This window comes from Chroicocephalus ridibundus, chromosome 24 (assembly GCF_963924245.1).
Source record: "Chroicocephalus ridibundus chromosome 24, bChrRid1.1, whole genome shotgun sequence".
Lineage (NCBI taxonomy): Eukaryota > Metazoa > Chordata > Aves > Charadriiformes > Laridae > Chroicocephalus > Chroicocephalus ridibundus.
Window position 1 is genome coordinate 598,317 of NC_086307.1, and position 130,408 is coordinate 728,724.

General features: G+C 63.1%; 4 protein-coding genes across 9 annotated transcripts; 3 read left to right on the plus strand and 1 right to left on the minus strand.

Annotated features, from left to right (window-relative positions):
* The first annotated feature begins 1,348 nt into the window (after nt 1–1,348).
* LRP1 (LDL receptor related protein 1) lies at nt 1,349–88,507 on the plus strand. 6 transcript variants are annotated; one of them, XM_063359312.1, is made up of 89 exons: nt 1,349–1,566; nt 18,599–18,721; nt 25,031–25,168; nt 27,113–27,232; nt 28,139–28,267; nt 28,536–28,799; nt 42,235–42,397; nt 43,954–44,176; nt 44,500–44,689; nt 46,094–46,237; nt 46,613–46,849; nt 47,385–47,565; nt 47,999–48,221; nt 48,476–48,665; nt 49,094–49,219; nt 49,868–50,008; nt 50,330–50,455; nt 50,718–50,834; nt 50,949–51,029; nt 53,173–53,340; nt 53,689–53,871; nt 54,068–54,268; nt 54,356–54,601; nt 54,935–55,132; nt 55,604–55,808; nt 55,981–56,145; nt 56,543–56,787; nt 57,095–57,226; nt 57,338–57,565; nt 57,732–57,906; nt 58,434–58,528; nt 58,756–58,905; nt 59,149–59,289; nt 59,580–59,708; nt 61,311–61,442; nt 61,689–61,823; nt 61,910–62,039; nt 62,591–62,717; nt 62,980–63,131; nt 63,297–63,421; nt 63,705–64,076; nt 65,292–65,481; nt 65,897–66,101; nt 66,326–66,518; nt 66,927–67,052; nt 67,153–67,281; nt 67,767–67,886; nt 68,587–68,700; nt 69,155–69,304; nt 69,601–69,738; nt 70,278–70,394; nt 70,616–70,744; nt 71,141–71,263; nt 71,672–71,812; nt 71,897–72,084; nt 72,335–72,518; nt 72,742–72,827; nt 73,147–73,266; nt 73,628–73,815; nt 73,976–74,181; nt 74,419–74,607; nt 74,839–74,987; nt 75,420–75,513; nt 75,968–76,084; nt 76,193–76,312; nt 76,845–76,967; nt 77,332–77,457; nt 77,722–77,838; nt 79,716–79,822; nt 80,021–80,153; nt 80,417–80,536; nt 81,104–81,226; nt 81,495–81,638; nt 81,723–81,857; nt 82,094–82,213; nt 82,485–82,756; nt 82,848–83,026; nt 83,311–83,417; nt 83,616–83,732; nt 84,090–84,266; nt 84,659–84,799; nt 84,889–85,062; nt 85,152–85,313; nt 85,562–85,736; nt 86,077–86,181; nt 86,371–86,435; nt 86,701–86,788; nt 86,967–87,111; nt 87,444–88,507. In XM_063359312.1, exons 1-89 carry the CDS (start codon nt 1,494–1,496, stop codon nt 87,582–87,584), a joined length of 13,635 nt encoding a protein of 4,544 aa, XP_063215382.1. In that variant the 5' UTR covers nt 1,349–1,493; the 3' UTR covers nt 87,585–88,507. The 6 variants fall into 6 exon arrangements, 5 of the variants coding, with proteins under 5 accessions (XP_063215382.1, XP_063215384.1, XP_063215383.1 ...); XM_063359314.1 differs by having other exon boundaries at nt 69,601–69,726; XM_063359313.1 differs by having other exon boundaries at nt 69,604–69,738.
* Nucleotides 88,508–91,514: 3,007 nt separating this feature from the next.
* NXPH4 (neurexophilin 4) lies at nt 91,515–105,403 on the plus strand. The gene is made up of 2 exons (XM_063359090.1): nt 91,515–91,624; nt 103,965–105,403. Exons 1-2 carry the CDS (start codon nt 91,577–91,579, stop codon nt 104,730–104,732), a joined length of 816 nt encoding a protein of 271 aa, XP_063215160.1. The 5' UTR covers nt 91,515–91,576; the 3' UTR covers nt 104,733–105,403.
* Nucleotides 105,404–105,813: 410 nt separating this feature from the next.
* SHMT2 (serine hydroxymethyltransferase 2) lies at nt 105,814–110,512 on the plus strand. Its single transcript, XM_063359286.1, has 12 exons — nt 105,814–105,940; nt 107,011–107,208; nt 107,319–107,398; nt 107,626–107,826; nt 107,910–107,991; nt 108,206–108,328; nt 108,452–108,591; nt 108,790–108,955; nt 109,031–109,130; nt 109,404–109,559; nt 109,823–109,930; nt 110,074–110,512. Exons 1-12 carry the CDS (start codon nt 105,917–105,919, stop codon nt 110,199–110,201), a joined length of 1,506 nt encoding a protein of 501 aa, XP_063215356.1. The 5' UTR covers nt 105,814–105,916; the 3' UTR covers nt 110,202–110,512.
* Nucleotides 110,513–111,367: 855 nt separating this feature from the next.
* NDUFA4L2 (NDUFA4 mitochondrial complex associated like 2) lies at nt 111,368–118,958 on the minus strand. The gene is made up of 5 exons (XM_063359118.1): nt 118,943–118,958; nt 117,741–117,957; nt 113,833–113,921; nt 111,893–111,953; nt 111,368–111,650 (listed from the first exon to the last, which is right to left on the minus strand). The coding sequence occupies exons 2-5, from the start codon at nt 117,795–117,797 to the stop codon at nt 111,594–111,596; spliced, it is 264 nt and encodes an 87-aa protein (XP_063215188.1). The 5' UTR covers nt 117,798–117,957; nt 118,943–118,958; the 3' UTR covers nt 111,368–111,593.
* Between the last annotated feature and the right edge of the window lie 11,450 nt (nt 118,959–130,408).

A 130,408-nucleotide genomic window follows, 5' to 3' on the forward strand; every position in this document is an offset into this window, starting at 1 on the left:
AGGGTCCCGCTGCCCTGGGATGCTGCTGGGCCCCCTGCTCTGCAGAGGAACCCCATGGCGCTGCCCAGGCGTTTGCCCCCGGGGTCGGTCCCGCTCCTCACTGGGTCTCTGGGACTCGCGGGGTGAACGGGGCTGATGGCTTGTGCCCGGCCCTGCCACCCGCCGGTCCCCTGGCTCTCCCATCCCACTCCTGATCCCCAGCGGCGTCTCCAGCCTGGCCGACGGGAGCGTGGCCACTGCCGGCCGGGACGGGCAGGGGCACAGCCAGGGTCCAAGCACCGTGGAGCCACAGGATGTGACCCCGGCACCACGCGTGGGCACGGGCCTTGCGGTGCCGGAGGCCAGGCCTGCCATGGCCGCCCTGGGCCTGCCCCTGCCCATACCATACCTATGCCATAACCCTGCCCATACCTATACCATACTGTGCCCCTGCCCTACCATACCTATACCATACCCCTGTCCCTGCCCTACCATACCTATACCATACCCCTGCCTACACTATGCCATACCTATACCATACTGTACCTCTGCCCATACCATACCTAGACCATACCATGCCCCTGCCCCGGCCATACCTGGATCATACCCCTGCCTATGCCATACCCCACCTATACCATACCCCTGCCCATACCATACCCCTGCCTATACTATGCTATACCTATATCATGCCATACCCCTGCCCATACCATAACTGTACCATTCCCATACCTCTACCATACCATACCCTTGCCTATACCATACCTATACCATACCAAACCCCCCCATATGATACCCTTGCCCATACCTCACCTATACCAAACCATGCCCCTGCCCGTATCATACCCATAGCACACCTATACCATTCCCCTGCCCATACCATACCATACCATGCCCATGCCCCTGCCATACCTATACCCCACACCATGCCATGCCGTAGCTATACCATACCATACCCCTACCCCTGCCCATGCCATACCTATACCATACCTATACCCCACACCATGCCATGCCGTAGCTATACCATACCATACCCCTACCCCTGCCCATGCCATACCTATACCATACCTATACCCCACACCGTGCCATGCCCTTGCCCATACCCGGCCGGTGGGGGCAGCCCCCACACCCCACGCGCATGCGCGGCTGCGCTGCCGCCGCGTAGGACCCCCCCCCTCCGTCCTCCGCGCTGGCGCCCCCCCCCCCCCAAGTCCGCGCGCGCGGCGGCGGTGGCTCGAGCCCGGTGACGTCAGGCGAGCGGCGGCGCGCGCTCCCTCCCTTCATCCCTCCGCCGCGGCGGCGGCGCGCGCAGCCCCCCCGCCCCCACCCCGCCGCCCCCGGCGCCGCCGCCGCCGCCGCCCAGCCCGGAGGGTCCGCCCGGCTCCGCCCGCCCCGGCCCGGCCCGCCCCCGCCCGCGCCCCCTCCCGCCCTCCGCGGATGTCGGTGCGCGGGCCCGGGACGCGCCGCCCCGCGGGCAGCACGGCGTGAGGAGCCGCCGCCGCCGCCGAGCCGCCGGCATGGGGCCGCTGCTGCCCCTCGCCGGGTGCCTGCTGGCCCTGCTGGCCGCGCCCGCCGTCCGCGCCCTCGAAGGTGAGTCCGGGGGCGGCGGCGCCGGTCCCCCCGCGGGGCGCGGTGCGGTGCGGGGCGGGCGGCGGGGGCAGGGGGCAGAGCCGCAGCTGCGCGGCCCCGTGGCCGCTGTCGGGGGCGCGGAGCCGGGAGCGGCCGGGCTCCGGCGGGGCTGCAGCGCTCGGCCGGGCCGGGGAGGGGGCGGGGGGCGCCGCCGTGACAAAGCAGAGTGGGCGCAGCCCGGCCCCGCCGGGGCGGGGGGCAACGGGAGCGGGCGGCGCGTCCTTCCCCGCGCTCGCCGCCGCCGCAATGGCAGGATTTGTGTGTGTCTCCCCCCCCCCGCCGCAGCCGCGGGTGGCCGCTCGCTCCCTCTCCCCGTTTTCTCTCTCTCTGCCAGTTTCTGGTGACTTTCAGCACCCCCACCCCCCTCCCCACCATCCCATTTTCCCCTGGAATCCAAAGTTGTCCCCGCAGCCAGGCAGGAAAGTTGGAGCTTAGCGCCGCTGCGGGAGCCGGGGGTTCCGGGGCCCGGGGTTCCCTGGGGGTCGGGGGTCCCGGGGGCCGGGGTCCCCCAACCCCCCGGGGCCGTCCGTGACAGCCCGGCCTGGCCCCGCGCCCCTGCTCTTGCACAATCGGGGCTGCTTCTCCCGGGGCCGCGGCAGCCCCGCTGCGGAGTTTGGCCGTGGCCTGTCTGGTGGCACTGGGAAAATGTTTACCCAGTGATGGGGCTGTCTGTCCGTCTGTCTGTTCAGCCTCCCCTGCCAGCCGCTTTTTTCCAAGCTGCGCACGTCTCGTTCCCTGCTATTATTGATCTATTCAGTAAATACTTTAGCGAGCTCGTCAGCTCAATGGCCGGGTTTTTGAATGTACAAGGGGCTGCTCTTGGCAGCCGGAGAGCGTTTGGGACCTGGCAGACGAACGAGCCGGGAACCGGCGGCGGCGAAGTTCCTTGCAACGCCTGAATGCGTGGGTCAGGAGGCTGTTTTTCCCTTTAAAAGCAGGGAGATGGGGGTTCTGAGTTGGCTTTCTCTGCTTTCCTCTTATGGGTTTCCTCTGTCCAGATGGGAACGGCCTGGCGAAGGCGGGAGACTGGAGCAATTGGTGGGTTTTTTGGGAAGGTTTTTCCATCCCCTCTTCTCCCACCATGGAGTGAACTGGGCGAAGCCACTGGCATTTGGTGTCGTGGCAGTGCCCAGCCCATCACCAGATCGCAGGGATGGAGGAGGAGGAGGTTGGGGCAAACGTCAGATCCCTGCCCCAGATCAGTGTCTGGGGCTGCAGGAGGCTGGAGCCTGCGGTTTCCATCCCTCTAGCCCCTCCTTGTCCCGCTGGAGCTCTGGGCGCTTAATTAGGGTCCCTTGAAGGGAGGTGGCAGGAACAGAGAAGCTCTTAGCACCCCGCAGCTGCCCCTGGTCAGCTGACACCTGCGTGGTCATTAGCGCAGGGCTGATTGACCTGCTGGCACCACTGGTGGTGCAGGTGATGGTGAACGGCTGAGCCCGACGGGGTCACCGGCCCCCACCCTGCTCCCAGGGACCCCAGGTCTCGGAGGCGTCATCCCCCTCGGTGGTGGCTGGGAGCAGCCGGTGGATCCAGAAGTTGGTGGGGGTGGGAGGGACAGGCATCACTCATTGCATAAGCTGCGTTGCCTTTGGAAACAGGGCTGCAGAAGGATGATGTGCTGGAGGGAAGTTCGTTCATCCTCTTCTCCGCCCCGGCCGCCAGAGTGGGGCAAAAGCCAGCACAGAGACACCCCCTCCTTACAGCGGCACCATCCCCTCCCGAGGGGCTCACTGGGGGTGGTGCTGGGGGTGAGGTGCTGTGCCAGCCCTCGGGAGCCTTGGGCAGCCCAGCAGGGCGAGGGGTCCTCCCGAGAGCTGGGGAAGGAGCTGTGCAAGTCTGTGGGCGGGGGGATGCAGAGGGGGCTCGCAAAGCCCCCCCGCCCTGGCAGGGCTGGCTGGGAAGCAGAAGGTGACACCTCGGTGGCACCTGAGCTGGTTCCCTGGTCCCAGCAGTCCTGGCTGGGCTCCGGTGTTCCTGGCTGCTGGTGACCACTGCGGGCAGGGGGAGCTCGGTGTGGTGGGGCTCTGGGGGAGCTGTGGGGTGCAGGGTCCCCAAGTGCGGTGCAGAGACCAAACTCCCCCACACCCACTGCCTCGGTTTGCACCCCCAAACTGCTGCCTTGGTTTGCAGCCCTGGAAGCTGTTCATTTATTCCTGGCTTTGGGGGCAGGGGAAGGGGGAGGCAAAGTCCGGCTGGTGGGACAGCGGGATGGGGGGAAGCTCTTCCCGGGGGACAAAGGGCGCTGACACATGCTCCCATCTGCCGGGTGGCAGGGAGCTTCCTCGGGTCCCGCTGCCTCGGCGGGCAGAGCTGGGCAGCCGTCGGGAGAGGGGCGAGGGCAGGCAGGAGTCGCCCCACTTCTGCTTTGGAAATAGCTGTGGTTAAGGGTGGCTGCGGTGTTTTGGTGCAGCGCTTCCCTCTCACTGCCTTGGTGGTCCCGTGTGTCCCGTGTGCGTGAGGGGAGTGCATGTGCCCGTGCCGCTTCCCTGGGCGTGCGTGGACATGCCCGGAGCCAGGCTGGGTTCAGCAGAGGTGAAGAGAGGGGTGTTTGGGGGGGAGATGGCGGTCAGGGACTGCTGCAGGGACTGGGACTGCCTGCGGGGACTGGCGAGCAGCTCCTCCGTGCAGTGGTGGGGATGGGAGGGTGCCCAGCATCCCCGGCAGAACTTGGGGTTCCCGGGAGTCCCATGGGGCTCTGCCCCTGTGCGGGAGCTGCTGCGCTGTGGGATGGCAGTGTGCCCTGGTGCTGCTGCAGTGTCTGGGGGAGAGGACTGGGCTCTGGACCCTGTCCCACACGGTCCCGGTCCGGTGACGTGCATTGACGTTGAGAGGATGGGGCAGCAGTGGAGCATCCCTGGCAAAGCCTGGCAGCGCCGCCCGTTTTGGGGTGAAACCGAGGCGTTGCCTTCTCGGTGCTTCCAAAGCTGTTCTGAGGTGCTGTGGGTGGTGCGGAGGTGGCAGCAGCTGCGATGTCCCCTCGTCTTTGGTGTCTCAGCCCCACCACTCGCCCCTCATCTTCTCTCCGTGCCATTTCTATGTGCTCGGCAGCAGCCCATGAGCCAGGAAGGAGTGGGGGCTGCTCGCACCCTCCAGCTGCCGATGCTTTTCCCTGGTGTCAAGCACCAGTTGGGCTGATGGGGAGCAAAACTGCCCCAGTTGCCCCTGTTCCTCAGCCTTGGTGTTTGTTGGTTCCTCTTGGCCATCAGCCCGTCCCGGGTCCACGGCTGGCTCCCGGCGGGGCAGGGCTTGTTGCCTGCCTGGTACGCTGGCCAGCGTGGGCTCCACTCTGCTGCACGTGGCGTCCCCATCTCCTTGCAGAAACAGCAGGATCAGAGCAGAAAAGCAGAGGCAAGTTAAGGGAAAAGCTGCGAAACCAGCTGCTACGTGGGGTCCTCGAGTACGCCCCAGGGGGGACATAAGCAGCTTGGAGGCGTGAGGGTTGGCCCCCAAAACTGTCCTCCTGCTCACTGGGATGAGGATGTTTGGGAAAAGAGCACGGGCAGGGTGATCTCAGCCCCTCTCCTTCCCCCTCCGGGAGGGCGTGGGGGGACCCATCTGCCGCTCAAGGGCTGTGGTCACGTCCCGGTTATCTCCCGGTGTTTGCTGCGTTGTGGGCTGAGACTGGGGGGCTGTGATTGAGGATGGGGCAGGGCGAGGAGCCCTTCGGGCACAAACCGGGAGCATCATTACTGTTCATAGAGGTGACCGTGGTGGCCAGGTAGGGATGTTGGGCACGTGGGGGTCTGTGGCACCGTGCTGACGTGCACTGTGGGCCAGCGGGTTGTTGCATGGCTTGTTCCTGTGCAGCGGCGGCACGAGCAGCCGGCGATGGAGGGGAGGGATCTGCTCTCGCCGTGAGGTGGATCCTGCCGGCGAGGCCTCGCCAGCATCTTGTGAGTGCTGGGGAAGCTCTGCGGGGAGCCACTGCTCCACACACCTTCCCTGGGGCAGGTGCCTGCAGCTGGGGGTTTTGCTGCCTTCGATGCCCCGGGAGGCAGGAGGAGGTGAGCTCACCTCTGCGACCACGCACAGCGCTCTGGGATTCTGGGGTGACCTCCTGAGCCCACGCTCCCCATGGATCAGGATCTCATCAGGGGCTGTGCCTACGTCGCGCCCCGAGGAGCGGCTCCGAAGCAGCAAGGGGGGCAGTGCCCCTGTGAGTGCCCTTTGCCCTGGGGAGGGGGTGCATGGGGGGGGCTTCCCGAAACCATGGGACAGCCCGGGGTGCTGCGGTCAGGGCTGGGTCCTTGGGAGCCATCGAGAGCCCGGGGGGGACACGACAGGCTGTGCTGTGGTCCTGCTGAGTCGGCACGATTAGCACGGTGGTAACCGGCAGGCGAGACGGCGGCTTCGTCATGGGGCGGGAGGTTCCTCTTCCAGGCGTTGAAATGACTTTGGCTTCCAGACCCGTGTCAAGCACCTTCTTTGTGCCAACCCCGCAAATAAAATCCTTGCCCTGTGCCTCTGAGACCCCCTGGCCGACCCACAGCCCTGCTTGGGGGCTGCGCCTCCCTGAAAGCCACCCGCTGCTCGTGGTGCCTCAGCTGAGAGCAAAGTCATCCGGCTCCCAGCTCATCCCGAAATGCCCAGGATGAATCCAGTAGTCCCAGGAGTGTGAAATGGACTCCTTAGAGATGGTGCCGGTTCCTGGTTGCGGCGGCGCGGGGCTGACTCATACGGTGAGCGATGGATGCGTCTGCCCATTTCCTTCCTGTGGTCCCTGCTTTGCCCAGCAGACAAGACTCTCCTTGTGCTTGGGCTGAATTTTATCTCTGTCACCTCCTGGAGAGCCCCTTTGGCCGCGTTCCCATGGACGTCCTTCTCTGCGCGGGGACGCTTGGATCCTCAACCATCACCCGCGGGATGGGGTCCCTCCAGCAGCCTGTCCCCGCTCTGCCGCTGCCGTGGGTCCGCTGCTGCCTGGACCCCGCCGGCTCCTCTGGGTGCAGCTGCCAGGGGGATGCGTTTCTGTGCCCCGTCAGCGTTGTGGCCGTGCAGAGGGAGCTGCCGAGGCCACTGAGCCCTGTTTTGTGCAGGAGGGGCACGTGGTGGTGCTGGTGCTGGGCCGAGTGCTGTGTGCGGGGGGTGGCCCCGTCTTGGGGAGTGTGGAGGGTGTCTGTGCCCCGCGGGCAGATTGGTGACCCAGCGGGATGCGGCGTGTGCCGGGGCCTCACTGAGCGCCTGGGGAGGTTTTGGGTCCGGTGCTGGCTCTCCCGACTGGAGTGTCGGCTCCATTCACGCTGTAGCAGGCTGCCGAGGGGATGCGTTCTCCTCTCCAGGTTTTGCAAGCCAGTGCAAGACCGGCTCGAGCTATTTACAGGCCGGGTTTTGCTGTTGACTTAACTTTTCAGTCACTTCCATTTAATGTACCTTGGCAGGCTGACCTGCCAGGGGCAAGCAGCAGCAAATATTTTCAGTGTTTTCTAATTCGTCTCAAACTTCTTGTTTTCTTCACTCTGCCTCTTATTTTAAGAAGGAAAAGTACTGGGTGGGCCGTGAGGACAGTTTTGCTGGATGTTACTCTGTTGTGCGAGGTCGCTTTCCCCAACGCAGTCCAGCCATTTCTAGAGCTAAATATAAACTCCCCATGTCCTTTCTTAGCCAGGGGAGCGGAGCAGACAAGAGCTGCAATCATGCAGATGCTTTGCAGGATCAGAGACGGTCCCAGCATGGCTTGAAGCGAAGGGTTTGGGGGGTTGGCAACTGAAGTGTTGGATAATGACCTTGCTGGCAGCTCGGAGTCTCCAGAGGGACCGTGTCAAGGTGCCACTGAGGGGAGGGTCAGGAACAGCAGCCCCAGCTCCGGGGAGCGTCAGCCTGCAGCGAAGTCACGAGTGGGTCTGTAACGTCCAAAACGTGTGGACTGAGGCATCAGTGGGAATTGCGGGTGGCTGGGAGGGAGTCTAATTGGGTTGGAAGTCGCATCTTTAATTGAGTGGACTAATTAGCCTCTCGCAAGGTACCGTTTCTCCAAATGAGACCGCGGTGAGGATGGACAGGTGTTGGCAGTCGCATCCTGGTGTGGGAGCCGGGGACGGGCAGGTGACGGGCAAGGAAACCACGAGTGTGCAGTGGTTCATGTGGTCAGGAACGGGGGCTGCTGGTGTGGGCCGAGGGCAGGAATCGCTGCTTTTGAACTTGCTGCTGGACTCAGGCCTCCGGTGTGTGTCCCTTGGCCACCAAACTGAGGAGGAGGATTTCAGCTGAGAGGGGACGAAGGCCCTCCAGGCCATCCTGCTGCTGCTCCTCTGCCCCAGCCTTGCTGGGGGCGGCTGGGTTTTGTTTGCCGTGGGCTGCCAGGCAAATTGTTATTTTAATCTGCTGAGAGCTTTGAAACGCATCAGTCTCCTCCATTTACTTAATAAGGTGCAGCTCTTTGTTCGCAGGCGCCGCTGCAGCCGCCCGAGCACGGGGACCGCGCAGTCACAGGGTCCCGGGTTCGCACGGCAGTGCCTTGAGCTGACGAACGGTCGTGTGTCTCTGCCGCCGGTGGGGTGGGCTGCACCGCGGTGCCCGCACCTCGTGCCGCTGCATCAGGCTCTTCGAGGCCAAGTCCCTCCTGGTGTCAGCTTTGCCGCACCCCAGGGCAGGGGGCAGAGCCCCTCGATGTCGCGGCGGCACATGCCGGCACCCCACAGATGTGCCTGGTGATTTTTCTCTCCGTGCTGTGCTCAGAATATGAACACCGTGGCCTAAAGGATTGCACGTGGACGCAAACACTCGTGCGGCGAGTGTGACGCTGTGGCACCAGGGAGCAGCAGTGCAGGAGTACTGCCCGCCCTGCGCCTCCCTGCTCTGCGGGCCCCAGACTGATGCTGGGGCTGCTGCTAGTGCCCACCCGCTTCCGTGTGCCGCTGCAGCCGCTCAGAGCACCCTTGTCTGGGGACAAGCACGTCGCCCATCCCCAGCTGCCGCCAGTGCCCCATAGCCATGCCCGGCTGGGTTTGGCGCCGGGAGAGCGGCTCCAGCTGGTGCATGACACTCGAGGGCGGCTCTGACCTGGGGCCAGCGGCACCCCGAGCACGTGGCGCTTGTGGCTTCCCTGTCCTCCCTCGGACACGTGTCCCGGCTCGGTGCTGGACCCCATCCCTCCGGGCAGCCGGTGTGGGGAGGGGAGCCAGGAGAAGGCTGTGAAGGGTTTCCTCCCTGCGCTTGGCGCCGCGGGTGTCGTGGAGCCTTTTTATTGTTTGGAAAAGGAAGCACTTGGGTTTAATACTTCCCGCGGCGGCCGCCTTCCCAGCGGTCTGGGCGGATGCTGTGGGGCACCGGGGGCAAATGCCGTGCCGAGGGTTGGGCTGTGCCTGTGCCTCCACCCTGGGGCCGGCCACCGCCTTTGCCCCTGAGTGGGGACCCGCGATTCGCTGGTCATTTACAAGGAGGGAAATTTTCTGCCCGGTCCTGAAAACATCAGCTGAAATGTCCATGGGCTGCTGGCCTCGTCTGCACCGTAGGACACATCCCCTGTCACTCCCAGGGGCTGCTCCTGGCAAGGCCGGTGTCCCCAGGCCGGCTCAGCATCCCTGGGTTGGTGCCTGCCCCGCTGCCCTGGTTCCCTCCGCAGCCCCCGGCCGCCGGCAGCCCTGCCAGATGGGTTTGCTCAGCGTCTGCTCTCGCGGCCCAGAACGTGTTTTCCCTGCGGAAGAGCAGATTTGGAGCCCAGCGCTTATTCACCAGCTTGGTCTTCTCCTCCGCAGCTGCTCCGATGCCATCGTCCCTCAAAACCTGCTCAGCCCCATGGCCTTTCGGCTGCATAAAATCTTAAAGCTTCTTTTTCCGCAACTTACGGAAGGTAAAACCAGGATCCCTGAGCTGCAGGAACTGCCTTGGAGCATCCGAACGAACCAGGCGAGTGGTTCATTGCTGGCGTAGCTGAGCTGCGCTGGTGGCAATGCCAGGGGGCAGGGTAGTGCCTGGGACGCAGCATCAGAGCAGGCATAACCATACCGGATTCCTCTTTAATCATTTTTACCAGTTATAAACAGATGGGATATTCCATCATGCCAAGGATTTATTTTTTTTCCCTTTACCTCTTAAAACACAGCTGAGCGGGGGGTCTGGGAGCAGTGCAATGCTGAGCAAACCTGCCCCGGTCCCTTCATCGCACGGGGATGTGGCGGGGTCCTTCTGCCTCTACGTGGCTGATCCGAACAGTGACAAACGCGGGCACCGTGCGGTGGCCCCGTGGGTGGCTTTAGGGTTCGCTCTGGTGTTGTTGGGTTCCACCCTGCTTGGATTGGGAGCTCGCTGTCGGGTGGTGGCTGCAGGTCCTGGGCACTGCTGGGCTCTGCAGAGCTCGGGGCACTGTGCGCTGGGTGGATTGGCTTTCGGGGACTGGGGACAGGAGCAGGTGATGGCCCAAAGCCCTGTGCTGGCAGGGAGCGAGCAGGAGCGGGCGAGGCCAATTTTCTTGGGGAAACGGGTGCTACCGTGGGTTGTTTTCTCTTGGGGAGACCTTGAAATAGCAGGAGATGGTGTTGCGTGGTGGGTGGCGCAGTGGCTCCGTGACCTTGTCCTGCCCAGAGCTGGGAGATGCTCCCCCACAGCACACGCAGGTCCCGAGGGGACCTGGCGGCTGGAGATGGGTCTGGGGCTCCAGGTCCTCGTCCCCCTCGTGCTGCTCTCTGGCCTCCTGGAGCCCCTGCGTCCCCTGGGGCAGGACGGGGGACCGAGGGGGACACTTCTCCCTGCCTCGCTGCGGTGGGACGTGCAGCCTGGCTGGGGCCCACAGGGGTGGCCACCCCAAGGTGGCCAGAGAGTCCCCAGGAACCGGGTCATCCCTGGCGCAAGGGCCATGTTCACACGGGCAGGTGGACCAGGATCCAGAGCAGCTCCCCACGTGGACGCGCTGCTCGGGAATAAAAGTCCCTTTATGCGGGAATAATTAGTGTACTCAGAGCACGCTAATTATTCTGGGATAAAAGTGACTTTTATTCCGGCAGAGTGTCCTCTCAAAGGGCCCTTTCTGCCGGCTCCTGGGGCACAATAGCTGCTCTGCTCCGTTTCCCCATCTCAGACAAAGTCCTTATTTGCGAAGCCAGCGAAATTGAGTTGACTAATGAATTAAGGCCAATGGTTTTGGCCTGGCTCCAGCCCTTTGAAAGCCTTGGCGAGCTGATGCCCATCCCGGGCGGGAGGAAGCGCGGCACCCTCCTGCCCCAGCCGAGCCCCCGCCGGCTGGGCTGCCGTCGGCCCTGGGCTCTCCGCGGAGCTCTGGCAGTGTCCTGCCCCTGATTCCGCTGTCCAGATGAAATGCCTATTAATATATAACGTGCAATTGCTTTATTGCACAATGCAGGCAGGTCTCTGGAGGAAGCGTTATCAGCTTTAGCCACAAGCCATAAATAACTGCCTCCAGTGCAGAGCGCTACATTCTGTTTGGGTTCCCAACTGCCAAGGGTATAAACATCCCACTTCTTATTGCTAGAATAAATAAAGGGAATAAAACCTTCTGAGCAGGTAGAGGTGGCTGGGGGGGGGGGCTCCGCACCAGCCCCCCAGCTGGGGGGGGGGGTCTCCTGCCCGCTGCCCCCTCCCCATCCCTTGCCTGGGGCAGGGGAAGGGCCAGCCCTGGCGAGGGGCAGCGGGGGGAGCGGGGCATCCCCCCCGGCAGGGATGGCCGCTGGCCAGGGACGGCTGCAGCCCATCCAACTGCACAGGGAGGACTTAAGCCCCTTTCTCTTGGCTGCAAATGCTTTTTTTTCCCTTTTTTTTCTTCCTTTTTTTTTTTTTTTTTTCATTTAAATTGCAGATAAGCTGCAAAAAGAGAAAGAAATCAAAAAAGCATGATTCTTCCTTGAAACACCCTCCACTGCGTGGCTGGAGCCTGCCCCTTCTGCCCCTCCCCACCACGTTTTGTATGATCGAGCTCTTTTTTTCTCCCCCCCGCCCCCCCCCCTCCCCCCAGTTCTGAAAATGCTCTGGATTTGTTTCATCTGGTTCCATCTCCTGCCATTTTTCAGTTCATTCTTCTGTGTACCTCTCCGTGGGGCTGGAGGCAGGAGGGGGACGAGGGCGATCACACCCCAGTGCGGATCCCCCAGCTTCTGAATTTGGTTTAAAATGCAAATCTCCCCTCTCCCTTTTTTTTTTTTTTTTTTTTTTTTTTTAAGTGCATTTGATGTGAAGGCGGCGGAGCTGCCGGGGAGTGGGAAGGGAAGGGGCTGGGCGGGGGGAGTGCATTCCTCCCAGCGCGTCCAGATTTCCTGATGCATGTTCGCATTTAAATCGTCTCCCCCCCCCCCCCCGGCATCTGTTTGAAGTCAGGTGATGGCGGTGCTGCCGCTGCAAGCCGCCCTTGGGAGCCACGATGGGATTTTACTCCCCTTCCCCCTTTCCGCTGGAGACGGATGCTCTCGGGCAGCCTCCATCTTCCCACGTCCTCGCCCCCCGCCATCCGTCGTCCCTCTCCTCCTTTGTCCGGGCTGGAGGCAGCGATGTGGGTCCTGCAGCCCCGTCTCGGGGTGTGCGGTGTCGGGGGGCTGCAATGGGGACAGACCCTGGTGTGTCACAGGCTCTGCCGGGGCTTCTCCCTCCTCCCTGGCTTGTGTTGCTGCTCGCTGCCCCGGGCATGGGGACTCCGCTGGGATTGTCCCTGGAGGGGGTCGTGGGGGTCCTGGCACACCCTGAGGTACCCGCTGCAGGAACCCGGTTGCTCCCAGTCTTCGCCTTGGGGGGGACAGGTGTCCCTTGCTGTGGGGAGTGCCCAGGCGGGCAATAGGAGGGTGCACAGAGCATGTCCTGCTCTGGGCGCGTTGGCCTCTGGGGACAGCAGGGTCAGTGGCCGGGCTGTCCCTGGGGGGTGATGGGCTCCTCGAGGGGGGCTGCCTGCCTGGCTGGCAGCTCCAGGGCACAGATCAAACCCATCCCGCACATCCCCCCCATCCCGGCAGCGGGGTCTGACACAGGGGGCGACAGCCCTGGGCTGGGGCTGGGGGCATTAGGAGCTTCCATCTGGGTCTGGAGAGTGTCACCCCCATCGCCAGAGGGCCAGAGGTGGGGACAGTAGGGACCAGGGGAGGCCCCGACACGCTGCAGGACGCACCAGGTCAGCGCCAAAAGCGGTGATGCTGGCTGCCAGCATTTCGCTTCAGTGGGATATTGGTGGTTGTTTCCAGCTGCCCCCTTTGGCGTCTCTAAAATCCGGGCGAGTCGCAGCGAACCTGCTTCGGACCCTCTGACTGCCCTCATCCGCGGCCGCGCCGTGGTTTTCCAGCTGGAGCCTTTCCTGAGAATGGCGTTTTCCTGCTGTTCCAACATCTCTGGCAAAGCGGAGGTGGGCTTTTCTTCACAAAATCGTCTCTTTTTTTTTTTTTTAACAGGTTAATGCCATGTGATTCAGATGCAATAGTCAGACTTAAAAGGAAGGGGGGGGGAATAAAAATGTATTTTAAAGTCAATATTTACTTAGCAATTGGATGGTCCCCTCCCCCCGGCCGCATACCTGCGGCTTCTCCGTCGGGAATGGCCGGCAGCGCACAGCGACGTCATTCATGGGATGGAGCGTGGATCTGGTTTGAATCTTCCCCTTGGAGGGGGCCGGGTGGAAGAATTGCAAAAATGCATTTGAGCTGTTTAGAGATCTTGTATTTGAACGCAAAACAAACAAATAAGCCTTCCTTTCCCCTTCCCCTTGAAAAAAAAGTGACTACAAACTTTAGGTTTTGTTATTTTAAATGTCTCTATCCCCCCGTCTCGCTTTTTGGAGCCTAAGGACCCAGCAAATTTACATTAGTCGCCAGTTTGCAAATTCTGCACAAGCTTCTGTGCTGCTGGACGCTGTGCCTCTGCGGGGTTTTGGGGCTTCGCCATCAGCCCGGTGGCTTCTGTCCCCCCTGGGGGAGCAGGGAAGGGCCGAGGGCATGTGTGCCTCCAAGCCTCATCCGTTCCTGGCGTCTGTGCCCTGACTGTGGAGAAACCCTGTGAATGGAAGAGTCCTGAAAGCACCAAAGAGGAAAAAAAAAATCACATTTTTTTCTGAAATTTGAGGACAAAGGATGGGCGATACTGGGGAGAAAAATGGAAGTATAAGGTGGCTCTGATTTTTGTGTTTGCTTAATTGGGCAACGAGGACGATCTTCCAGCTCGGTGCTGGGGGACTGCAAGCCAGCGCTTCGGGGTGGGGGGGGGTCCCGCAGGGGACACGGGCTCGGCTGTGACTGTGGCAAGTGGCCTCAGAGCTGTGGCGTGCTCCGGCCGAGCCATGTCCTGAGCTGAGTCGACAGGGAGGGACGGTGAAACAAGATGGCTGATGGAACGGGCTCTCCCCCGAGAAAGGCAATTGGGCAAAATCAGCCAAAACAGTAACTGGGAGCAGAGCAGATCATAGCAGCGGCGTCCCCGGCACTTTGGACTGTGTAACACCTTCTTGGTGCGCGCTGCCGCACTCGGGGTGGCGCTGAGCTCGCCCGGGATTGTTGGGGCGGCAGCTCGGCGGATGCCACCTTTGCTTGGCAGGGCCTTGCTGTCCCCCGCTGGCTTCCCATCCGGCTTTTGCCCTCCGGCACAGCCAGGCAGGTTTCTGTTTTGCTGGGGGTGTCCGGCCAGGGCTCCATGGACCCTTGGACCCCCCTGACTGCTGCCGTGGCCGAGCCCACGTGCCGGGCAGGTTTGCGGAGTCAGTGCCGGGCTGTGTTTGCGCCACGCCGGGATGGGGAGAGGGGAGCGAGGAGCTGGGGACGGAGACCTGGGAGGAATGTGGAGTGGATTTATTTTTCTCCCTCTCGAGTTTTCTTCCTCTCCCCCCCCAGCCCCGAACATCTGTTTTGCAAATCACACTCATTCCAGTCCGTATTTATGGCCAGCGCCGTTTCCTTTTCAATGCAGCGGCCGCGGCGGGGAGGAGGAAAGTTTGGTTTGCTCAGGGAAGGGGATGGTGAATATTTCTGTGGTTTCCTCCCAGTCGATCTGGGTTTTTGTGCCACACTCATCTGTGCACTGAAGGCAGTTTGGCTTCTGTTCAAGGTGAAGACCTCCTGCTCCCCAGCCTCCCAAAAGAGTCCATTTAAATGGAAGTGTTGATTTCTTGCTTCAGGCAAAAAATGAGATGTGTTTTGTTGTGTTTCTGTATCAGCCTGTTCCCCACCAGGGCCAGGAGGCGCAGCCAGGCTGTCGGTCCCATCCCCACTGGGATGACCAGGGCTTTGCTCCCCCACAACGGAGAAGAAGGATCCCCTTTCCTGCGCCCAAACAGCCATTTTTTTGCCTTTTTTTTAGAACCGTTTCCCCCCCGGCTCTGTTCCCTTTGAATTACTTTAAAGCAGGGATCTCTCCTCCGACTGCCAAGGAGGGGAGGTGTTTGGGGGGGCCAGCTCCCGCAGCTGTCCCGGCCCTGCTTTGAGCCGGCCATTGTGCGCTCCATGAAGGCGCCTTTATCCTCGGTCCCAGGGCCGGAGCTCCGCTCGCCGTTGACGCGGTGGCTGCTGCGGCTGCCCAGCTTTCGGAAAGAAATTTGGCTCCGGGTGAAGGATGCATTAACAGACACCTTCTCTAATTGTCCACCTGGCACTGAGGCATCCCGACGCTTACTCCGGGGCCGTTTCACTCGCTGGGAACACGCTGTGCAGAAGCAGGGGGCGCGTGGGGTTGCCGAGGGGCTGGGAGAGCTGGCTGCCGGGAGGGGGAGCAACCCCCTTCCCTCCCCTTGTGGGGGCGGTGTGTGGGAGCCGCTCCGGCAACAGCGAGGCCTCGTAATGCCGAAGCTCCACGTGTCTGGGCATGGTGGAGGGGGGACGGCCGGCGGCCTGAGCCGGCTTCAAACCAATTCGGAGCTAGTATTATCAGAGAAATCATAGACTCATAGAATGGTTTGGGTGGGAAGGGACCTTAAAGATCACGCAGTCCCACCCCCTGCCCTGGGCAGGGACACCTCCCACCAGCCCAGGCTGCTCCAAGCCCCGTCCAACCTGGCCTTGAGCCCCTCCAGGGATGGGGCAGCCACAGCTTCTCTGGGCAACCTGGGCCAGGGGCTCACCCCCCTCACAGCAAACAATTTCTCATATCTCAGATTTCATCTAAATCTCCCTCTTTCAGTGTAAAACCCTTCCCCCTCATCCCATGGCTCCCCTCCCTGCTCCAGAGTCCCTCCCCAGCTTTCCTGGAGCCGCTTGAGGGACTGGAAGGGGCTGGAAGGTCTCCCCGGAGCCTTCTCTTCTCCAGGCTGAACCCCCCCAGCTCTCTCAGCCTGTCCCCACAGCAGAGGGGCTCCAGCCCTCTGGTCATCTCTGTGGCCTCCGCTGGATCTATTCGAACAGGTCCATGTCCTTCTTACGTTGGGGACTCCAGAGCTGGACGCAGTACTCCAGGTGGGGTGTCACCAGAGGAGAGCAGAGGGGCAGAATCCCCTCCCTCGCCCTGCTGGCCACGCTTCTTGTGATGCAGCCCAGGATGGGGGTGGTCTCTGGGCTGCCAGCGCACATCGCTGGCTCCTGTTGAGCTTCTCACCCACCAGCACCCCCAGGTCCTTCTCCTCAGGGCTGCTCTCCAGCCATTCTCCACCCAGACTGTGTTTGTGCCCGGGATTGCCATGACCCAGGTGCAGTACCTTGCTGAACTTCATGAGGTTCGCATGGGCCCACCTCTCAAGCCTGTCCAGGTCCCTCTGGATGGCATCCCTTCCCTCCAGCGTGGCTGGCAAGCATCTGTGCTCCAGGGCCGGTGTCTTCAGTGCAAAACACGATCCTGTCCTGGCTCTGGTTTCTCCTCCCATGTAGATGCAGCCCCGCAGGGCTGTGAGCGGCTGGGAAACGCTTGCCAGGAGTTTGCCCCCATCCTGTAGGTCTCCCCGCTTCCCTCGGGGGGGCCAGGAGGCAGGTCAGAGGCTGAGCCTGACCCAGGGGAGACGGTGGCTGCTGCTGGCCCGGTGGGTGCTAGGCACTGGCTGTGGTCGGCTGGGCGGTTGTGGCCGCCGTAGGTCACTTTGTGGCTGCCGGAGACCTGGGAGGATGAGGGAGAGCAGGAAATCCAAGGGAGTGTCGGTTCTTTGCTGTGGTTTTCTTAATGAATCTTGCATTTGGTAAGCTTGTGGCGGGGAGATGGAGGCAGAAGATGAGCTCCTGCGGGAAGAGGGGGCGGCAGAGCCAGCTTCGGAGGAGAGCACCGATCCCCGAGCCCTACATCCTGTGGGAGGAAGGGGACAGGCTGGGTCTCCAAGTCATCCCTTGCCTAAAGAAGGGGGTGGGGGTGGGGGTGGTGGAGGGGGAGGCATCTGCTCATAATTGGGGATGTTTCATCCATTTTGATACGTCCATTCTCCATCTTGATGGCACTGAGCTCCCTGTCGTGGTGTCGAGCCTTTCCCTTTAAGCAACCACTCCAGTGCTGCCGGTGCTGATGCTTTAAAGAGAGAAGGGAAGGGAGGTTTGTAGGAGGTGATACTCCTAAGTCAAACCAAATGATATCAAACAAAGCCCTTTTGCAGGCCCAAGGAATAATTAGTGTCGTTACATGGTGGGGAGAGTTCCCTCCCACCCTTTAGGAACCAGGATTTGGACTGGGGACCGGACCTTCCCCGTCCCTCGCAGCATCCCCGCTGCAGACGGGGCAGAGGCTGTGGTGTTTTCTTCCTGTGGCAGGAGCTGGGGGGAAGCGACAGCACCATCTCTGCCTGCTGGGAGCCTGAGGGCGAGTGGGGTCCCAAGAGGCGTGAAACAAGCGGCAGCGCCGGCAGCGGCTCCGTCCCGTTGTGCTGCTCAGTGCGGCGGTGAGGACGCAGAGACTCTCCTTTCGTGGGCTGAGCACAAAGTTAAGCAGATGCTTGGAGCAGGGAATTTATCAGAAGAGTAGGGATGACACAAGATAAACGTTAAGGGAATCAAGTGTGTTTGACTGCCTTTGCTTTTAACAAACATTCACGATTGCGTTTCGTTGGGTTTTCAAGATTTCCTGCCTTCCCAAGGGCTCTGGCTCGCTGCACAGCAAGAGCTGCCGTCGGTGTGGAAGTGTTCGCTGCAGAGCGCTGAGTCTCCAGGAAGACGGTGAAACGCTGAAAGCCTGGCACAAAGATGGCCCAAGCCGGGGGTCTGCGGGTACCGGGGCGATGGCCCCCTGCCTGGCAGCCCCCGGTGCAGGCGGTTGGGTTTGAAGCCGGCAACGGCTTCGCTGTTCCCCGCCTTCCCGAGCGCAGCTCTCACCAGAACTCCTGTGGCCGGCCCCGCTGTGGTGCAGTGACCCCCCCCATTGCAGCCTGTGCTTGGGTGGTGCAGTGACCCCCCCATCACAGCCTGTGCTGGGGGCTGCAGTGACCCCCCCATCACAGCCTGTGCTCGGGGGGGGAGCAGTGACCCCCCATTGCAACCTCTGCTCCCGGGGGGTGCAGCGACCCCCCACCACAGCCAGCCTCCTTGAGGTGCCCGTTTCAGTGGGGGCAGAGCACCCCCCGTCCGCAGCCCCCCGGGGAGGCCATGGGGCTCTTCCCAGTCCTGCTGGCATGGCGGGGGTCAGACTGGTCCTGCGCTCTGTGCTGTGGGTTTTCCTGCTGGTTTCTGTTAGGACTTTGCTTTGTTTCTGCGTGTCCTGGGGTCGCCATCCCGACTGTGCACGTGTGTGTTTCCTGGGTGCAGGATGGATGGAAAACCCATCCTGCTGCTGCTGCTGCTGTCTTTGTGATTTAAAAATGTTACTTTTTAATTTGTTCTCATTTGGGTTTTCTTATTTTTTTTCCCTGTCTTTTTTTACTGTCTAGCATAGAAAATAAACTGCCTTTGGCTCCCAGGAGCTAATTCATCCAAGTTAAATGATCTTTAAAATCTGTTAGCGCATCATGGATCTCAGTTCCTGTTTTCTCGCAGTGTAATTAATGCTTCAGTTTAAATTTTCTCCTTTCCTTAGGGGCAAGGTTGATGGATCTGATGCCACACTAAAACTTTTGCTGAGCCATTAGAAAGAAATCAAACTAAAAGCAATCTAGTCCTTAATTTAAATTTTATTTTTTTTTAAATAACTTGTCTTTGGGAAGAAACTGATCTTGTTTATTATCATTATTTCTTTTCTCATCCAGCACCGAAGACATGTAGCCCTAAACAGTTTGCATGCAAAGATCAGATTACATGCATATCTAAGGGCTGGCGCTGTGACGGGGAAAAGGATTGTCCGGATGGCTCGGATGAATCACCCGATATATGTATGTATGCCTTTCCTTCCTAATAATGTTCTTTGCTTTTGTTCCATCCGTTCTCTCATTGCATGGTCGTTCCAGGGTCCCAAACAGGTGGCATCGCACAAATGCTCTACCTCAACTCCGGTTTCTCCTGCGGTACCAGGAGCCCGCAGCACCTCGGGGGGGTGGGTACCACTCGTGGCAGGGTCCAAGCCGTCCATCTCTCCATCCGCCCTTTATCTCCCCAGGCGCTGCTCCTGGGGCCTCTGGCTCTGGGGCCATGATCCATCATCATGGAACAGCCTCCTGGGAACGGTATCGCTGATTTATTTTTTGTTTCCATCAAAATTGGTTTACACGAGGAAAGCAGAGCCCTGGAGGCGAGGACGTGGTGAGCTGGGCAGGGGTGTGGGGTCAGCTCTGCCGCAGCAGCATCCCCTCCTTGGGCGGTCGTGCCTCCGGTGCCTGGCACCTAACGGGTGCTTGGGGCCAGGGCTGGGCTGAAGGGAGGAAGGAGAGCTCTGGGAGCCCTAGGGGACAGCTGTGAAAGCCACACAGCTTCCCCCAGATGTGTCTGGGTTAGGATGCTGTGTTGGTTTGACTGGTTTTGTCCCAGCGCTGGGGATGCTCCTGGGTCTGATGGGGCAGGGTCTCTCCAGAAGCAAATGGGGAACGGGGCTGGGTTAGGTGGGGTGGGGGGTTGGGGATGGGGCATATGTGTCTGTAGAGCCAGAGCCGTGCTGGCAGTGGGGCTCGGCAGGGACGGCAGCTCTGCTGGTCCCCCTGCACCACGCTGTGCCGGGGGCTCTGCTCCGGATGGGCTGGAGCAAGGAACGAGCTTCCCCACGTCCCGGTTTCTCTCTCTGTCTGATGAGGGAGGCCGTGCTGCCCTCGCTGCCTCGCAGCAGCTGCCTCGTTAGGTTGTTTTACGGTGCCAGGGACCAGGGACCTTGAGATGCCGGGCTGGCAGGAGAGGCACAGCCGGGTTCATCCCTGCTGCTGCTCACCAGTGACCAGCAAAATCCTCTTGTCCTCTGCCCCGGAGATCCTTCCCAGACTCCTGCTTCCTGCTGCACTTGGCATAAACGTCTCCTCCAAAGCAGTTTCTGGTTTGGCACTGGGGTTATTTATTTCTTAAAGCAAAATGATGCAACCGTCCCCTCCATGGGAGGGATGAGGGGGCTGGGATGGGCTGTCTGGCTCCAGTCAGTCAGCGGCCCTGGAAAATTACTGTGGGAGGACTCAGAGGCCTGTCCCCAGCTGGAAGAAATCCGTCCTGATGGATGTATTCTGCTTGCTGCATATGCCTGTGCCCGCTTCACTGCCCGACCGTCCGTACAGACAGGTGAACCCAAAACAGACCCCTCGATGCTTTTCCCCCATCATCATCTTCCTCTTGTTTCGCGGCGAAGGCGCGGCTGGTGGGGACTGGCAGAGTTCTCCCTGGACAGGGAAGGCAGAGCCACATCTGCCTGCTCTGGCTGCTGCCGCCCCGGTGGGAACGGCAAAGCATCGGTGTCCCCACAGTGGGGCTGCGAGCGTCCGCCACTGCTGCCCGCCCAGTCCCCGCGCCTGCAGCCCGCAGATGCACCTCATGTCCACCTGCGTGGCCACAGGTGGTGAGGTAGGAAGATGCTCTCAGGTTTGCTTAGAGCCCTGAGGGCTCCAGCTCCCGCTGGAGGAGGGAGACTCATTCCTGGGGGGCGCGGGACCCCTGGTAGCCATGTGCCCCTTGGTACGTGCTCGGTGCTTCCAGAACAAGCGGGTGGGAGCCTCTTGCAAGGCATGGATCAAAGCCCATCGTTGCCCCTCTCCTTGCTGTGCCACCGCCTGTGGGACAGAGTCCATGAGTTCCCATCACCGCCACAGACCCTAAACGTTGGAAATGCTCTTTTCCAGGGGAGCGGTTCCTTCCCCAGATGAGATTTGGAGACCTGGAGGGGCTTGACCTTTCTGAGGGACTCTGCTCACCTTCCCCAAGTTCCCACTTTAAGCCCCAGGACAGCATTAGGCTGGGGAGAGCCAGGAGGGAGTCAGAAGGACGCTGAGCCCTCCAGGATGTGGTGTTGGGGTCAGCGGCCATCGCTGCTGGCTCCTGCGCCCGCCTGTGCCTTTCCCATGGGCAGGGGCTGTGGATGGAAGTTGCTGCCTGCTCCTGCCCGCTCCTGCCCAGGCTCGCACAAGTGGAATCCGACCTGTCGGCACACTCAGGGTGTGCAGCCCAGTATCTCTGGGATTGCCAGGCAAGCTTTTCTCACGCCACTTCGGCACCGGGGCTTCCAGCAGGCTCTCATCCTCCTTATCTTTTTGGCAGGGAGAGAATGACTTTTATTACTATTATTTAATCTCTTTTTTAAGCCCAGGCTGCAAATGTGGCTCTTGCACGCTGCTTGGTGCACCCTTTCACACCCTGGCAGCTCGGCAGGTTATTTACATTGAGCTAATGTACTCATGACAGAGTCTCTTGAAATGCCGTCTATTATGTGCGAGGTTTTCCTCCCTGGGGAATCCTTTTAAGTATTTGCTGGCTCTGCTTATATGTTAGCTGAACATGGGAAGAGTTCCCTTTCTGAGCCTGGTGTTGTGCTTGTGTCTTGCGTGAGCGGCTCGTACCCGGTTCTTGCCCAGTCAGTTGGTTTTTTCACTCCATGGAGCTTTCCTGGGGCAAAAAAAAACTTGGACAAGAGCCTCCATCCTGTTGAAAATCAAAGCAGATGAGGGGCTCTGAGAAATGAATTTGCTGTGGTTGAGCTACGGCCGTCATCTGGCCGCTGCGTCCCGGCTGGCCTCGTGCCCGGAGCTCCCCTGGCTCCACTGGGTGCCCCGGCTCTGCCCGCAAGCAGGACAGCCGAGCTGGTGGCGGTGGCACCCTTTGCTTCACTGCAGATGAATTGGCGGATCCACAGCCTTCGGTCGCCTGGGTGTTTGCAAGGGTTCCACGTCAAACAGTTCATCGGTCTGAGCGCTGGATGTGTCGATGGCGTGGTCCTGCTCGGCTTCGGGGCATCTCGAGCGAGCCCCTTGTCAGCACAGCCTTTGCTCTCCCCTTCCTGTGGCGCTGGCAGCGGGCGCAGCTGGGAGGCACCGGCGGGAGCTTCCCTGCCCCAACTCCGCCGGTGCTGGGCTGCGGGCGCTGCCGTCCCTCCCGGCACGGCAGCAGGACCATCCTGCTCCCAGCCTCTCCTGCCCCTTCCCTTGTCCCATTCCCCCACGACTGTGTCTCTTTGGGCTGTTGCCAGATCAACTACAGGCTGCGTTTACAGGAGGAAGAATTGCTGTTCTTCTTTCCTTCTGTTTTTTTTTTTTTTCCAAGTGGTTTTTAGAGGTTAAAAATTCCTGTCTAATTCAGCTCCTTGGGGTGTACCACAAGCTTGTCACATGTAATAAATTGGCTCATTTATTAGTACAGCAACACAGTCAAAAGCAAACAAAGTGGCTTGTAGATTAATCCTGCCCTGTTCATGATAAGTAGTTTGATCCAGGCTCTTTGCAGGGGAATAATGGACACGGCAGGTCAGTTTTGACTGATGAACTGTGCACTTTATTTCAGTGCATTCATTCTTTCGGCCTGTATATTGATACTACTTAATTAACCCTTAATTTGCAATTACTCGGTGCCTAGATAGTGCTGTTCAGCCCTTTGTGGAGAACAAAATCTGTAAAGCGGCATCTGGTGAGAAATTCTCCCAGGAATCGTCTGCTGGGTGTGCTGGATTGGGGCTGGGAAAGGAGAAATCCCCGATGGCTGCGATGGAGCACGGGAGCCCTGATCTCCGTGTCCCACGTCCTGCAGGAGCCCATGGAAACATACTGGAGCGTGTTTGACAGGCAGCCCGTGTGCAGGGGAGTGATCTGGCATCTGGAGCCTGTTAGATTTTCGTTCTTTGGGCACCTCTTGTGCAAGAAGGGATGTGTGTGTGTCAGCAGTCACTTCGCACAGAACGGACAAACGAAAGGGGGTGAAGTTTCCACCACAGCGGGTTGGAGGGGGTCCTTTCTGGCAGGCACGGTGGTTTTGTGGTCGTAGCTGGGGCTTTCATGGGCTGCCCCTGCCGTGGGAACCCCCTGCCCATCTCTGGAGGAGCCGCAGCATGCCGGGCTGCAGGGCGGCTCCTTGAAGATTTCCTGTTGGAGTTTAGATCTGAAAAGGCTTTGGTGGGTTTGGGAAGGGCAGAGGAGAAACCCAGCCTGCCCCATCTGCTCCTGGAGTAGCAGTTTGCCATCTCATAGTCCAGAGGATGCAGGGATGGGTGCGCGTCGTGCTACACGGTCTTGTGCAGGGCCAGGAGGGCCAGGGGGTCAGAGCCAGCAGGTCGCGTCCATCCCTCGTCTGAGGTTAAAAGAGCACATCCCGTGCAGCTCGGCCACGGCAGCTCGCGAGGGTGAACCCGAGCCCTCGCTGGCCAGGAGCGCGTTGCCGCAGCAGGAACGGTGCCAGATGGGAATGTGCCGGCACACGGAGCACCAGGCTGGACCCTGCAAGCTGCGCACGGTGTACTGCTCCTCTCCAAGGCGAGTTTAAGCTTATTTAGGACAAACTCTACCAGTGGAGTCTTAGATGAAGGTGACTGCTAGTCTCAATAGCTGTCTAAAACGGGACTCAGTCTGGACAAAGCACTTGGTGTGTGATGTGCTGCAGGTGCCCTTCTCGGTGCTCACCTGGCGCTTCGCCTGCTGTGGAGGATGGGGTGGTCTGCGGGGAGCTCGGCGAGCTATTTCTGCCACCGTCCCTGCTGCCAGCGAGGCCGATGTGCTGCCCACCCTGCTGATGTGAGGGCAGGGCACGAACAGCCACCGTCTCCCCGTGAAATGGGATTTTAGCGTTTTGCTTGTGTGCTGCCGTTGACTCAGCAGAGGCGTGTTGGTGGCTCCAACGAGAGCTGGTGAAAGGCGGCGTGTTCAGCCCTAAAGCCCAACTTGGATTTGGGGCCAGGGAGGAGAGGAGGGGAGAGGAGAGGAGGAGAGGAGAGAGAGCCTGCGGAGGGGAGTCGGGCCTTGCAGAGCCCCGTGGTCTGCATGCCATGCCGGTGGGCTGCTGATGCCGAGCTGGTGTGGTGCCTGCGCTGTGCCAGGGCTCGCCATCAGCGTGTCACCCCCTCACCCCCAGGGCAGCTGCCTTCCAGCCTGAGGCGAAGCAGTGTTGGAGCCAGGACCTTGGTGGAGCTTTTTAATGGGGTTTCAGGATGTTAATTGATTTATGGTGTATTTTGTTGTTTGTCTCAATGCCATGCTTCTTTTCAGAGAAGCTTAAATATAAAGCCTTGCTCCCTTTGTAATTTTTCTAGTTAATAATAGAGATTAAGTCTCCTTGTGTCACGTAGCCCTGCTTCTTAACGGCCCCCCGCAAGCCTGCCTGCACAGCGGCCTCTTAACAAAGAGCGTGTTGGCACCTGAGGGACTGCTTGGGGTGGCGGGGGGCCGGGGAGGCCGTGCTCGGGGTGCTCGGCACTGCCCAACCCTGCGTGCCCCCAGCCCTCCCAGCAGTGAGGGGTGCCCGGAGCCGACGTGACCTGTGGGAGCTTGAAACAGGGAGTCTGGGGTTGATGAGGTCCGGGGTCACCTCCCTCCCGGGACCCCAGCCCGTCAACCCAGCTTGTGCCCAAGAGTGGGCACTTGTCCTCCTTCGATGGTGGTCTCTGGGGCTGGGGAGAGGGTCCCCCTCTGCCCTGGCTGCTTCGGATCTCCTTACTTTTCATGCAGTGGAAAAGGGAAAGTTCACTCCAGATGGGTCGCACTTTTCCTCCCCAGAGAGCAGCGCCAGCAGCGGTCCCGCCTGCTTTGAAAGGGAAATCCAGTGTCTGTTAATGAGATTCCTCCAGTGAGAGTTAGGGATGCTGGAGGGGGCAGAGCCTGGTTTGAGCCTTTTCTGGGGGCCTTTTCTGGCCTCAAGCTGCCATGGGAGCCAAGAGGATTTGGGACTGGCCTTGCTGGGTGGGTGCTGCTTTTGCTCTGGGGCATGTGGCGGGCAGGGGAATCCAAACCGAGGAGGATTTAACATACGTCTGGGCAGAGGGAATCAAAACACGTTCACATGCTCACTGCCGGCACAGTGCTCGCCTGCTGTCGGCTACTGCAGAAATGTTCCCATGAACGTCTTGGGGAGCACAATGTTCCCTGAACCCCTGCATCTGCATGAAGAGCTTTTACCCAAAATCTCGCTGTGCGAGGCCACGTCCAGCAGGTGACGGTCGCTGCTGGAGAGACACAGCCATGGCAGAGCAATGTGGGGGCTGAGGGTTCCCTTGAGGTTTTGGGTGTTTCTTCTGGGCAATGGGATTGCAGAGCCGTTGTGCTCTCCCTTCGGTGACACTTCTGCCTTGTGCTGTCTTGCAGGTCCTCAGAGCAAGGTGTCTCGATGCCAGCCCAACGAGTACAACTGCCTGGGCACGGAGCTGTGCATTCATATGAGCAAACTGTGCAACGGGCTCCACGACTGCTTTGATGGCTCCGATGAGGGGCCGCACTGTCGGGGTAGGTGTCTGAGGGGGATGGCGGTCAAAGAGGGGCTGCTGTTGCTGGTAGGAGACACGAGGTCACTGTTTGTCCCCAGTTCCTGGCTGTACAGCGTGAGCCCCACGATGGTTTAGTTTCACAGCTTCGTGCCGGTGCCACTGTGCTCCGTGTCCTGTCTCCCGGCCGAGCGCGGGGCAGCTCAGCGCCCGGCTGGCGGGTAGCAGATCCAGAGATTAGCCAGAGCCGCTTGCAAGTGAAATGCCCGTCATTCCTGAGCCTGCAGGCCATTAAATAGCTGCATTGTCTCCTGGGTTTAAAAGCTTGCAGGGCTGGGGTTCTGGTTCAGATAAGAGATACCGGTATGTTTTTTTCCTAATTTCCAGGAGCTTTGTGTCCCCCCTCACCAGCCTCCAGGCCTGTCCCCCATTGCTAATCCTGCTGGAAAACTCTCCCTAAATCAGCGTGGGCCGGCTCGCTGGTGCGCAGATTAGTCGCTCAGAAACGCCTGTCCTGGGCTGACCCTGGCACTGGGGCTCCGCAGGCTCCGGCGAGCAGCTCCTCTCCCTGCCTGTCCTGCGCCCGGAGCGGGGGCTCCTGCTCTCCACAGCCCATCTGGGTGTGGGACACCCTGCCCCGAGGCTCCCCCGGCTCCGCTCCGCTGCCTGGCTCCCACAGGAGGAGCAGGGTGGCTTCCACAGCTGTGCCCAAGCTGACAATTAATATTTGGCTAATAGTTCTTAATGGGATCTGATTTTTCACAGCTGGGCAGCAAGTCATGAGGGCTGGGTGCAGGCAAGCCCCACGTCAGAACAGGTGCTGCTGGCAGGTTTGGGCACGCTGGGGACGGAAGCCCTCGCTAGTGCTTGTGTGGGGTGCCGAGGTCCCCCCTGCCCGCCGGCCAGCGCGGGCAGAGATGGCGGTGCCGCCCTGGGGAGGCATTTCCTCCTAGCTGGTCAGAGCGCCAGCCCCATCCCGCCTCCGCCCCGGGCTGGGGAGAGGAGCTGCCGCCCCAGTTCGTGCTCCGGCTGTTCCGGTCCCGTTCCTCTCACCGGCCTGGGAGCCCAGACCCTGCCTGTGCTTGGGCCCTCTGCCTGTGCAGGAGGTTGGTCCCAAAGGTGCCCTCAGGGATGCGGGGAGACACCGGGAGCCTCCGTCGCCCTTGTGGATGTCCACAGGGGTGGAAACGCCATCGGAGCCTCCCTGCTGAAACTCCTCCCATCGTCCCCCTCCTGCAGACCCAGCACTCTTGAGGGTTTTTCTTTTTTTTTGGATGTATGCGGTGCTTTATCTGAGAGATACGAATCTGAAATGAATAGCTGGGCCTGCCAAAGCTGATAAACCTCGTAAACAACTTGGCCGGGCCCTGCCCAGCTTATTAAACAGTTCCACATGCGAGGGGCAGGATTTTTGCTGCTCCCTGTCTATCCCTGGCAGTGAAGGGGGACGTGGGAAGGGCCGGGTGGTTTTGGTCTGGGGAGGCTCGTGGCTGGGTGGCTGCCGTTTCCCCTCCACCGGTGGATTTGCCGGGACCCAGTTCAACGCCCTCCGAGCACCCAAGTGACCAGGTCAGGCAGGGCGAGGAGAGGAGAGAACAAAATGAAACCCAACATAAACCAGCCCCGCCAAAGGGCTGACAGCGCGCCCCTCGCAGCGGGCCAAGGAGGCCTGTTGCGAAATGACCTTGATGGAGTTGGAGGCTGCTGCTGTTCATGGCGGAGTGAGGCGGGCAGCCCTGGCCTCCCCCTGCCCGGGGGCAGCGCTGGGGAGCTGGGGGCTTTAATGGTGTTTATTGTGAGTGCTAATGGAAATGAAGCTGCGGGAGGTGGTGGGCCCAGCAGCCACATCTCTGATCCCAGCACCGCCCCGGGGCCGCCCGACCCTGGCGCTGGGGCGTCCGTCCTGTCCCTCGCCCGAGCATCCCTGGGTGACATCCTCTCTCCTCTGCCGTTCCTTTCTCCTCAGAACAATTAGCGAACTGCACGGCCCTGGCCTGCCAGCACCACTGCGTGCCAACACTGAGCGGACCCGCCTGCTACTGCAACAACTCCTTCCAGCTGGCCGAGGACAGGAGGAGCTGCAAAGGTGGGTTCGGGGTGGGCAGCGCCATTGCCCCCGGCACGGTGCCAGTGTCTCCTCTGGGCTGCGGCTGATGCCGCCGACTGCGGGGCTTGGCCGTGCGATGGAAGGGGCTTGGGGCTCAGCAGACCCTGACCTTCAGAGGGGAACACGGGGCTGACGGGACGTGACTCTGCCTCCCTGGGGCCATTACGTGGATGTAGCTCCTGAAAGGCCGAGTGAGGAATGGAATATTGGGAGGGAGTGAGGAAAAGGCTTTGCCTTTGTGTACGGAGTCAGGGGCCATCACTGGGCTTGTATGTGCTCCTGGTGTCCGTGCCGCAGAGGATGCTGGAAAGCAGGAGAGGGTCAGCAAGGAGTGATCAGATCAATGTGATGCCTGGAAACAAGTCTGGAAGTGAGAGATTGCAGCGGCTCCGTCTCTTTCATTTAGCTGAGCAGAGGTGAAAGGGGCCTTTATCAGCTCCTGCGCACACCTCTGGGGGCAAGAGCTCTCCCGTGGAGACGGCTCTTTCATCTAGCAGAAGAAAGAGCAGCGTGTGAGCCAGGGGTTTGGAAGCTGAAGATTAGAGAAATTCAGGCTGGAAATTGAGGTGCAGATTTTGCAGAGTTGGGGGGAGGGGCAGTGGATAATTAGGCCTTGAAAAGGCTCAGCCGTGAGACAGGGATTGTCCTTTTGCTGCCCTGCTGTGGATGCTGGAGCAGAAAGCGGGGGGCTGCCCACAGGTGTGATGGGGTGATGTTGGCCACGTCCTCCTCTGGAGGCCATTGTGACCATCCCTTCGGCTTGGGGATCATATCCTCCCCTGCAGCTCTGCCTTGGAGAAGAGGGGGAGCCTTTGTTCCCCCTTCAGGCAGTTAAGGAAAGACATTTGCTAGTCTAAACCTTGGGGCTTTTGCCTTCTTTTCCAGACTTTGATGAATGCACCGTCTACGGGACCTGCAGCCAGACATGCACCAACACGGAGGGCTCCTACACGTGCAGCTGTGTTGAAGGGTACCTCTTGCAGCCTGATAACAGATCCTGCAAAGCCAAGAATGGTGAGATCCTCAACAGGAGAACTGTGCTACTTCTGGGCAGCTCTGCAAACTATGGCCTTCTGCCATGTGTGTACCCCTGCTATCGGTTCTTCACTTTAGGGTGCTCTTCCCTGAGGACTGTCCTGTGCTACCACCTTCTTGCACACGTTGGGCTGCGTGTCACGGTCTTGTTTTCACTGGAGTGGAAGGGCCAGGCTGATACGGTGTTGTGGCCGTGAGCTTTGGGTGCTCTGCCATGACCACCCTTCTCCCCTCCTTTCCCTGCCAGAGCCCGTGGACCGTCCTCCCGTGCTGCTCATCGCCAACTCCCAGAACATCTTGGCCACCTACCTGAGTGGAGCCCCGGTGCCCAACATCACCCCCACCAGCGCCAAGCAGACCACGGCCATGGACTTCAACTACATTGAAGACACGGTGTGCTGGGTTCACGTGGGCGACAGTGCCTCCCAGACCATCCTCAAGTGTGCCAAGATCCCCAACCTGAAGGGCTTCGTGGAAGAGCGCTCCATCAACATCTCCCTCAGCCTACACCGTGAGTGTCTGCTCCCCTTTGGGCCTTGGTCCCAGTGCTTGCTCCCCCAGTCTCCATCTCCTTCCCACAGCCCGAGTGTCCCCAGCCAGCGGTGGGTGAAGCAGGGGCGGATTTTGGTAGGAGACAGCTTTCCACGGGGCCAGGCACCGAGGCTTCGGCTTGTTTTTGGCTTTCCTTTTACTTCCCTCTTATTATTTCTAGCAAGTTTTGTGGTTTCTTTGTGTGAGGATATGAGGAAAAATGATACAGCGAGGAGCGGAGATGGCACCTGCGTAGCAGGTTCGGGATTGGCAGTTCTCGTGGCTTCCTCTTTTGGTTTTTGCCCCATGTTCCCCTGGCCAAACTAGGTGTTGGTCCCCACGCCAAGTAGTGACTGAGAACAAAATCTCCACTAAGAAGTGCCGCGTGAGTCACCGGTGTGAGTGGCAGATGGTGGTTTCATTCCGCTTGTGTCTACCCGGCTGTAATGAGTGTGGCTACAGCTCCGTCTCCCGCTTGGGCTTGCTGATCCCAGTTCAGCAGCCAGGACGGGAAGGAGAGTCACTTGCTGGGATTTTGGTGCTCTTTGACTCAGGCCCGTGACATGCCTGTGCCTGCTCTCCCGAGAGCCTTTGCCCAGTGAGGGGTCCCAGCAGAAGCCGTGAGCTTTGAGGAGCCTTTCACAGGTGCTGTGGCATGTGCAGTGGGGTTGGTGGGGTCCCCCCAGAGGGGAGGTGGGTGGGTGCCGTAGCCGTACAGCCGGGATGTGGGAAACTGCTCTTGGTGGTGTTCTGTCACTGATTTTATCCTGTGAAACCACAGACCGAGTCAGTCAGGGTGGGATTGGAGGGGTCTGGGGTGTGCAGTATCACCATCAGGTTTTGCAGCCCTCAGCTTCCCTGGTGTTAGCCTCCCGCTGTCTTCTGCCTCCTGAATTTGGGGTGCTTCCAGGGAGAGACTGTGCAGGGCCTGATGCAAGAGGGATCCCCTTCTTCTGCGGAGACATGTGTGGTGTTATGTGGTGAGTGTTAGCTAACCTAGCAAATTAGATGAGCGTGTATGAACTGATCTTTGCAAGTGAGTAAAGGTCTAGGGTGGATCTCGGAGCTGAGGGCGTTTCTCTGCCGAGGGCAGTGTCACAGTGCGGATGAAGCAGCTGAAGCCCTGGCTGACACAAAGGGCATGATCTGGGGACCTGCCGCCCGCCGGGCTGTGCAGGGGCTGGGGCTCGGCAGGCTCCGGCCGCTGCGCCCTCCCAGGGGCGTGTGCAGCACGGTTAATTTGAGCTTGCACTGTGTATTTTTAGGGCAGTGTGTATTTTTAGGGAGAGGCCTCACCCTTTGCTCTTCCAGGCAATAGCCTGAAATTAGGCAGGACAGGGCTCAGCTCTGCTCTCTGCTCCCCCCACAATGGTTTAAGGAGGTCTGCATTTGCCTGCTCCTCCTGCCTCCTCTCGTAAGGCTTCCTCAGACTGGGCTTGGTCTCCCTGTAGTTTGCCGGAGGGGCAGAGAGCAGCATTGTGTGAAGTTCGGGCTCCACACTTCTTCCCATCAGGCTCGGTTTTAACACTGCGATTTCCTGTGGCTGGGAGTTGCAGCGGCGGCCGTGGCTCGTGGATGGCACATGAGCCCTGAGCTGTGGGTTGGCCCAGGGGATGAGCAGCCGCTGGGGGTCGGGCAGGAGGTTTTGGGGTGTTCCTGAAGTCCGCCCAGGTGCCTTTCCACAGCTGGGTCCCCGCACTGGGAGGGTCCTGAGGGTTCTGAGGTGCCTCTACCTGGCTGTGGACGGCGCGAGGCTGAGGGCGCAGCAGCCCCAGGGATGGTGACCCGGCTCAAGAATCGAGGTGGCTGCAGGAGGAGCATCCACCCTGACCACAAGTAGGTGGTGGAGAGGTGTCAGTGCAGGATCAGGACCAGCAGCACCGACCACAGCCCCTCCGCCAGACCCAGATGAAGCTGTCGGCCTGGCAGTCTTTTGGGGTAGTTGTTTGGGCTGCTCCAGCTCCAGGAAGTTAATCTGAGACAGGACCTTTTAGTTACGGTCAGGAGGGGAAGGGAGCTCTTAATAAGAGCATGTTCAAGTCCAAACAAGAAAAGGTGCCTTGCTTTGCTTGGCCTCCTGATCGGTTGCGATAGCTCCGGGTGGGGAGAGGGGAATTCAGCTGACCGGGATGGGAAAGCACCTGCCCTTGCCCCAGGAGGAAGGGAGTTTCCCATCCATGGGGAAGGGGCTACTGGCGGCTCCGGCACCTGGTCCCTGCTGCTGTTGGGTGGAGGCTGCTCCCGGTGGAGCTGCAGAGGGGCCCCTTCTCAGTGTGAGGTGTGAAACAGCCTTGAATGTGGGCTGTTGGAGCACAACCGCACACTTAGACACTGATTTCCAGCCTCGAGGTGTGGGCTCGTGATGTGGTCGTGCCCTTAGCCTCCTTGCCTGCAGACTGCGCTCTGGTGGGTCTGCGCTGGCTGGACAGATGCGTGCCATCCAGCCACACTGCGTTAGCAATAACAACCCAACGTCCCGCGGAAGGAGCGAGGGCGCAAGTCCTGTGTGTTTCCTGGCAGATCATCCTCCTGCCGGGGACGATGGCGCAAAGGGCCTCCATTCAGCCCCTCCATTAACCGGCTCAGAGTTGCTGCCTCTACCCTCCCTTGGGGACGGTGACAGAGACCTGCGGAAGGGACATGTCTTGGTGGGTGCTGCAGGCGCCATTAGTGGCAGGTTGGGGCACAAAGCGGATGGGAGCGGGGCTGCCCTGAGCTGCTCCTTGGCTACATGGCTCTGGTTGCTCTTTATTCCTAGCTCCCAAGGGAATGGTCCTTACACAGTTTTGCCATGTGCTTCTGGCAGGCGGTGCGGCTCTGCTGTATTCAGCAGGTGGCTGCCGGTGCGGGGCCGTGTTTGTGCCCGTGTGGTGTCACCATGGGTTGGAGACGTGCAAGGAAACATCCTCGTGGGGCAGGGTTTGTTCATGAACACAAACAAGTTGGAGAAATGATTTTCCCCCAGCTCTGAATCTGATGCTGGGGGTTGTGATGAGGAGATAATGTCAGTCCCCTGCTCCTCTCTGTCAGGACACTGCAGAGACCTGTGAATCCAATTAGTGGTTTCCCTCTTTATTTGCTTCTTTATGGCATTATCTGCTAACAGTAGGAGTCGGGCTTCCCTGGTGCCTGCTGCTAATGGGGCTTGAGCTGGCATTTGATGGGGGAAGACTGATGCTGAAGGGCTGGAAATTAGCAGCCCCCAGCTGTCACGGGTAGGTCTGGGCTGGTGAGATGTCACAGCCCAGCTCTGATAGCAGCCCCGCTTCCCTGCCTCTGTCCCCACTCCCTTCCTGCGGAGAGATTAGTGTCACTTGTGTTGTGGGAGAAGTGTTAAATGGATGCTATTAACAGGGCTTGGCAAGACCCACTGTACTCTGAAGCTTTGCTTTTCCCCTGGTCCTTGCACTGCTAAACCCTTTTTTCTATCCGCAGTCTTGAGTACCGATGCACTTTTTCATGGTGACTGTCCCTTAGTTCCCAAATATGCGCTGCCCATGGACATTTTTCACAGGCAGTCATTTTTCTCAGTTGATCTGAGCTGTCCGGCTCCTTACCCCCAGGTCTTTTTCCAGGGACACACTAAAAATCAGAGGCTGGTGAAGTCTTCCATGTATTTCTCTTACAAAAAAAACCCAAAAAACAAACCACTTAATGTTAGAATTGAATTATTTCTCTCTGCCGTCAGTTGGAGCCGACTGCGGTGACTGGGAAGCCCTGGGCACCTCTTGGTGCTTGGAGGTGACAGGGAGGGCGCGTGGGGCTCGGTGGCAGCAGTGTGTGGCCAAGGCAGCCCCTGGCTGGCGCTGCCAAGTGGCCAAACCCGCTGCAGGCGGGTGCGGGGACGTGGCCCCTCACCGGGCAGGGGTCCAGCCTGTCCCCATCCCCGTGGGGGACTCGGAGGTGGCACCTTCCTGCCCAGCCCCTGGAGCCCGGCTCCCTTTGGGGCTGCACCTGGCTGTTGGGTGGCCGCCAGCGCATCCTCCACAGGGAGAACGGGGCACGAGCAGGGATGTGGTGGTGCGGGAGCGGAGCAGGGGAGGGCTTGTCCTTCTGCCAGAGCTGAACTGCAACAAGGGGAACTTGTCTCCTACTTCCTCCCTTTCTGCTCTCCCTTTCTCTCCTTCTCCTCTGCTCTGTGTGAAAATCCAGCGCCATTTCTGACCGGGGAGGATCCTGGCAGGCATCACACGTGTGCTGGCGCTCAAGGACAGAAAGGCACATGCCTGCACAGGGGATGAGCCTCTCTCCAGAGCGCGCGGAGGTTTTCCTCCACCAGCTCCCGGTGTCTGCTCAGGCCAGTCGAGCATCTGTCGCACACCACCACAGCGTCGCCGCTGTGATGTGAGGTTCCCCGTGAACCCCCCGCAGCCCCCATCAGCCCGGACCCCTCCAGACCCAGCCTTGCCGCCCGCGTGGGACTGGGGACGGCTGGGGCCGGGGCAGGTTTTGCTCTGAAGTGACAGTGCTTGCATGCAGGGGCTGCTGGCGGTCCCCGCGGACCCACCTTGCTCAGCAGCTAATCCCTGACCTCCAGGGACTTTCTGATCCCGTGGGTTTTCTTAACAAGATTCCAGCCTCCACGTGTTTCCCGGGACAATGTCCTTGTTTGTTTGGAGTTGGGCTTCCAAAGAATTTCGAAGCAAAACAACACACCATGGAAAAAAAAAAAAAAAATCTGGTTCCAGGCCCTTCTGCTGCTCAGCCCTCCCGTCTGGGACGGTGCTGCCTTCCCCGGCGGGTTCTGCCCGGTGCTGGGATGGGCCCGGTGGCTCCTGCCCGGGTGCCGGCCAGTCCATGGCCCCGCTCTGTGCTGGGGAAGCAGCAGGTCCTGGCTGGAGCAGCAGCGATTGCCTTGATTATAACTCTCCTGCCGCCATTTCTACGGAGATGAATGTGTGCAGAAACCTTGCTGCGTCCCGTGGCCTCGTCAGAGACATCCACTCCCCCAGCTCTCCTTGATGCCCAGCTCGACCCCCTGCCCATGTCCCCCTCATCCTGGGGATGGGGCTGGCTGTGGGGAGAACTTGCCATGGCTGCAACTTCTGCACGGGGTTTTGAGGAACCAGATCTAGTGGGAGGTGTCCCTGCCCCTCGCAGGGGCATCAGAACTGGATGATCTTTAAGGTCCCTTCCAACCCGAACCATTCTGTGATTCTGTGATTCTTGGGTGATTCTCCAAGCTCTGCCAGAGACCCCGGGGCTGGGACAGAGAGGGGCGAGGAAAGCAGCACTGCGGCCAAGTTTGTGTGACCTTAAATCGGATTTGTGCCCCTGTTCCCCACAGGTGGCACAAGAAGGTGGTGACACCTCCCCGGAGCGGGCTCTGGGGACGAGAGTGGGTCGGGTGCCCAGCCCTGCCAGGAGCCCTCCTTAAGAGGACACTGTTAATTGACCTCACGCTGCCTCGTCGACATTTGTGTGAGCTGAGATGGCAGTTAAAGCCTCGGCTCCAGCGTGGTGTGATTGAGTGATACTGAGCTTTCAGGAAAAGGCAGTTCTTTGCTTTTACTGTGGAAAAATACTAGAGAACATGTGTCAGGAGGCTGAAACCTGGGTTTCTCAGTGGTTGTCCCAGCGGCTCCCCTTCCCCTGCTCTTTCTCTTTCTTTTTCCCCTTTCTCGGCCGACTCGTGACTTTTTGCACGGTCAGAACTGGCAGCTCTGCAGTGCCAGGGTTTGTTTTGCTGAATGCATTTATTGTGCTGGAAGGTTGCTGGTGCCAGTACGGCTAATTCACAGCCCCAGGTGCCCGGAGCTTTGGTGCTCTCCCAGTGCAGGGCAATGGCTGCGGCTTTGCCGAGTCCTGGGGGACTGGAGCTGGGGCCATGCTGGCCTTGCCCGGGGGCTGCCAGCACAGGGACCGCAGCCGGCTCCCCAGCGGAGCGGGCAGGAATGTCGGCCGCTCAGCAGGACATGGCCAGGCCTGCTGGGAAAGGGCTGTGGAGGTTCCTTGATTTATTATTTCTTGTTTTAAGGTTTGTTGTTTTCTTTTTCTTTTATAAAACAAGCCCCCAGGAAGGGGTTTGAAATATCAGGACATTTGATCCCGAGTGCATTATAAACCCTAAACGATAGCAATCTGGCCATTATTAAAATACCTTCCTGGGCAGCATCTATCTAAACAAGCACGTCTAGGAGGTTGTTTTCATTGACTCCATTTCAGCCCTGTTACTCGTAATGACCTGTCCTGTTGCCAATAAGCAGAAGAGCTCTAGGGTTTGGGACAAATTGATTTCAGGGAGATGTTGCTCTGTAGAGGAATCCAAGTACATTTCTTTCCCCACTTTGCATGGAAAGCTATTTTTCTTCCTTGCTGCCTCATCCTAGCCAAGAAAGAGGCTCCAATGTGAACTTACTTGGCAAGAAAGCAGGATGATTGGTAATTTCATCATGCCGATTCCTTTTTTTTTTTTTTTTTTTAACTGTTTATGACTGTTCTCTTAGCAGCGACGCGTGAGAGCAAGGATGGCTGCAGTGTCTGGGGCCAGAGCGCTCACATCAGTGCATCAGCTCTTTGTACTGGTGGGGACGACAGCTGCGGTGATTTTAATCGGTTTGTTAACTAAGTGCCTGCTGGGCTCTGTTCAGCCTGGAGGCAGATCTGCTGTGGAGACACTGGGGACTGTTCTGCAGCTCTGCCTGGCACCTCTGGCTTTAATTACCCCTCGGTGTGGAATGGGGATAAAGTCCCTGATGGGACTGAGCTCCCCGAGCAGGGTGAGCTGGGCTGGGGTGATGTCTGTTCCTCTCCCAGGTTTCCTGAGCAGTCCGAGGGCGGCAGCATCCCTGTGCTGGGAGGGGATGGATGTGCTGCCTGAGCTTCCATCTTCCTTCCTCACGGCCACCCTGATCCCCCCGGCTGTGGTGGCAGAGTGGGGTAGGGTCTTCTCTGCCTCCACCTTCCTGGGATGGAGGAACCCCGTGCAGTTCCCCGCCGCCGCACTGCTCCCCTCCGTCTCCCTCCAGCCATCCCTGAGGCATTGAGTGAAGCTGCGTTCCCACGTTGCTGGAGACAAAAGGGTGAAATTAATGTCCCGAGTAATTGGGATCCTCTTGTGCACAGAGATGGGTTTGATTTCAAATGGACAGGAGCATGTTTATCCCTACACACATCTGTCCATCTGTCCTGCACCGCTGCCTGCTGTGCTTGTGCCGGGCTCCCTGTGCTGCAGCCAAGCCCTGCCAGGATTGTCCTTGCCCAGACTGGCCCCATTTTCACCTTTGTGTCCCCCCACCCCCCAAAATCATCCCGATGGCAGTTCCCCGGGTTCTTGTCAAGCCTGTGTCTCTCTCTTCTCACCCAGAAGAAAGCCAAGCGCCCTGTCCCTCCATCGGCCTCTGCGGAATATTTTTGCCTGTGGAATGGCCTCATTAAGGCAGAGTAATTAGCGGTCCCTTGGCTGCCCTCCACGCAGCTGAGATGGAGCAAGCTCCATCTCTGTTCCTGCTCTTCCCACCTCCGGTGCTGTAGCCGGGCTCCACAGGGACGCTGCGGGGCTGAGCCCGGCCATGGGGAGGGGACAGGTTTGGGACTGGGGAGGATGCGTGACCTGTCTGGCAGGAGGGTGACAAAATGCTGCCTGGGATGTCCCCAGGCCGGGATGCTGGAGGCTGCATCACCCTAGGTCTGAGCCCGCTGCTGGAGAGGTACTTGTGGCCTCTGAGCCCCCCTGGGCCATGGCTGCGATGCTGCACCGGCTGCGGCGGGGGTCCAGGCATGGAGACGGAGTGAGCTGGGGATCTGGGCAGCCCTGGGCTCCCTGGGCAGTGGCAATGCTCTGGCACCTTCGTTAACTGACGGTCACTCTGCCTGTCCCCGGGGATGGCTGGGCTGGGATTCTCCTCCCACAGCGCCCGGGGGGCTGCGCAGTCCCAGGGGGGACGATTTCACCCCCCGGGGAGCATTTGGCTTGTGCATGCGTGGGCGTGCATGTGCGCAGGGGCCGCAAGGATCCTTCCGAGTGCCGAGTCAGACGTCCTGGACGTGCGCCACCGGCTTCCACCCAGCGGTTCCTCCTCTGAGCTAAACAGCTTAACAGAAAGGGTTTTAAATTTATTTATTTTTTAGCCTGGTTTTCTGAGGAAACAAGGCTGACGTGATGGCGGTGGCTCTGCCTGCCGGTGTCTGTCCCATCCGCGGTCCCCTCCTCCCCACCTTGGGGCTGGCAGTGGGGCTCGAGGTGGCGGCTCCTCATACAAGGAGGTGTCTGTTGCCGGGAGCCGGGGCAGGGGGAGGCTGTGCCAGACCCCCGAGGGGTGCAGGGTGTCCCTCTGTCCTGCGGCCGGTTCCTTTTGGGGCTGGAGTTTGTCTTCATGCCTGTCCTGTTAACATACTTCTAATTAAGGAAAATTGTCCCCAGGAGCAGTGTTTATCCATGGAGTATGTTGCCGTTACAGAGACGGTCTTGTTCTCCGGGGGAGAGGATGTCTGTGGAGGGAAGAGACAGAAATTCCTCCAGATTATGGTATTATGTAAATGTATCAAATGGATCATTCCCTATAAAAAGGAAAGTAGGAAACCAATGTATTTGAGAACCCCTGGGGACTGCATTCCTGACGAGCCTCCATTCCTCTTCTGGAGGCGTTTTTGAACTGAAACATTCGGCAACTTTTCCAAGCTTTTTTTCTGCGGGAGCTGCGTGTCGTTGGCTCTCCCGGTGCCCTGGGGCACGCAGTGTGGCCGCCCTCCCGGGCTTCTCACTGGGTGGCAAGTTGGGCATGGCCCCCCTGGGAGCAGGAGGAGGCAGCGCCGATGGCTTCCGGCAGTTTTGGTGCGTTTTCTGCTTGGGCCACGGGCTGCACTGTTATTTATCCGTGTGCGTTTCTCTGCGGCCAGTCACTGCAGCCCAAATGCCTCAGGCCCTTCTTTACTGCTGGGGCTTGTGTTCGGTTTGATCCACCGGAGCTGAAGCAAAAAATGTGGGCTGTTCTCAGAGATGCACTTGGACATAAATATTTCTTATTTAAAAACAACACGCAAATGTCAGCAGCAGAGCTCAGTCCAGCTCTGTTATCCACCCCACGTGCTGGGGCAAGGGTGAAAATGCACCTCAGCAGAACTGGGGGCAAGGACCTTTGGTGATGGACCTCTGTACCTGGCGTTGGAAGTGATGATGTTTTCAGTTGCTTCTAAGGGGAGTCTCGTAAGGAGGGTTCCTGGCAGAGCTGTGACCTCTCCTGACCAGTGTCCCTGTCCTGCCCTGCTCCAGACGCCCCATGGGGTGGGATTTAATCCAGACTGCTGCAGTGCAGAGCACTTAGTTCCAAGCTCTTTGCACCTTCCTCGCTATAGGTGGTTTCTGTTCTTCCATGCTTAACTGGGCAAGAGTCAGGGTGAGCTGCTGAGTTGCACACGTCTTAATTGCAGCTGTTTCAGAACTGTGTCGAAATCCATGTTTTAGTCTGAGAGAAGATTGCGCGTTTCCTTCCTCCTTGTGTCAGGCCACAATTGATGTATTTGCAGACTGCACAACAACTGATTCATGCAGAGGAAAGTTATGTGCTGGGTCAGCAAAACTCGTTCCCCAAAAAACCCACAGCCTTGCGGTGTTTGACTGGTTGTGGGGTAAATCAGATGCTCTGTGGCTTGGGTTAAGGGAGGGAGAACCTCTGGCAGGAGCTCCTGTGGACAGCCATTGAGTCGATGACCCACTTGTGTCAAGGAGCTCTTTGAGTGGGACGAGATGCTCCCAACCCCATCAAGCACAGGAGGAGGTTGGAATTGGGGAGGGGGAAGGTTATTGTTGAGAGCGCCTGGGAACACTTTAAGAGTTGATGGGGCCAAGAACTTCTTGGGTGGAGGCTAGACGCTTCTGCTGCCTCTTGGGGCAGTTGCTGTCCCCGAGCGTTCCCTGGTAGTGCTGCGACAGGTCTCAGCTTGGTGTTGGAGGAGTTTGGTCTGGAAGGGACACGTGGGAGCCTTCTCCTCCAGCCAGCTGGCCCCAGTGGTGGCTCCTGGCCTGTTGGCCCCAGAGGCTGCTTCAGCTTCTTCCACTGGTGGCCATGGCAAGGAAAGGGGAAAATCCAAGCACATAGATTATTTTGTGGCAAGGCCTTCAGCAAAAGCTTGGTCAGGATCGCTGGGTTCGTGTTGAGCGTGAAACCAGGAAACATCTGTGCAGGGTGGGTTTTGGAGTTTGCTGAAGTTGCCAGCCCGCCCTTGTTGAGCAACGTGCCACTTGGGCGCCGATGAACTTCTTGGTGCTCCCTCTCCCCCCTCCCCACAAGGGAGGCAACGGTCACAGCCCCCTTCAACCAGCGGGGTTCCTGGCCAGCGCCTCTGAGCGTGGCCGGCTGGCGTGGACTATGGCTCTCTGGTCTGACGAGGCTGGTTAGCTTCTTCCAGGAAGAGCCTTTAGAGTTGACATTCCTTGTTCTCTGCCCCCACAAGCTCGTTTTCAAACACGAGCAAATAAATAAATCTTGGGAAATTAGTTTTGCATGTTGCAATTGCTTGCAACGCCCAGCCGTGGTTGAGCAAGGAGGAAGACTTGACTCTGGGATGGGAATTGGTGAGGGGGATGGACTCACCAGCCAGCCCCCTCTGCTGCCAGAGCTGCGGGCGGGAGGAGGGGGGTGGTCGCTGCCCCTCGGCTTCTTCCTTCCATGGATGTTGTTCACAGCAGGGACGGGCTGGTCCCTGCTGGTGCCCCCAAGCCAGGTCCTTGCCCGCGTCTTGCCGGTCATGGGTGGCCATGGCGCACCTTCCCAGGCACCCGCTGTCCTGCTGGGAGGGTGCGTGATACCCGTGGGAGGGGAGAGGCCATGTCCCTCACTCCTCCCCACTCCCAAAGCCAAGTGGCGAGCGGGGGGAGAGCTCTCTGCAGGCTAACGCGAGGGGTTAAAAATAGACATTTGCTAAATTAGCTTCCACTGAAAGTTCAAGAGGAAATCCAGGTTTAGCTGCGCCTAAAAGAAAGAGCTGAAAATAATAATAATAATAATAAAAACTGATTCCTGCGAAGGAGGGGGGAGGATGGCGAGCAGGGAGAGAAGGAGCAAGCTGAAAAACAAAAGCCTTTGAGGAGGGTAATGCTTTCCAGCTGCAAAAATACAGCCTGGGAGAAGAGCAAGTGCTTGCATCACCCCCAGCTCCCCAGCCCAGCGCTGCCCCGCTTGGAGCTGGGGCCCGGGTGGGAGACCCCCGTCAGACCCCCGAGAGCGCCAGGACCCTTGGCTCTGACGGGGAGAGACGACCGTTGCAGAAACGGCGTGAGGGAGGCTGCAGGCCCCAGGAAGCGAGCAGCTGGAAACCTATAGCTTGTTTTGGCCATTTTCCCTTCTGATTCCTGTTTAGCCTTTGAGTGCCATTTTGGTGAACTTCCTCCGGCACCAGCTCAGCAGGACGTAGCCGGTGAGGTGTCAGTGGCCTGGTGATGCCGGGGGCTTTGGGGCGAGCGACGGGAGAGGAGGACCAAGGTGAGGGCAAGCGCTGGTGACAGGGTGGCGATGGCCAGGCCCCCCCTGGGAGGAAGGCAGTGAGGAAAAGCCAAAGCCTGTGGCCAGGGGGTCCGCACTGTGGGGGGGGCTCGGGCCTCCGTGCCGTCCCGCCTTGCGCTCCCCATCCGCCCCTGCTTGGATCGTTCCCCCGGTCCTGTGACTCTGACTCAGCCATGCAGGCACCAGCCAAGACCTGCTTTTTTGGGGAATTCTTGCACATCCCTTCGCTGAGGCGTTTCTCGCCCAGGCAGGGCTGCGCCGCCTGCGTGGCTCGGCCGCCCCCTCCCCTTGTCAGAGGGGTGAATCAGGGCTGGGGGCGCAGGGGGACGGCGGGCGGGCGCCCGGCCAGGCAGCGTGACTCAGGTGGCCCCATCTCAGAGGCAGAGTGGGGCCCTCGCCTGCCCCCTCCACCCTCGTGCACTTTTCTAGGTGGTGTTCGCTCATCAGGAAAACTTATTGCCAGCGAGCACCCAGGAGCCGGGTCATCGGGTTGTGGGGGTCCTGGCTGGACGAGGACCCCTGACTTTGCCCCGTCCCCGCTGCCAGCTCTGGCACGTCAGGCAGCATGGCAGGAGCCCTGCACGGCCTTCGGTTCAGCTGGTTTGATGCTAATTCCTTGGCTCTGGCCATTTCCACTTGTTTTTATGAGACGCATCATCACGCTGGGTGGTGGCTGCAGGCGCCGCAGCTTCGCCCTTCCGGAGGGGAGGGCGGTTGGTCACCGTCTGGCCATCACCGCTGGCAGGACGTCTCCATCCCTGGGGCCACGGCCTTGACGCGAAATGCTCAGTGGCGGCGTACAAGAGAGCTGGTCTGGGTAACTCAGGCACCTGGGTCTTGAGTTTGTGCTCGGACAGGGCATCCTCAAGCCCCGGAGTTCTCATCAGTTGGTTCTCACCAAAATCCAGACAGAGCTTTGTGGTGCTACAGCGGGGAAGGGCTTGATACCATCAGGCCGAATCCTGCGAGCAGGGGGAGTGCGGGGCATTGCAAAACGTCCTGGCTTGATTCATGTTTTCCCTCCCTCTGTGCTCCCGAGCTTCTGCGCTGGTTAATAATTCAGCGGTGTCTGGCCGGGCTCCTCCGGGGCTGTCTGGGTCCCGATGTCCTCGGGGTGGTCGGGGCGGCTGCTGCTCCGGTCCCTGCTCGGCTGTGCCTGCGGTGGTGCAAGCCCTGCGGTGCTGCTGTGTCGGCCTGGGGGGTCCTGGGGTACGTTAAATGAAAGAATGGGTCTCCAAAGCACTTGGCGTCTCCCAGAGTCACCGGGGGCTGGCAGGCGGTGGGGGACGTGGAACAGCACCGAGCACTGACCTGGTTGCAAGGAAGGAATTCAGGTGCATTTAGTTTATCCGATTTAACAGGCTTTCACTAGTTTAATTAAATACTTAAACACTGCGTGCCAGATGCTGTCTCTCACCTGCTTCAGGGCTCGGGGTGTCCTTGCGGCTCTGGAGCAGCTCGTCCCCATGGGGCTCTTCCTGCAGTCCCTCCCAATGCTGGCCTGAGTGAGGGCTCGGCAGGTGTTTGCCGTCCCAATGCTGCGCTTGGAGCCTCTTCTCCCTCTCTGCGACTCCAGGAGCTGACTTTGCCTTCTCCAGTGCCCACCTCGGAGACCTTCCCCCTGCTCGGGCCGCTGTTCCTGCAGGATGCTCTCCTGGCTGCGTGCGATGTCTCCAAAAGTGCTGCCGCTCGCAGCTGGGCTGCCCGGGGGGTGGCAGGTCCCATCTCTCCCAGGAGGAGAGGATGGGTGGCTGTGTTGATCCACACAGGGTGACCAGGGCCAGGTCCTTGGTGCAGTGCAGGTCACAGCTCCTCAGTGGCTCACACAGCCTTATTCCTCAGCTCTGTTTGTGCTTGAAATGCCTGGGGGGCTGGCTGGGAAGTGGTCAGAGACCCCCTGCACCTGCACATGAGGGGCTCCTGGCTCCCTCCCTCCCTGCCTAACCTCTCCTCGTCCCCTCTCCCATGGCTTAGATGTCGAGCAGATGGCTATTGACTGGCTCACGGGCAACTTCTACTTCGTGGATGACATTGATGACAGGATCTTTGTCTGCAACAAGAACGGAGTCACCTGTGTCACGCTGCTGGACCTGGAGCTGTACAACCCCAAGGGGATAGCGCTGGACCCAGCAATGGGGTAAGAGTGCTGCTTGGAGGTGGGGGGGCTCAGCATTGCTGCCTGGACCTGCACCACAGATGTGGGGAGGTGGAACAAACCAGGAGGGTCCAGCTGCTGCAGGAAGCGGGGTGGCAGCGATGCTGCTGGAAAAGTGACTCTCCCGCAAGCAAGGGCCCCTCTGGGCTTTAGCACTGAGTGAATCGCAGCGTCTTCTCTCCCTCAGCTAAGATCGGAGCCGCGTGCTGTAGGGTAGTTGTGTCAGCAGCATTTTGAGCAGCCTGCTGGTAGCAGTCAGTTTTGGAGGAGATGAAGGAGATGTACCTGCATGCCTGTGTCCAGGAGCCCCTCTCCGCAGGGTCGCTTCCCGCTCTGCCTGCCCTGAGCAGCGGCTTTGACGGTGCTCCGTCCTGCAGGATGGACCTGGCCAGGCTCAGGACAAGCTGCTGCTTCCAGGTTGTGGCTGTGTAGTTACAGCTTTGCACTGGCTTTTGGGAACCGAAACAGTCAGCTACTCGCATGGATTGAGCAGCTCTGCTTGTGCCTATTTATATGGGGTGCTGCGGTCGGATGGCGACACCCAGGCAGCTGCCTTTTGCAAAATCCTGAGCATGGGGAAGCTGGGATGCTGAATCATCGGAGCAGCTCAGGGCGTGCAGGGCAGCCGCAGGGCCGTGGGAGCAGGTGCCTGCTGTGGCTGAGGACGCGGTGGGCAGAGCAGAGCTGTGTGAGATCCCACTGGGCGCTTTCCGTGAGCGTTGTCCGGCTGCAGGGTATGTATGTGGGGGAAGTCCCGCTGCCCGACAGGGACATCTGTCAGTGTGCGAGCACAAACTGCCTCACCCAACAGCGCACTCCATCTGAGGACGCTCACCTGGGTGTGCTGCAGGGTCCCAGTAAAGAGGACATCTCCCCCCTCTCCTGCTGCTTTCCAGATGGGTGCTTTTATCCTTGCCTGAATGAAGAGAGCTGATGTTACTGAGCAGAAAAGCTAAAAAGTTTTTTAAAATAAATAAATACTGCATGGCGTCCTGGAGAGAGACTCTGGCCTAGAACAGGGAGGGTGCAGACAAGCCCCACAGGTGACTGAGTGGAGGTCCCTTGGACTCTGCAGCAGAGATGTGGCATGGCCCGGGTGCTGAGGGTGGTGGTGCCGAGCCCCAGCTCTGGGCTGTGCTGGGAGCTGCAGCTCTTGGGCGCACAGCACCCGGGCAGATGTGTCAGGTCGTGTTTTAACATGTCGGCTCGTGGAGGGCCCTGAGCCTCTCCCTGGTGACACCAGCTGATCTCAGTTTGGGCTTTTGTCTGCCGTCTCTGCCCGGGACGCTGCGGTGCCTCTGAAGTGCCGGCAGGTGCTGCCAGCTGTGGCACAGCTGGGCCACGCAGGCAGCAAAGAGCAACCCTGGGCTGGCCCCGGCTGGGAGCTGCTGGGGTGGACTCCAGTCACCCCCGTGCCCACGGGACAAGCCCACGTCTGCAGGCGTGAGCAGGCACTGTCTACGTCTGCATCCTCCCTCTCTTCGGGTTGAAACCTGACATCCAGGCTCTGAGCTCCTGCCTTTGCCCCTCTCATGCAGCAAAGTGTTCTTCACCGACTATGGGCAGATCCCTAAGGTGGAGCGCTGCGACATGGACGGGCAGAACCGCACCAAGCTGGTGGACAGCAAGATAGTCTTCCCCCATGGCATCACCTTGGACTTGGTGAACCGGCTGGTGTACTGGGCTGACGCCTACCTGGACTATATTGAGGTGGTAGACTACGAAGGCAAGAACAGACATACCATCATCCAGGGCATCCTGGTGAGTGGGGCCAGAGGGAGGTGGGGGTTGGGGAGGGCCTTATGGCAGAGTGTGCTAGAGGCAGGTCTGAGCTTGGTCTGCTGGGGGTCACTGGTCCACAGGCTTGCCTTTGCTGGTCCAGCAAAGAAAAGGTGTGAGCTGCTGAACACCAACCAGTCCTGCAGCACCCGCCTGCCAAGCCCAATCTCGTGGCCTGAATGAGGTGGGGGCATAAGCCGTAGGGCAGGAGCAGGAGCCGGGGTCAGGGGCTTTGCATGCCTCGGAGCCAGGATTCTAATGCCTCCTGCTAAATTCCTCATGGACACCTGTGTGGTGCCTTCCAGATTGAACACCTCTATGGGCTAACTGTCTTCGAGAACTACCTCTACGCCACCAACTCTGACAATGCCAACGCCCAGCAGAAAACCAGCGTCATCCGGGTCAACCGCTTCAACAGCACCGAGTACCAGGTGGTGACGCGGGTGGACAAGGGAGGAGCGCTGCACATCTACCACCAGCGGCGCCAGCCCACAGGTGGGACCCCAGCCTGGGAAAAGCAGCTTCTTGGACCCCAGAGGCTGGGTGGGGATGGGGACGGGCTGCACCTTCTGAAATTCCCTCTCCAAGTGGGGCCAGACACCCAGGATGGGTTCACTTGCCCATGAGCCTCCATTGGCAGTACCCTGTGGCCCCAAGGAGCCGTGCTGAGCCGGATCCTGGCTGTGCCCAGTAGCCCCCAGCTCCCCCGTCCCCGCCAGCTCCTGGGCAGGCAGCCGGCAGCGGGAGCTCACTTTGGGGGGACACTGTCAGAGCCTGCCTGGGGGTGCTGAGTTCCGGGCAGGCCAAAAAGCGCCGGCCCAGGGACAGGGACGGAGGAGCCAGCTGCCCGGCTGTGGTCCCCAGAGACTCCTGGAGCTGCCATCCTGCTGCCAGCACTCCTCAGCCAGGGGCTGGTGTGGGATTCCTGCGCCCCAGGCAGCCACACGCCGGCCTCTCACGGGGCTGCTGCACACCCTGGGGTGCCCCTGGCCCTCGCTATTGCTCCATCTCCTCCTGGGAGACGTGGCAGCCGTCCCCATGGGCTGGGCAGCTGCGCCGTGTGGTTGATCGATCATGTCTCGCTGGAGAGCACAGGGACATTGGAGCAGATGTGGTATCTTGAAATATTAATGGCTGTCTTTTGCCGTGCCCACATGCTCTTGGTCCCTATTGCTGGTGTGTTTGCCCTTCGACCAGGGCCACGTGCTCCTGGACACTGAGGGATTTCAAGGGAGTTGGAAGGTTTTGGAGCTGCAGGCGCCGTCCCCACCCCGCATCCGTCCCTGTCTGCCTGCTCCCAGCACCTTCCTGCAGTTAATCAATTTACTCATTTAAAATCCTCTTAGCGTCTGCAGCCTGCTTGGCATTTTCTAGAATATAAAACTAATCAGGAGATTTCCGAGCAGTGAAGGAGCGTGATTAAGGGGGCTCTCTGGGCTGGCGCTGGCTGTTCCCGTGCCGGGGCTCATCCTGCCATCGCTGTCTGCGGAGCAGCTGGGCAGCCCCACTCTCCCCATGGCCCGTGAGGGATGGGCTGGCAGGATGGAGGCAGCGTGGCCCAGTGGCCGTGGCCATGTGAGGGGACATGCCATGCTGGTTTCTGCTCCGCAGGGATCCTGCATCTTGGGCAGGTCCCTGCCTCGTCTGTCCTGCACATGTCCTGTCCCGTCTCTGCCTTGTCTGTCCTGCGCAATGCTCAGCCCCTGGCTGACCGGTGGGGAGCTCCAGCAGGAAGGGTCCCCCTAAAGCGCCCATGAGACTGTCTCTGCATCCCCATGGTTGTGGACTAATGTCCCCTGCTTGCCTGTCCCCTCGCTGGCGGGGACCTGCAGCTGGGCAGGCCACCTCTGGGCTGCTCTGGTTGTCCCCGGCTGCTGGAGCCCGCCCTCTCTGTTGCAGTGAGGAGCCATGCCTGTGAGCCAGACCAGTTCGGCAAGCCGGGAGGCTGCTCGGATATCTGTCTCCTTGGGAACAGCCACAAGACCCGAACCTGCCGGTGTCGCTCCGGGTTCAGCCTGGGCAGCGATGGAAAGTCCTGCAAAAGTGAGTCCTGGCCCCCTCAAGAGAGCTGCAGGGGGGACAAGGGGACCCCTCTGTGAGGGACGGGGTGGGCAGAGGCACTTGTGCCAGGTGCCTGGAAGCACACAGGCACAGGACGAGCAGAGCTTTTCAGTTCTCCCCCTCCCGGTTGCAAACACCCCTTTCCTGCCTGGCCTGTGCCTGTGCCAGCCCACAGGGCTGCCCACCGGGCTCTGCGGTCCCTGCAGACCTGCCAGGTGCAGGGGCAGGTTGCCTCCTCCTGGCCTCTGAGTTGTAGCTGCGACCCCACAAAAGCCCCGGTGCCATGTCCATCAAGCTGCCCACCCCCAGCACACCCTGCCCTGGCTGGTGGCAATGGCTCTCCCTGTCTCTCTGCAGAGCCTGAGCACGAGCTGTTCCTGGTGTATGGGAAGGGGCGTCCAGGCATCATCCGCGGGATGGACATGGGGGCCAAGGTGCCGGATGAGCACATGATTCCCATCGAGAACCTCATGAACCCCCGAGCGCTGGACTTCCATGCTGAGACCGGCTTCATCTACTTTGCTGACACCACCAGCTACCTCATTGGGCGCCAGAAGATCGATGGCACGGAGCGAGAGACCATCCTGAAGGACGGTGCGTGGCTGAGGGGCCCAGCCTGGTCCCCCCACAGCGCGTTCAGCTCCCAGGAGCTGGAAGCAATGGCCATCAGTGCATTTCCTCATGTCACGGCAGCGCTTCTGTCCTCTCCCTTGCATCTTTGACCCTTAAAACTAAGGTTTGAAGCTGCTGTTTGGGTTTATCTGTAGACTGCTGTTGGAGACAGGTACAGAGCATGTGCCCCAGCAGAGGCAGGAGAGGGTCCCCTGTCCTGGATGTCCTCTTCCTACCCGAGCCAGCCCACTCCGATCAGTCAGATGGGAGGAGGAGGGAGGGATGCGGGATCCTCAGTCAGGGTCCCTGGGGCTCAGTGTGGTGGCTGAGCCATCCCCACGCTGCCAGTCAAGCACGTTAGTGTTGCCTCAGGGTGAACCAGCCAGGGACGCTCCTCAATTTGGCTTTTTCCAGCCCAGGCTCCCCGTGGCTGTGCCATCTCTGGGGGAGCTGCCTGCACTGGGGCTGGGGGGGGTCCGCCCTGGTGATGAGCGCCTGCTCCTGCTTTTCCCCAAAGGCATCCACAACGTGGAAGGGATCGCTGTGGACTGGATGGGGAATAACCTCTACTGGACGGATGATGGCCCCAAAAAGACCATCAGCGTCGCTCGGCTGGAGAAGGCCGCCCAAACGCGGAAGACACTGATCGAGGGGAAGATGACCCACCCCCGAGCAATCGTGGTGGACCCCCTCAATGGGTGCGGGTGCCTGGGAGGGCAGGGCTGGCTCGCAGGGGGGCACGGCTCCTGCCCACAACAGGGACCATGAGAGCTGGCGGTTGGGTCCCCAGCTCCACACGGCAGTTGCTGCATCTCCGAGCGTTTGTGATGGCTCCCAAGCTGTGGCAGCGGGGCCAGGCAGCAGCTCCGGCCGCGGCGATGGCAGTGCTACCTGGCAGCTTCAGCCTGGGCTCGGTGGCACTGGCGTGGCTGGGAGGGCCGTCGGGTCGTTGCGTTGGGCTGGGGCCTGGCTGTAGGCACAGGGCAGCAGGACCTTCCCACGGGCTTGTGGAGCAGCCGTAGAGTTCACACCTGCTTCAGTGGAGACAGAGCTGGTTGCTCTTCAGATCAGTGGTGGGGTGGGCTCCAAGCCCGACTCGTCTGCCTCTGTAACGCTCAGTGTCTGTGGCAGGTGGATGTACTGGACAGACTGGGAGGAGGATCCCAAGGACAGCAAGAGGGGCAAGATTGAGAGAGCCTGGATGGACGGTTCTAACCGCAACATCTTCATCACCTCCAAGACCGTCCTGTGGCCCAATGGGCTGAGCCTGGACATCCCAGCCAAGATCCTCTACTGGGTGGATGCTTTCTATGACCGCATCGAGATGGTCTATCTCAACGGCACCGAGCGGAAGGCAAGTGGAGGCCCCGTGGGCTCTCGGACACTGGTCACCCCAGAGCTGGAGCCGTGGGCAGCTGAGCCGTTGTCTCAGCTGGCCACATCCGCTGTGGGTCTGTTCGGCGGGTGACTGGCCATGTTCAGCCACGCTCCTCTGCTGCCTGTCCCCTCCTCTGCCCTTCCAATGTCCCGTGCCCTGTCCTGCCATGTGGGATTTGCCCGGACACCCTTCCCAGCTAATGATGAGCCTCTGCCTCCCTGCGTCTGCAGATCGTGTACGAGGGACCTGAGCTGAATCACGCCTTCGGGCTCTGCCACTACAGCAGCTTCCTCTTCTGGACTGAGTACCGCAGTGGCAGCATCTACCGGCTGGACCAGGCCTCCAAGGTGGTGAGCCTGCTCCGGAACGAGCGCCCGCCCATCTTTGAGATCCGGATGTACGACGCACAGCAGCAGCAAGGTGCTGGGGCCACCTCTGCCTGGCACCGCGGGCACCTGCCACACACGAGGGAATGGGGGGACTGGAAGAGGGATGGGACTGGGGACCAGGGGCCGAGGAAGTGCCCTGCCTTCCTCTTGGCCATATCCCTGCCTGTCTCTCCATCCCCATGCACCCTGTCTTTCTGTCAGCCCTGCTATCACTCATCCCCTGCCCTTCCAGCCTGTCGTCTTTCTCCCCTTCCCTCCCTGTCTGACAGGCTTCCTGGCTAGTTCGGCCAGGCGTTACATCCCCTGAGCGCCTGATGAACTGGGGTCTCCAGTGGGCTCCAACTGTGAAGCCTGTTGAGGGAGTCCAGGGGGCCGGGGGCACCCAGCAGCCCCCCGTGGGTCAGCAGAGTTCCCTGACACCAAAGTCCCCTTCTTTTCACCCCTGCCTTGCCTCCACAGTGGGCTCCAACAAATGCCGCGTCAACAACGGCGGCTGCAGCAGCTTGTGCCTGGCCACCCCCCGGGGTCGTCAGTGTGCCTGTGCCGAGGACCAGATCCTGGGACCGGACTCTGTCACCTGCCAGGGTAGGCTGGCCCCCGCTGGGGACCCCCTTTCTTCAAGGGATGGGTTGGGATGTGGGGTCTGCGGCTCCGCTCTGGCCCATCAGCAGTGATGCCTGTTGTGGTGGGAGGCTGGCCCCAGGCTCGGGGAGATGGGTGCTCCCTGCACCCCTGGGACCCTGCAGATGAGTCACATTACTGGGTCTGGTTCCTCCTGTTGCACGATGGCAGCAGGACAGCCGCCTGCCCGGGGAAGCGGGTGGAAGTCCCTGGTGGGGATCGCTGTGATGAAGATGTGCAACGGTGTCCGACGCTGCCCGCATGGCTGGGACGGGTTGACTCTGCTGCCGGTGTCGGGAGAGCCAGGGTCAGGGCGGGGAGCCTGGGTGGTTCTGTGCTTTGCCGGCTTAAATGAGAGGGGTGAAGCTCTGCTGGCCCAGCCCATGGGTGCAGGCTGAGCCAGGGTCTCTCCCCTTGGTCCTGGGCTGCACCATCTCGTTTCGTGCTCAGGAGCTGGTGCACGTGGGCATGAGTGTCGGTGTGCACTCTCAGGGCTGCTGGGCAGTCATGTAGACATCCTGCCGGCCTGGGGACGCGGGACTGTCCTCACTGCTGCCCTGCACCTGGTCACTTGGTTAAAATCATCCCCTCCCTCTGCTTTTCCCTTGCTAGCCAACCCGTCCTACATCCCCCCTCCGCAGTGCCAGCCCGGGGAGTTTGCTTGCAAGAACAACCGCTGCATCCAGGAGCGCTGGAAATGCGACGGGGACAACGACTGCCTGGACAACAGTGACGAAGCCCCTGAGCTCTGCCGTGCGTAGTCGCCTTCTGCGCTGTGGGATAGAGGTTTATGTGCTCCTGGGTTCGCAGGATTCCATCTAAGCTTCCCCAATATGTAGGGCCAGTGGCTGGCATGGGGTCAGGCAGCCAGGACCCCTGCGTCCCCTCCCCAGCTCTAGGAGGGGAGCTGGCTTGAGTGGTTGAGGGTGGGAAATGGCGATTAGGATCCTGGATCCCCAGTTTGTCTGAGGCTCCCTGCCCTTTTTTGTCTTAGTTTTTCTCTCCATCAGCCATGGAGGAGGAAGGAGGGTGGGATGAAGAAGGGCAGGTCCTGAGTGCGTGTCTCCCCTGCAGACCAGCACACCTGCCCTTCAGACCGTTTCAAGTGCAAGAACAACCGCTGCATCCCCAACCGCTGGCTCTGCGATGGGGACAACGACTGTGGGAACAATGAGGATGAGTCCAACTCCACCTGCTCAGGTGAGGAGCCTGCCTCATCCTCGGGGAACAGAGGGAAAGCGCGCACTGCTGTAATGAGTCACAGCCTTCGCTGTTCCCTGCACACTGCAGGGCTGATGCCGATGTCTTGGGGCCGCGTACATCCCTGCTGCCCACCTTGCAACCAGTTTGGCTTCTGTGCCTGTGCCTCGCAGGAGCCCCAGGGGGGTTATTCCCCACCTTTCCCCCAGCAAAGCAAGGCACCACCAGCTACTAAAGCTCTGTCTGTCTCCCCCTGGGCCAGCTCGGACCTGCTCCCCCAACCAGTTCTCCTGTGCCAGTGGGCGCTGCATCCCCATTTCCTGGACGTGTGACCTGGACGATGACTGCGGGGACCGCTCCGACGAGTCTGCCTCATGTGGTGAGCTGGGGTGGGGAGCGCTGCTCCTCACCCTGCCGTGGGGCAGAGGCACCAGTGGGGACTGGGGCACAGGGTGTCTTCCCAAAGCTGATTGTGCCTCTGCCTCCTCCACAGCCTACCCGACCTGCTTCCCCTTGACACAGTTCACCTGCAACAACGGGCGCTGCATCAACATCAACTGGCGCTGTGACAACGGTAAGGACCATGGCCCCGCTGCTGCCAAGGGGTCGCAGCCAGGGACAGCGAGATCAGACGCAGGGGTGCCAGCCTGGCAGGGGGCCCTGTTCCTGCAAGGGCCATTTCTCACCCTTGTGCTAAACAGCAGAGCCCAGGCCCTGAAGGGGAGGAGGCATTAACTGAAGCTGTAAGTGCATCCTGCAACACCGAGACCCATGTTTTCCTTGGCTGCCATTGGGGGAGCATGTGTTGCAGGAACAGCCTGGCAGGGATAGTTTCAGCAGACCTTGGCATTCTTTACAAGGTGACCAAAACTCTGCCCCAGTGCTTGAGACGACTGTGGAGTGGCCTGTGGTGCTGGCGGGGCCAAGCCATGTCCCGTAGCCCCGGGGAAGGCAGGAGCAGTCTCCCAGTGAGCTTGGGTCTGGCCTCAGATCTGTTTCCAGGGCCAGGCCTGGACGAGAGGGTTTACCCCAAGGCTGCTTTTCTTCCCCACAGGTTTGTTTCAGTCTTCCTAGCAGCTCTGCATCGTTAGGTTTGATTAGTGGCTTCAGAGCGGGTGAGGCATGTTCAGAGCTGCAGAGTGCAGGAGGTTAGCGGGGAGCTGCAGATGCAGGTCCCTCCCTGAGGTCTGTCCTGAGCAATGCTATCTTCCTCCTGGGGCAGACCCACCTCTGAGCCGTCCCTGCCAAGGGACCGTCTCTTTTCCTGGGGATCCACCAGCGCTGGCAGCCATGCACTGACAAAAGGAATGGCCTTGGCGTGGAGCCCCTGCATGCAGCCAAGAGCCTCGCCAGGCACCCACAGGGCAGGAGCTGCAGCACCGAGGGGCTCCCAGCCCGGCTGCCCGGGCCCCCCCAGCACCCTCCGCTGCTTCTGGTCTCGCCTCCCGGGCTTGGTGTGCCTGCGCAGCCTCTCTGTGTCCCTCTCCATGTCCGTGTTCGCGTCCCGGCATCAGCGTGTTTTTGTGCCACTCTCTGTGTGTGTGCCATGTTGTGTTGTTTTGTTTGTCATTGTGCCCACTCTCCTGTCTGGTTGGTTCTGTGTTTCAGAAAAAGATTGTGGGGATGGCTCTGACGAAAAGAACTGTCCAAAGCCTACCGGTTAGTGCATAGATCAACATGCACCAGACCCCCAACCTGGCCCCACGCAACCCCCAAACCTGCCCCCTCCAGAGTGCCGCCAGCCCTGTGGGCGGCTCCTCCAGACGCTGGCCATGCCCCCCGCTCTCTGGCCATGCCCCCCGCTCTCTGGCAATGCCCCCCATTCTCTGGCGATGTCCCCCACCCTCCAGCAGCAGGGGGGGAAGTGCCGAGTGCTGGGGAGCGAAGCAGCCGTCCCTCCCAGCTCACCGAGTGGAGTCGCTCGGGAAGCTCCTGTTGTTGGGAGCCTGGAGAGGTCGGGGTCTGCAGCTGCTGGTGAAGCTACACCACAGCCCTCAGTGCCATTGTCCCCGTGCCCATCATGAGCTCTCCCGTGCTGGGGGAGACAGAGGCACGGGGAGGCAAAGGCCCTTTCCCGAGCTCAGGTGGGGCATCCGCAGCAGAGCAGAGCGCTGTGGTGGTTCCAGCAAGCCAGGCCAGCCCCGTGCCCTGTGCCGGCACCAGCAGGGCAGGCGGAGGGGCTGCATTGCCAGTGTCATGGCACCATCAGACTAAAGCTCCCCCTGCCCGTCAGTGGGCGGTGGGGTTTCCTCCAGGCAAGCTGACACCCCCCAATTGGCCACACCAGCCCATCTCCCCGTGGATGCGCCCCATAAAGGAGTGCACCGTCCCCCCCAGCTCCACTCCCCCTGCGGAGCGGAGCGGCCCCCTTGGCGCTGGGCGCCCTCCCAGCCTCCCCAGGTACATGGCTGATCTATGCAGTTTCTGTGTTTCATTTTCTTTGTGCGCTGCTGGTGCTGTGGCCGCGCCTGGAGCGTGTCGGGGGGTGGGAGGGCCGCGGGGGGTCAGGGGCTCTCTCTTCAACCCACGGCCAGCGCTGACAGGCTGCCCCCGTGTCCTGTCTGCTGGCGTGGTCTGTCCGATCCCTGTTGTTCCCCGCTTCCCCCGGCCGTCTCTGGCAGGGGGTCTCTGCCTTTCTGCCTCCTGCTGTGCCTCCACCAGCCCTCCCGGCCGGCTGGGCGCACTCTGAGCCCCTTCCTGCTCCCCTTCCTCACCAGACAACGACTGCGGGGACAACAGCGACGAGGCGGGCTGCAGCCACTCCTGCTCCAGCAACCAGTTCAAGTGCAACAGCGGGCGCTGCATCCCCGTGCACTGGACCTGTGATGGGGACAATGACTGCGGAGACTACAGCGACGAGACTCACGCCAACTGCACCAACCAGGGTGAGTCCCAGGCCACGGCGGGGTCGAGCTGTCCCCGTGCTGCTGCTTGGTGTGTCCCCCCTCGGGTCCTGCCCTGGAAGGGAGCAAGCAAGTGGCAGATGGACCCTCCCGAGCATCAGCTCTGCTGCCATCCTGACTAAAGAGCCAAGATCCCCCCTGGGCAGAGCCCCACCTTCCAGGCAGGAGATCCTGCAGCCTACTCTGCCCGCCCTGGGTGCCCAGATACCCCCTCCTGCACCTCTGGGTGCCCCCAGGCTGAGTGCCGCGTCCCCCTCCTGCCCCCTGGGCTCACCCAGTCCCAGCTCCTGGGGCCAAGGCAGTGAGTGGGTGCCTGTGCCCTCCCACCAGCCACGCGCCCGCCCGGGGGCTGCCACACCGACGAGTTCCAGTGCCGGCTGGACGGGCTCTGCATCCCCATGCGCTGGCGCTGCGATGGCGACACAGACTGCATGGACTCCAGTGACGAGAAGAACTGCGAGGGGGTCACCCATGTCTGCGACCCCAACGTCAAGTTTGGCTGCAAGGACTCAGGTGAGAGCAGGGGAGGGGGGGAACCACTGCCCCTGGCCCCCTCAGACCTGGGGAAGGGTCTGGGACCTGCCTCAGCTCGGTGGGGATGGGGACAGCGGTGGAGGGACACCAGCTCTGGGTCAGCAGGGACCCTGAGTGCCTGAAATAACGTCTCCTCCACGTCTGATCTGCCCCCTCCTTGCTCCCCCATCGACAGCCCGCTGCATCAGCAAGGCCTGGGTCTGTGATGGCGACAGTGACTGCGAGGACAACTCGGACGAGGAGAACTGCGAGTCACTGGTGTGCAAACCTCCCTCCCACACCTGCGCCAACAACACCTCCATCTGCCTCCCACCCGAGAAGCTCTGCGATGGCTCCGACGACTGCGGTGATGGCTCCGACGAGGGCGAGCTCTGCGGTGAGTGTGGAGCTGGGCACAGGGACATAGGGTGTCCCCCAGCTGGGAACAGGACGAGGACCTGACGATCGCATCCTCTCTCCACAGACCAGTGCTCCCTGAACAACGGCGGCTGCAGCCACAACTGCACCGTGGCCCCCGGCGAGGGCATCGTCTGCTCCTGTCCCCTGGGGATGGAGTTGGGCTCAGACAACAAGACCTGCCAGATCCAGAGCTACTGTGCCAAGCACCTCAAGTGCAGCCAGAAGTGCGAGCAGGACAAGTACAATGTCAAGTGCTCCTGCTATGAGGGCTGGATGCTGGAACCCGACGGCGAGAGCTGCCGCAGCCTGGGTGTGTGTGGGTGGGCTGCAGGGGCTGGCAGCATCGCCCCCGCTGCCTGTGGTGGGGGGTGTCCCCCTGCTCTCGGAGGCTGAGTACTGTGCTGATGGGCATGTCCAGATCCTGGGGGGATCTGTCTGCTGATGGTGGACCCCTCAATGTCGACACTGGCACGAGCTGCCCTTTACGGTGCAGGAGTGTGGGTGGTCCCAAAGCTGGGGCTGGGGCCAGGAGCCGGGGACACCTTCCACCCACAGGGGTGGGGACCGTTGGTCCCACGCAGCCCCTGCCAGTCACTCCTGCCTTGTCCGTGTCACCCTTCTGACCCTGCCCTGCTTTCCCCAGACCCCTTCAAGCCGTTCATCATATTCTCCAACCGCCATGAGATCCGCCGCATTGACCTGCACCGGGGTGACTACAGCGTCCTAGTCCCTGGGCTGCGCAACACCATTGCCTTGGACTTCCACCTCAACCAGAGCTCGCTGTACTGGACCGATGTGGTGGAGGACAAAATCTACAGAGGAAAGCTGCTCGAGAATGGGGGTGTGTAGCCCTGGGGGCCTGGAGCAAGCTGGTGGGGGCCAGATAAGTGGGAAATCGGGGATGGGGTTCTGGGATAGGGTGCTGGCAACGATTCCTTGGCACCCCACGCTGGAACCCACAGCCCCTCTAGTGATCCCGTTACGCTCTCCAAAGTTGCTCGTTATGTAGGAGTTAATTAGCATTCCTAGCACTTTCCTAATTGCAGCCCAGCAGCTGGGAGCACAAAGCCGGGCCCCCTCCCCATCAGTGCTGCAGAGCTGTGGGAGGGGGCACCTCCAGCGAGGGCCTGGTGCCGGGCCACGGACGTGGGGCTCAGCCCTTTGGGGTTCAGACCCCGTTTGGGGAAGAAGCTTCCCCGTGCCAGTGAACCCTGTCAGGCCAGGTGGAGATGTTCAGGACTGCAGTGTGATGGCGGCGGGTGGGCCGGGGAGGAAGCAGCAGTCTGAGCCCTCCCGGCGCTGTGCCCCACAGCTCTAACCAGCTTCGAGGTGGTGATACAGTACGGGCTGGCCACCCCCGAGGGGCTGGCCGTGGACTGGATCGCTGGCAACATCTACTGGGTGGAGAGCAACCTGGACCAGATTGAGGTGGCCAAGCTGGACGGCACCATGCGAACCACGTTGCTGGCTGGGGACATCGAGCATCCCCGTGCCATTGCCCTGGACCCCCGCTACGGGTAAGGCAGGAGGGGACATCGGTCACCAGGACGCAGTGGCACCCTTGGGATCTTGCAGGGGAACCAGGCCATGGGCTCCTGTCTGGGCACACGCCCCACTGCCGATTCAGGAGGCAGAGCTTGGTATCCCCGTGTCCCCATGCTGACCGTCCCCGCTCGCTGTCCCTTGCAGGATCCTCTTCTGGACAGACTGGGATGCCAGCCTGCCCCGCATCGAGGCCGCCTCCATGAGCGGCGCAGGCCGGCGCACCATCCACAAGGAGACGGGCTCGGGGGGCTGGCCCAACGGGCTCACTGTCGACTACCTGGAGAAGCGCATCCTCTGGATCGACGCCAGGTAGCATCCGGACACCCATCCGTGCCCCGTGCCTCCCCTTCCCCATCACCTCTGGGCCTCAGCCCCCTCCCCGTCCCTCCCAGCTCTGGCACCTTCGCCCTTCCTTCTGTGTTATTCTGCCATTTGTCTGCTGGGCTGGGAGCGAAAACCTTTGCTCTGTGGGCTCTGTTTGTGTCTGCAACACGTTCCAGCCATTGCTCTGGGTTTTCTCCTCTGCGGGGACTGCGACTGTACATCAGCAGTCGTCCTCCGCAGCAGCAGCATGAAGCAGAGCAGAGGAGGCGGCTGCTTATACCCTGTGGGTTGTTGCTGTTGGGTTCAAGAGGCCTTTGCCTGTGCCCGGTAGCCCTTGCCCAGCCATCTGCCTGCTCTCACTGCTTGTCTCTGCTGGGCACAGGTCAGACGCCATCTACTCGGCCCTATATGATGGGACAGGGCACATTGAGGTGCTGCGGGGACACGAGTACCTGTCACATCCCTTCGCCGTCACCCTGTACGGAGGTGAGGTCTACTGGACCGACTGGCGCACCAACACGCTGGCGAAGGCCAACAAGTGGACAGGGCACAACGTGACAGTGGTGCAGAGGACCAACACGCAGCCTTTTGACCTGCAGGTGTATCACCCCTCCCGGCAGCCCCTGGGTGAGGCCTGGGGAAGCGGCGGCGGAGGGACAGGGCGGGGGGAGTGCGGTGGGGAGGTGTTGCTGGCGCAGAGCATTGCGTGGGAGCTGCTCCCACCCCCGTGGCTGCCCTTTCTCACCCCTGCTGAGCTGGAGGCCTCCACTATGGCCCTGGCCACCCAACACAGAAGTGTCCTGGGGTGATGAGGCTGATGGGTCAGAGCTCCTCGATGGGGCAGGGAGGGTCTGGGAGGTCTGCAGCTCTCTGGGGCTTCTTGGGTTGGTGTCCCCTGGAACAGGGATGTCACTGAGCCTTATGCCCTCTGCAGCTCCTAATCCCTGTGAAGCCAATGGGGGCAAAGGGCCGTGTTCCCACCTCTGCCTCATCAACTACAACCGCACGCTGTCCTGTGCCTGCCCCCACCTCATGAAGCTGGACAAAGACAACACGACCTGCTATGGTAGGGATCTGCCCAGGCCACCCTGGTGGGGGGAGGACAAGTGGGTTCTTCAGTGCCAGCTCTGCGATCAGGCTGAGGTCCCACGACTGCCCCTCTCGTCCTTCTCCCCAGAGTTTAAGAAGTTCCTGCTGTATGCACGGCAGATGGAGATCCGGGGTGTGGATATCGACAACCCCTACTACAACTACATTATCTCCTTTACGGTGCCCGACATTGATAACGTCACGGTGGTGGACTACGACGCCGTGGAGCAGCGCATTTACTGGTCTGATGTCCGCACCCAGACCATCAAGAGAGCTTTCATCAATGGCACCGGCGTGGAGACTGTTGTCTCTGCAGGTGAGTGTGGAGGACCATCGCTCCACACAGCTGCTCCCATCAGGTCCCAGACCCGCCAACCCTCCAGAGGCTTCGGCTTCATGAGATCAGCCCTTCCTCTTCATCTGAACATTGTCCCAGCCCCATTCTCGCCATTAACGACTCTCCCTTCTCTGTTGCCTTCCAGACCTGCCCAACGCTCACGGCCTCTCTGTGGATTGGGTTTCCAGAAACCTCTTCTGGACCAGTTATGACGCCAACAAGAAGCAGATCAACGTCGCTCGGCTGGACGGCTCCTTCAAGAATGCGGTGATCCAGGGGCTGGACAAGCCTCACTGCCTGGTTGTTCACCCCCTCCGGGGGTAAGTCTCTGGTGGGACACGGTGCCAGCACGCGTGGGGTCAGGCCGTGAGCGTCGAAGGAGGAGAAGGTGTACATGCAGGCACATGCGTGTGTGCACGTGACAATGCCTGTGTGTGGTGGGGGAGAGAACAGGTTGCTCTCCCTGTGTGTCAGTGTGTGTAGGAGGTGTGCGAGAGGAGCCGGGGCCACAGCTCGGGAGGTGTGCGCCTGTCGGCGTGCGCGAAGGAGAACAGGCTGCGGATAAGTGTGCATCCACAAGCGTGTGCCAGTCTGGGTGTGCACGGGGCTGGGCTGGGCGAGTGCTCGCAGTCACCAAACCCCCTCCGGGGTCCCGGCACTGGGGGCGAAGAGGCTGTCGGGCTGCCCGGGCTGGGAGAGGGGCCAGCTCAGGGCTGGAGAGGAGCCTAGAGAGCAGGCTGGGTGGCGGGGGCTGGCGGAGCCTGGGTGGGCCGGGAGGGCAGCAGAACTAGGCCATCTCCCTGGGGCTGTTGGAGCCACCGTGCTCAATGTCCCCTCACCGGTGCAGGAAGCTCTACTGGACAGATGGGGACAACATCAGCGTGGCCAACATGGATGGCAGCAACCGCACTCTCCTCTTCACCAACCAGAAAGGGCCTGTTGGTATGGACCCCCCCGTCCCTCCCGGTACCACCCCACCGTGGGATAGCCTTGCTGGCCCTAAAAGCCTGAACCCCGACTCTGGCGGCCCTGGCTGCCCAGGGGGCTGGTGGCTGGTTTGTGCCAGGTCACCCATTCTCTCCATCACCCCATCTGCTCTGCTGGTCCCATCCCACTTGGTGACAGTCACTGCGTGCTGCCCCGACACTGATGGTCCTCTTGCTTTCCAGGCCTGGCCATTGACTACCCAGAGAGCAAGCTGTACTGGATCAGCTCTGGCAATGGCACCATCAACAGGTGCAACCTGGACGGCAGTAACCTTGAGGTGATTGAGTCCATGAAGAGTCAGCTGAGCAAGGCAACTGCCCTGGCCATCATGGGTGAGAGCTGGCAGGGTGGTGGGGGTGGTTTATGAGGCCCTTTCCCTTTCTCCTGCCCTGCCCAAACACAGACTGCTCGTTGTGACCTCTAGCAGCTATGGAGGGGATGCTTCTCCACCAAAGGCTGAGCTCAGACCCCTTTTTCCATGCCATGGCATGTAAATCTGTGTGGAGCCACTGCTCTGCTGCTAGGGCGGGAGGGGATGGGGAAGGCTGCTGCATGTTCCTGCCTTCTCCTTCCAGGCGACAAGCTGTGGTGGGCTGACCAGGCCTCTGAGAGGATGGGCACCTGCAACAAGAAGGATGGGACAGAGGTGACAGTGCTGCGCAACAGCACCACGCTGGTGATGCACATGAAGGTGTACAATGAGAGCATCCAGCAAGGTGAGTGTGTGGTCCCGGGGCAGAGACCCTGCAGGGCCAGACAGCAGCTCGTCCGCTCCACCGGGCTGCCAGCGGGGCCACAGTCTGGCCCACAGTGACTGGGCGGCCGGCTGACCCTGTCCCTTCTTGCTGGCCCAAGCCTGGCCCTTGCCGGCTGGCCCAGAGCACGCACATCCCATGTGTCTGCCCCAAGTGGTGCTGGCCCCGGCTGCCCCAGCCTCTCCCAAGGCGCCCGCAGCCCTGCGGGTGTCCCCCGGCTGCCACTGACCCCCCACTTCTCTCCGCGGCAGCTGGAACCAACCCCTGCAGCTTGAATAACGGTGACTGCTCGCAGCTCTGCCTCCCCACTTCCGAGACCTCCCGGTCCTGCATGTGCACTGCAGGCTACAGCCTGAAGAGCGGGCAGCAGTCCTGTGAAGGTGAGTGTGCCTGTCCCCGTCCCCTCACCCGAACTACCCCCTCGGAGCAGAGAGACCCCACAGCCACCCACGGCCATGTGCTGCAGCTCTGCCTCTGCCACAAGGCCTGTGTGCCAGCGTCATGCATGGGGCGATGCTACCGCTCGCTCCGGTTGTGCGGGCTCCTCCCAACTGCCCCACACCTCCCTGCACCCAGCAGCGCCGCAAAGGGACCCCAGGGGCCAGAGGGACATCAGCGGGGCTCGGGAGGGGCTGTGGACTTGGGCCACAGCGAGACCCTCATGTGAGCTGTCCCTGCGAGGGGCTGGCGGCGATGAGCGTGGGGCACCGGGGGCTCTGGGTTTAGCGGGAGGAGGGGAGCAGGACTGCATGGTGGGAGCCCTCAAAGGAGAGGTGAAGCCCTGGCTGTCAGCAGCAGGTTTGGGTCACTGACTTGCCGCAATCACCGGGAATGGTGCCGGGCAGCCGGCACAGTATTTGCTTTGCAGATCCCCAGTCCCTGCCTGGTTTGACACCATCTCCCCTGGGAGGGAAGAGCCCTCCCCAGCTCCCCGGTCACTGCCAGGGCCTCTCAAAGGCTGTTTGTGTGCAAAATGTTCTTGGTGTTTTTGGAGGGAGCTGGCAGAGCTGCTGCACCATCTGGGTCAGGGCAGGCACTGAATAACAAGCGCTGCCCTGACCCAGATGCAGCACAGAGCCTTTGCCAGCGCTCGGGGGCGGAGGCGACTCTGGAAAGAGACTTTGCTCGTGCCTCCCCTGTGCTCCACTGTAGGTCAGGACCCCATGAACAGGCTGCTCCAAGGCTTGCAACCTGCAGGGAGGTCTGGGCAGGGCCCTCCGGCACGCAGCCCCTTCGCAGAGCTGAGCAGGGAAGGGCTTTGCAGCTGTTCCCGGGTTCCTGCCCCAGCCATCAGGAATCTGGTCCCTGACCATGTCCATGCTCAGTTTAGAGTGGTTTGTTCCCTGACCTCTTTCCACAAGGTTTGTCATTCCTTCTCCTGCCCAGTGTGGCGGTGAAAGCTCTCTCATCTTGTTCACAGAGGAGTTTGCTTCCCCTTGTGTTCATCCTGGTTAGCCCCTCTCATGCAGGGACCCAAGTGAAGGGGGACATCCCTCCCTCCGTGAGAAACCACAGTGCTGCAAACATGTCACCCCCTTGACCCCAGCAGTGTGGGCAGGATCAGGCACTCGGTGTCCGGCAGAACTGCCTCCCCCGTCCCCTGCCCGACTGCCTGCGGAGCTGCGGCTCCCGCTGCCAGCCCACGTCTCGCATGCGTCAGCCTCAGAGTCAGCTGAGTGGTGGGCGTAGGGGCTGCCTGTGCGGGGATGCTTCAGGCAGCCGCAGAGCCTGCCAGCAGGTCCAGCCAGCGCCATTCAGCCCTGCCCTGCCTTGCCTGTCCCTCTGCTGTCCTGGGCTGTCTGCCCAGGCCGGGGACTCGTGGTGCTGCTGTCGTGGCAGGGTCGAGCCCTCCCACCAGCCCTGCCAGGCTAATGCTCCTCCATGGGCTGCTGTCACAGTTTTCCATTAATCATGGCTGTCTGTTGAAGGGACGTCGTGTGGTTTTTGGGATGCATCTGACTGTCCCCGCATCTGTGTTGCAGGTGTTGGCTCCTTCCTCCTGTATTCAGTCCACGAGGGGATCCGCGGCATTCCTCTGGACCCCAACGACAAGTCAGATGCTCTCGTGCCCGTGTCAGGGACCTCCCTGGCCGTAGGCATCGACTTCCACGCAGGTGATGCAGGGGCTGGGAGCGGGACGACAGGGCTGGAGGGGTCAGGGAGGGGGAGTGCAAGGGAGACCGTCACCAGGCCCTCCTTTGGCAATGCTCTGCCGGAGAGCATCTCCCTTTGGCCACTCTGGATGAAGGAGGGTTTCAGGTCTCGATGCCAGGGCTGCAGGCTCAGCCCAGGTCTGTGCCACCCTTGGGGTGACCCAGGGGCAGTCACTGACACCCGCTCTCCTGCCTGTCCCTTCTCAGAGAACGACACCATTTACTGGGTGGACATGGGTCTAAGCACCATCAGCCGGGCCAAGCGGGACCAGACGTGGCGGGAGGACGTGGTGACCAATGGCATTGGCCGCGTGGAGGGCATCGCCGTGGACTGGATCGCTGGTGAGACAGGGCTCCAGCGTAGGGAGGAGCAGAGGGGCAGTCGGGGATTGGGGCTCGAGTGGGTGTTCACTGTCTCCTCTCTGCAGGAAACATCTACTGGACAGACCAGGGTTTTGATGTCATTGAGGTGGCCAGGCTGAACGGGTCCTTCCGCTATGTGGTCATCTCTCAGGGGCTGGACAAGCCACGGGCCATCACAGTCCATCCAGAAAAGGGGTGAGACACTGCACAAGGCCGCCTGGAGAGGGCCATTAGGTGGGGGGTGGGCACGTACTGGAGACCCCCAGCACCCTCCCGGCAGAGCTGTGATGGTTGCATGCAGCGGAGAAGGACCCGCACATCTGCCACACCAAGGGACAGGTCCCCACTGTCCAAACCAGCTGAATTTAATCGCCCTTTTGCTGATGGGCCAAGCTCTCTGAGAGCTCCTCGTGACTTTGTGGGTGCCAGCACCTCAGAAAATCCAAGTGGAGCCTCCCCAGACTGGCTCCAGTCACAGGGAGAGGAGAGTTGTTTGGATACAGGGAAGGATGGAGAACAGCACCTTACGTGACTGGCACGTGGGCTGGTTTCTGGGCTGCATCCAGCTGCAATGCAGCGCTCTGTTCCCCGGCTGCGGCGTGCTCTGCAAGCACGTGGCGGCTGGCAGATCACCAGGGGTAGAGGGATGAGGGGGAGAGGCGTTTGTCCTCTGCTCTGGTGGCCAAAAGGCCCAAGGATGCTGCTTCTGGCCAGCCCCATGGTCACGTCCCTGCTGTCCCCTGCAGGTATCTGTTCTGGACAGAGTGGGGCCAGTACCCCCGCATCGAACGGTCGCGTCTGGATGGGACCGAGCGGATGGTGCTGGTGAACGTCAGCATCAGTTGGCCCAATGGAATATCCGTCGACTATGAGGTACGACCCTGGGGCCTGGTGGGGAGCGTGCCAATGCCAAGGGTCCCTGCAGCTGTGCCCCTGCCGGTGGGGCCTCTGGGGACATGGCTGCCTTCCCCAGGGCCCTGGAGTCTCCTCTCCAGTGCAGGGTGGGGTGTCCAGGGTGATCATCTTCTGAACCCTGGGACCTTCTGCCAGGCGTGGTGGGAGGTGCGGAGGGTGCCTTAGTGCCACCCTGGTGCGCTGCTCCATTGCTGATGGGGATGCTTTCTCATCACCTCAGGATGGGAAGCTTTACTGGTGTGATGCCCGGACAGACAAGATTGAACGAATCGACCTGGAAACGGGTGAAAACCGAGAGGTTGTCCTGTCCAGCAACAACATGGACATGTTCTCAGTGTCGGTGTTCGAGGAGTACATTTACTGGAGCGATAGGTACCGTGCCCGGGGGGTCCGGCAGTGCTGGGGGGGCACCAGCCATGTGGGAGGGTGGGGGGAGCTGGTGGGTGCTATGGCGAAGGTGGTGGAGCTGGGTCCTACCACAGGGTGCTGCTGAGGTGGGCCCCACGTTGGTTGTTCAGTGACTTTGTCCCTTCTTAGGACTCACGCGAATGGCTCCATCAAAAGAGGCAACAAGGACAACGCCACCGAGTCGGTGTCCCTGCGGACAGGGATCGGCGTGCAGCTCAAGGATATCAAAGTCTTCAACCGGGCCAGGCAGAAGGGTGCGTCCAGGAGCGGGTGTCAGCCCCCCGTGCAGCGCTGCTGAGCGCTGGCGGCCGCCCAGGCTGGGCTCCCACGGCCGGCAGATGTGGGGAGGGGGATGGAGAAACAAACGACAAACGGGCCACTGTGTCCTCTTCAAAGAACCGTGTCGTGCTGTGGGCTGAGCCCTTTTCTTCACCCACTTCCTCTGGGAGCGGGGAGCGGTGAAAAGCGGCTGAGCGGGAGCATCCTCCTTCACAGAGCCTGCCCAGTTCCTCAGACAATCCCGTCTTTCCTCCCCAGGCACCAACATCTGTGCCCAGAGCAATGGGGGCTGCCAGCAGCTCTGCCTGTTCCGTGGCAATGGGCAGAGGACATGCGCCTGCGCCCATGGCATGCTCTCCGAGGACGGGGTGAGCTGCCGGGACTACGATGGCTACCTGCTGTATTCGGAGCGCACCATCCTCAAGAGCATCCACCTGTCGGACGAGAACAACCTCAACGCACCCATCAAGCCCTTCGAGGATGCGGAGCACATGAAGAATGTCATTGCCCTGGCCTTCGACTACCGCTACGGCTCCAAGGGCAGCAACCGCATATTCTACAGTGACATCCACTTTGGCAACATCCAGCAGATCAACGATGATGGCACGGGGCGCAAGACCATCGTGGAGAGTGAGTGTCACCGGGCTCCCTCCACGAGCATCTGCCTTCAGACCCCTCTTTCCTGTTCTCCCATGCCACCTCTTCCTGAACTCCCTCCTTGCTCTCCCAAGGGCTTTTTTTCCTTTTCTCTGTTGATGTATTTTGGTGTTTTCAAGAGGTGTTTTGAGTGGCAGCTGTTAAGGGTTCAGCTGTGAGCTTCCTGCCCGAGCCTCTGGACGAGGCAGCAGCCTGTGGTAGAGGATGCAAGTGTCAGGAGCAGTCTGCAGAGCTTGTTCTGGCAAGGAGAGTGTGTCACAAGGCTCAGGCGTGCACGTGGGTACGCATTGCTCTAGAAACAAGGCACTGCAGCAAACTTGGGATCTGCTCTGTGTTTGCATTTGACTTCCAAGACAGACCTGCCGAGCCTGAGCAACGCGTGCCACGTCTGGCCCTCTCTTCACCTCCAGCCCTCCGCTTGTCCTTGGCTGGTTTTATTGGCTCCTACAGCAGTTGAAGAGACCCCGTCTGTCTCTCTGCGTCACTAGGGAGCACCTCCAGCAAGGGTTATAGATGTGCTCGCTAATGAGTGTATTTACATTTGTCACTTGGGATGGCTGTTATCGCTGAGATCAGGAGAGCAGGGCCCATCTGTTGTAGCCGGTTCATTAAACCTTTTGCTGATCGTTAACGAGGGAGGAAGGATAGGTGTACAGTTCAAGTTCCTGGCCTGAGAGCTGGAGGGAAGGTCTCCCTGGTCGGCCACAAGTCTTCATCTTGTCACTTCGTGCCTCTGGGCCTCAGCTCTCCCCTGGCAGAGGGTGACCCTTCCCAGCGCCGCTGCTGCGGGGACAGGGGGACCCGGAGCAAGCCCTGGCCAGTGCAGGGGAGATGATCAGAGCATGAGCTTGAAAGCCAAATTCAGGTCCTCATTTCATCGTAGGTGAACATCACCCAGCCTCCCTTCAAGAAAGTGTCGTTAGCTGGCTGGTAGCAGGGGTCTGCCCAGGAGGCCCCTAAAGTCTCCTGGGATCTCAGCTTGCCCGTTAGCCCAGCCTTGCTGAGTCCCCTCAGGTGCTGCCGTATTGGCGCCGCGTTAGCAAGTAGCCAGAGCCTCTGAGGGATTTTTATGGGGTGTAATTAAAAGCAATAACTTCAGGCTGCAGGAGAAGCCGCGTCCAGGTGAGCTGGGCAGCCTTGCAGGAGCACAGGCTGGACACAACCCTTGCCTGTCCTCCCCTTCTGTAGACGTGGGCTCAGTGGAGGGGCTGGCATACCACCGCGGCTGGGACACGCTGTACTGGACGAGCTACACCACCTCCACCATCACCCGCCACACCGTGGACCAGAGCCGCCTGGGGGCATTCGAGAGGGAGACGGTGATCACCATGTCAGGGGACGACCACCCCCGGGCCTTTGTGCTGGACGAGTGCCAGAAGTGAGTGGCCATCGGTGGTCCAGCCAGCCTGCCCGGGGGTCCGCATGGTCCCAGGGCCAGCATCCAGGCGGACTCCCCTCCACTGGGGAGGAAGCACTGGTTCCCAGCACAGAGGGTATTGGACCCCAGGGAGGAAAGGCCCCGTGCCCTGCCCCCCTTCCTTCAGCACCCCAAAGGAAAGACACAAACCCCATCCCATCCCCTTCTCTGGCCAACTGGTACCATGGGCTACCGCATTTCCCAGCTGGCTGTAGTGGCCTCATTTATCCCTCTCCCGCCCTTTTTATGTGGGGACTATGTCCCATCTGTCCCAAAGTCCCTGGAAGCCCCGCAGCAGTGGAGGGGTGGGCTAAGCCAACACGTACCTGGCAGAGAGCTGGGGTTGCAAAGGCATCACGTGTCTCTCCCCTTCCAGCCTGATGTTCTGGACCAACTGGAACGAGCAACACCCCAGCATCATGCGTGCCACCCTCTCTGGTGCCAACGTCCTCATCATCATTGACCAGGACATACGGACACCCAATGGGCTGGCCATTGACCACAAGGCTGAGAAGATCTACTTCTCTGATGCCACGCTGGACAAAATTGAGCGCTGTGAATACGATGGCTCCCACCGCCACGTGAGTCCAGACCTGGCCCCAGCGGCAGAGCTGGAGGAGAACGGCGGGTGTCAGAAATGGGGCTGGCGCATTGTCATGGGCAAGCAGAGCTGTTCCTGGAGCTCGGGGAAGTTGAGCCTTCCCCCGGGGCAGACACCTGGGGATGGGCTGCCTTTGGGGTGGTGATGGGGGCTGTGACCCACAGCCAGGTTCCCTGACGCTCATGGTTTGCCAATGTCCGGCAGGTGATCCTGAAATCGGAGCCTGTGCACCCCTTCGGCCTGGCTGTCTACGGTGATTACATCTTCTGGACGGACTGGGTGCGCAGGGCTGTGCAACGAGCCAACAAGTATGTGGGCACTGACATGAAGCTTCTGCGTGTTGACATCCCCCAGCAGCCCATGGGCATCATTGCTGTGGCCAACGACACCGACAGCTGTAAGGACCCCCTCCACCGCACCAGCCACCGCAGCCTCACCACCCGGGGCCCCTGCTCCCCTGCCACCCCGCGCTGCTCTTCCACCCTGTCTGCAGGCCAGGGGAAGGGGAAACCCATCCCACCATCCTGCCTGGCCTGTCATTGCCCCTTTGGGACCCTCACGCCAAGGCCTGTCCATCTTCAGACCCTCTGCAGGCTGAAGAAAGAGAGAATTTGCCCCATTTATGCTCTTCCCAGGGCATCCTCCTTGCAAGATCTGGGGAGACTGGATGCCCCCAGTGCCTCCCTCATTGCCCCATCTGAAGAGCCTGGGGAGGATCCCATACTTTTCATCCCTCCAGCAGGGCGGACAAGGGGAAGGGGCTGCTGAGACTGTCCCTGGTGTGACTTCTCTCCGTCTCTCCTAGGTGAGCTGTCCCCATGCAGGGTGAACAACGGCGGCTGTCAGGATCTCTGCCTGCTCACACCCAAAGGACACGTCAACTGCTCCTGCCGTGGCGAGCGCATCCTGCAGGAGGATTTCACCTGCAAAGGTGGAGGGGAGGTGGAAGTGGGAGCTGGTGGGGATGGGGAGGGAAGGAGGAGAGGCCGGTCTCAGCCTGGCAGAGCTGACATTCCCCACACCCTCCCCAGCCCTGAATTCCACCTGCAACATGCACGATGAGTTTGAGTGTGGGAACGGCGACTGCATTGACTTCAGCCGGACCTGTGATGGCGTGGTCCACTGCAAGGACAAGTCAGATGAGAAGCAGTCCTACTGCAGTAAGGTTCCTCCTCTTGCTGCTTTGCTCAAACACACACACACCTCCCAGCATCTGCAGGCACCGTGCTCGAGCTCTCGGCTCTGCTCAGCAAAGGGAGCCAGGGTGCCTTGGGTGTCTTCTCGTGCCCCTCAAGTGCTTGCAGTCCCTCTCGGCCTCCCAGAGATGGGCCCAGCCAGGCCAGGCCTTAAGGGCTCCAGACCTTTTTCAGTTTTGGGGGGCAGGCTGGAGGGTGAGAAACCTTGAGCCGACGCAGTGGGGGCTGCAGCACCTTTGCTCTAAACCAGCCCTTGCTTCTCTGCCAGGAGGGGTCTCTGCTGGGCAAAGGCCAAGCTTGACCCTGCCATGTTGCCAGCACAGCACGAGGGAGCCTGTTTCCTAATCCTGCCTGTGTAGCTTCTTCCCCTGCTGAAGGGTCCCTGAGGAGCTGAGGCACCTGGGGCGCCGGCCCTCCCCTTGCACTCATCTCCTCCTCCTCCCTCACAGGCAGCCGCAAGTGCAAGAAGGGTTACCTGCACTGCATGAACGGGCGCTGCATCGCCAGCCGCTATTGGTGCAATGGCGTGGACGACTGTGGGGACAACTCGGACGAAGTGCCGTGTAACAGTAAGCAGGCTGGCTGGCTGGCTCCCGGCCAGCCCTTGCCAGGGCTCGGTCAGCCGTCTGGGGACAGGGACAGAGGCTTCGGGAAAGAGTTACCTTCAGCTTGACAGATCAGAACAGAGCCAGGGCTTAACGGATAGTCAAGGTCTAAATCCTACCTGTGCTGCTTGTACCGCAGACTGCTTTGTAAAGCTCACTCCCCGACAGCCGGGAGGAATAACTCCCGAGCGTGGCCGTGCAGCACCCAGAGCCTCCTGAGAACAGTGGTGTGACACCCAGGAGGAGCACAAGGCGATGGCAAGGCGCAGTGTCACTGCTCCTAATGGCTCCTGTGCTCCTGAGAAAAGGGCACCCAGGCAGCCCTAAGCGCAGCATCCCTTCAGAGCTGCAGGAGCCTGTCTGCTTGGTTCAGAACTGACGGGGAGGGTCAGGAGCTTCCCTGGGCCCGTCCAGGTCTGTTAGCAACAGGCCAGCTCAGGAGAGGAGCTCAGGCTGCCGGGCAGAGGGCGTGAGCCGGACAGGCACCAGGTCTCAGCTGGGAGGGGACCGGAGCTAGGAGAGCAGGGCCGGGCAGTCTGTAGCTGTGCTGGGCAGTGGAGGTCTGTGCACGCACGTCCGCAGTGCGAGTGGGGACCGTGGGGCGGCCGTACCCTCTGGGTCCCCCAGCACAGCCTCATCCGCTGCGGGGGCTTCCCCCTTGCAGAAACCAGCTGCGCTGCTACCGAGTTTCGCTGCCGAGATGGGAGCTGCATTGGGAATTCAAGCCGCTGTAACCAGTTCGTCGATTGCGAGGATGCTTCGGATGAAATGAACTGCAGTGAGTGCCCCAGCCACTGTCCCATGTTCCCTGCTGCCCCCCCAGCTCTGCTCTGCTGGAGATGCTCCTGACCTCTGTGCCTGCGGGGTGGGGGGCCTGGGTCCCTGCACCTGCTTTCAGTCTTTTCAATCTTTGGGACTTGTGCTGAACCGGGTAAGAGCCCTGGCTCCCATCCCATCAGCAGAGGCCAGCCCAGGTTAGCACCCCCAGCCCATCACTGCAGCCGCCCACGCCGTGCCCGGCACCTCACCCCCCAGCAGCCCACCAGAAATGCTTAACATGGTCCCGGCAGCTCGGGGCACGTGGGCAGAGTCAGCTCGGGGCTGCTCCGAGGAGGGAAGGGCTGTCAGCAGCAGGGCGAGGGCTCGTGCTGCGCAGTGGGAGCTGGACCGAAGGGTTGTGCCGCTGGCAAGCAGCACCCATCACCCAGGGCTCCTGTTGTGGTTCCTTGCAGCCGCCACCGACTGCAGCAGCTATTTCAAGCTGGGGGTGAAGGGTACCACGTTCCAGAAGTGCGAACACACCTCTCTGTGCTACGCTCCGAGCTGGGTGTGCGATGGGGCGAATGATTGCGGAGACTACTCAGACGAGCGCAACTGTCCAGGTGAGACTGGGGCGAGGAAAGGGGGCTCAGGCCTGAGAGATGGGGGGCATCGCACCAGCCCTCTGGCTGGGTGCTCCCCTTTGGGGTCTGTTTGGGCAGTGGATGCTTTATTTGCACACTGAGACCATCGTCCCTTGCTTGCACAGCTCCTGCACAGAGGGTGCTGCAGGGTGCTGATGCATGCGGGATCACAGAGTGCTTTTGGGGAGGAATCCTTTGGAGTTGGGCACTTCTGGGTTGGGAGGAGGCAGGACACGTCCGTACCATCACCCTTACCTGACGTTTCCTTCACAAAGCAGGTGGGAGGAAACCCAAGTGTCCGGCCAATTACTTCGCCTGCCCAAGTGGGAGGTGCATCCCCATGACTTGGACCTGCGACAAAGAGGACGACTGCGAGAACGGAGAAGACGAGACTCACTGCAGTGAGCGGCAGGGTGGGGAGAGCAAGGGGCTCCAGGGTGATGGCATGGGGTGGCAAGTGCAAGTGTGCTGGAGGGTAGGCAGGACCCTCTCCTCTCCCTGACATCCCTTTTCCAAGGACCGGACTCCAGATTTTTTCCCCCTCTGTGGTCTTATTCCACAAGTTTGGGCTTTTAACTGTGACCAATGCAAAAGTCCTGGTGCGTTTGTTTGCTCAGCGCATCCACAAGTGTCCGTGGTCATTTTGAAGGTGGCCAGTTATGGCTCACTTGAGTTACGTTTTCAGTTCCAACCTCCCTGAAGAAACCGCAGATGGAGCTGAGGAACTGGGGAACCTCCCCAGCTCCAGAGCAGGGAATCCCACACCGCTCCATGCAGAGCCTGCCAGCGTGGCGTGTGGGCACTGCCAGGCCTGGGCGAGCAGTAGCCCCAGCACCACCCTGGGCTCCAGCCCTGGAGTCCGGCTGGCCCAGTGTGGCCGTGCTCTGCTGCCGCGTCCTTCCCCCCGCATCGCCCTGGCTCTCACCCCTCCTCTCCTCTCCTCCTCTCCCAGACAAGTTCTGCTACCCCGTGCAGTTTGAGTGCAACAACCACCGCTGCATCTCCAAGCTCTGGGTGTGTGACGGGGCAGACGACTGTGGGGATGGCTCTGACGAGGACAGCCGCTGCCGTGAGTCTGCTCCAGCCCCTGCTCTCACCTCTCTCAGTCCCTGCCCGCGCTGCAGCTCCATCTCTGCGTATTCCTGCCTCTGCCCATCCCTTCTCCCACCTTTGCTTTCCTGTGCCATGGTCCTCACTGCTCTCCTGGGCCTTAGGACCCACATAGCCCAAGAGTGCCGGTTCTCCAGTGATGGGGGTGACTGGATTCCTTCCCGCTTCTCCCTTCCCCAGGGATGACCACCTGCAGCACAGGATCCTTCCAGTGCCCGGGCACCTATGTGTGCGTGCCGGAGCGCTGGCTCTGTGACGGAGACAAGGACTGTGCAGACGGAGCTGACGAGACCCTCGCTGCCGGCTGCTGTGAGTCCCCAGAGGGCTGGGTGCGTGGTGGGGCCAGAGGCTGGAGAGGAATGGGGTGTAGAGCAAGCCGAGCTGCCTGGGGGCCCCCCCCCCACTCCCTGGGGTCCCTGTCGGTAGCAGACAGGATGCCTTGTGCTGGACACGGGGACATTTGGGTGCCTTTCCCTGACTGCGAGGAGAGGAGGAGCATCATCCTGCACTAAGGGCACCATGTTGCCCGGGTGCTGTTCACAGCCATGGGATGAGGGCTCAGGCTGGGGGCGAAGGAGTGGGAGTCGCTGCCCCAACTGGGCTGTGCCTCAGCTCTTGTCCCCAGTGTCCTGAGACAAAGGGCTGGGGGGGCAGGCAGGAGAGCACGCAATCTGGCGGGGGGCTGACAGCCATGCCTCGTTGCAGTGTACAACAACACGTGCGACGAGCGGGAGTTCATGTGCGGAAACCGCCAGTGCATTCCCAAACACTTTGTCTGCGACCATGATGACGACTGTGGTGACGGCTCAGACGAGTCCCCAGAGTGTGGTGGGTTCCATGGGACTTGGGAGGATGACGAGGGCTGTATCTCCTGTGGCACTGGCCCTGGCAGCCACGCTGGGTCTCCTGGGTGCTGAGACGGGACCCTGAAAGGGTCTTCATCATCCAGAAGGGGTTTGATGGGAGACCAGGATGAGGGGGGAGCGGGAGGGGTTTGGTGCAGGAGAGCTGTCCCCCTCAGCCCCGCCGCAGGGCATGCGCCCTGGCACAGACCAGGTTTGGAGAGCACCAAAACCACCTGCATTTGCCACTTCCTTGGCCCCTGCGGTGCAGCACGGTCCTGAGGAGGCTGCAGGGAGGTTTGGGCGCCCATGCCATGGCTCTGTGGTGCCCCCGTAACTCCTGGCTGGCTCGGGAAGGTGGGCAGTGCCGTCTGAGCCCGCCACCCTCCTGCAGAGTACCCCACCTGCGGCCCCCACGAGTTCCGCTGCGCTAATGGCCGCTGCCTCAGCAACCGGCAATGGGAGTGCGACGGCGAGTTCGACTGCCATGACCACTCAGACGAGGCGCCCAAGAACCCGCGCTGCACCAGCCCAGGTACCTGTGGGGGCCGTGGCCGCGGAGCGGGGCCACCCGGCTGTCTCACGCTGACCACTGCCACCTCCCCTCCACCTGCTGCAGAGAACAAGTGCAACGACTCCTTCTTCCTCTGCAAGAACGGAAAGTGCATCCCAGAGGCACTGCTTTGCGACAACAACAATGACTGCACGGACGGCTCCGACGAGCTCAACTGCTTCATCAACGAGTGTCTCAACAAGAAGCTGAGCGGCTGTTCCCAGGAGTGCGAGGACCTCAAGATCGGATACAAGGTAGGGGCCCGCAGGCTGGGAGGCTCGGCTGGAGGGATGCTTTCCTGCTCCCTTAGCGTGAGGGTTGCTTCTGTCCTGCACCAGGGGCAAGGGGTGCGCACACAGGCTCTTTCGGCCCGTGATTGTGTGTGCTGCTCTTGTGTCTGCAAGCCGTCTGTGCCTGAGCCCACTTGTCCCATGGTGTGATGCCTGTCACGTCCCAGCGTGCAGGCCCTGGATATGTCTAACAGCTCCCGGTTGCCTCCTGCAGTGTAGATGCCGTCCTGGGTTCCGGCTGAAGGACGACGGGAAGACGTGCATTGACATCGACGAGTGCTCCACCACCTACCCCTGCAGCCAGAAGTGCATCAACACTCTGGGGAGCTACAAGTGCCTGTGCGTAGAGGGCTACAAGCTCAAACCTGACAACCCCACCAGCTGTAAAGCTGTCACAGGTGAGAGCTGAGAGCAAACTGGGAGGCAGGGATGCTCTTCTGGTGACCGTGGGATACTGCTGGCATTGGAGTCGGTCACGATGCTCTGCGAAGCAAAGTAGCTGCACCCGACTCAGGAAGGAGAGCTGGGAGGCGGTGGGGCAGGGAGGGCAGCAGATCCACAGGGGATCTGCCCGCGTCCCAGCAGCACTTCCCTGACACGTCTCATGGTTTCCCTGTGCAGATGAAGAGCCCTTCCTCATCTTTGCCAACCGGTACTACCTGAGGAAACTCAACCTGGATGGCTCCAACTACACGCTGCTCAAGCAGGTGCGAGAGGAGCCAGGAGCAGGAGGGGGCACCAGCCCCACGTGGCCAGGGGTTTGGGGTTGGAGAGGGGCCCTGCAGGGCAGGAGACCTGCCAGCCTGGGAGTTTGGGCTCTTGGCTTCCCAGGCAGACAGTAGATCCTGGGAATCCAGGATCTCGCTATGAGTATACAGGAGCTGCACAACAGTTGCCTGTAGGTGCTTTTAACTTCTCTGCTGCAGGGGCTGCAAGTTGAGGCTGGGGGCTCACTGGTCCCTGTAAAGCCCCCGTGACCCTGTGCTGGCAGGTGAGGCTGTTTCAACACTTCTCCCTTCCTCCCAGGGGCTGAACAACGCAGTGGCTCTGGATTTTGACTATCGGGAGCAGATGATCTACTGGACAGATGTCACCACACAGGGCAGCATGATCCGCCGTATGCACATCAATGGGAGCAACGTTCAGGTGGGGCCTGAGGCAGCGCCTTGGGCACCCCCGGTCCGGGCAGGGGGGGCACAGACTGGCACCACGGCCACCCTGGAACTGGGCACAAGCCCTGCTGTGGGGTCATCATTAGGCTCAGGGCATCAGCCCAGGTTGCTGCGGGGATGTTTCGCAGCACCCTCCTGATCAGAGGTGGGCTCCACGCTGCACCAAAGCAGTGGGCAAGGAGGGCTGGGGGAAGAGAGGAGTGAGGAAAGGGAGCTAGGCAGGACCATCTGCAAGGGCGATGTACCGGGGAAGGGGGATGTTGTCATCCCTGAGGGACCAGAGCAGGATATGGGTCTCCTTGTCCAGCTGCAACATCTCTGTTTTCTCCCAATAGGTTCTGCACCGCACTGGCCTCAGCAACCCTGACGGGCTGGCTGTGGACTGGGTGGGAGGCAACCTGTACTGGTGCGACAAAGGTCGGGACACCATCGAAGTGTCGAAGCTCAACGGCGCCTACCGCACTGTGCTGGTGAACTCGGGCCTGCGTGAGCCCCGGGCACTGGTGGTGGATGTGCAGAATGGGTGAGAGCATGGGGGACCTGGACCTTCCCCTCAACACAGGGAGGGGCTGGTGGCCCCCCTGCCGCCTTGCCGTGGTTTAGCCACACAATGGGCGGAGTGTGGCTGCCGCTGTGGCTTGGGCCAGACTCAGCCTCCCTCTGCTCTTCTCTTTCATGCCCAGTTACCTATACTGGACGGACTGGGGGGACCACTCCCTGATTGGGAAGATCGGCATGGATGGCACCAACCGCAGCGTCATCGTTGACACCAAGATAACTTGGCCCAATGGCCTCACCCTTGACTACATCAACAGCCGGATCTATTGGGCCGACGCACGGGAGGACTACATCGAGTTTGCCAGCCTGGACGGCTCCAACCGGCACACGGGTGAGAGCACCGGGGCTTTCGGGGCACTGCCAGGCCTTTGTGGGATGTGGGCTTTGGATTGGTTGTGGGAACAGGAGCCAGGGCTACTGGGCATGGTCCCCAGCTCCAGCAGCTCCTCTGTGCCTCTGACCGGGGGAAGAGGTTTGTTCCCAGGCTGAGCTGTCCCTGGAGAAAGGCTGCGCTGTGGGAGGGTGGTGTGGGGCAGCCCCTTGCTGAGCCGCCCACTCCCCCTTGCAGTGCTGAGCCAGGACATCCCGCACATCTTTGCACTCACCCTCTTTGAGGATTTCATTTACTGGACCGACTGGGAGACCAAGTCCATCAACCGGGCCCACAAGACTACGGGAGCCAACAAGACCCTGCTGATCAGCACACTGCACCGCCCCATGGACATCCACATCTACCACCCCTACCGCCAGCCTGACGGTGAGCCATGGGGCCAGGGATGAGGGGCTGGGGTGGCCCTGGCGCTGCGGAGCAGCCCTGGGCAGGAGGCTGGGACTGGGCACGACATGCAAAGGGACTCCAGGTCCAGGTTGGGCAGAGGGTGCAGGAGAGGGGTGCACGGTGAGAAGGGTCTCACAACCATGGGTTCATGTGCTACCCCGAGGGTCCCGCCCTTGTTCTGACTCACGGTTGTCTCTCTGCTCTCCCCAGTTCCCAACCATCCCTGCAAGACCAACAACGCTGGCTGCAGCAACCTCTGCCTCCTCTCACCGGGCGGGGGGCACAAGTGTGCTTGTCCCACCAACTTCTACCTGGGCAGCGATGGCAAAACCTGTGTCTCCAACTGCACGGCCAGCCAGGTAGCAGCCTGCCTGCACCGGGGACATCCCTCCTGTGGCGAGCATGTGCCTGTGCTCGTGTGCGTGTCCCTCCTGCCATGGTTCTGCCAGGTCCCAGCTCCTCTGCTTGTGCTGGTGCCTGCGCTGCGTATCTGGGTGCTGGTGCGCACACGCCTTCTCCAGGCGCGGGCAACACCTCCCTCCTGTGGCACTTCCCAGCACATACCGACTGCGGTCGTTTGGGGGTGCCCAGGGGAGCCAGAGACCCTCCGGCTCTGGAATGACCTTCTGCCAGCCCCCCTTCCCCCAGCGGCTGTGTGGCGTGGGCTCAGGTTAAGGCTTTGTTCCAGATCAGGACGGGGTGCCCTTGGCAGAGTTCCCTGGGGACAAAGCCCTCTGGGGTCCTCCCTCCCCATTCCGAGCTGCCCTCACAAGCTCATCTCTCCGTTGCAGTTTGTCTGCAAGAATGACAAGTGCATCCCTTTCTGGTGGAAATGCGACACCGAGGACGACTGTGGGGACCGTTCGGACGAGCCGGAGGACTGCCGTGAGTGCCGAGTGGGGCTGACCACAGCCCACGGTGCCTCCCAGCACCGCAGCCACGCTGCCTGGCTCTTGCCAGCCCTACGGCATCTCTGCTGGCTGGAGCAGCCGGGCGGTGCTTGTGTGGCTGCTCTCCCAAAGCCCTGCTGCTGCTCTGCCTTTGGGACAGTGCTGCTGCTCCCTGCCCAGCTCCGGCAGAGGGGAGGGTCACCCCGTTATCGGGGCTTAGAGAGCGGTGGGACAACACGCTGTCCCTGCCTGGGGTGTTGCCCCGTGGAGAACAACAGCCAACTGCTGCCGTGGGGGCAGAGCTGCCCCTTCGCTGCAGCAGAGCCCAGGGCTGGGTTCTCGGTGCTCAGTCCCTGCTGAGGACCCCAGAGAGGAAAGCGGGAGGTTAAGGTTTGCCCTGAAAATGTTCCCCAGAGCAAACATCTCACCCTGTCTTACTCGCCCCACAGCTGAGTTCAAATGCAGGCCAGGGCAGTTCCAGTGCTCCACTGGGATCTGCACCAACCCAGCCTTCATCTGTGATGGAGACAACGACTGCCAGGACAACTCAGATGAAGCCAACTGCGGTAGGTTCTCCACCTCCCCTTGCAGCCCCCAAACCCCAGCAGCGCTGCAGCGTCTCAGCAGAGCAGAATGTGGCGTGTCAGCTTTTGACCGTGCTGCCTCCCTTCCAGATATCCACGTCTGTCTGCCCAGCCAGTTCAAATGCACCAACACCAACCGCTGCATTCCTGGCATTTTCCGCTGCAATGGTCAGGACAACTGTGGTGACGGCGAGGATGAGAAGGACTGCCGTAAGTGGGGAGCTGTTAGCCGCGTTAGGGATGGGGAGCATGCAGGGTTCGGGTGAGTTCAGTGCTGCATCAGATCTGTGTCTCTGGGTATTGGCTTCTCCGCAGGCTGGCTTCTGGGTGATCCTGCCCCTGGGCACGGGGCTTTCTCCTTACCTCTGCTCTGCATAGAGCCTCTGTCCACCTCACCCTGCTTCCCCTACAGACAATGCTGTTTCCTAGTGGAAACTAAATCCTTAAATCCCTCAGGGTGACAAGTTCAATATTTGCTGTGGATTTGCACCAAACCTGTTGCACAGCTGAGGGATCTCGTGGCTTCTGCCCTGTCTCCCTGCAGCTGGTCGAGCCTTCTGGGATCACCACAGGGCTCCTCTCCCCTCCCCTCTTGCGTTACATGGTCACCAAGCGTGGCCAGAAACTTGTGATGCCCAGAGTGTCTGCGCACCTCTGCTCCGTGGGGTGTTCTTTGCGGGGTGGTGCTGGCAGACCCCTGCCCGCCCTGTTGCCTCTCCTGACTCTGTTCTCCCTCCTGCAGCGGAGGTGACTTGTGCCCCCAACCAGTTCCAGTGCGCGATCACCAAGCGCTGCATCCCCCGCGTCTGGGTGTGCGACCGGGACAACGACTGTGTGGATGGCTCCGATGAACCTGCCAACTGCAGTAAGAAGCCTGCGCAGGGAAGGGGGGGTGGGTCCGGCCACACCGAAACCGGGAGCTCCCCTGCAGCCAGTCACGACTGTGTGTCTTTGCCCGCGGGATGGCGAGTCCCTGTTCAGTCCCTGCAGGGGCTGCAGGCAGAGGGTGATGGTGGCGGTGGCTCTGCCTGGGTGTTTCCCGCTGAGATATTCCTCTCTGACTTCTCCCGGGAGAACTGCTTGAAAGGGTGAACTCCCCTTTCCAAGCAAGGGTGCTGCAGTCAGCTCCAGGCTGCTGGCACAAGGTGTTCATCAGCCTTGCAGAGAAAGAAATGTGCCTGGCCAAAGCTAACGCCACCTCCCCTCCCCATATCCCTGTCACCCCCCAGCACAAATGACGTGTGGTGTGGACGAGTTCCGGTGCAAGGACTCGGGCAGGTGCATCCCAGCACGCTGGAAGTGCGATGGGGAGGACGACTGTGGGGACGGGTCCGACGAGCCCAAGGAGGAATGCGGTGAGCAGAGAGTGGGGCTGGGGAGATGAGCCCAGAGGGAATCTTGTGCCCCCCACCTTCCCTGAGGGTCAGGCTGCCCTGGCGCTCTGTCCCCTCCACCTTCCTGGGGTGCCTGGGGCTGGGGGAGGTTTTAGCTGCTCCTTTTCCGACCCACATGGGCGCTGCTGGCAGAGAGCAGCACTGCCCACCCTGCTAGCTGCCATGGCCATCCCTCCCCTTGTGCAGGGACAATGCTGATGCCTGTCCCTCTCTCGTCCCTCCCAGACGAACGCACCTGTGAGCCCTACCAGTTCCGCTGCAAGAACAACCGCTGCGTGCCGGGTCGCTGGCAGTGCGACTACGACAACGACTGTGGGGACAACTCAGATGAGGAGAGCTGCAGTACGTGCCACATCCAAGCCTTTGCTATCCTGGGAGCCGGCTGTGCGGTGGAGAAGGGAGCGGTTCAGATCCCCCCAGCCCCTCTGGTGCGGGCTGTCCCCCCAGCTATGGGGGCTGATGGCTGGGGAAGCCCAGGGAGCTGCCTCTTTCCCCTGGAGAGAACGTGCCTGACTCCAGGGGTCTGCTGGCCTGGTCCCGCAGCCAGGGCTTGGCTGCCAGCTGTTCTGAGGAGAGTCCCCAGGGTGGGACAGGTAAAAGGGAGGAGGTGACCCCAGCACCCTCCCTGGCACGCAGCACACGGGCCCTGTGCGGCCATGCTCGCTCGTGGGGCTTGTGGGTACCTCGTCCCACTCATGGGCACTTCACCCCACTCGTGGGCACCTCATCCCGCTCGCGGTGGAGCAGGTTTGCTGTAGAGCATCGCCCCGTGCGTTGGCCCAGCCTGGCAGGCAGCACCCTTTGGAACGGTTTGGCCTGGGAGGGCAGCGGGGACACACGGAGGCTTTGGGAGGGGAGCTGTGGAACCAGCTGAACCCAGGTCACAAACCTGACCTGGATCAGCCTGTGGGAAGGCGGCTGGTCCCCAGAAGCCACAGCGGACGGTCACGTTGCTGCCCCTTAATGAGTTATCGCTTGTTAGTGGAGCTGTGCCAGCACCCGCCCTGCTGAGCAGCAGGGGACTGGGACCGTCCACAGGTCCTGGGGCTCTGCTGCAGGCAGGAGCCCGGTCCCGTCCCTCTGGAGGGGCCTGAGCTGACCATGGGATGGCCCCTGGGTCTGTGGCCAGCTGCGGGGGCCCAGGCAGAGCCAGACTCTCTTCCCACCGTGCAGCACCTGCTCCGGGTCCCTCTGTCTCCCTGCAGCTCTCTAGGGCACAACTTTTTTTTCTTTTCTGTTGTTTTCATGTCGTGTTTTTGAGTTTGTGCCATTTCACTTCATCTTATGTTTTTCTCCATTTTCACACTGTCGTTATGGGGCGCTCAGAGGTAGGTTCCTGCCAAAATCTTTTAATTCCATGTACAGATTCTCTAAAATAAATGAAGGCAATAAATTCCAGGTGAGGGCAGAGGGGTCGGGACTGGACAACCCAGGTGGATTTACTGAGCATCAGCACCAGCATCTCCCTCCGCTGGAGCCGCAGTCAGGGAGGGTCCGACCCTGCTGGCTCCACTGCCAGGACCCGTGCATGGCTCATTCGTGCCTCCAAAATCTGTCCCCACCTTGACCCTTCCTGCTGCAGCTGGACACCCCCTGCCCCTCTCGTCCGCTCAGTCCTGTCAGCTTCTGCACTGGCCGGAGCGGCTGCCTGCCCCGACACCTGGGGCCTCCCCGGGGCGATGGGGAGGGGAAGGGTCCCCAGAGATGTCCCGGGTGGGCGGCCGCGCCGCTGCCCTCCTCCTGCAGACGATTTGGCACCATTGGTGCCGGCCCAGTGGGTGCGTTGAGCTGCGAGAGGCCGTGTGTCCCCATGCCCTGTGAGGGGAGGACGGGTGAGCCAGCTCTGCCAGACCTGGCCAGGGCGCCGCTGCCTCTCCTCCTGCCCCAGCCTTCAGTGGAGAACGGCCTGGGGGACAAGTGTAGTGGGACACTGCCAGAAATGAGTCTGTATGTCCATAGTACCCCCAAAAAACCCCATTTCCCCGCAAGAAGATGGGAGCCCTGGAGTGGGATGGGAAGGGGGCTGGGAGCTGGTATCAGCTGTGCCCCTCTCTGGCAGTTCCCCCGGCTCTGCTTGCACCCACCCTGTCCCCAGTGCCACTGGATGTGTGTCTGTGTCAGCCTGTGCCCCCCCTAAGCTGTTGGCTAGGGACACCTTCTGCCCTCGCAGCCCTGCCCGCAGCCTGCGCCCCTGACTGCCCTCTGTTCTGTGTCCCCAGCGCCCCGGCCCTGCTCCGAGAGCGAGTTCTCCTGTGCCAACGGCCGCTGCATCGCCGGCAGGTGGAAGTGCGATGGGGACCACGACTGTGCGGATGGCTCTGACGAGGTACAGTACCGAGAGCAGAGGCTCCCTGCCAACACCTTCGCCCTGTCCACGTGTGGGACTGGGGACGCTGCTGCTGCCAGGGGTCCCCCACCCCCAGGAGGGGCTGAGAGCCTGGTCCTGGGGTGCAGACGCAGGATGGGAGGCTGTCGCTGCCGGGGCTGTCCCCGCTGACTGCTGTCCCTCGCCCTGCCCCTGCAGAAAGACTGCACGCCACGCTGCGAGTTCGACCAGTTCCAGTGTAAGAACGGGCACTGCATCCCTATGCGCTGGCGCTGCGATGCTGATGCGGACTGCATGGATGGCACCGACGAGGAGAACTGCGGCACTGGGGGTAATGGCAGCGCTGCGTGGCTCCCTCAGGGCTGGTCGTCCTCCCCCCTTGACCTCATGTCTCCTGTGTCCTTGCTGGGGGTGGAAGCACTCCCCTGTGCATGTGTCCGCACCCTCTGCCCGGCCCCAGGGCATCACAGATACATAGCTGAGCCCTGGAGAGCCCCCAGCTATGCTGGAAATTGGAGTTGTGGCTGCAGACCGGCATTTCGGCAGCCAGGCAGCACTGGCTGACATGTCTCCTCTTGCCCTGTGCTGTGACAGTTCGCACGTGTCCGCTGGACGAGTTCCAGTGCAACAACACGCTGTGCAAGCCCCTGGCCTGGAAGTGCGATGGGGAGGATGACTGCGGGGATAACTCAGATGAAAATCCGGAGGAGTGCTGTGAGTGACACCGCGACACCGCGTTGCCTCTCCCCACTCCTGGCAAAGCCCCTGCCTGGCACACTGGGGCCGCAGCCCACTCCCAGCACCCACGTGCCGGGGAGGGGTGACAGTCCCAGAGCTTGGGCACTGCTGTGGGTACCCGGGGGGGCTGTTGGTACCTCGGGCACCGCTGTGGGTACCCGGGGGGGCTGTGGGTACCTCTGGCAGCTCGACGTGTCCCCTCTAGATGGGTCCCCCAAGGGGCGGCTGGTGGGGCCAAGGGGGCAGGAGGTGGCTCTGGTTGAGAGAGCGGTCGCAGAGGTGCTGAGCCAGGTGTGGGGCTGGCAGTGGGGAGCCGGGGCTGAGAGGGCAGGGGGCTGGGTAGAAGAGGGCTGACCCTGACAGCAGCCGGGCAATTGTCTTTGCTTCAGTCTCTTTGCTTTAGTCTCCGGAGCCCGCTCGCCCTCGTGGGACAGGCATCCCCAGAGAGCGGGCAGAGGCCGAGCAGCAGCTCATGACAAGTGTGACAGCCTGGCTATGGCGTCTCCTTTCACCGTCACCATTTGTTTCTGTTTGCTGGTGCAGTGAAATTCCAGTGTCCCCCCAACAGACCGTTCCGCTGCAAGAACGACCGGGTATGTCTGTGGATCGGTCGACAGTGCGACGGCATTGACAACTGTGGAGACAACACGGATGAGAAGGACTGCGGTGAGTGGGGCTGCCCGTGGGCACCGCTCTGCATCCAGCGTGGACGGGGCAGTGGGTCGCCACTGCCCTTGGGCTGCTCCTCGCAGAGCCCTGGGTTTAGCCCAGGTGTTGGGGTTTGCTTTGCCTGCTCCTTCCCAAAACCAGGAGGCTGGTGCAGGCATCCTGGGTCCTTGCCTGGTCCCTTCCTGCACCGTTCACAGCCTGTGGCTCCTGTGGGGAGGTTGCCCAGGGACACGGAGGGTCACAGCCCCTGCCTGTGCTCCCACAGAGTCTCCCACGGTGAAACCCAAGAGTTGCAGCCAGGACAAGAACGAGTTCCTGTGCGAGAATAAGAAGTGCATCAGTGCCAACCTCCGCTGCAACTTCTTTGATGACTGCGGAGATGGCTCTGATGAGGAGTCCTGCTCCCACGGTGGGTGGGGAGCCGGGGTGCTGGGGGAGGCGAGGGTGGACACTGGGGAAGCCGCGAAGGCACTGACGGCATGTCCCGCCCCAGACCACAAGTCCTACGACTGCATGACCAACACCACCATGTGTGGAGACGAGGCCCAGTGCATTCAGTCGCAGTCCACCACATACTGCACGTGCCGCAGAGGCTTCCAGAAGGTGCCAGACAAGAACTCCTGCCAAGGTACTTCCCGCTGCTGCTGGAGAGGGCTTGGGGTCAGGCTGTTGGGTTTATGGTTGGTTTTTGCCAGTAAGATGTGTCTTCGCGCCTGCGGAGTGTCTGGGGCATCAGAAATGGTGTCCTTGGGGCACAAACGTGGGGAATGGGGAGAGACGGGGTCCCAGACCAGCCCCCAGAGAGGGGGGCATGGGGGGCATTGCATGGGGGCACCCCCTTGACTCCTGTCTCCCGCTGCCCAGATGTCAACGAGTGCCTGCGCTTTGGGACCTGCTCCCAGCTCTGCAACAACACCAAGGGCTCCCACGTCTGCAGCTGTGCCAAGAACTTCATGAAGACGGACAACATGTGCAAGGCAGAAGGTCAGGAGGGAACGGGGGCCTGCACAGACCCTGTGCGTGCCCGTGCCACCCTGCAGGACCCAACCGCTCTTCCCTCCCTGCTCTGCCTGCTCCCCCTGCACCTCTGCCCACCCTTCCGTGGCACTGCTGGTGCCGTCAGTCTGTCCGTCCCTGGCAGAGAAAGCCCCAAGGGGGTGCCAAGCTCCCGACGACCCTGTCCCCTGCCCCACCGTGGAGCTGGGCTGAGCCCCTCCTCCCAGCCCAGCGCGCACCAACAGCTCCTCCTCTGCAGGCTCTGAGCACCAAATCCTCTACATCGCGGACGACAACAAGATCCGGAGCATGTACCCCTTCAACCCCAACTCCGCCTACGAGCCAGCCTTCCAGGGTGACGAGAACGTGCGCATTGATGCCATGGACATCTATGTCAAGGGCAACAAGATCTACTGGACCAACTGGCACACGGGCAGGATCTCATACCGGGAGCTGCCTGCCTCCTCTGCTGCCTCCACCGCCTCCAACCGCAACCGGCGCCAGATCGACGGCGGCGTCACCCACCTGAATGTGAGCTCTGTTGGGGGCATGGCGGGAGGCACCAAGGCCAGGCTGCCGGTGTCCTCTGCCCTCACCTCTCCCCCCTTTCTGCCTTTCACAGATCTCAGGGCTGAAGATGCCGCGGGGAATTGCCATCGACTGGGTTGCTGGGAACATCTACTGGACAGACTCAGGGCGAGATGTCATTGAAGTGGCGCAGATGAAAGGCGAGAATCGCAAGACGCTGATCTCGGGCATGATCGACGAGCCCCACGCCATAGTAGTCGATCCACTTAGGGGGTGAGAGACTTGAGCCCTTTCTCCCTTCCCTCTGCCCAGCCCTCACCGCGGCCCCCCACACCACCAAGCCCGTCCGTGGCAGAAGCTCCCTGTGCTCCACGTCACTCTCCATGTCAGCTCGAGTTGCTGTGCCTTGGAATCAGCCCTTGGGATCACGTCAGTGACTCCAGGACACTGTGGGGAGAATGCGGGCGGGTTTCTCCACCCATGGGGCATTGGACTGTCCTGCTCTTCCCCTCCTCCTTGCTCCCCTGCCGGGAATGACCTGCCCATGTCCTTCACAGGACTATGTACTGGTCAGACTGGGGCAATCACCCCAAGATTGAGACGGCCGCTATGGACGGGACACTGCGCGAGACCCTGGTGCAGGACAACATCCAGTGGCCAACAGGTGAACAAAGAGGGGCGCCAGGACGGGCACGAGGGGTGGCGAAAGCCTCGACAGGACGGACGTACAACTGGCTCGTGTTGGGGAGGCTGCGCCTGGCAGCTCTGAGCCCCGTGACAGGAGCGTGTGGGGGCCACGTGGTCAGGAGGGGCTCGCGGTGGGCTGGGGGTCTGTACCTCACCGCGGTTTGTGCCCCCACAGGCCTGGCCGTGGACTACCACAATGAGCGGCTGTACTGGGCCGACGCCAAGCTCTCTGTCATCGGCAGCATCCGGCTCAATGGCACCGACCCCGTCGTGGCCATTGACAACAAGAAGGGTGAGCAGCCCCCAAGACCCACCAGAGCAGCAGGGAGGAGAGGGACCTGCCCAGGGGCGATGTCCCCAGGGTGGGGTCCCAGCACAGCCCAGCTCCCTGGGGCCCCTGGGCTGGGCCACGCTGCAGGGCAGACCCCAGTGTGGAGCCAGGGATGCTCGGCAGATGGCAGTGAGCACGGGCTTTCCTCGTTAAACACTCCACAGCAGGACAAGAGCCTGCTGGCACTGCTGTCCCCCAACACTGTCCCCCTTATATGGGGGTGGGAGGCCCTGGCCTGAGATCCATCCAGAATCCCTCACCCACCCTGCCCGGTCTGTGCCACCCCTGCCTGCACATGTCCCCTCCTCGCTTCCCCAGGGCTGAGCCATCCTTTCAGCATCGACATCTTTGAGGACTACATCTACGGCGTCACCTACATCAACAACCGCATCTTCAAGATCCACAAGTTTGGGCACAAGGCTGTCACCAACCTGACGTCTGGCCTCAACCATGCCACCGACGTCGTGCTCTACCACCAGTACAAGCAACCGGAGGGTGCGTGCTGGGCCTGGGACCCCCGTCCTGCTCCCAGGATGGGAGCGGGGGGTGCCCGGGGCCTCCTCTCTGATGTGGGGTGCCAGAGGGCGAGGGGAGTGCTGTCAGAGCTTGGGGCAAGAGGGGACTCGGCCACCCAGCTTCCCTGCCCAAAGTCGGCGGGCATCTGGATGGGCAGCGCAGGGGGGGTTAGTGGGGAGGGGGGTGGACTGGGGGGAGGCCAGCAGCAATGGCGAGCTGGCAGCTGTGCGGCATCAGGGGACGGGCAGAGGGCTTGGGCAGCTGTAGGGCCGTGGGGGATGCCCTAAAGCTGTTGGGGGGTAGTCGTTTGCCTGAGGGCTGTGGGTCACCCCAGCGTCCTCACCCCCCCTCATCCCCTCCCCTCTTGGCAGTGACCAACCCTTGCGACCGCAAGAAGTGCGAGTGGCTCTGCCTGCTCAGCCCCAGCGGCCCCGTCTGCACCTGCCCCAACGGCAAGCGCCTGGACAACGGCACCTGCGTGGTCATTCCCTCGCCCACCGTCTCCCCCGTCGGTAGGTGGTCTGGAGGAGGAGGAGGAGGAGGAGGAGGAGGAGGGTCCCGCTTTGCACGCTCCCGCTCACCTCCATCCCTCTCTTCCCAGTGCCCACCACTGACACCTGCGACCTGGTCTGCCTGAACGGCGGCAGCTGCTTCCTCAACGCCCGCAAACAGGCCAAGTGCCGCTGCCAGCCCCGCTACAACGGGGAGAAGTGCCAGATCGACCAGTGCTCCGACTACTGCCAGAACGGGGGCACGTGCGCCGCCTCCCCATCGGGTGAGGCTGCTGGGGGCGAGCTGGGGGGGTCGGGGCTGGTCCTGGGCAAACAGACAGACGGGGAGCACGCTGATGGCTCTTGTCCTCAGGCATGCCGACCTGCCGCTGCCCCACCGGCTACACGGGGCCCCAGTGCAACCAGCAAGTATGCACAGACTACTGCATGAACAACGGCAGCTGCACCGTCAACCAGGGCAACCAGCCCAACTGCCGCTGCTTGCCCACCTTCATTGGGGACCGCTGCCAGTACCGTGAGTGCTGCCTGTCCCTGGCGAGGGTGGCTGGGGAGGGTCAGACTGACCGGTCCCCCCTTTTCTGGGGGATACTTTTTGGGGACCTTTGGGGACAGTGCCTGAGAGGTTGGACTCCCAGATTACCCTCTTTTGGGGGTCTGGGGACCCGGGGTGGTGTGGTGCTCTGTGGGGGACCGGGGCCACGAGCAGCACTCTGGAGGGGGCCGGTGTGGGGCGGCCCACCCTGACCACACCGTCCCCTGCAGGGCAGTGCTTCGACTACTGTGAGAACGACGGCATCTGCCAGATGACGAGCAGTGGCGCCAAGCAGTGCCGGTGCCCTCCGCAGTTCGAGGGCACCCAGTGCCAGGACAACAAGTGCTCCCGGTGCCAGGAGGGCAAGTGCAGCATCAACAAGCAGAGCGGAGAAGTCTCCTGCATGTAGGTGCCAGGGACATCGAACTCAAGGGAGGAAGAGGGGATGGTGGGCAGAAGGACCTGAAAAAACCACCCGCGTCCCGGTGGCCTGATCGCTGGGGACTGGCTGTGGCTGAGCAATGCTGAGTCAGTAATTCAGGACAGCTAAGGAATCCGGGAGAGCTCAGGGCTCTGCGAGGAGGCGATGGAGCTGTCTCTCCCCCAAGCCCATCCTGATGTCCCAGCAGCCATCGCTGCGGCACAGCGATGGGCTACCAGCCCCCAGCAAGCAGTCCTGGGTGCTGGGCGCGGGGGCATGGGGAGGGCAGGGGTGCACGTGTGTCTGATCCTCTCTACCCCGCAGCTGCCCAGATGGCAAGATAGCGCCCAGCTGCCTGACCTGTGACAATTACTGCCTGCACGGCGGTACCTGCTCCATCAGCGACAAGACGCAGCTGCCCGAGTGCCTGTAAGCAGATCTGGGGGCTGGGGGGTGCTACAGGCGGGCTACTTGCCCCCTCAAGCAGAGGGAGCAGGCGACTGACAGACCCCAATCTGTGTGTCCCCCCCAACCCCAGGTCTGTGCCCCACCTCTCCCTCCCCCTCCCCGCATGCTGTCCTGCCCCCGCTAACCCCGGTGCTCTCCCCGTGCTCTCAGGTGCCCGGTGGGGGTGACGGGGACGCGCTGCGAGGACTTCATTGTCAGCGAGCAGCAGAGCAACCGTACGTATGGGGCAGTCCTGTCCCGGGGAGCACTGCGAGGCCTGACACCAAACCGGAGGGGTCGGGGGCACATATTTGCCTGTGAAGGCGGGGTTGCCTGGTGCCCCTGTGCAACTCCTGAACCCCATTCCTAGGGGGGGGGGGGGGGGGGATGTCCTTTCCCGCAGGCAGGGCCAGCCCTGGCTGCTGGACCCACTGCTGCCCGGGCAAGCGGTCGCCAGTCCCTGTGCATTCTCTGACCGTCCCTGCACCTCTCGTCCCGCAGGAACGGCCTCCATTGTCATCCCCATCCTGCTGCTCCTCATCCTTCTCACCGTGGTGGCTTTTGTCTGGTACAAGTGGAGGATTAAAGGGTGAGTCCAGGCTGCTGGGCACCGGGAGGGAGCATTACCCAGCCAGGACGGAAGCCCCCTCTGCAGGGCTTGAAAGCCTCGACTGTGCGGGACAAGCAGGACCCGCTGGTGGGGTGGGGGCCCCGTTCGCTGCAGGCTGTGTTGCTGGCACTGACCCCCTGTCTCACACCCTCCCCAGTGCCAAGGGCTTCCAGCACCAGCGGATGACGAATGGTGCCATGAACGTGGAGATTGGGAACCCCACCTACAAAATGTACGAGGGGGAGCCCGACGACGATGTGGGGGAGCTGCTGGACGCAGACTTCGCCCTGGACCCTGACAAGGTGAGGAGCGGGGTCCCCGTGGCACAGAGGGGCCATCAGCTGTGCGAGGTCCAGCCCAAAGCGGGGGATGCCGAGGGCGTGCGTGTCGAGGGGGGGGCACATCGCTGCTGCAGCGTGAGGGCTCCAGGGGCTGCTCTCTGTGCAGAGGGGCTGGGGGCTCCGAGGGGCTGCAAAAGCTTCAGGGGTGGGGGCTGTGGGGAGGGATGGCAGCAGCCACAGGGTCAGTGGTGCCGTACCAGGAGGGGGTTGTGGCCGGTGCGGGCTCTTGCCCAGGCACCCTGGGCCAAGGAGCGCCTCCATGCCCCGTCCCACTCACTCCCCCCTCTCCGCAGCCCACCAACTTCACCAACCCCGTCTACGCCACGCTGTACATGGGCGCCCACAACAGCCGCAACTCGCTGGCAAGCACGGACGAGAAGCGGGAGCTGCTGTCGCGGGGTGCAGACGACGACCTGGCAGACCCCCTGGCATAGGGGCAGGACAGGGGCAAAGGGCTGCCGGGCCCCCGCGCGCGGGCCCAGCACAGACACCCATTGCAGGAGGCAGGCGGGGGCCGGGGGAGCCAAGAGCCACTGTATAAATGTACAAATGAAGGATTATTACTTTTCTATGTGAGCAGTATTATTACCTGTATATTCCCCGGTACCAGGCCTCGGCGCCTCTCATTGCCAGATCCGGCTTCGGTTTATTTTAAATCTCTTTACATTGGGCCCCCCCTTCCTCCCCTGAGCCAGCGTTTGGGAGCAGGGGCTGCGCCGGGACAAAGGCACTGGGGCCGCACGGCCAGGGCTGACGGGAGACGCGGGTCACCGCTGCGCAGGGCGCGGGCAGGAGGGGGGCAGAGCGGGGGCCGTACCCTCCCCAGCTCTGGGCTCTGCCCCCCCCGGCCCCTGCAGCTCCCCTCTACTGGGGGCCGGTTTCCTTCCCCCCTCCCCCCCACCCCCCCCCGCCAAATCTGCTGCTCCCCGGGTCCCTCCTCCTGCAGCTTGGCCTCTGCCAACCTCCCTCGGTCCCCATTCCCCTCCCTGCCCACCTTTTCCTCCACTGTCCCCCCACCCCGCTGCTCCCTCCCGACCATTCTTGGCTCTGCCCGACTCTTCTGGGGGACAGGGACAAGAGTCCCCACTGCTGCCCCCAGCCCTGTTGCGGCGCGGAGGGTCCCCAGCCCCACGGCCCCTCGCTCAGGCTTGTCGCCTACACCTCACCTGCTCTCCAACATGCACATTTTTTAACAGGAAAAAAAAAGGAAGAAAAAAAAAAAAAACAAAAACATGGAAATGACCTAGCTTTTATAGTAGAAATAAATAAACGCATGTGGGGGGAGGGCGGGGGGCGACCCCATCCTTTTATTGGGGGGAAAATGTTTTAATAATTTTTGCTGGATTACTTTACAACTAAACAAAACAGATATTGTTATAAATAAAATTTTTAAAAACTGACGAGCCGGGCTGCTGCTTGGTGGGAAGGGACGTGCTGGGGAGGTGGCGGGGGGGGGGAGCCCAGGCCCCAGTGCCAGCCGGGCTCCGGGTCCCCCGGTGCGGGGGTGGGGGGGGTGCGCGCTCTCGGGGTGCGGCGCTCGGGGGGGGGTGTGTGTGGTGTGTGTGTGTGTGTGTGTGCGCACACGCGTCTGCGACGGCTCCCCACAGCGCCTCCCGGGGCACGCGGCTGCTGCTGCCCCGGCGGCGGCTCCTTCCCGTGCGCGGCGGGGAGCAGAGACACCCCGAGGCACCGGGCACCGAGCGCCGGACACCGGGCACCGAGCGCCGGACACAGGCCTTGGGCCCCGGCGGTGCGCGGTGCCAGAAGCCGCCACCAGGTGGCGCCGCCGCCCTCGAGAACGGAGCGGGGGGGCCGCGAGCGCCGCCCGTGTGTGTGTGCCCCGCGTGTCCTCCGTGTGTCCCCCCCGTCTGCACCCCCCGCTCCGTGCCCCCCCGTGGCGCAGGGCCCGGTCCCGCAGAGCCTCCCGCGGGGGGGTGGGGGGTGCTGGGGCTGCGCTGAGCGAGGGCTGGGGTCGCCTGCCCGGCGTCCGTCCCTCCCCAGTGATCGCTCGTGTGCCGCGGCCACGCTCCTCCCGCGCAGCCCTGGGCACTGGGCCGCGGCCGGCAGGGACGGCCGGGGGGGCACTAGGTGTTGAGGGTGCGGGGCTCGGGATGGACCCCCCGGGAAGGACCCTCCCTCTCTCCTCGGACGGCAGCGGGGGCCGGAGGGCAGGGCCGGCCGGCCCGGGGTCTCGCGTCCGCCGCGGCGGGCTCGGGCTGAGCGGGACGGGGGTCGGGGCCGGGACGAGCTCGGGGCGTGAGGCCTTTGGGCCGGCAGCCGCCCGCGGCCCCGCTCGGCCGCGCCGTGTGCCCGGGCCGCAGCAGCAGAGCCGGGTGCGGGGTGCGAGGGGAGCCCGCGGCCGTGGCGGGGCCCCCGTGGCACCCCCGGCCTGTGGCTCGGCAGCGCGGGACGACCCGCAGCACCCTCCTTGCCAGCACCCGCCCCCCCCGCCGATGCCTCCGGCCCCCCCGGTCCCCTGCGGATGCCGAGCCGAGGACGCGGCTGCTGCCTTTGAAAACCCCCAAACCCCTCTGCAAAGGGATCCGGCGCGGCCCGAGCGCAGCGCGGCCCTCAGATCTATTTCAATACCGGCTCTTTGTTCACTTATCGGTTTCTTATATCTTCTCTAGAGGTTTTTTTCTCCCTTTCCTCTCTCTCCCCCCCCCTTTTCTCTTCTTTTTCCTTCAATCTTTTTTTATTTTTTTAAGCCTTCACTTGTTTCCCCTCGCCATGCTTCTGCCCTCCCAGATCCAAGGCCAGTGGGCTGTTAATTGGGTGGGAGGGGTCTTCCCAGAGCCCCCCGGACCCCTGCAGACCCTGGTGTCCCTTTGCTGCCTGGCGAGACTGTCAGGGACACCGGGACCCCCCCGGGGGTTGGCTCTGGCAATGTGGGGCGAGGCCCCCGGCCGTGCGGGGTAGCGGCTCTGGAGGGGTTGGCCACCCGCAGCCCCTGGCCCGGGTTCGGCGTCCCCCATCCCTTCCCCCCCCCGGGTCAACGGGGAAACTGCAGCACTGGGGGGAGCCGGCGCTTGGGTCCCTGGGGGGATTGTTGGGGGTCCTGGCTGGGCAGGGACACTGCCCAGGGGCACTGTCCCCAGCGACACTGCCCGGGGCTGCCGTGGGGACCGTGTGGGGCTGCTGTGGGGCTGGCTGGGACCCTGCAGCCCCACGGTGCCAGGACTCCTCGATCCCCTCGCTCCGCACCGGCGCTGCCCTCTCCTTTCCTTTTCCTTTCTCTCCCGTTTCCCTTCATTTCTCTCCTTCTCCCTTTCCGTTGCTTATTTCTCCTTTACCTTTTATTCATTCTGTCTCCACACGTCCGCGCGGTTCTGCAATGCTCCCCCCATCCTGTGCTTGCCCCCAGCCCTGCTGATACCAAAGCCCCTGCTGGCAGCTTCCCGGGAAAGGCGAGTAGATAATAATAGTAATAACAGCAACAATAATAGCAATACCAATAAAGTGATAGTGCTGGGGCGGGATCCCCGCTGAGCTGGGGGGGGATGAGAACACCTGGCAGACCCCTCCGAGGGGGCCGGCACCGGGCTGGAAGGACGAGCACACGCGTGTGCGCACACGTGTGTACATGCAGGCGACGCAGGTTGCATGTCCAGCCTGAGCGCAGTGCATGTGCTGCGGGTGTTTGCACGCTCCAGGGTGTGCAAGGCAGCGGTGCCCATGTGCGGGCGCCCGTGGTGTGTGCGCAGGGCCTGGGGGGCCACCCTGCTGTCCCCCTTCTCTGCTGGAGTATTTGGGGGGGCAGCATCACGGGACCCTCTCCCCTCTCCAGGGCAGGATGGAGGTGGGCAGGACTGTTCCCCCCTCGGTGCAAGCACATCCCCTCGGACAGGAGCAGGACCGGGGGGATCCCGGGGTGCGGGGCTCTGCCGGGAGAGGGGGACAGGACCGGTGGCGCCCCGGGGGGCTGGGGTAACCGGGGAGAGGGGGGGCAGGACCAGGGGGATCCCGGGGTGCGGGGCTCTGCCGGGAGAGGGGGACAGGACCGGTGGCGCCCCGGGGGGCTGGGGTAACCGGGGAGAGGGGGGGCAGGACCAGGGGCATCCCGGGGTGCGGGGCTCTGCCGGGAGAGGGGGACAGGACCGGCGGCCTCCCGGCAGAAGGGGGTCGGCCCCCGCTCCCGCCCCTCCCCAGGCCCTGGGCCGGCCCGGGGGGGCGCCCCGGGGCGCGGGCAGGCGCTGGGTGCGAGGTCCCCGGGGCGCCCCCCGGAGCCGCCCCCGCCGCCGCCGCCCGGTGCCCGCCGCCCGGTGCCCCCCCCCGCGGGGGCGGCGGGCCGGGATTGGCGGGGCGCCGCGGAGGCGCCGCCCGGCCCCAGCAAGTCTCCAACTTTCTTCCTGCCTCCCCTGGCCGCCGCCTCCCGCGCCCGCCCCGCCGCGCTCCCGCCAGCCCGGGAGCCCCGCGGAGCCCCGCGATGCTCCGCCGCCGCCTGCCCCTGCTCGGGCCCTGGCTGCTGCTGCAGGTACCGGGGGGGACACACCGGGCGCGCCCCGCCCGCGGGCGGCAAAGTTGCCGCTGCCGCCGGGGGGGTGCGCGGTTCCCGGGGGGGGGTGTAATTACCGGCGGGGGTCGCAGTTGCGGGGGGGGGGAGGGTGTTTCGTGCAGTTATTGTGAGGATGGTACGATTCCGGGGGGGTCTGTGCCTTTCCGCGGCGGAGGGGGGGACGTGCAGTCCTGGCGAGGGGGGAGGTCGTGCAGTGGGGGGGGGGGGGGGGGGGGCGTGTGGCTACTGGGGAGACGGGCAGTTTGGGGGGGGCGTGCGGTCGCGCGGGGGCTCGGGCAGTCACGGAGACAGCGGACAGTCGTGGGGGGGTCGTGCCATCCTGAGGAGGGGGTCGGTCAGTCACGGGGTGGGGACGTTTGCAGGGCGGTGAATGGGAGAGTTGTGTGGCGGGGGGGGGGGGGGGCACCGGGCAGGGATTGCACAGCGCGGGGGAATGGGGGGGTCCTGCTCGCCCCAAGTTGGAGCGGGCTCGGGGCTGTCCCGCACTCGGCGCGGGGGTGCGGGGCCCCGCGCTCGGACACCGGGCGGAGTTGGGGGCCGGGGGCGCCGGGGGGGCGGGGGGAGAAGCGGCGGGTCCGGCCGCCGGGGCAGCCCCCGTACAGCCCCCCCGGCTGCCAGCAGCCCCCCCCCCCCCCCCCCCCCGCTCCGTTGCAGGGCGCGGAAGGCGCCGTCTGGCAGGTGCGGGGGGGGGACAGCGATACGCGCGAGACGGAGCCGCGCGTGAGCGTGGGGGCGGCCGCGCGTGGGCGGGTCGGGCCCTCGGGGGGGGGGGGCTCTGCGGGGGGGACGGGGGGTGCACTTGTCCCGCAGCCCGCACCTGCAGCACACCTGCGGGGGGGGCGGGTGAGACCCCCCCCACCGGCCGGGGGGCGCGGGGGTGCCCAGCTGCACCCCGGGCTGGGGCGACGGAGGCTCCCGGCCCCGCCGGGGGGGCGAGCGCTGAAACCACCTGCAGAGGCGACGCCTCATCTCTGTCCTGACTTGGTGCGGGCTCAGCTCCAGCCCCCGCAGGGCCTTCACCTCTGCCGGGGGGGGCATCTCCCCCCCACCTCCGTCCCCACCATGTCCCCCGTGGGGGCTCCCAGCCGGGGGGTCGGCGGATTTACCCCAGGGATTTGGGCTTGGCTTTGCCGAGGCGGGTGGGGGGGCTTTGCCTGTTCCTGCCCCTTTGCCTGTCGCTGGCGGCTGGGGAGAGGCTGCTGATGCAGAGACACCCCCCCACACCCGCAGAGCCCTCCCTGTGATGTCCCCCGGTCCCAGATACTAAATGTTTCCCATGGCCACTCACCCCCGTGCGTCCCCTCTCTGCCACCTCCTCTTGGAGCCCAGCGAGGCTTTTCGCCCCCAGCCAGAGCCGCCGGGTTTGGGGGCTACAGCTGCAACTGGCACTGGTGTCTGTGGTGGTCATGAATGGGGGTGATTTGTCGTCCCCCCCCCAGCCCTGCCGGGGGGGCCGGGCTCATCACCCAGCAGATCTGATTTCCTGACACTCCATTTTTACTTTCTGTGTTTCATGAATAAAATCAAACGAGTCAATTCCCTCTCGGGAATTGGATGCACATCAGGGACCCCCCGCCCCCCCCGCACAACCCTACCCTCCAGGCGAAGGCTCTTGCAACTTGTCTCTCTGTGGCGCGCTCGCTCGGTGTGTATAGACGGATAGATGCGTGTGTGTGCGCGTGTGTCTGTGTGTGGGGGTGGCTCTGCGTGACCCCCCCCCCCTCCCCGTGTCCATCTAACGCAGAGCATCTGTCGGTGCTGGAGCTGCTTCAAGACAAATGGTTTTGTTTTGATGAAATCAGGCACAGGGCGCTGCCCCTGTGTGTGTCGTCCCGTCCCGTCCCCCCCCTCCCCAGCAAAGGCAGCAGCACTGGGGGGCGAGGAGGGGGCTCACAGCCGGGGGGAGCGGGACCATCCCGGGGCACGGGGTGGGCAGGTGGGTGCCAGAGCCTCCTGCTGCGTGGGTGGGGAATAACCCCGGGGGTGCTGGCAGGGGAGGGAGCCCCCACCCCTCTGCGGTGTGGGGCCGGGGCCAGTCAGGGGGCCTGGGGCGTCCTGGCGTGGGCACAGGTTACAGGGGGGGCCGGGGGCCGCACAGGGGAGGGGAAATGGAGCTGTTCCTGCCCCTCGGTCCTCTGGGCCTGCTGGGGAGGAACTTTTCTGGCCCCCCTCATGGGGGACAGGAGGCAGCAGCCCTGTCCCAGGTTGCCGCACTGGACCCAGGCTGCCCAGTACCACGTCCCGCTGGGGCTGTGGTGGGAGCAATGGGCGAAGAGGCAGATGTGGCTGCCCCCCCTGGAGCGAGCACCTGGGGTACAGTGGGAGCGTTCGCCCCCGGGTGTGTGTTTGTGGGCGCGTTCCTGCCGCGGGAAGGACAGACCCCAGGGTGCCTCCCCGCCGTGCTGCGTGTTTGTGATTGTTCCTGCTGGGTGCACGTCTCCCTGCTGGGATGGACAAGCTCTCCCAGCCCAGCGGGTGCCTGTCCCTGCCATGGGGTGCACATCACCTCCCCCGGCCCCCCGCCCTTCCTGGCTGCTGCCACCTGGGATTTGCCTTCCCCGTCCCTGCGCCCGGGCTGGGGGTGGCAGCGCTTGGGCAGGTGGGGGAGATGCTGCCCAGTGCTGCCTGCAGGTGATCTCCCTGCCTCAGCCGTCCTCAGCTTTATGTTTATGCATTAGATGTTTTTTTTCTGGGCGTTGAGCATTAAATCTTGGGGGTCCCTCAGAGGAGGGCTGGCCTGGCTTCCCACTGGTTTGGGTCCCGTCCAGTCCCCCAGGTGCACCCAGAGGCAGTGGGAGAGACCCCCGTCCGGGGCAGGTGCCTGGGCACTTCCCGCAGGGTCCTTGGGCTCAGAGAGCGGCTGTGATTTTGCAGAGAGGAACCTCCTGGCCTTCCCAGGAAGCGGGTGCCAGCCTTGGCCCTGCGGTCCCCGATGCCTGGGTGATGGCATGATCCACACCAGGTGCTGAAAAAGAGCCAGCGGTGGCAGAGGGCGGCGTGCCACCGCCCCGGAGCAGGCAGGAGTGACCAGGGTGCAGCCGGGATGGAGAGCGGGGTGTGGTGGCTCGGTGCAGCAGTGGGGCTGGAGCCAGGACCCCGAGGGTCGTTCCTCACCCCTGCTCTGTCCCCATTGCCAGCCTGCGCCTTTGCAGGAGCCTGCCTCCCCACACCGTGCCTCGGTTTCCCTCCTTCCTGGGGGAGGAGGTGAGAGAACGGGTGTCTGCAAAGCACCTGGAGTGTTGCTGGCAGGTTTTTCTTTCCTGGATTAACCCTTCCAGGAAAATCCTGCCTTGCGGTGCCGGTGGCCGTGCCAGCAGGAGGCTGGTGGCATGGGACACCAACCTCCAGGAAACTCACCGGCTTCCTTCCCTTTCCCTTGCTGTCACCCAGGAGCTGTCGCACCTCCGTCCGCTGGGCTGTTGGCTGACAGATGGCTTCACTCTTAAGCAGATGCTGCCAGCCCTTTTGGTGCAAGGACACCCCTATTCCCCACCCCCAGCTTCCATTAACGGGGAGAGTTTAACCCTTTCATGGCTCAGAGACATGTACCCCATTTGGGGCCAGGGGAGGGGAAATGGGGTTTGGGTGGTGGCACAGCCCTGCAAGCCCCTGTCTGGGCAGGGGTCCCTCGGGGGGCAGAGCTGCAGGGAGCAGCCCCAGCAGGATGGTGCCCGGACGGCACCCGCTGGGGCGGGGGGAGCAGCTCCGAGTGTCCCCCCTCTCCCGGCTCCTGCGGGTCTCCCGAGCGGAGCGTGGCTGCGGCGGGCGCTGTGTGCTCAGCATGGCTGAGCTAATCTATCGCCAAACAAACACACACTGTTATTCTGAAAGAAGGTTTCCAAGCGACTCATTTCCCTTTTTCTAATAACTCTTCCCTGTGGTGCCCTTTGCACCCCGAGCTGGGAGATTCAATAAGGCTGGAGCCTGGAGCGTGGCGCAGCTCAGCCTCCCGCCGAGGGGGGGGGCCGCGGCGGGGTAGGGGGGGCACCCAGGGGTGCCCCCCAGCCAGACCCACTCCTGCTCTTCCGCCGTGTTGTTCTGGCTGAAATCCGGGGCCTGCTTTATTGCTTTTCCCCCCCCCTCTTGTTTTTAATTGCCAGTTTTCTGCCAGGTACCGGCGGGGGGGCTGGGAGGGGGTGGCCCGGGCTGGGACACGAGGCAGCCGGCGAAGCGCGCGCTTCCCCCTGCCACAGTGCCCCGCTGCTAATCGCACCCACGCCAATTAACACTCCCAGATTAATGACTTTTGTGTCCCGTCCCCCCCCCGCCTTCCCTGCATCCACAGTCCTGGCCACTGGTGGCCCAACAGTGGGCGATGCCGTGCTGAGACCCTGGTAGCCGAAGCCTCCCCCTGCCCCCCCACTTGCCCTGGCCAAGCTCCAGCATCTCTGAAGAGCTGCCTGGCTCAGCCTTCGCGCTCGGGTGCTGAAGGTAAATGGCCCAGGAAAGATGAAGCTTCCTCTCCAGCCGCTTGGATTGCTGCTAAAGAAATAATCACGTCCCTGTGCCCGTGTTCCCCCCCCCCCCGCCTTTTTTCCTGATCGCTGTTGCAAAAGGAAAGTCATTGTGGAAATGAGCGCCCAGCCTGCAGAAACCGTCGGCTGCGAAGAGCCTGCAGGGCCCTGCGCTCGCGGGGGGATTCATTTTCCCCTCCCCAAATAAATCCCCACTGGAGCCTGTTGCTGGGAGCGGGGCTGGCCCGGTGCCACCAGCCCTGTCTGGCCCTTGTCACTGTCCCAGCAGCTGGGCTGGCCGCGGCGGGTGTCAGGGTGGGCAAAGACCCTCTCATTTCTCCTCTTGTCCCCCCAGCACCGGGCAGCGAAGCCTCCGTCCTCAGCGAGCGGGGCGATGCTTTACGCCGCTGCGCCTGCCTGGGTGTGGGGGCCTGGGCAGGGCGGTGCCTGCGAAACGGGGCTGAATCCGGCCCCCGGGGGTCACGAGGGGCTGCCAGGGGCCGGTGGGCTGCAAGGACCCCTCGTCCCCTGCTCCTGGCAGGAGCCGCTGCAGGGGGGCACAGTCCTCGTGACCCCGGGAGGGTGCAGCCCCAGAGGAGCTGCGGCCCCAGCGATGCCCTTGAGGGTCCCCTGGGTCTCTGGGGGGGGTTAATTGGCCTCTGCTGCTGGGGGGGGGATGCGGGGGACAGACATGTCCCTGATGCTGCTCCTCCCTTCCTTCTTCTGGGGAGAATGAACCCTGGCTGGACCTGGGAATGTGCCGGGGAGGAGACGGGGAGGTGCAGTGCTGGGGGGGGCACAGGGTCCCTGTTGAGGGGACAGCCCCGCATTCGCCCCTCTCCGCGGTGACCTTCACACCGGCCATGTCTCATCGGGGAGGGGGGAGGGGGGGGTGTGGTGCAGGGGGGAGAGGGGGCTGGAAATGCAATTTATGATCCCGCCTGATACAATCTTATAAAATTTCCCGGGCACACTCGAAATTACATTTCCATAGCTCAGGAGAAGCGATCTCCTCGCACGCCGATACCTGCCACTTTTATGGCTACATTTATTGCAATAATAAAGTGAAACGGTGAGGCGAGGGGGTGGGGGTGGGCTGGGGGGGAGGAGAGGCAGCTGTGCGGAAGGTGGGGGGCTGCGTCCCTGGGGGCCTGGGGTCACTCTGGTTTAGGGGGGGCTCAGGGGAGCTGCCACCTCTCTGCACCCCCCAGAAAAACCTCACCTGCCAAAGAGCCGGGCAGCGCTGGAGGAGTGGGGGGCGCCCTGCAGCCCCCTTCACTGCAGGGAAACTGAGGCAGAGCCACAAGGGCCGAGGCGGGGGAACGCGGGCGTCCTGGCTGGGCACCCGTCGCTGCCGGGGATGCGGGAGCGACCTGGGAACGGTCCCTGCCGGCGCTGCCTCTGTTTCCCCACACGCCGCCTGCGTGAGCTGCCCGCCCCTGCCTGCGCCTGAGCGTGAGGGGTCTCAGCCGAGGGGACCGCGGCCCCGGCACCATGCGGGAAGGGAGCAGCCCCCCCCACTCCCCGCTGACCCCCCACCCCATGCGGTGCCAGGGCCGCCAGCCGAGCCAAGCCAGGCGTTCCAGGCAGGCTGGGCTCCGGCTGCTCCGGGGGACGCTGGCCACGCGCCACCTGGGCGAGTGGGATTCAGTTTCCTCCGAGCCCATCAGCTGCACGTCCCCATCCCTCCCGCCGCCCCCGTGTCCCCTCGCCGCTGGCTTGTGCGCATCCGCCTGCACACCCCTCTCCCCCTTCCCGCTCCGTTTATCTCCTCATTTTCTCATTCATTCCCTTTTCTTCCTTGAGTCCAATGAGTCACACAAGCCCTGAATCCTTTGCCTGGTGCCGTCTCCTCCCTTCTATTATATTTTTTTCCTTTGCTCTTAACAGCACTTTTCTTTTTCACCCGTGGGGGGAGAGACTGGGGATGTACATTTTTCCCTGCTCCCCCCCCCCCCCAGCCACCTACCAGCTCCTGTCTCACCATGAAGCCCTTAAAAGTAATAAATAAATAAAACAACGGCTGAGAAAAGAAAAGGCAGGAAACGAGTGACAGGGAAAAGGAACCAAAACGAAAGAACGAAGAAGGAGGGAAAAAAAAGTCCTACTCGGGCTATGAAATATTTATTAGCCAGCGCGTGCCGAGCGCGTTAATAAAGCCGCAGCATTTGCATATTTTTTCCGTCTGCAAGGAGCGAGGTGTCTGTTTAGGGGGTGAAGGCAAACGCGTCTGTGGGAAGCCGATTTCTCCCGGCCCTGCGCAGGTCGTGCTCCCGCACGAGGTGACGCCAGCCCTCGTGCGAGGGTCACTTCAGGCAGCGGCGTCCCCAGGAGCAGGACCCTGGTGCGGCTCCTGCCGTGGGCAGCGCGTGCAGGATGGGTGCCGGCAGCTCCGCGGTGCTGGAATGACCCAGGGCTGGGTTTTGGCTCTGGGGAGCTCGTCCGGGCTCTGTCCCCACCGAGGACATGCTGGCGCTGGGAGTTTGCCCATCCTGGCGCTGGGGGTCCTCTGCTGGACTCACCTTGCGCTTCTGGTCGGCGGCCCCCGGGCGCTCCCCAGCTCCGCCAGCACCTGGGACCCAGCCCAGGGCTGCCCCCCAGCAGGTTAATTCATTGCCCTGGCACCAAGGGGTCATGACCGCAGATTCGCCTCACAGGGACTTTCATCGGCAGCCCACCGCTCGCCGGCCCCGTCTGCGCTGGCCGAGGCGGCGCGGCACGCTGGCGCCCCGCGGGGCAGGGGCATGGCCGTACCCCGACACGTGCTGGGGTTGCTGCGCAGGAGCGCGATCGTCCCGGGGTGCGCAGAGATGCCGAGGAGCAGAGGCTCCCCAGCAAGGGCACACAGGCAGGGCCACCTCGCTTCATGTGTGCGCGTGTAACTGCGCGTGTACGCGCACAGACACCCTTGCAGGGACGTGCAGGACGTTTGTGCACACAGCTGCACGCAGAGCAGAGCGTGCGGACAGAAGCAACCGCAGGCATTTGTTGCATCCACCTGCACGCTTGCTGCAGGTGCGCACCGGGCCGGGTTGGCGCTGGGCGATCTTGGTGCGCGCCTGCTGGCCCCCGAGGGTGTGCACACGGGGGGCACGCGTGCCCCACGCGCGCACCCACGCGCAGTCGTTTGGACGCGTGTTGCACGCTCGGGTGTGTGCTCGGGTCCCTCCCCGCAGCCCAGCAGAGCCCACCGCCGCACCGCGTCACCCTGCCACCGCATTAGCACCCGCGCGGCGCCGGAGAGATAAATGGGAGCTGTCAGAGGCACCTTGTTTGCTGCTAACCTTTGGAAATGCCACACCGCCCCGGGCTGTGCTGCGCCGGGGGGAGCGGGCCCACGGGGATTGTCGCTCACCACCTCCAATTAATCTCCTTGCACTAACGAAGGCAGCGGGGTGACAGGGGAGAGGCCGGCTTGACCCCGCGCCCACAGGGAGAGCTGGAGTTTTGCCACCGACCCCCACCAAGGCGCGGGGACGGCTCGGGGACAGGTGCAGGGGACAGGCTGGATGTGGGGACAGGACCTTTGGTGAGGGCTGTCCTGGCTCAGGCAGGGGCTGGTTTGCCTTGAGATGGCACCCATCAGCCACAGCCCTGTTCTCGGGGCGCTGGGAGCTCACCGCAGCCCGCGCTGGGGCAGCGGATCCACCCGCCCCTCCCTGCACTGATCCGCTCCCCTCCGCCAAGGTGACCGTAGGTCTCAGGGGAGCAGCTGACGGCGCTCGGTACCGCCAGCAAATGGGATGTGAGTGGTCATCACTGCCGGTCCTGACAAGCCAAATTGATGCCGGCACCGAGAGCCTTCCCCATCCCTCCGCAACCACCCCCAGCCCTTCCTGCATCCTTGCTTGGCTGCTGGTGCACACGCGGAGTGACACGCGGGTGCCTGCGGATGCACGGCAGCCCTGCACAGCCCCCCGTGCACCCGAAAAAGTGCAAAAGGGGCTTGAGAGCAGCAAAACCGTACACCATTGTCTCGGGGTGATGCGTGGATGCAGCAGCGCCTGCATGTGTCACAGTAAAAACCAAGCGTGAATGGTTGGTCGAATGGTACTGAAACACACGTGAGTGGTGCATGGCAGCCGGAGCCCAGCATGCCTCGGAGCCGGGCATGGCCCCCCGCTGGCACAGGGGACACATCCCTGTGCGGCCGTGGAGGGAGGGGGCTCCGCGCACACCCGAGCAGGGCCAGGCGGCGCTGGGACCCCCACGGACACCCATGGAGCGTGTCCGAGAGGTTCACGTGCACACATGTGCGTGCTGCACCCCAACCGCTCACAAGCAGAAACATGAATATTTAAGACGAGGTGTGAGTGGGACCTGCCCTGAATGCCGACAGCGCTGGCAGGGTGCAGGGGGGTGACCTTGGCTCCCCTCAGCGCTGTCGTGGAAGAGGCTTGACGTGGCCCCGCTCCACCGTGCCCCTTCTCCGCAGGCTCCGAGACCCCCGGCCAGCCAGGGGAAGCCGTCCTCCCAGGGCTGCAGCAGGGGCTCGGCTGGGGAGGGTCTCCCCCACACCCCCCACAGCCCCAGACCGCGCTCCTGCTGCAATCGATAGCCCTGGCCGCATCGGCAGTCGCTGCCCTGCTCTGCAATTCCCTTTCATCCCCCGCTCCCCCAGCGGCTCCCGGGGAGGGGGGAGGCTGCCAGCCTGGCCCCTCGCCCTGAGGGGCTGGGGGGCACCGCTCTCCCTGCAGGGACGGCGCCTCTTTCCCCAGGGAGAGCCCAGCCCTGCCCCTGCCCCACAGCCCCTGGTTCCCCCTGACCCGTCCCCCTGCCTGAGCCTGGCCTGGGGACCTGCAGCCCCCAGTAACGCAGGGGGCTGCTGTGAGCATCCCCTTCCCCGGTACATGCCCATCCCCATGGCGTCCACTCCCCACTGCCTGCTTGTCCCTGTCACTTCCCTGTCCCTACTGCATCTCTGTCTGCATCCGTTCCCCTTCCCACCCCCATCGCATCCCCATCTCCACTGCATCCCCCTCACGGCTAGCAGGGGCTGATGGAAGGACGGTGAATTGGAAAGGGAAACTGAGGCAGAGGGAGGAAGGCTGGGGTGGCGCATGGAGCACTGCTGGGGGGAACCCGCCGTCCTGGCGCTCAACCCTGGCTGAGATGGAAAGCCAGCGCAGAGCTCAGAAACCTCCAGAAATCTTTCCTGGGCTGGTGGGGGCTTGGGCAGCGTGTGCTCGTGTGCGCGTGTTCCCCCGTGGGCTGCAGTCTCTGTGGGTGGGTTCTGGGGGCTCCCCTTCCAGCTGCGGGGTTCCCGGTGCCCCTCGCCTGCCTGTGCTTGTCCCGGGGTGAGGGAGGGCCACTGCCTCCCCAGGGTGGACGCGGGGGGCTCCTGGGTGATGAATATGTATGAGTGGGATTGTTGGTGGGCCGTAGGTGGGGCGCAGGGGGAGCAGAGGTCTCGCTGGGGCCACTGTCGTTGTCTCCCCCTGCAAAAGCCGCTCTCCTGGCCGGAGGGGGGGGTGCTGGGGGGCTGCCCTTCTCCCCCTCCCCCGTTTATCTCTCCATCTCTCGGTCCTGCCGCGCTCGCTCCCTCTCTCGCTGCCTGGTGAAGGCACCCGGCTTTGAAGCTGCGTTGAAATATAGATAAGGGCGAAGGCAGCAGCCGCACTCAAAGAGAGATTGGGGCGGGAGCCAGGGGACGGCCAGAGCGGGGCGGGGGGCTGCGGGGATGCTCAGCTGCAGCTTCCCACTGCACAGCCCCTTGTCCCCCTGCTCTGGGCCGGGCTGAGACCCCGCAAATCCTCCTCCCCTGCCCACAGACCCGGGGCCGGGCAGCCCTGCCCGGAGCTGCGGGTTCCTGGGGCAGAATGGCCGGTACCGGCAGCAGCCCTGGCTGCCTGAGCGGAGCGAGCATACGCCAGAGCAGATTTACAGGCTCAGCCCAGCACAGGCAGCATTACGGGGATAAGGCAATAGATCCCGCAGACAGCAGCGCGCAGCCTGGCCGGAGGCTCCGGCTCGGCAGCTGGAGAGGAGCGGGGCAAGAGGGGGCCCGTGGCCGGGGCAGCCCCCCCAGTGCTGTTCCAGCCCTGGTGGGTGCCCAGCAGGGACTGGTCCCCGCATGCAGACCTGCCTGGCCGCGGAGGAGGGGGCCCGGGGGGCTCACCCGTCTCTGGTGGGGGGCATGGGAAGAGCACATGGCGCTCCGAGGGGGAAACGACATCGAGCCGTGCTGACAGCGCTGCAGGGCAGCTGGTGCCAGGATGAGGACCCAGCGATGGCAGGCAGGAGCCAGCCCCAGCCCCTCCTGCCCTGCTTCCAGCCCCACTGGCTCGGACTCAGCGCTGAGGCATGCCTCAGTTTCCTATGGGGGGCACAGCCCCCCTATTCTCCCCCCAGGCGCTTCCAGCTGGCGCCTCTGCTCGCCGCCCTCCTTCCCCGCTCCCTCCTCCCTGCGTCCCCCTCGGGAAACAGGTCGTCCAGAGCAAAAAAACTGCCAGAGCAGCCTGAGCACCTGCCAGCTCACGGGCGACAGTGATTGACGAGGCCGGGGCTGACGGAGCAGCATCCTGCGCGCCGGGAGCAGCTGGCAGGGCAGGCAGGGGCACGCCAGGCACCGGGGTGTGGAGCCAGGAGCAGCGAGGCTGAGGGATGGGGAAAGGGGGGGGTAGGCGGGCTCGGGCAAGAGAGGGACATGGGACACGTCAGAGACGGGGTCCCAGGGCTGAAGAGGTGCCAGCTGGCTCTGCTCACCGCTGCTGAGCCACGCGATGTTGGTCCCGGCAGCCAGACGGGCAGAGCGAAGGCTGTGGGGAACCTCAGGAAGGGGACACTGTGGTCCCATCCCTGCTGGCGCTGGCGGGAGGCGTGTCCCGCCTCAGTGTGCGGGGTCCCTTTCTCGACCGGTGTGTCTGGGAGCTGCTGCGTGACACCCTGGCACCGGCATCTCCAGAGGGTCCTGGTGTGCCTGTGCCCATCAGCGCCTCCTTAACGGGGCTCACAGCTCACCCAGGGGGGAGAGACCAGGCAGCTGGTCTCCATCGCAGCCCCCTGCCTCGATTTACCCCACCGGGAGAGGAGCTGCCTCTCCTCACCCTGGGAGAGCCCTTGCGAAGCGCTCCTGGCTCTGTGTTGGACATGGTGGTGTCCCCATGACGGTGCAGGGACCTTGCGGCTGTCTGGCGTTTTCCTCCCCTCCGCTGCCCATCTTTTCTGCTTTTATTGCAAATTCCCTCCCTTGCTGGAATGCAGAAAGTGATGCCAGCCCCCCTCCACCTCCCGGCAGAGCAACGGGTCCCTGCCCATTCCTCGTGTGCCCCCCCGCACACAACGCACCCCACTCCTCCGCCGCGTCTGCCCGGTGCAATTATCCTGGAGGGCGGAGCGGCTGCCGTGCAGCCTGGCGGGGGTCTCTGTAATTTCAGCTGCAGATCAGAGGCAGTGGGTAATGCAATTAGGCTTTCCTGGCAGGCGGCGCGGGGCTCTCGTGCCTCCCCCTCTCCGTACACGCTGCTGCCCCCCAGCCCCCTGCGTTTTAATGGGCCGCAGCTGCGGTGGGGCAGGCAGTCATGAATTGTCCGGTGTCCTGCTTCTTCCCGTCGCCGGGCCATGGGTGATGCTGCAGAAGCAGCCCTGGCTCCCGGGGTGTCGGGGACAGCCCTGTGCAGGGATGAGCAGGGCGTGGGGGTGGCACGGGCAGGGTGCAGCCACGCTTGGCTCTGGGCATGGCTGGGGGCACGGTGGACCGAGGGGTATGGTGCTGGAGGGGTGCACGGCCACAGGAAGGGTGCAGGAGGGGTACACAGACACGAAAGGGTGCATGGGGACAGGCAGGATGATGAGCAAGGGGGTGGCAGGCACAGCTCGTACAGGCTCTGCCCTCTTTCCCCCAGACGGTGTGTGCCGGGGGTCACATCGCCAAGACCCTGGGGTACCTGGAGCTGGGCACCTCTGGCCTCCTCAAGGATGTCCCCTACGGCGCCTTGAAGCCCCCAATGCTTGACCCCAGGCGGCTGATTCCGGCTGAGCCCCCCCGGGGCGCGGGGACACCCTTGGGCGATGCCCGGAGCCCCTGGGACTGGCAGAAGAACCAGACGGCCGGGGAGCTGCCGAGCCCCCGTGCCCGCCGCAAGCCCTCGCTCAAGTCCGGCCGCACCAAGAAGATCTTTGGCTGGGGTGACTTCTACTTCAACATCAAGACGCTGAAGTTCAGCCTGCTGGTGACGGGGAAGATCGTCGACCACATCAACGGGACCTTCAGCGTCTACTTCCGCCACAACTCCTCCAGCCTGGGAAACGTCTCGGTCAGCATCGTGCCCCCCTCCAAGGCGGTGGGCTTCGAGGTGCTGGTGCCAGCCCCCCTGCCGCTCCCCCGCCCGCCCCCCCAGCAGAGCACCCTGCCCGAGGGGCGCCCGGCCAAGGCCCTCAACTGCCACGTGGAGTACGAGAAGACCAACCGGGCGCGGAAGAACAAGCCCTGCCTGTACGACCCCTCCAAGGTGTGCTTCACCGAGCACACGCAGAGCCACGCCGCCTGGCTCTGCGCCAAGCCCTTCAAGGTCATCTGCATCTTCATCTCCTTCCTCAGCATCGACTACAAGCTGGTCCAGAAGGTCTGCCCCGACTACAACTTCCAGCACGACAACCCCTACTTTGGCTGACGGCCGCAGGAAGGGGCGGCGGGCGCCAGAGCTGGGGGCAGATGGGGGCCGGGGGCTCCCGCACCCCGTCCCGGCTGCACAGTGCCCCACATCACCCCCGTACCACCACCCCCCCCATCGCTGCAGCACCTCCCCGGGGCGTGGGAGCAGGGCCAGGGCCACCCCACCTGGGGCGCGGCTGGTGTGTGGGGGGCCCGTGCCCACCGCATGGCCACGCTCAGTCCCTGCGGCTGGGTGGGGGCCGCAGGCTGGGCCGGGGTCCCCAGGAGCGTGTGGGTGAGTCGGGGGGGACAGCCCCATGCGACGGCACCGGCTGGGCGCCTGGCACCTGCGGGGTGGGCACGGGGTGGGACTTTGCCACGCTCCGGCGAGTCCCGGTGCCGGGGGGAGCTCAGGCGTCACCCCAAGCACTGGGGGGGGGCTGTGTTGGGGGGGGCTGTGTTCCACAGCCGTGGGAGATGTGCACGCCTCTGTGTGCGGACACGTATGTGCCCGCACCAGCCTGTGCGTGTCCGAGGGCACCCGCCCGCGGATTTTGGAGCCCCCCCATCGGCCCCTCCCAGGCTGCGGCAGCACTGGGGCATCAAACCAAGTCCCGGGTGCCCCATGGAGCCCACTCTCCCCTCGGGAGAAGCCTGCCCAGCCTCGCCGCCCCTCACCCAGACCTGCGCCCCCCCGCCCCCCCCTCGGTGCTGCCCCCCCTCACCCACCCCCCCCGCCATGCCGTGAAGAAGTGCCACGCCAGGGGCAGGGACCTGGGGGTCCCTGTCCCCGAGCCGGCAGGGCCCTTGCTGTGGGGGCTGACCTCACCCTGTCTCTGGGCAGGGGCTTCTTCATATTTTTTTAAGAAAATTAAAATAGAAAAAAAAAAGTGGAAAATAAAGAAAAAACATTGAAAAAGAAGAGCGGTGGAGTGTGCTGACCACGTACCCACCGCCCGCTGCCCCCGGGATGGGGGGGGGGGGGGGGGGCAGGGATGGGGGGTGCGTACGGCGCCGGGACCGGGGTGCCCCCGGTTGGGAGGGGGCGGGGGGTGCTGGACCGCCAGTTTCCCGTCGGCCCCCGCGGTGCCGGCAGCCCCGTGGCCCCGCCCCACCCGGCGGCGCGCGCGGCGGCGGGGGGCGTGGCCGGACCGGGACCGGGAGCGGGACGGGGACCGGGAGCGTCCTGCAGCGCCCGGTGCGATGTGGCCGCTCCGCCTGGGCAGGGTGAGTCGCGGAGCTGGGAGGGGGGTCCCGGTGCCCGTGGAGGGGTCCCGATGCCCGGGGGGTGTGCCGGTGCCCGGGGAGCCCCAGTGCCCGGGGAGCGCCGGTGCCCGCAGGGAGCCGCGGTACCCGGGGGGCTCCCGGTACCGGAGGGAACCCCGGTGCCCGCAGAGGTCCTCGAGCCCGCAGGGTGTCCCGGTCCCTGGAGTGTTCTGGTGTTCTCGGGGGGTCCCGGTGCTCGGGGGGGGGTCCGGGTACCCGCGGGGGGGGATCCCCGTGCCCAGGGGGTCGCTCCCTGCGTACCCGTTTCTCCCGGCCCCCGCCCGGCCCAGCGCTCCTTTGCAGCCGGGGGCTGCCCGGCGGGTGTCGGGGGCAGCAGCTCCCGGTCCCGGTTCCCACCCGCCTCCCCCCCCGGGCCGGGCAGCGGCACCCCCGGCCCGGCCGCCGCCCCCGCGGACTTTGTGTCCATCCCAAAGTCTCCGCACCGGGGCAACCACCGCCGCCGCCGGCCTTGGCCTCTGCCCGGCGACCGCGGGTGATGCAATGGCGCGGCGGCGGTTACATCACCCGGCACCGGGCACCGCCGTCGGGGCGAAGCGGGGGGACACACGGTTACCCCTCCGGGACCTCGGGAGGAGGGGAGCAGCAGGGGCCCCCCCGTTGTGCACGGTGCTGCGGGGGGGGGGGGGGGTGCTGCGGGGGGACCCCCGCAGCACCCACCCCCCCCCGCAGCACCGTGCACAACGGGGGGGCCCCCGTGGGGTGGGCGAGGGTCCGTCTGTGGCGCACGTGCTCTGCACCCGCTGCCGTCACCGCTGCTCCGACACCGGCGGTGAGATGCTTCTGCCCCAGCCGTGGGCCCGGGAGACCGTGGGAGGGGAGGGAGGCATCCCCGTGTGCCTTGTGGGGACCTCGGGGGTCCCCGTGTGTCCACTCTGGGGGGGTGGCGCCGGTGGCTGGAGACAGAGCCTGGCGCTGTCACCTGCAGTTCCAGGGGTGTTTTGAGGGTAAGGGGCCCAGGCACCTGCCTGTGCGGGGTCACAGCCTGTCAGCCCCCCCCCTCTCCTGCGCAGGCCCTGCAGCGATGTGGTGGCCTGGTGGCCACCGGCAGCCAGCGGGCGCAGCACGGCACCGCTGCAGCGGCTGCCACGGGGCACGTGCCCAGCTGGACGGGGCAGGAGAGTCTGGCCGAGAGCGACCCCGAGATGTGGACCCTGGTGCAGAAGGAGAAGGACCGGCAGTGCCGGGGGCTGGAGCTCATCGCCTCTGAGGTGGGATACGGGGTGCTTGGAGCAGGGAGTGGGTGACGGTCCTGGGGGACCCCCTGCTCAGGTGGGAGAGCTGCTGCCCCATCTCTGACCCCTCTTTTCCCTGCCCCCAGAATTTCTGCAGCCGGGCGGCACTGGAAGCCCTGGGCTCCTGCCTCAACAACAAGTACTCGGAGGGGTACCCTGGCAAGAGGTAAAGGGGGGGGGCAGGCTTGGAGGGGTAGGAGGGCACCAGTAGCATCAGGGGTCCTCCCGCAGCCGTGATTCAGCTGCCGGAAAGGTTAAGAGAAGCCCTGGGGCAGGAGCGGGTGCTTCCGAGGGGAGGCTGTTCTCTCCACCGAGGTCTCCTGTGGGGCAGGGTGGGAGGTTGTGGGGCTAACGGGGGGAAGGCCCCCCATAACTGCCTCCCTTCTCCTCCAGGTACTACGGGGGGGCCGAGGTGGTAGACCAGATCGAGCTGCTGTGCGAGCAGCGGGCTCTGGAGGCGTTTGACCTGGATCCTGCCTGCTGGGGCGTCAACGTTCAGCCCTACTCGGGGTCTCCAGCCAACTTTGCCGCCTACACAGCGCTGCTGCAGCCCCACGACCGCCTGATGGGGCTGGACCTGCCCGATGGGGGCCAGTACGTAGCGGGGTTTGGCAGCCCAGAGCCTGCTGCCTCCTGGGGGGCCCAGCCTGATCCCGCGCCTCTGCCTTCCCCTGCAGCCTCACACACGGGTACATGTCGGACATCAAGAGAATCTCGGCAACGTCCATCTTCTTCGAGTCGATGCCCTACAAACTTGATGTGAGCCGAGGGGGGCAGGTTCCTGGGGCAAGGGGGGGTTTGGCCAAGCTGTTGATCCTGGCAGTGCCCCTTGGGTGCCCGAGCTGCTCTGCCATCCCCTGCCCTACCCTCCCTGCGTCCCAGCCGCGTCCCAGCGCCATGGGGTGCTTGGGAGCTGCCTGTGGTTCAACTGAACTGCGGCGCTCAGAGCTGGGTGTCTGTCTGTCCCTCGCAGCCAGCCACGGGGCTGATCGACTACGACCAGCTGGAGGTGACGGCGCGGCTTTTCCGTCCTCGTCTCATCATCGCTGGCACCAGCGCCTACGCCCGCCTCATCGACTACGCTCGCATGAAGAAGGTACAGGGCTGTGGGCTCCGTCCCGGGTGACGGGAGCTCTCGTGCCTGCAGCAGCTCGAGGGCAGTCACAGCCCACTCATGGCCGTGGGGACAGGGATGGCCCGTGACTCCCCGCGTCCCCAGGTGTGCGAGGAGGTGAAGGCGTACCTGCTGGCGGACATGGCGCACATCAGTGGGCTGGTGGCAGCCAAGGCCATCCCTTCGCCCTTCGAGCACGCGGATGTGGTAACCAGCACCACGCACAAGACCCTGCGTGGCGCCAGGTGAGGCTGCATCCTGCCGCCCTCTCCCCGGGAGGATGCCTGCCTGTGGCAGGGGAGCCCAGGCTCTGGGGCAGAGCTGAGCAGGAGGGACCCCCCGGAGGGTGGCAGCGGTGTTGGCACTGCCCCGTGGTTCAGGGGGCCAAGCCTCTGCCGTGGGGTGACAGCGGGAAGAGCAGTGCCAGCTCTTTCTCGCCGCAGGTCAGGACTCATCTTCTACCGCAAAGGCGTGCGCTCGGTAGACAAGAAGACGGGCAAGGAGACCCTCTACGACCTGGAGGACAGGGTCAACTTTGCCGTCTTCCCCTCCCTGCAAGGGGGGCCCCACAACCATGCCATCGCTGCCGTGGCTGTGGCCCTCAAACAGGTCTGTGCCGGGGCAGTGGGCTCGGAGCTGGGGGCGACGCGGGCCCCACGCTGACGTGGTCTCCCCCCCGGCCAGGCCAGCTCGCCAGCTTTCCGCCAGTACTGCCAGCAGGTGCTGAAGAACGCCAAAGCCATGGCACAGGCCCTGCTGCAGCGCGGGTACACCCTGGTGTCAGGTAATGCCTCCTTCCCTGTGCTTTTGGGGACAAGGAGGGACGGGGCTGCGGTAGGTCACAAAGTGGCACCACTGGGTGTCGGTACCACTAGGCAGCAGTGGGGAGCGCGGGTGGGTTGGGGGGCAGAGGAGGGGGTGCAGGGCAGAACCGGGCTTGGGAGGCGGCACTGGGCAGCACAGCGGAGCAGCAGAGGGAGAGGGGGGCTGGGGGTGCTCAGGGCTGGGGGTGCTCAGGGCTGGCCGTCGCTCCTCACCCCTTTCCCTTGCTCCCCAGGTGGCACCGACAACCACCTGGTGCTGGTGGACCTGCGGCCCAAGGGCATGGACGGCGCGCGGGCTGAGCGGGTGCTGGAGCTCGTCTCCATCACTGCCAACAAGAACACATGCCCGGGGGACAAGAGCGCGCTCACGCCAGGGGGGCTGCGCCTGGGTGAGGGATGGGCCCTGCTCGGGGGGGTCTTCCTGCCTCCGTCCAGCCCCTTCCCTGGGGGGTGGGTGCCTAGGCTTTCACCCCAGGGCGTCCCCCCTCTGACCCCTCTCTGAGGGCTCCACGGGGGGAGCTGGAGCCAGTTTCTGTGTCAGGAGGGGCACGGACCCCATGGGGGCTGGGACTTGGGGAGCCCCTTGGTGGGACTGGCCTCTGTGGATGGTGCCCCCGAGCGTCTCCCGGCACTGATGGGCTCCGTCCCCCAGGTGCCCCCGCCCTGACTTCCCGCCAGTTCCGCGAGGAGGATTTCCAGAAGGTGGTGGCTTTCATCGACGAGGGCATCGCGCTGGCCCTGGACGTCAAGAGCAAAACCAGTGAGTGTGTGAGCGGGGGCCCCCAGTCTCCCACTCGCCACCTCTCCTTTGGGGTGCGGGGACTGTGTCCCGAGCTGGTGCCAGCCTCCCGCCTCGCCCGGGTGTGTCATCCCCCCCCTCACTAGCCCCCCCTCCGCCCCCAGGTAAGCTCCAGGAGTTCAAGACCTTCCTGCTGCGGGACGCGGAGACGCAGCGCCGCTTGGCCGACCTGCGCCAGCGCGTGGAGACCTTCGCTCGTGCCTTCCCCATGCCTGGCTTCAGCGACCACTGAGCGGGGGCTCTCGCCCCTCCTGCCAGGCTGGGACAACCTGGGGGCAAGGGGAGGCTTAACACCACCCTCTGCATTCCCCACTCCCCTTCGCCCCCCCAGCCAGCACCTTTGGGATTGGGCGCTTCCTCCCCGGGGTGGGGGGCAGCCCACCCCATCCTGCGCTCAGTGTTAGGGTACAGAGACCCCCCCGAGACCCTGATGGGGGGGAGGGACCAGTCCTTGCTGCAGCCTCGTCCCCTCTGTCCAAGAAAGTCTTGCACTTTTCTAGGGGGAGGGGGGGTCGCTAATAAAAGCAGGGGCCCAGCCTGCCTGCCTGGAGGTGTCTGGGTGCTGAGCGGGGGCGGGAGAGGTCTCGGCACCACGCCAGCGCGCTGTGGGTGGATGTGGGGGCTGGACCCCCCCGTCCCCCTGCCCACGGGCCTGCTGCAGTGTCCCCACGCTGCGCTTCACCCTGCGGGCTCTGAGGGTTGGGGGGGGGTTACACTGAGCCCCAGAGCCAGCCGGGAGCGGCGGGGGGCAGTAGCCCAGGCTGCCCCCTCGCCCCCCGTCCTGTCCTGCTGCTGCGGGTGCAGAGCCGCCAGTGAGACCCTTTGTCCCCTTGCTCCCCCCGGCCCAGCCCTGGCGGGGGCGGCCGCCTGCGCCCCAGCACGTCCCGCTTTCCTGGTGCTCTCCTCCCTGTCTCCTGGCCGTGAATCCTCCGCCGTGGCCTCGGCCAAACCAAACAGCGCCGGGCAGGACTCCCCGCCGCTGGTAAAGGCCAGGCCGTGCCCCATGGCATGTAGCCTGGGGGGGGCCGGGCTGCCCACGCGTGCAGGACACACACGTGCGTCCACATGCCCACATGTGTGCGTGTGACCCCCTCCGCCCCCCCCGGCTCTTTCCCTCTCCAGAGGGGCTGGGATGGGACTGGGGGGTCCCTGGGCAGCCCCTGGAGCGTGGGAGAGCGGAAACGCGGCACCCAGGGGCCATGAACTGCCGCTTCCAGCGGGACGTGAGCCCCCACCCCAGCCTTCCCTGGGGGCGGGGGGGGGAGTTGAAAGTCTCCTGTGTTTATGGGCCTGGGAAACAGCATGCATAATCCATTTTGCTGCTCCTTCCCCCCCCCCCCCGGTAATTTATTACTGTCCTATGAGTTCAATGCAGGCGAGACGTGATGGTGAGCAGCCGTCTGTGCCGGGGGGGCAGCGGTCACATCGCTCCCGCAGTGATGTAGTTTATTGCAGTGGGGGGGGTGCTGAGGAAGCAGTCAGTCCTCTGTGTGCGGTGACCTGTTGCAGAGCTGTGGGGCAGGTGGGAGCCGGGGGGGGGGGTGAGGGGGGGTTGTGGCGGCACTGCTGGGGGGGCAGCCACGTTCTCTCCCACCCCAGCACGGCAGCACATCCTCACGGCATCTCAGAAACTGGGACGGTCCTTCTTAAGGCTCTTGTAGTCAGTGGAAACTGCCAGAAACTGGGGAAGGGAGGGAGGTGAGAGGGGGTCGGGGGGGGTCGTGTCCCCCGCAGCCGTCACTTGGCTCGGGGTGGGGGGGCAGCGCTGCCCTCCCCAGGTCCGAGCATGAGGAACTGGAGGGCTTGTGCACCTCTGCCCCGGGGCTAATGCTACCTCTCCCCCTTCCCCGAGGAAACGCGATGTCTTGCCCCAAAGGCGGCCGTTCCCCCGCCCCAGAGTGCCCCAGTTCACCCAGTGCTCACTTTATACTGGTCCGTGGGGCTCAGCTTATTCCAGGGTTCAGGATTATTTTTTCGATCCCAGCTGCAAGGGGTGGTGGGGCCATCAGCGCCTGTAAGGAGGGTGGGGGAGACAACACGCCCCCCCTCCCCCCATCCCACAGCCTCCCCCCCGCCATTTTACCCCCACTAGTGCCCCCAGCCCCAGCTCTCTGCAGAAATAATCCCCGATGCCAGCACGCTCCCCAGTTCTGCTGTTGCTGGGGGGCTCTGGCCAGGCCCCTCCAGCCCCCCGGGGTAAGGAACTGTGGCAGGGGCTGGGGGGGCTCCCTGCGGGGCTGCTCCCAGACCCCCCCTGCCCTGCCCAGGCTTGTGCCAGGGCCATGGACTGACTCACCCAAACCGCAGCCTGGCTGCCGCCCCAGCACGGGGCTGGCCCACAAGCTGCTGCCCCGGCTGTACGTGCAGGGGTGCACGTCTGCCGGCCCCCCCCCAGCCAGCAGGCACTGCCCCGCTGCACCCCTACCTGGGGGGGGGGGCGCCTCCCTTCTGGCCTTGGCTGCTCTGCCCCCCTCCCCTTTCCCAAAAGCCTCCCCCCACCCCACCATGAGCCCCCCACAGCCTTCACTCCCTGTTTTGGGGGGGGGGGGGGGTGAGCGGAGAGGCTGCTGCCCGCCCTGGTGTCCCTGCCCACCGTGGGCAAACGGGGACGCAGCAGCCACGTGCCGCACTCGTGAGCGTGACACGGTTGTGAGCGTGCAAGCCAAGTGCGCGGGGTGGGTGGTGGTGGGCAGATGAAGTCTTCCCAAAGAGGACGCGTCCCATCCTGCCTCCGGAGGGTGCGGGAGGCCAGCGAAGCCGTGGGATGGGTCCCTGGAGAGAGCAGCTCCCGTCCCCCCTCTCCCGTCCCCCTGCAATCCGCTGGCGCTGGCCAAGAGCAGAATTTTCCATCTGGGAAGATGCGTGTGTGTGTGTGTGTGTGCGTGTGTGCGCGCGAGCGCGCCTCTTGGAGGATGGAGGGGGGGCCGTGCTGCAAATGCAGACCCCTGGAGCGGTTTAACAGCATTAATGTGCTGTGGGGGTGCTGCTGTTGTTTTAGCCCCCCCCCCACACGCATACGCACACCCCTGTGCTTCCACCATCAAAGACAAGGTGCCTGGATCTGCTAATTGCTGAGCTAAGTACCCTGGGCAGCTGGCGTCAAATTAAATCAATGAGCGTTTTACCGGGAGCAAACAAATATTAGATAGGCATTAGACAGTGTGGGGCTGCAGGGACTGCGGGCCACTGAGCTACAAGGGGAAAAAAACCCAGCCTCATGTGCCACAGCGTGTCTGGCTGTCCTGTGCCAATCCATCCACCCGCTACTCCTCATCAATCCATCCTCACGCCGTGCCTCCCTCTCCCCTCTCTCTCTCTCTCTCCCCGTTCATCCTTGCACAGCTTTTTATGTTTGTCCACTCCTCCCTCTTCCCAATCCTTCTCCAACCATCCATCCCACTGGTTTCCCATTCCTCTCCGAATCCATCCGTCCCTACAGTCTTTCCCCCTCTCCATCAGTCACATACTGCTTTTATCTGCCTCGTCATCCATCCTCCCATCCATCCCGCTCCCTCCCGCTCCATCCTGCTCCCTCCGCCGTCCCCGTAACCTCGCTGCGTCTCTCTCCCGCCTGCCCCCGGTTTGCAGCAGCTGCTGCAGCGCCCGCAGCAGCACGGGGAAGGGGCCCTTGTCCCCCTCACCCCCGAGCAAGGAGCAGGTCGATGGTGCCCCTGTTTCCCTTCCCCGCACCGGGCACCTCTGCGCCGGGTTTGGCTGTCACAACCCCCTGCCACCGCTCGCCGTGACGGTGTCCGTGCATCCAGGCGCCTCGTGCACCCCAGCGCCCGCCACAGCCGGGCATCAGCCCCTCAGCTCCCGGGGCACCCGAGTGCCGGGGGGGCCAGGGGCACCCCGACCCGTACCTGACGTCCGGGCTGTACAGGGCCAGCCTCAGCAGGTACAGCACAGCGCTGCCCAGGCCCACACTGATGAAGCCAATGAGGGGAATGAGCTGCAGAGAGAGAGAGAAAGAGAGAGAGAGAAAAATGAAAAATACCCCAATAAAATGAATATTTATCAGGCCGACTGGAGAGTGAAAGGGAGAGCTGACACACCGGGAGATTTACAGGGGAAATATGGCAGAGCAATCCTGTAGCTGGGCTGCGGTACACAGTGTAGCTGTCAGCTTGAGTGACTGAATTAAAAGAGGGAGAGAAAAATCGGCTCATGTTGGAGAGGAATTGGATTTGGAATGAGGAATCACTTCGCCTCCGCCTGCTGCTGCCCAGCGCGGTGCTGGCTGGTGCGGCCGCAGGTGAGGGCCCCGGTGCCGGTGCGCGCGGTGCCCCCGCTCAGGGCAGCCCTGGCCAACGATTCCTCCCCGAGGGACACGGCTCAGGGCTGCAGCCCCCCGGTCCTCCCTGGACTCTGCGCCCCTCCCGCACCATCTCCCGACAGAGCACGAGGTGAGGAGGGTTCGGTTCATCTTCCCCAGCGCCTACGGCAGGGAGGGACTGGGACACGCTGGGGCCAGGCGTCCCGCTGGTGGCCGAGCAGCTGGGTCCAGAGCAGGTCTCGGGTGGCAACGCAGCATGTGGGGGGGCACTTGGCCACCTCTCAGCAGGCATTCCTCCGTGCGCACAGGGGCTTTCATCACGCCTTTGCAGGGCGACCAGCTCCATCTTCTTGCCTCCACTCCCCCCTCCACCCGCGCTGCCAATCCCCTGGTGCCCGGGGGGACGCGGCCTCAATCGGAGCTGAGACGAGGCTGCTTTGACCTCCCCCAAATTGCTGCGGCCCCCGCGCCGGGGAAGACGGTCTGAGCGTAATGAACCTCCCGCTAACCCGCGCCCCTGGGAAGGCGAACGCGGCCGGCGCCTCGCAGTGCCCATTAGCGCGGAGCGGGGAGCGGGGGCTGGCGGCGCCACCAGAGACGCACACGCCGCGCCGGCCGCATTGCCAGCACCTGAGCACCTGGGTTATATTTGCAGTTCTGCTTGGCTCTTAGCAAGAGTCCCTGAACCCCCCCCACCCACCGCACAGTGACTCAGTTTCCCCGCTCGGATAAGACTGAGCGGGGATAACTCTAACACGTGCAGCAAAGGGGCTGTGCAAACCCTTCTGTTCTCCGCCAAGCAGCCCGATGCCCTGCATGGGGCGGGGGTCTCGCAGAAGACATGTGGGCAGTCAGATGTGTGTCTCCCCCCCTCCCCAAACGCTCCGGGCCCAGCCTTCGGTCCCCGGCTGGACCCTCCCATCCCCTCCCGGTGCCCCCAGCGCTGCTCGGCAGCGCCCATGCCCAAGCCAAGCCGTGCTCGCATCGGCTGATGGAGCGCCTGGCAGATGCCAGCGCCGATTCGGGAGGTGAGAGGCATCAGCAGATAATGATCTTTTGCGCCGTGTGCGGCCGGGTGCCAGGAGGATCTGGCAGTAGCCGCTACCCAACTGCGCCGGCTAATCAAGACGAACTCCACAGCGCCGGGAATTGCGGTGTCTGTTGGAGGAGATTCGGGGCGATGGGTTCGTCTCACCATCTGCTGCTGACACCTTCTGGGTAATTAATGCCTGGGAAGAATTAAGGGTAGGGGGAGCTGGGGGAACCGCTCACGCAGCCGGCGAGGGGCTGCGGAGCTGCAGGTGCAGGCAGTGGGGCCTGTTTTCCCCCAAGACGCACAAAAATAAACAAGATGTATCGAGAGCTTGACCTTAAGCGTACGGAGAGTCAAAATGCTGCTTGTGTGCGTGCAGCGTTTGCCCTTTAACCCCGACAGTGGGGACCTGTTGGGAGTGAGGCAGGCGCTGCCCTGCTCCCCGGCACCCCCGTCTCTGCCGGCAGCGGGGCCGAGCCCCCCCGGCATGGCACAGCCGGTCCCTGCCGCTGCCCGGCTGCTGCCCCTGCCACCACCCAGCGCTTCCAAGTGAGCCGGCAGTGAGCCGGCTCTGCCGGAGTCGGGCTCTGGCCCTCTTCCCGCTGCTCGGGCTACAAAAAACGCAGGAAGAAGAAAACAAAGGCGTGAAGGTGCTGGGTGAGGGGGGGCCCCTGTGCCTGGCCGGGGTGGGACAAGCGTCCCCTCCCACAGCAGGTGTGTGGAGGGTGGGCCACGGTGCTGGGCTCTGCTCGGTGCCCCCCGAGCCGTGCAGCCCCCAGACCACCGTGCCGGGCAGGTCTTGTCCTGCCAAAGCTCCTGCGCTCCGCTGCCACGGGGCTCCTCTGGCAAGGCTGGGACATTAATCACTGCCAGGCACGCGGCAGCCGGGCTGCTGCGGGGGGGAGAGTCTATTGCCAGGTGAAAGTGCTGCTGTACCTGCCCGGCACGAGCTGCAGCTTGATCACGTGTAGTGGACGACATGTCAACAATTGCCCCAGCAACCTCTGCCGGCAATAATCCTGCCTAACGGTGCCGGGCACATGCCAGGCACGTCACGTACAGGCACCCAGGACCACCCCCCCTCCCTTACATGTACTGTTTGGGGGCCTCTCTGCGTCCCCCAAGGCACACACAGTCCTCTGCTTGGCAGCTGGGGAAACCATGGCAGGCACAAACAGAAAAAGCCCCAAATCTCCCCATTCCGCGCACAGAAACAGGCAGCAGTGCCGTGCAGCTGGCGCAGGAGCCGTGCCCCGTGCTGCTCTCACCGAGGACGTGAAGAGCACCTGGGCGTCCCGGCTGCCCGTGCCCCCGCTGCTGGCACCCGCCTTCCCCTGGCAGAGCCTGGTCCCAGGTGCCTCCGGCTCCATCCCTGGGCTCTCCAGCGCTGCCCGTGCCCGCCGGCATGCTCAGCCATGGCTCCTCGTCCTCTCCAGCCTGGCTGCTCTGCCTCCCCCAAACCCAACTGCCAACAGCTGACGTGACTCTCAGCCCGGCGCCTGCAGCTCGTTAACCCTCCCCAGGCCACCAGCCCCTGCCAGGTCCCCACTGGGAGGGGACGGGTGAGACGGGCGCTGAGGACCCTGCTTCGGGAGGGGACCCAGCCCGGCAGCAGAAGAGGACGGTCCTGGCAGGGTGGGGACACTCGCGCAGCTGCCGCTGTCTCGGAGGGTCTGTGGGTTTTGAGGGTTTAAACATCTTTGTACGCAAACCCCTCTGCTTGGAACTGGGATGGCGAGGCACAGGGACAGATCTGAGCTGAAAGGGTGGGAGTTTGCACTTTAAACCTGGGGCTGCTGGGGTGAGTGGGGAGGGGGCTTGATTCCCATTCCCACCCCCCAGAGATGCCCCTGGAGCAGGGTGTAGCCGGGGGAGGACACGGAGCAGCACCCTGCACCCAAGCCGCTGCTGGCAGTCGTGCCTGTCGGGGTAAATAGGAGCGTGGGCAAGAGTCGCCCGAAGCCCAGCCCGGTCAGCAGAGGAGCCCCAGTGGCGCTGGGTGCAGGGAGCGGGTCTGGCAGCACAGGGTGGTCTCAGCTCTCCCCAGCAAAGGGGGGCTGGGGGGCGCTGGGACCTCCCGGCTCACCTGGAGGATGCTTTGAGAGCCAGGAGGAGAGTGTGAAGGGGAAGGTGGCGAGCAGGGACAGCCTGGGAAGGCACAGGGAGGGCAGAGGAGCTGGACGGGGAGGCGGAGAAGGGGCTTGGGGAGTGGGAGGAAGAGGGGGCTGGTGAAGGGTGCAAGGGGCGGCAGAGGGCAGGAGGAATGGGGGGTGGGAAGGAGGGAGAAGTGTATGGGGAAGCGCAGGGTCCCCAAGGCACATGGTGAGAGAAGGGCAAGGATGAGCCCGGGGGACAGGGGCTGCGGGGGGGGTCCCTGTGAGGAGGAGAGGGGCAGAGAGATGCAGAGGGATGGGGGGAGACGGGGTGGGGGTCCATGGAGGGAGAGGGTGTGGGTGACTCACTCCGGGGTGACGCTTGACATGCCGGGAGAACATGGTTCCGAGGAGGGGGCCCTTCATGGCGAGGGTGTGGGGACGGTCCAGCTGCGATGGCAGGTTCCCGAGTGGCGTCGGAGGATGGAGGGTGGGCAGGAGACGTGAGGGAGGCGTCTGTGGCTGGGCTGGGAGGGACGGGGCGGGACGGGACGGGATGGGGATCCCGGCCCAGGGACATGGCGAGCTGGAAGGGGAGAGGGAGGCTGAGGCTCCGGCCCTGAGCTCTGGCTGCTCTCTGCGCCTCCCCCAGCCTCCCCCATGGCGAGCCCCAGTGACCGGGTTAACGACGAGCCTTGGGTCCGGACCCCTGAGGTCGCTGCACCCCCCCTGCACCCCCAGACTGCATTTGTGCCTCAGTTTCCCTCGCTGTACAGGGTGCCAGCCCCTTCCCTCCACGTGCGAATCCTTCACAGGTTGTTCCGCACCTTCCTGCCCGGGCGAACGATGAGTCGTGTGATTTGTTATGACAACTTCGCCGGTGTTTGCTGCCTCCCCTCAGCGTCCGTCCCCCCCCCTCCCATTTATGATAAATGACATAACACCCAATTTACATTTAGCAATGCAAATCTCCCTGGCAGTAACAGATGCTGCTGTGCATATGGAAACCAGCTATTTGTATCCACTGGCTTTTAACAAAAGACTGGGGAGACGGACGGAGCAGGCAGCCAAAAGCAGCAGCCTGGAACTGAGCAGGGACTGGGCGCCCCCAACCTTTATCTGGGGGGGGGCTGGTCACGCTCTGGCAGTGGCAAGAGCCAGCGCAGCCTGTGTTTTGGGGGGTGGCTGGGGGCAGAGCATGGCGAGTTGGTGTGTCACACACTTGATGGGCACAGGGGGGTCCTTGTCACACACCCCTTCCCCTGGGGGCTCCTGGCCAACGCCAGTGCCCCCCCCCAGGCCAGTCTTTGCTCATGCAGACACATACACGCACACACATGCACAGACGGACAGCATACACGCTGGCACGGCGGCATCGCTTGCGCGTGAACACCCCTACGCATACAGGCACACACACGCACACAAAGGCTCTGGGAATTCTTTTAGGCGCTGATTTGTGAGCCCCCCCCCCGACTTTGAAATTTTGGCTTGGAGCACCCCAGGGGGCCTCTGCGCTCCCAACACAGCCCGGAGCCCCACTGCTGCCCCCCCAGCCCAGCCTCCCTCCTCACCTCAGCACCCTCCGCCTGGCACAGCCCAGCCCCGTCCGCGCCGCCCCGTCCCCACCTCATTTCTTTCAGCAAAGTGTAAAAGGACAAAGGGGAGAAACTTCACTGGAGTGTGTGGAAATAAATAAACAAGACCTGAACTGCAGCCAGCAGCGCCATGTTGAGGCCTTTGTTGATATAATTAGAGTTTTGAAACAGGATTGATTAAGTGCCACTCCCCAAGACGGAGTGCATCCTGCCCTCGGCACGGGCACACGCGTGTCCTTCGCTGCCTTCCTCTGCCAGCGCCCGCGGCACAGGGGCTGTGGGGTGGCGTATGGGGCGGGGGGGTGTCAGGTCGCAGCAGAGGTGTGCGGGGGGAGCTCACGGGGCACGTGCGTACGGTGGGACTCGCGGGCAGAGCCATCACCCCTTTGGAGCACTGAACCCAAGCGCGGAGAAGGGTCCCAGGAGGGTGTCCAGCAGCATCAGGAGCCCTGGACATCGGGGGGATCTCGGTCCCATCACAGCCAGGGCTGCTCTGGCAGCAACCTGCAGCTCTGCACCCTCCCAGCCCGCGCCCCCAGCTCCCTGCGGACAAGCCCAGGACTTCCAGGGATGCAGCGGGATTCCCAGCCCACAAAGCCCAGCTGCCTCCAATGCTCATTGATGATTGTAATTAAGAGACAGTTTAATTCTGTGCTGTGCTTCCCTCTCCTGTGGTGATTGCAGCACGTGCCCTGTTGCTCAGGAGCCCTCCTGGGTCGCTGCCCGCAGCCCCCTGGCAACGGCCATCGAGGGGCTCGGCCCTGGGGGGGGCTCCAGCGCTTCCCCCCCCCGGCACTGAGGGAGACACGACGGACGCCAGCGAATAGACACTGATGGAGCTTCTGCTCTTTCATGGCTGCCCCTGCCCGGCACCATGCAGATCTGACAGGTCAGCACTTTTGGGGGAAGAACGGGACAGCCCACAGACGCGTCCTAGAGAGAGAAGGAATTGCAGCGGCTGAGGTGGGGAAGCGTGCACACGCGCGGACACACGCCTGCAAAGGCAGAGCCACGCGTACGCGCGAGTGAAGGCAGCTCTGCACTGACGCACACGCGTGTGCACGGAGACACGCCCCTGCCTGCACACACACGTGCACGGACACCTGCGCACACACACGCCCCAGCAGATGTGCACGGACACACGGACACATCCCCCGTTACAAGCAGGCATACGCTTGCACACGTGTGCACACACACACGCCGCCAGTGCGGTCCCTGGCCCCACACAAGGGCTATGGGGAGCTGCCCCCGCGTCGTGGGGAGCGGAAAATACAAACTGGGGGGGGTGGGGGGGCCGGAGAGAGCCGCTGGGTCTTGGTGCCTCCGCTCGCAGCTGCTGTGGAGGGTTATTTTACAACCACTCCAAAAATATTATTCAAGATGAAGGAGAATCACGGCTGCTGCGAGCAAGCGCAGGGCCGTCGCGGGGAATTTATCATCCCGAATTGGGTGCCCCCCCCTCTCTCCCCCCCCCGCTCCCCGCAACGCCGTGGTGATGAAGTGCTTCATTAATGGGAGATGCTGCAGCTCGGGGCTGAACGTGCTTGCACCTGAGCGCGCCGGTTCCTCTGGCTCCCAGCCTTGGCTCTCAGCCCCCACCCTGCATCCACCCCCCCCCCCAGACACCCACCCAGTCCCCCGGCTCCACACAGCCCCCCCACCGCACTGCCCCACAGCTCACAGCCTCCCCACGGCTCCCTGGCCCCACAGGTGGCACCCACTGGCTGCACCCCCCAAACCCTGCGAGGAGCCGCCCAAACCCTCTTCTGCTGGTGCCACGGCGTCATCCCGCGCTGCTAACGGGGACCTTCCCCTCGTTAAGGCTCTGCTCATGCCGAAGCTGTAAATCTCGCTGGCTTTTGGCGGGGCGCAATGGAAACCGTCATAAAAAATTCATACCAACTAAAGCAAACAAACAATAAACAAACAGCCAATAATTAAATGGTGAATTAGCGGGATATATTTCATAGCCGCACCGAGCTGCGCTGCGGGACGAGCCCCAGCACGGGGAGAAGGGGATGGATCCCGGGGGGCCGCGGCTCCTCCTGCGGGGGGAGGGAATGGCGTTCCTGGCCCTGTGGCGCAGCTGCCCTGGACCTGGCAGCGCTGCACCGGGGGCGCGAGTGGCCCCGCAGGGGCTGGCGAGGCTGGGCAGCAGCTCCATGCAGGGCATCACATGCCAGCACTATCGTGACATGTCGTGATGACTTGCACAGCCAGACAATGGTGGCGTAACCGGGGCCCTTCCTCCCTGCCCCACTGCCATGCGCACACAGCGCTGGGACCGTCCCATCCCATGCCCATGCCCGACCCATGCCCATCCTGCAGGATCATGCCTATCGCGTGATGTCACTGATCTCTATGACATCACAATCCCCTCCTTGCACCTGCCCTGCCCGTAACGCGCCGCTGAGCGTGGCTGCCTCCCGGCACCCGGGGCTGGCCCTGGCACCATCCATCACGCGGGACGGGCACAAACCATTTGTAACTGGCACCTTCATTTAAAGCGCTATTATCATCCTAATTCCCCCCATTAATCACGGGGCGCTGTGTGATGAGCACCAGGAGAGCCTATCTCTGACCCACAACCGCTGCAGGATTGGGGGGGTGCCAGGCACACCAGCCTCACACCTCCGAGGCTCTGACACTCCCCCCCCCCGCCCCAGTGATGCTGCAAAAGGTGGCCGAGATGACGCCCTTCCCCGTCCCCAGCAGCCCAGGGAGCCCAGGGCAAGGAAGGCGCCGCTCTCCCTTGGCCCTTTCCAGTGCCAGACCGCAGGCGGCGAGTGGGGTCCCCAGGAGGGAGGGGTGCGCGCCCCCCCCCGCCCCCGCAGCAGGCAGGGGCTGCGGGACCCGAGCCCTGGCTGGGGGGTGGGGGCAGTGGGGGGGTGCCAGCTCTTCGGGGCTGCTGCCGCACCGTGAGGCGTTTCCTGGAACCAACCCCACAATTAACCACTGACTTGGCCCCGTCCCACAATATTGATTTTTTTTCTTTTTTTTTTTTCCATAATTCTCTGAAGAAAAGCCCAGGCCCGGAGCTGTGGTTTCCAACGCCTGGTTTATAAATAACCGGGGTCACCAGCTGCCAATTGCTGTAACGCTGCCTTGATACAATTTAATAAACATAATAGCCTCTGCCTTCATTGTGACAAAGACACTGGCGGGGACCGAGCCGCGCCGAGCAGAGAACACACGGCTGAGACATGCGTGCACGTGGCTGACACGCATGTCTGAGACACACAAGCGCACGCCTGATACACATGTGTACAGGCTGAGACGTGCACACACCTGGCTGACGCGCGCGCACACGCGTCTGAGATGTGCACACGCGCCCGAGACACGCCAGCGGGTGGCTAAGACACGCGTGTGCGCGCACCTGCGCCATGCCAGCACGTATCCCGTACGCACGTCCGCAGGCTGAGACGTGCAGACACAGGCGACGCGCGGGCGCGCACCTGCGACACGCCAGCCCGCAGCGGCCACACGCGTGCCCGGGCCGAGACACGCGCACACAGGTGACGCGCGCGCGCGCCTCCGAGACACGCAGGCACGTGTGAGACGCGCGCGCACGGCTGCGGAGTCGGGCGGGGGGCGCAGGACGCGCCCCCGGGGGGGGGACACACGGAGCCCGGTCCCGCCGCCCCCCCCACGGGACACGCGCCGTCCCCGCGCGTCTCGGGCACCGGCGGCTCCCCGCCCCCGCCCCCGCCGGGCACACGTGCGCGCGCGCACGGTCCCGCGTGGGGCCGCCCCGGGTCCCGGAGCCCTGTGGCGCCCCCTCGTGGCCGCGGCGCGGGCCGGGGGGATCGGGAGCGGGAGCGGGAGCGGGACTGGAATCGGGACCGGGAGCGGGACTGGCCCCGGCCCCGGCAGCCGCCGCGTGCCGCGGAGCAGCCCGGAGCCCCCGGCCCACTGCCATCACCCGCCGCGCGGGCCCGGGCACACGGACCCTCCCGCAGCCGCAGCCCCCGTGGGAGCACTCGGCGGGCTCCGGGGAGCGGCCCGTACCCGCGCCCGGGACCCCCGCCCCGAAAGGACCCTGACCGCCCGCGGAGGCCCTGGAGAGCTCGGGTGCCCCACGGCTCCCGACACGGCGCGGGGGCGGCTTCTGGGCCGGGGGGCACCCTCTGCGCCGCGCAGGCCGGGGGCCTGTCTCCCACGTCCCGGCAGCCGCCCCCTCCCCAGCTGCCGCCCCCAGCCCCGCTGACTGATGCCAGAGACTCCAAAATCAATTCCCATCCCCGCCAGGACACGGCGAGAAGGCGACAAATCACGGCTGCGGCTCCGCAGCCCCAGCGCCTCATTTTTCTTGCTGAACTCCATAATAAGAAATCAATGGCAGACGCCGCACTCCTGATGCATCTCCCCCGGGACAGGCGGCGGCGGGTCCTCATGCCACCCCCACCCACCCCCACAACGCTTGGGTCCCCTCGCCAGGCCCCGGCTCTGGCGGGGCCCACGGCACAGGGCGGCTCCTGCCTCGCCTGCAGACCCCGGCCCTCCCCTGGCCCCCCAAAGGCTCCCCACGTCGTGCCCCCCCCCCCCATAAGCTCAGCCCCACACCGCCGCATGGGGCCAGGTTGATTCCCACCGTGGCACAGAGCCCTGAGTGCCCTGGCCGGTGGCACCGGCGTGTCCACCCCGTCCTGCTGCAGCCTCCGAGGGGACTGTGGGGACCGGGGACCCCAAACAGGTCCCCACAGGGTCAGCGTGGGGGGGGGGCCCAAACCCACCCTGGTGCGGAGCACAGCAGGGAGGCACCGGGCGGGCTCTGTGCTCAGATCTGCTGCACCAAAAGGCTGGGGGGGGAGGCTGGGGGGGAAGGACCCAGGCGTCCTGCAGGCGCAGATTTGGGGGGGCACAGAGCCGCTGTCACGCGGCAGCTCCAGCAGCTGCAGAAGGGCCTGGGCTGGGGAGAACCGCTCCAATTAGCTGTAATCGCGCTTCCCCGCGGTGCCTGACACCGAAAAACCTACATAATTACCAGCAGCGACAGGGAAGGCAGGACCAGGCGCTCGTGCTTAATTGAGTGTTTACAGCCCTGTGAGGGGGGGGCAATAACAGCTCTACAGAAAAGCAACCCCCCCCTCCTCAGCCCAGGCAGCGAAGACACGGGGGGGGGGCGGGGAGAACAGCCCCATCCCTTTGCAGCAGGGTTCGTGCTGTCCTCGCACCCCTCCCCGGTCCCTTTCCCCAGGTAGACAGGACAAGTGGCCCCCGCCGCCGCCCCCACCAGCGGCCCTTCAGCTCCTGGTTGACTTGCAAATGCAGCCGCAGGAGCTGGAGGTCTCGCTCCTGTCAGCTGGGCTGAAATCCCCGAGGCCAGCTGTGGGGGGGGGGGTCACCCTGTCCAGACGTGCCCCAGAGGCGGTGATGGGGCAGGGGGACGCACCTGCCCAAGGTCTGGGTACTCCTGCCGGGGGCTACACACGATCCCCGAGGGACGGCCAGGTTTTGGGGCTGGCAGGGTCACACCGAGGAGGGGTGACCTCTGAAGAAGTGACAGGCGCCAGACCCCATCCCGCGGCCGACACCAACCTGCCCCCGCTGTGCCACCCCCAGCCCTGGTGGACAAGGCTCCTGCCCAGCTGTTTTCCTCTCGTTAATTTTTCATGAGCGTGATGATAATTCTGCTCACCGCGTTGCTGCGGACCCCATAACAATGAGCCGCGGCGCTACCCCCGGGCCAGGCAGCACCAGTGTCGGGGGACGGCGGGGGCCAGAGGTCTCCAAAGGGGGCACAGCCAGGGCTCTCCCCGCTGCGCCCCCACCTCCAGAATGAGAATGTGCTCCTGCACATGCTCCTGCACGGCGTGCGGGGGGGCCACACGCATGGGGCAGCACACGCGTGCCGACACGCATGGGAGGACGCACAGGGACATACAGAGACATGTGTAGAAATACGGGCACAGTGATACGCGCTGGGATGGGGCAACCGGGTCAGAAAAGTGCTGTTTTCTGTATCCTGCAAGTAGGGGCACCTGGGAGGTGGGGTGGGGGGAGCGGGGCACGCCGACGTCCCCCTGCCAGCCAGGAAGGGCGCTCGGGCAGCACCCAGGGGTCTGAGCCCAGTCCTGGCAGACGCTCGCCAGCAGCCGCATGGCTGCATGGCACTGCCACCCCACGGCACGCTGGGGACGGGGCTGAGCCCCCCCAGCAGGGCTTGGGAGGGAGCGGGGGTGGGGGCAGACAGCTTTCTGCCGTACCAAGTCCTGCCCGCCCGGATGTCTGCCGCTTTCTGATGTGCCCAACTAGAATCACTAATTCCAATAAACCCAGGCTAGATTAATTTTCATTTCCCCATGCAAATCAGTGCTAATTAGGATGGATTTAGTTCACATCACAGGGGCTGTGGGGACAGACGCTGCACACGGCCGTCACTCCCCAGCCAGGCTTTGGGGTGTTTCATCCTCCGTTAATGATGTGGGAGGGCGGCCCCCCCAGCCTGGAGGTCAGGAGCCAGCGTGGGGGCAGCAGGTAAAGCAGGGATTGCTGCGAGACGCCGGGTGCCTCTGACCACGCTCAGGCCCCGCACAGCGTCCCTGCGAGCACTCCCCCGCCCCGGACAGCCCCCATGCTGGAGCCAAATCTGCCCCTCCCAGGCCTCCCCCCAAGAGCTTATCGCTGCCCCTGATTAATGCCCATGTGGGATGTTACTGGACCACAGCGGTAACGAGCGCCGCTGATGGGGCAAACGCGGGTGCCAGGGGGAGGAGGGGATCTCGCCACCCAGGGACTCGGGCCCGTCGGGCGCCGGGGCTGGAGCGAGGAGGGTTTGCACGGCTCAGAGCGAGGAGGCAGCGACAGGCAGTGACAGGGGTCCCTGGGGGCCCCTCTTCACCAGCAGCCTTTTAAATGCAGATGGGGGGTCTGATGGGGAGCCTGGGCTGCCTTGCGCTGGGGAGCAGGCGGTGTCCCGGCACTGCCCCGGCTGCGAGCGGCCAGCAGCATCCAGCAGGACGCCACCATCCATCCCCGGGCACCCGGGGCCTGCCCTGCTCCGCAGAGGGGCAGGTGACAGCGCAGCACACACACCCCCCCCAGCTCTTTCAGATTCTGCCTGTGCCTCCTGCCTTGCCAAATATTTAACTAATTAACGCTGCCCGCAGGCTCCTGTTTACGCAGCTTGTTGTTGAGCCAAGGAGGACTCCCGGCTGCCTCAGAGCAGGGATGGTGCAAACTGCAAACGGGACGCCCCCGGCACAAAGCTCAGCCCCCCGAGAAGGGCTGGGGTCCCCAGGCTGTCCCCGCTGCTGCCCACAGGACACAGCTGAGCCCCCACCGGGACCTGGCACCCTGTGCACAGCCCTGCACCCCCAATGCCACGTGCCCCCCAGCACCACGCAACCCCCGGCACATGTCTTGCCCCAGGGAGAGCCCCCCCTGCACCTGCACTGTGTGTGGGACAGTCACCAGCACCGTCCCCTCACGCCACGTGCCCACACCGTGGCTGCAGTCCCCTTTGCCCCTTGCTCTGCTGCCCCCTGAAATCCGGCTTTCCGGGTGCCTCGCGCTCCCACCCCGCAGCCAAAGGTCCCCCAAACTCCTCTGCACCCCCAAGCATCCCTGAGCAACGCTACCCCTCCTCTGCAGCACCAGAGAGGCTGGGGCAGGCTGGAGCTGGGGCGGGAGGGGGGCATTGCCCAGCTGCACAGCAACCCCCCCTTTGCTCCCTTAGCCGGGCGAGTGGGGCGTTCACAGCGCCGGAAGGTCGGGAGCCTTTACGCCCATCCTCGGGCAGGGGAAGGCAATGCCAACGGCCCCCGAGCGGTCCCCGATCCCCGAGGGGTGCAGCCTGGCTGTGGGGACAGCCCCAGAGGCAGGGGTCTGGTGCCATCGGCTCTCCCGCGGCAGGCCGGGGTGCCCCAGCCAGCGCTGGCACTGCCAGCCCCCCCAGCTGTGCCCGGGGACAGAGATCGGCAGGGGGCTGGGGCGGGGGCTGCGGGGGGCACCGCGCTGTGCCGTGGGGAGCAGGCAGCACGGCTCGGGGGCCAGGCAGGCTGCGCGGCCAGGGACAGCGTGACAAACAGCCAGAGGCAGTGCCTGCCTCCTGCCCTCATTAAATCCCCCCTAACGAGCTCAGCACTGAGCCCTGGGGCCCAGCTGGACTCAGAGCTGGTCATTACTGCTGACAAGGACCTGTCAAAGCAGGAGATGTGTGTGACACCCCCCCCATGCACAGCACAGCCAGTGGGGCCACACTGTGGGGGGGGACCACAGAGCTGGAGACACCCACCCCCCAACCTCGCCAGCTCCCCTCGGGCCCTTCCGTCCGAGCGAGCGGGAAGATAATTGTACCCCCCCCCGGTCCTGGTGCAGGATGGGCCCCCCCCGCCTTGCCCACGCTGCTGCTCGGGGATGGGGCGAGGCTCACGCCACAGGGGGCTGTGTGGGGACCCTGGGGCTCCCCCAGCAGCAGCGCTGGGGCCAAAGGGAGACGGGGGCAGGGAGGGAAGGGGCAGAAGGAGGGAGCCCAGGCAGCCCTGAGGAGAGAGGCCTTGGGCCGGGTGGGAGACGGCGATGGCGGGGCGCTGGCCCAGGGAGCAGGGGAGTCCTGGAGCCAGGGCCGTGGGACAGGACTGCTGCCCAGCCCTGCGTTTCCCCCACCAAGCTCCTCTCCCAGGACCTGCCTGGAGCAGGAGAGCTGGAGAAGGATGACGAGCGCGGATGACGAGCGCAGCCCCCCCGCCGCTCGAATCCCCCAGCAGCGCTGCTCCTTCCCGGGAGCACCCTGGCACAGATAAGGAGCCCTGGTGATCCCCAGGGCACGTTTAATCTGGGACAGGACAGTTATTGGATAAATACCATGAATATGTAAATTGCATTTATGCTGATTTATGGCTGGGGGGGGCAGGTGAAGAGGGGAGATGGTTTAGTTTAGTTTAATGCATTTATTTCCCTGCCTCGAGATGGAGAACAATCTCTGAGCGCTGCATCTGCCAAGCCAGAGGAGACGACTCAGGCAGAGCCGCGCAGACGGGAGCACCCCGGGGCCAGGCTGGACGTGAGGGACCCCACCTGTGGGGACAAGAGGTGGGCAGGACGGGGGGTGCAGCACCCGGACACCTCCACCTCCCACCCCACTCCCTGGGGCTCACTGTCCTCACATGCCCCACAAAAGGGGTGCGCAGGAGGCAGGTGCCCCCATCCCCTCCACGCCAGTGCTGCTCTCCTGGGATGACGTATGGATCCGGCACAAGACCAGCGGTATTTCAGTTGATTTCTGGGCCTTGCAAAGACTCCTGACCTTTCATGAGATGCAGAGAGAAAGTGAGGTGATTAATCTGGCAGGTCAGGGTGGCTCCTCTGCTCTGATGTGTTACGTGGGGTCGGTGGCAGACCCCTTGCATACACCAGCTGCAGAGGATGTAGCAGTGAGATGCTGAGTGTCCCCATGCCAGAAGAGTCACTGCCCCTCTCTGGGTCACAACTGGGCCGTGGGCACCAGGAATGGGAAAAACATGAGCCAGGCCAAAGCCTAAACTTCTGCTGCGCAGCCATGCTGGGGGGGGTGTGTGTACACACAGTGCCTGTGGGGCACACGCTCCCCTGACCACACCAGGCCACCCTGCACCACCTTTCCCCCCCATGGAGGAGGCCATGGCACTCTCAGCCTCTTGCCCATCAGGTTCAAATCATAGAATGGTTCAGATTAGAAGGGACCTTAAAGCCCATCCAGTGTCCCCCCCCTGCCCTGGGCAGGGACACCTCCCACCAGCCCAGGCTGCTCCAAGCCCCGTCCAACCTGGCCTTGAGCCCCTCCAGGGATGGGGCAGCCACAGCTTCTCTGGGCAACCTGGGCCAGGGGCTCACCCCCCTCACACCAAACAATTTCTCGTATCTCAGATTTCATCTAAATCTCCCTCTTTCAGGTTAAAACCCTTCCCCCTCGTCCCATGGCTCCCCTCCCTGCTCCAGAGTCCCTCCCCAGCTTTCCTGGAGCCCCTTGAGGGACTGGAAGGGACTGGAAGGTCTCCCCGGAGCCTTCTCTTCTCCAGGCTGAACCCCCCCAGCTCTCCCAGCCTGTCCCCACAGCAGAGGGGCTCCAGCCCTCTGGTCATCTCTGTGCCCTCCGCTGGATCTATTCGAACAGGTCCATGTCCTTCTTACGTTGGGGACTCCAGAGCTGGACGCAGTACTCCAGGTGGGGTGTCACCAGAGGAGAGCAGAGGGGCAGAATCCCCTCCCTCGCCCTGCTGGCCACGCTTCTTGTGATGCAGCCCAGGATGGGGGTGGTCTCTGGGCTGCCAGCGCACATCGCTGGCTCATGTGACTCTCCCCACCTCTGCTTGCCCCCCGCATCTCACTTGCCATAAAGTTGTCCACCCCGGGGAACGTGGAGGGCAGCAGGGGACTGGGCTGCAGCGGCCGGAGAGGCTGTGAGGAGCACCTGGGCACATGGCAGAGCTGTGAGGGGGGGAAGGAATTCACCTCTTAATCTCCTATTAACTGCTGATCAATCCAATTAGATCTTGCATGTAATGAAGGCCATCTGCTTGGTAGGGCTGGGCCCCAGCACTCCCTCCCCATCCCAACGCATGCGCCGTCCTGCACAGCCGACGGAGAAGCCCGTGTGCGCTGGCAGGGAAGGGGTCTGGGGACGGGAGGCTGATGAAAGGGGTTTTACCCGATTTTCCAGATGACTCTAATTAAGTTGTTCTCTTCAGCTGTTAAATTAGCTGGAGCCTTCCCCCCTTCCCTGGGTGGTTCCCCCCCCTTCCCCTCCCTATTTCTCAGATGCAGCAAATCAGCTTCCAGCCCCCCCCGCAGGGCTCTTCAAATAAATAAATAGACAGTCCCAGTAAAATTAACCATATGAGGAGCTGCAAATGAGGTGGAAAATTTTAATGGTTCGGCATTTAAAAGCTGTCTGACAGGAGGTAAGGACGTGAGTGAGCAAGGAGGAAGCAATCCTGGGAGATGTGTTGTCCCCCCCCTCCATATTTCCATCATTCTGTGCTGCCCCGGAGCAGCGTCTCCCAGCTGGGGCTGGGGAGGGACCCCCAGTGCGGAGACCCGGCAGCTGCCCCCGTGCCCCCCGCCCGGCGGCAGCCTCAGGGACCGCTGCGGGCCGGGGGACCCCGCAGGCCCCGGCCCTTCGTGGCGCCAGGGGGATCCGGCAGCGCTGACCCTGGGCCGGGCGGGCCCGGGCTGGCAGGGAGCCGGGGCCGTGGGCCGCGCACTCCCGCGGGAGCTGGCAGCGGGCCACTGGGTGAACGGATCCGGGCACGGATGGTGCCTCCTTCCCGGCTCCATCACCGGGAGCGGCTCCCGGGCGCCAGCAGCCCCGGCACGGCCCGCCCGGCCAGAGGCGGAAGGTGGAGCCCCCCCGCCCCGCGGAAGCCGAGCCCCTCCAGCGCAGCCCCTGCTGCAGGCGGGGCGGGATGAGAAAGGGGCGGCCGGGCCGGCACTGCGGGGGCGGCGGGGCGGGGGGAGCACGGG

Coding starts and splice junctions, on each gene's coding strand:
- LRP1 (XM_063359312.1), top strand. CDS start 1,494: ATGGGGCCGCTGCTGCCCCTCGCCGGGTGCCTGCTGGCCCTGCTGGCC. Junction 70,395..70,615: donor TGACGAGGACAGCCGCTGCC/GTGAGTCTGCTC, acceptor TCCCTTCCCCAG/GGATGACCACCTGCAGCACA. Junction 73,816..73,975: donor GTGGTGGATGTGCAGAATGG/GTGAGAGCATGG, acceptor TTTCATGCCCAG/TTACCTATACTGGACGGACT.
- NXPH4 (XM_063359090.1), top strand. CDS start 91,577: ATGCTCCGCCGCCGCCTGCCCCTGCTCGGGCCCTGGCTGCTGCTGCAG. Junction 91,625..103,964: donor GGCCCTGGCTGCTGCTGCAG/GTACCGGGGGGG, acceptor TCTTTCCCCCAG/ACGGTGTGTGCCGGGGGTCA.
- SHMT2 (XM_063359286.1), top strand. CDS start 105,917: ATGTGGCCGCTCCGCCTGGGCAGG. Junction 107,209..107,318: donor TGGAGCTCATCGCCTCTGAG/GTGGGATACGGG, acceptor CCCTGCCCCCAG/AATTTCTGCAGCCGGGCGGC. Junction 107,992..108,205: donor CGATGCCCTACAAACTTGAT/GTGAGCCGAGGG, acceptor TGTCCCTCGCAG/CCAGCCACGGGGCTGATCGA.
- NDUFA4L2 (XM_063359118.1), bottom strand. CDS start 117,797: ATGAAGGGCCCCCTCCTCGGAACCATGTTCTCCCGGCATGTCAAGCGT. Junction 113,922..117,740: donor ATGTCAAGCGTCACCCCGGA/GTGAGTCACCCA, acceptor CTCTCTCTGCAG/CTCATTCCCCTCATTGGCTT. Junction 111,651..111,892: donor GCCCCACGGACCAGTATAAA/GTGAGCACTGGG, acceptor TCCCTTCCCCAG/TTTCTGGCAGTTTCCACTGA.